Source organism: Myiozetetes cayanensis, unplaced genomic scaffold (assembly GCF_022539395.1).
Source record: "Myiozetetes cayanensis isolate MyiCay16 unplaced genomic scaffold, myiCay2020 scf1, whole genome shotgun sequence".
Classification (NCBI taxonomy): domain Eukaryota; kingdom Metazoa; phylum Chordata; class Aves; order Passeriformes; family Tyrannidae; genus Myiozetetes; species Myiozetetes cayanensis.
Window position 1 is genome coordinate 127,055,856 of NW_026086604.1, and position 144,179 is coordinate 127,200,034.

General features: G+C 39.8%; 4 protein-coding genes across 9 annotated transcripts; 2 read left to right on the top strand and 2 right to left on the bottom strand.

The window, feature by feature from the left end:
• The first annotated feature begins 7,246 nt into the window (after positions 1 to 7,246).
• Positions 7,247 to 14,853, top strand: BET1 (Bet1 golgi vesicular membrane trafficking protein). The gene is made up of 5 exons (XM_050311033.1): positions 7,247 to 7,319; positions 7,356 to 7,431; positions 10,972 to 11,087; positions 14,111 to 14,167; positions 14,689 to 14,853. The coding sequence occupies exons 2-5, from the start codon at positions 7,413 to 7,415 to the stop codon at positions 14,842 to 14,844; spliced, it is 348 nt and encodes a 115-aa protein (XP_050166990.1). The 5' UTR covers positions 7,247 to 7,319; positions 7,356 to 7,412; the 3' UTR covers positions 14,845 to 14,853.
• Positions 14,854 to 16,136: 1,283 nt separating this feature from the next.
• LOC126637644 (probable acyl-CoA dehydrogenase 6) lies at positions 16,137 to 94,439 on the bottom strand. Of its 3 annotated transcripts, XR_007628392.1 has the most exons (10): positions 94,176 to 94,439; positions 82,662 to 82,782; positions 45,996 to 46,125; positions 41,353 to 41,459; positions 35,586 to 35,753; positions 29,917 to 30,090; positions 23,838 to 23,999; positions 23,547 to 23,697; positions 16,765 to 16,918; positions 16,137 to 16,366 (listed from the first exon to the last, which is right to left on the bottom strand). XR_007628392.1 is itself a non-coding variant. In XM_050311022.1 (9 exons), exons 1-9 carry the CDS (start codon positions 94,353 to 94,355, stop codon positions 16,828 to 16,830), a joined length of 1,284 nt encoding a protein of 427 aa, XP_050166979.1. In that variant the 5' UTR covers positions 94,356 to 94,439; the 3' UTR covers positions 16,137 to 16,827. The 3 variants fall into 3 exon arrangements, 2 of the variants coding, with proteins under 2 accessions (XP_050166979.1, XP_050166985.1); XM_050311022.1 differs by having other exon boundaries at positions 16,137 to 16,918; XM_050311028.1 differs by having other exon boundaries at positions 16,137 to 16,918; positions 94,233 to 94,437.
• Positions 94,440 to 94,556: 117 nt separating this feature from the next.
• LOC126637668 (guanine nucleotide-binding protein G(I)/G(S)/G(O) subunit gamma-11) lies at positions 94,557 to 98,357 on the bottom strand. 3 transcript variants are annotated; one of them, XM_050311058.1, is made up of 3 exons: positions 98,132 to 98,297; positions 97,896 to 97,999; positions 94,557 to 94,996 (listed from the first exon to the last, which is right to left on the bottom strand). In XM_050311058.1, exons 2-3 carry the CDS (start codon positions 97,989 to 97,991, stop codon positions 94,871 to 94,873), a joined length of 222 nt encoding a protein of 73 aa, XP_050167015.1. In that variant the 5' UTR covers positions 97,992 to 97,999; positions 98,132 to 98,297; the 3' UTR covers positions 94,557 to 94,870. The 3 variants fall into 3 exon arrangements, with proteins under 3 accessions (XP_050167015.1, XP_050167004.1, XP_050166996.1); XM_050311039.1 differs by having other exon boundaries at positions 94,859 to 94,996; positions 97,807 to 97,999; positions 98,132 to 98,357; XM_050311047.1 differs by having other exon boundaries at positions 97,896 to 98,272.
• Positions 98,358 to 101,607: 3,250 nt separating this feature from the next.
• Positions 101,608 to 107,578, top strand: TFPI2 (tissue factor pathway inhibitor 2). 2 transcript variants are annotated; one of them, XM_050326158.1, is made up of 5 exons: positions 101,608 to 101,794; positions 101,895 to 102,074; positions 102,553 to 102,732; positions 103,978 to 104,151; positions 106,458 to 107,578. In XM_050326158.1, the coding sequence occupies exons 1-5, from the start codon at positions 101,713 to 101,715 to the stop codon at positions 106,541 to 106,543; spliced, it is 702 nt and encodes a 233-aa protein (XP_050182115.1). In that variant the 5' UTR covers positions 101,608 to 101,712; the 3' UTR covers positions 106,544 to 107,578. The 2 variants fall into 2 exon arrangements, with proteins under 2 accessions (XP_050182115.1, XP_050182104.1); XM_050326147.1 differs by having other exon boundaries at positions 101,629 to 101,794; positions 106,455 to 107,578.
• The last annotated feature ends 36,601 nt before the right edge of the window (positions 107,579 to 144,179 follow it).

Here is a 144,179-nt window from a genome sequence, read left to right on the forward strand (position 1 = left end):
CATGCCATAAAAATTGATGTAATTTTGTTATGGACTTTATTAAAAGCTAGATAACGTGCTCAGATTTTTAGTAAGTTAAAAGAGCATTTCCTTAGAAGTGCATTAACGCATCTTTGTGAAGAACAATGTTATGCTTTCTTCCCAGTTGCTACACTGCATCTGGCAAATAATTCAAGTACAGAAATATAATGTATTCTTGTGGCACAGTGTAGTGCTATGCAGAAGCACACAAGCAAACTCTGAATGAGCCACCGCAGAACAGGAAGCCACATTGTCCCATTAGCACTGTGCTCATGCAGTGCAGGTAATTAGCCCGGCTGCTGCAGTCTATGCAAGAGCCTAAGAAAACCATCTTTATTAAGGTGCTTTGGATGGGTAATTTGTTTATAATGGTCTTTCAGGAAAACAAGGGGCTTGTAAAAGCTTTTGCAGATTTATGTTCAAGCATTAGCTTCTCTAATTAGTCATCAAATAAATTGTTTTGTGCATGATTTGTTGACTCATGAGAAAACTAAAGAGAATTAAAAATGTCCATGATGGTTTGTTTTATTTTTTGAAGTGATTCTTCAGTGGACAAGCACAAAGCTAGAACAAAGCTAGCTCCAACATCCAGGAATCTTGATTCACATTTTCAGTTTTGCTGGACAAAGAAACAAGGATGATTTCTGTTCCATTTGTCTTGAGAAATATACTGTAGGAAAATGCTCTACCTAGATACAGGTGTGCAAAACCATGCTCCACTCACTGAAAGTCACAGCACTCAAATCCTCTGTTTTTATTGAATTCCCTACTTTGACTGGTGAAAGCCTTTCCCATGTATCTGGAAGATCAACATAAACAGAACACAAATCATCAAATTACTGCTTAATTGCATCTTATGAACCATTGGGACTGTATGCTTCATTCATCCCATACATTTATTCTACTAAAATGAAAAATTACTTTGACTTCCACTTTTTATTTTAAACGTATTAGTCCTCCTCTTTAGACATTACCGTTATTAATGCTCAGGCTGCTGCAATGGCTCTGAATTCTTATCATTCATTCAGCTGATATTATTACCCAGTCAAAGCTGACATCAGAAATGGTGCCTTAATATTAGAGAAAGAAATCGTGACTGGAATTATTCATAGATTACACAGCATACACTACTTGGAAGACAAAGAATCAACAGAGTCACTTTTTTAATAAGAATTTATAGCCTGATCCAAAGTCAATACAAAAATTCTCCATGACTTCGGTAAATTTTGATTCTAGCCCTATGTAATGAAATTTAGGAGGGAGACCAGCATTTGCGTCCATACCCTTTCTTCTCTGTTTTGATATAATTTAACAGCACTGACAAGAAATTTATAAAAATACAGCAGACATTTCTCTGTGTGTTCCCTGCAGAATTTAACAGGAGATGGAGCAGCTTATGATACTAAAAAGCAACTAAAGGAGAAAATAAGCAGAATCACCGTATTTTTGCAATAATAACAAAGTAAATAATATTTATACTTAAATTTTATTGCCCATGAGCTAATATAAAGCTCAATACTTCCCAAACATGACTTATATAAAAATGAGAAGAAAGGTGTTTTTACTGTTAACCAATTTTAAAAGTGTTGTAAAGGTGAAAGAGACTTTCTAGATACTTTCTACTGATGCAACTACAGATATTGTTTCTCTTTCCCCCAGCTGGTCCTTCACTGCTGATGTGTGTCTGACAAATAAAGCTTCCTGAGGTCTCCCTCAGGATAACCTCTACTATGACTGTGACACAGAGATGATACTGAAATGAGGAACAAAAAAATAAAGTGGAATATGTTACAGTGGAATATGTTACAACTTTATATAAATACATCCTTATATAAATGCACACTGGAAATTTTGCTCTAAGCATATTTACTGAGTTTTAAAATCTTATTATGAGTTTACTTGATTTTTCAACCTGTAATCATACACATATGCAAAGTCTTTGTAGCTACAAAGTGTTAATGATCCTTTGAACCTGTGTATGGAAAGGCCTAGGATGACTATGCAGGGATGAATATAATTATATATGTTCAAGGAAGCTCTGATTCCCAGCAAGATGGTTTTATCCAAGATAACAGGAGCCCAGGTAAATATCTTCTTGGTTATCTTCTAAAAACAATAAAAGGCTATTTTGGCAGATATTTGGTAACAGTTTTATTAAAAGAACATTATTAAAAAAGAAAAAAAAAGTAGTTGGAATACACAATGTGATGAGATGACTTATCCCAGAAAGAAGTTGTCATCTATGATGGAAGTGCATTGAGACCAGAAACAGCAATGGTTCTCTTTGACAGTATTTAATAAAGTTTTGAATCATCATGATGGGTGAAACTGACAGTTCTATCAGTACTTGCAGTGATTTACATATGGTGTCATCATCAAAGAACTTGAATGACTATTGCACACAGTATTCCTCTGGTGACTTTCATGATCAATTCTTTGCTTGACAGACTGGGTGGCAATGAGCAGTGGCTGGGATCAGCCTCCTTCAGCCATTTAAGGTCTTACAGAAGGTGTGGTTTTACAAAGCATCTGGTTTTCTTGACAGCACTGTTTGGACAATACAGCCAGGAAGAACAAGACTGATGACATCCTAAGCCCACTATCAGTTTTGTCAGCTTAAGAATATGGGAGCAAACTCATGAGTGATCTGAGTTTGTTGGAATAGGAGCATTCTGAGTGCTCTCATTTGCTAAATAGCATTAGAACAAAACAGGGTGTCAAGTGACAAGGATACTGATGAAAGATGCTGACATCACTCCTTTTTGAAGATACTGAATTCCAATTAGAAATAGTCTGTTTCCTAGCTCTGCTTCTGTGTGGTTAATGTTTTAGTTTTATTTAGAAATGTCTTGTCAACTGTTACTTAATTGCACAATGGATCAAGATTTAATTAGCAAGTGAGTTTTTTAATAATTGAAGCTTACCACTTAACAAAACAGTGATTGAAATATTTGATACTAACATAATATCATGCAATATCCAGCTTTTCAACTTGCTAATGATGCCTGTGACTAGATAGGCTGTTTTCATAATCTGTAATTGTTGAAAGTAGCAAGTTAATAATGAAGACTGAAAACCTGTTTAGCAAACATGTAAGAATACTGACATTCTGATTACTTAGTTAATAATTTGATGAAAATCATGTAATTATTATTATTATCATCTTAACAAGATTCATGGGCTTTCAGATATGTATTGGAAGGCTGATTATACAGGACTTTTTCAGATAGCTTCCCTATATGTGGGGTTTTTTTCCCTTTTTATTCATTTTGCAATGGAGTCATGGAGTAATCTGCTAATAAAATATGTGGTCTGTTTGCTATGTAAATGTACTCATCTAGTTTAATTAGAGTCAGTAAAGAGAACCAAAACATGGTAGCAGTGGTAGGAGAGTTGGTAGGACATGTGAAACATCCCTTTTATAATAGACACTTTTTTTTTTTTTAATTAAACAAGGAGTAATTGTTCATTAATAGTTTATGGAAACGAGACTGACATACAAATTGCCTCAGCACGGTGTCTGAAATGACATACCTATAGTAGGCTGCTATTAAAAGATTATAAGAGCATTGACAGGACAGGTGAGCTGCAGGCTGCATACATCTTTGTTAATTTTTGAACACACTTTTCCTTCCTGTATGTTGTCACTGTTAAACAAAACATTGATGAGTCAGTCATCTTAAACCACTTGCTGACTACTCATTTAGGCTTCCTGGCAGAAAGAACCGAAGATACTACAGAACAGCTGCAGCCACACCGGCTTGCTGACTGTGCACAGCTGGTTTACAAAGCCAGGGAGCTCAGGGCAGGGTCTCCATGTGGGGGGCTGCCAGGGAATGGGCCAGAAAGCCAACAGGAGTACAGTTAATCACCTCAACAGAAAAATTGTATTAATCTCACAGGCTCATACTATGAAATTATTAATATGAATACAAACCAATCAATGGAAATATAACATAAACATAGTAAATATTATTCACAGAATCACAAAAATCATAGAATATGCCGAGTTGGAGGGGACCCCCAAGGATCATCAAGTCCAACCCTTAGCCCTGCACAGGACCACCCCTAAGAGTCACACCATGTGCCTGACTGTATCATCCAAACTCTGTCAGGCTTGGTGCTGTGACCATTTCTCTGGGGAAATTGTGTGCTTGACATTTTATCCAGAGGGATACTGTGAGAAACAATATTGAAAGCTTTTCTGAAACCCAAAAAGATTCCACCAACTGCCTTCCCTTGATCAACTAGGTGGATTACCTTGTCTTGAAAGGAAATCAAGTTTGATAAGCAGGACTTTACTCCCATGAAACTGTGCTGGGTATGACCAATGACTGCATTGTCATTCAGGTGTTTTTCAATACTTCCCAGAATAATCTTCTCCATAACTCTATCAGGCACTGAAGTGAGACCAACAGGCCTGTAATTTCCAGGGTCTGCTTCTTGCCTTTCTTGAAAATTGGGATATGAGACCCAGTTATTTCTATGTCTAGATGGAATCATGATTTCCTTATTGTAGTGTCAGGAGATCCAAAAAATTAACTTTCCTATGAGATCCTTTCAGTGTATGAAATAAACATAAATTAAAAATGATGAAAATGGATTTGAAACATTAATCATGTCAGTATCATTTCTACGCTTTGCTGTTAGAAGCTGTAGAATTCAATGTGCTATTTATAAATTGCATATTGACTCAAGATGTTATTTCACAACATCATAAGATTATGTATCTAAACACTCTGAGTTGTCAATACCTTACATTTGGATAATTGGGATTTTGTTTTACAGAAAATGTAAGTAAAAATGAAAAATAAGCCTCTTAATGATGAATTATAACTACAGTCTTAGTAGGGAGCTGTACGTTTTACCTTGGTATGTATAAATCCATATTTACTGAAAAATGGAAGATGAGTCATGTGGGAAAAAAAAAGAAGAAGAAAAAAGAAGGGTGACATAGAATATGCAAATACTGTAAAGACAAATCTTTTCATATAGCAATGCCACCAAATGCAATAATTTTTTGGATGGTGTATGAAGACAAAAATGTAAATAAAATTATACCTAATAATGAGAGACTCAGACCAGCTGTTACTAAAAGACATTTTCCTACTGCCTCCTTGAGCCTCAGTTTTACTCCCTGGTTATTTAGTCATTGCATAGAGTGAAAAATTGAGGAACTGATTTTATTCCAAGCAAATTAAAATGAACAGAGGGTACTAACAAAAGAACTATTTCTGTATATTTACTAACTTATAGGCGTACCGTGGAGACTGTAAGGTGAAGGGTCCTATCTGGACCTCTCACCAGGGATCTTTCGCGGCCGGGAACAGGAAACAAATTATGAATAAAAATGTATTCCTCTGTGCCATGTGGATACACAGAGAGACCCTCCGTGCCTTGCAATGTGAGGATGATGCAAGACCCCCCCTGTACGAGCCCAGGGGAGGTATGTTGCAACCAGCCAAAAGATAACACCCACTTCCAAAGCAGAGAAATTACCTTTTAAGGCAACAAGCGGACAGTAAAATGAATATTCAACAACTGATATCAAAGGGTACAAAAAGCGCGGTTTTCAAACAGCAGGGTGCTCTTTGTTTGATTCAAAGGTGCACCCAGCGCTGGAAATGGGTACCTAGCACTGCAATAAAAATCTCTTGCTATATTTCTTTGTCCTGTAGGTATTTTTTCCGTCTTCAAAATTCCAGAGAAAAAGTAACTTATAACAGTGATGATGAGGATATTGATCTTAACAGAGCCCTAGTTAAACCTAAAGCACTCAGGAGGGAGGTTTTCTCAGAATCCGTCCATTTTTCTGTAGATTTTGCAACATCTAAATTTTGCTGGTAAAGTGAGAAATGAGCCCATCTGTGAACTTCAGATGAATTCAGTGCAAAGAGTGTCTTTAATCTGATGATAGCCCTTTCCTCTTCTTTGAAACAACTGCTGCATTTGCCTGAACTGATGTAAATCAAGTCTCAGGTTATCAATAAGGGCACCTTGCAAACTCCTGTAAGAATTGGTGGGTTCCAGACAAAGTCCTGTGGAGATTTGCTACACACTCAGCCCTGGAGGTGGCAGCTCTGCAGCTCGTTTCTTCTCTTTGGCCTTCTCTTCTGTTTTGGGTGTGTAACTAATGCCACAGTTGAAATTCTGGATAAACTGCTTAAATTATCAAATATTTAAAAAACTAGAGGGCCATTTTCTACATTAGCTAAATTCTCTCTTTGTGATGTTGTTTGAGACGTAGGCATCCAGATGTGACTGAAAAGTAAATAATGAGTAGCTTCCCAACATCTGTCCAAAAGTTGGGCAGATACAAGACTAATGCCTCAATTGGACTTTGACAAGTGGAGAGAAAAGAAATGCTGCATTTATTCATGGTTTTATGCACTGCAAAGAAGATACATGGGGTATCCTACAGCAATTACACAGGATGCTAGCAGGAGGCCATAGGCCTTCTTATTGACCAGAATTATTGTATTCTTTCTTCTACAACTCTACTGCCTAGATGAATACTCCTGATATACTGCAAGCTCATTGAAGTAGGAGCTTTGTTCCGTATTTATGTACCTTGTACAAATACAAGTGCATCTTGGCCCAATACTGAGTGTCCCAGTTCCTACCATATTACAAATATGAGAGCAATTAATGATATGGCAACATGTTGCAATTGAAAAAGCCAGTGCAGCTTCTTAAAACCAGTGGACATCACAGCTGAAATAGGAAACTCTGAATGGGCTCTGTGATGTTTGTTTTCCACTGGAGTACTGATTAGTCCTGGTATCACCCTGTGAAATAAATTCAATCCACTGCCATACAGAGTGAGTCACACCTTTAGTGAAAGCAGGTGAAACACATTTATGCTAAAGCAGTTCAAGGGGTTAAAGAATGAAGGGGAAATTATCTTTGCAAGTGAGATTTAAATCATTCAGACAACTGAAGATCCAATAATAATAAAACTTTCAGGTTTCCAGTCTGAGCTGGTGTATGCTGCAGCAGCAGCATGGTCGTTACTTCTAAATACAATGCGGGGGGGAGGGGGGGCGGGAGGGAGAGAAGGTGGAAAAGCTCCACTGAGCACCGAATTTTGATGGTTTTGTCCGTCTCTCCCAGCCCGCGGCGTGGGACTACAGCCCCCAGCAGCCCCCGCGCGGCCCGGCGGCCCGTTCGCGCACCCAGCGTGCCGCGCGCGGGGCGCTGTCGTGGCGCTCGCGGGTGAATGAGCCCCGCTGCGGCCCCGCCGACGGTCGGGCCACCTCGTCCTGCGCCGCCTCGGCTGCCTCCTTCCCCTCGGCTGCCTCCTTCCCCTCGGCTGCCTCCTTCCCCTGGGCTGCCTCCTTCCCCTCGGCTGCCTCCTTCCCCTCCTCCTGTGGCAGGCTCCGGGCAGAGCCATGAGGCGCGCGGGGCTGGGTAAGCGCGGCGGCGGGGCCGCTCTGGGCCTCCTCACGGGCAGGGCCCGGTGCGGGGCAGCGTCTGGGGCAGGGGGCGTGAGAGGGGCTGTGCCCCTGGGCGCGGGGCTGCAACAGAGCTCGGAAGCTTTTGGGGGGAAAAGCCGTCACCCCTGCCTCTGCCTCTTTGTAGCTCAGCTGTATTTACGGAGCAGCGCTGGGGTTTGTATTTATCGTAGAATCGTAGAATGATTTGGTCTGGAAGGGACCTTAAAAGATCATCTAGTTACAATCCCCCTGCCATGGGCAGGGACACCTTCAACTAGACGGGTTGCTCAGAGACTCGTCCAACCTGGCCTTGAACACCTCCAGCGATGAGGCATCCCCAGCTTCCCTGGGCAACCTGTTCCAGTGCTGCACCACCCTCCCAGTAAAGAATTTTTTCGTAATATTCAATCTAAATCTACTGTCTTTCAATTTGAACCCATTCCCCCTTGTCCTGTCGCTGTATGCTCTTGTAAACAGTCTTGGCTCATTTAGCTGTGCTGATGATGTTTAGTTGTTCCAGCGTGGTGTTAATTTGAGCCGTGTTCTCATGGATGGACAGATTTGTCACTCTTCAGTCAAGTACTTTCCATTTTGGAGTTGTTTTTTTTTTATTTTAGTACTTCTGTATGTTTTCCTGTTATGTTTGAGGGGGAAAACCCCCAAACTCCAAACTATTATGAATTTGTTACAGATATAATCTGGTGCAAATGCAGAAATCCTTGCAGAGTTCCTGCTGAGCGTTTTGAGCAGCTTAGGCCTCATTTTTCAACCAGGAGTCATGTTGATGACTGTAAGGAAACTTTGAACTCCCACGTCATGTTCTACAACCACGTGGGTGCTGTGGCTGCACTGTAAAGCTTAGGGGATGTTTATGCTTCAGAAGTATGTGACTAAGTTCTGGTGCTTCTTCCTAGAAAGTATTTAGGGGTGGTAAATGCCACATGGCTAAACCAGGTGTGTCTAAAACCACCTTACGTTTACTTCTACATTTTAGATTTGTGTCATGCAATGGTATTTTCATGAGATAAAACAAGTCTTGGGAACACTTCTTAGTATAGCAAGAGAGGTGTTGGGATATTTGTCATAAAAAGGTGGGCATTTGATAGTGCTTAGATCTTCAGTCCTCCTTTGTCAGACTGGCAGCTGGCTGTTGGGTATGAGCTGAGAGGGGTTGGAGTGGAGGCCACCCAGTACAGTGTGCTGTTTCTGAAGAGGTGGTGGATGTTCACGTGAGGAGTGCTGAAGAAAGAGCGTGCCTTCTTTTAGGCTGATTCTGGCAAACAATGCTTTAAGGATCATCCTGAAACTGCTTTTTAAAAAAGTCTGCTGGAAGGTCAAGCAAAAGATTTAAATGTGTGTTATCAGCTGCAGTAAAATTTTCTGCTTTACCTTGACATTTCAGCTGTCAGTTCAGAACTACTTTTTATTTAATAGGCTGGAAATAGAAGCTGGGCACCAGCATTTAGGCTGTTGTCACCATCTACCTGGTACCTCTTTTTTAGCCTGCAGTTATGTTATGGCCATGTCCCCATTACATGTCAATGAGCAGTGTTGTGGGACTGTCCATAGAACTGCCCTGCTGGAGTTTCTGTCCTTCCCATAAACAGCTGTAGCCAAACGTCTTCATTGTGCTTCCTATGACATTTAAAGAAGCAGCCATGCCTGTTGAAAAGCTTTGGGGCAGTTGTTCATATCTGCATTGTCACAGTCCATATAAGAATCATCGTGTTTTGGCATGAAGCTGTATGGTGTATTAACTTATAGACACACTCAAAATTATGTGTCATGAAATACTGTAGTTAGATGCACTTGTAAAACAGACACAGTGAGAACAACCCTAACTCTCTAAATGATAGAATTTTAGTCAAATTTCTGTATTAGGCATTGGCACTTTTGACTTAAGTGGGGGGAAAAAAGGCTTCTTGACTCAGTGTGGTGAAATGAAAACATGTATTTCATTGCAGTCGACAAATCCCTCACAGGGAGAAGAGGAGGGGCTGGCACTGGGCACTGATCTGTTCTTTCTGATGACCAGTGACAGCACTGAGGGAATGGCCTGAGGCTGTGTTTAGGGGAGGTTTAGGTTGGATATTAGGACAAGATTTTTCACCAGAGGGTGACTGGGCACTGGAACAGGCTCCCCAGGAAAGTGGTCACAGTGCCAAGCCTGACAGAGTTCTAGAAGTGTTGGACAACGCTCTCAGGCACTTGGTTTGATTCCTGGGGTTTTCCTGTGCAGGCCCAGGAGTTGGACTTCGATGATCCTTGTGTGTCCCTTCCAGGCTTGTGTGTCCCTTCCAGCTTGTGTGTCCCTTCCAGGCTTGTGTGTCCCTTCCAGCTGTCATTCTGTGATCCAGTCTTCTTGAGGATCTGTCATTAGCTTAACTTGCAGAGTAATAATTTACAAGTACAAATTAAAAAGTTGTCATTACTTAAATTTAAGGAATGACTTCATGGGTTCATAAAATTATATCTATTGTTAAAATAGCATTGTAATTCTCTATTTTAAAATATTAATATTATGCATTCCAAGCACACAATGAAACGATTTGAAACAGAGTTCTCTCTGTGAATGGGGTTGGTGTCTCTCTTCTCTCCCTTTTTCCTCAAAAACACAAAAATCTTTACAGTGTATTTAAAATGCAATCAAAGGCATTCAATTTTCATATGCCATTCTGGCTAGCCATGTAAGTATATATTGATGTTATAACTGGATTGTTAGTTGAATTAATCTGTTGGGATCTTTGTCACAAAGCTTATAGTAGTTCTTTTCTGTTTGCCTTTCTAAGTCTTGATGTCTCTTCATTGTTTTCAAATCTTAGATTTGAGGTCTAAGACTGATTTTTGTTTCAACTGGTCGTGGCTTTAATTCTCCAGTGCTCGTGCTGCTGTCCAACTGCTGCTTGTAGGAAATCTTTATTAAGAGTTTGGAGGAAGTAAATGTGTGAAGCTGAGCAGCTTTCATTCCTTTTTGCCCTGCATACTCTGCTGCCTCAGCTGTCTGGATGACTGTCCTGAATCTCCATCACCCAAAATGCCCAGGCAGGAGTGGATATAGAACTGCAGAATGATGACTGAAACAGAAATGCTCTGCTCAGAGGCCTGGCTTCTGCTCTCGGGTCTTGTTTGTAGAGAAACTCATGTAAGGATCAGAGTATGGCTTTCCCTTTAAGTGTTTGATCAAGTGATATTTTTCTTCATTAGAGAATGGTTTCAGCTCTCCTATTTTCAGTTTGGTTTCCCATATGTTGTGGCCTCAATGCTTCCTTCACATCTCCATGTAATGCCTATGTTGATTTCCATAGAACTCATCTGAAAACACTATCAGAGGAGAAATCTGACAGTACTAAATTACAGCCATTCCTCGGTTTTTCTTCTTTTATTTGTATACTGAGAGGTAACTTTAACGTTTGGAAAAGGTAACTTACACATTTGAATCTCTGTCTCAGGAACATGCGAATCACTTTTTCCAATAGTGTTTTCTGTCTGTAACTACCGACTGTTGTATTTACAGGTGAGGGAGCCCCTGCAGGTAACTATGGCTATACCAGCAGTGGATACAGTGTTTATGAAGAAGAGAATGACAGGTTAACAGAAAGTCTGCGTACGAAAGTCAGCGCCATTAAATCCGTACGTATTTAATTACTGTGATATCGTCACATTTATTGAATTAAATTATATGAATCAGTAAAGCAGCAGACTTAGTTTAAAACGTAAATATAATACTGTGGTGAGTTAACCATGAATGGGCAGCTGCCCACCAAAGCTGCTCTGTCACTCCTCAGGTAGGTGGGGAGGAAAAAATATGACAAAAGGCTCACGTGTTGAGGTAAGGGCAGGGAGAGCTCACCAGTTACCGTCATGGGCCAAACAGACTCGACTTGGGGAAATTAACTTAATTTATTGACAGTGAAATCAGTAGGGTCATGAGAAATAAAAGCAAATCTTAAAATGCCTTTCCCCTACCCTTCCCTTCTTCCTGGCCTCAGCTTCCTCCCTCTCAGCAATGCAGGGGGATGGGGAATGAGAATTGCAGTGAGTTCATCACGTGTTGTCTCTGCTGCTCCTTCCTCTTAACACTCTTGCCCTGCTCCAGCATGGGCTCCTCCCATGGGAGACAGTCCTCCATGAATTTCTCTAACATGGGTCCTTTCCATGGGCTACAGTTCTGCACTAACTGTTCCAGTGTGGGTCCTTTCCATAGGATGCAGTCCCTCAGGAACAGACTGCTCCAGGGTGGGTCCCTCACAGGGTCACAACTCCTGACAGCATACCTGCTCCAGCATGGGCTCCTCTCTCCTTGGAATCACAGGTCCTGCCAGGAGCCTGCTCCAGTGTGGCTTTCCCACAGGATCACAGCCTCCTTTGGGCACCTGCTCTAGCCTGGGGTCCTCCATGGGCTGCAGGTGGATCTCTGCTGCACTGTGGACCTCCATGGGCTGCAAGTGGAGAGCCTGCTTCACCACGATCTGCACCATGGTCTTCAGGGGAATCTTTGCTCTGGTGCCTGGAGCACCTCCTCCTGTTTCTTCTCCTCTGGCCTTGGTGTCTGCAGTGTTTTTTCTCCTACATATTCTCACTCCTCTCTATGCAATTGCTCTTGTGCAGGTTTTTTTCCCTTCTTAACTATGTTGTACCAGAGGTGCTACCACTATTGCTGATGGGCACTGCCCTGACCAGTCATGAGGCTGTCTTGGAGCCAGCTGGCATTGGCCCTGTTGGACATTGGGGAAGCTTCTGGGAGCTTTTCACAGAAGCTACCCCTGTAACCCCCCCACCAGTACCAAAACATTTCAAAAGTTTCCAAACCCCATACAAATAAAAGAAGTACTTATGTCAGCCAAAATGCACAATCATTCCTTTGTAAAACTGATTTTTTAAACTAGTTTTTTAAGCTAGAGATGTCCTTTTTGGTCTACCTTGAGCACACCTGTGGTGTAACTTACGGCTTACTGTCCTACAGAATGAATGCCTGCAGAAGCTAAAATCTTTGAGTTTAGGTCAGTAACCCTGTTTCATTTAAGAAAGCGGGTTACTACTTCTTGGTCTTATTGCTACAGCTCACCAGTTTCTGCTGTATCTGCCTATAAACTTAAAATGTGAAAACAGCTCTTAGAAACAGCATGCTAATATCCTCTGAAGAAGTTGTTCTAATGATTCTGATTCCTTCCAGAGACTAAGGACTTCTTTCAAAGAAGTCTAACTGAAAGACAGCTCTGTGATTAAAATTGTTTTGGTCTTTTGTTCTTAAAAGCTGCAAATTTTGTCAAATACATTCTTAGCAGTAGGTGCTGTTTCTATATATAGAGTGCAAACTTATGAATTCTTTCCATTGAAATTCTCAACTCATTCAAAGTCCTGTTGCTAATACTGCTGCTTAAATGTAATTTGTTTAGTCTCAACTAGAAACTAAACCAGATTTAGAATCAGAATTTAGAATTAAGTTAAGGGGGTAAAAGGAAAAGCTTTGACCTTTGTTAGCAAATTTTATTTCTTGTCTCCTTCTTGGTATGTTACATTTCAAAATCAGGGTATGTCGACAGTGCAGTTGGCGGTGCCCGAGAGAGCAGCACATGTGCTCTTCCTGCAGTTGCATCTTTTAGTGCAACATAATAATCTTGGCACATGGAGTAACCTTCAGATAATCTTCCCAGAAGCCTCATGTAAAATCAGTTTCACTCTTGCTTTACTATAGATTGCACTGAAATGCAGCAGTAAGAAATAATGAGATTCAGGTTGTGACACATAAAACCATATATGCTTAGTGTAATCCAAAGCATGGGGGCCTGAAGCACATTTCCCACCATTCTAGGAGTCGAACTGGTTGTTCAAGGCCAGTGTGCTGGTAAGAATTGTGGCAGAGGAAAAGCTGCTAAGAATTAGGATCAGTGTCAGTTCTCCCTTGTTTGACTCTGGAGCTGCTTTTAAGCCAAGGCTCACCTGGCTTGCTCCTGCCTTTGCGGTGTTGCAGCTCCATCTGTGCCTGGTCTCATATCTCCCTGATTCCAACCCTAACCCAGCTTCACTTTGTGGCTTGACCTTGGACCTGTCTTGGGCTGCTTGCCAGGCTGTTGCTGGCCCTGGTCACTATCTCAGGACTGACTCTCCCTGGACTGTGCAGCTTTCCTCCTGGTCCTGTGGCACCCTTGCTCTTCTGTGACACAAAGCAGAGAAGGGCTAGACAAGTTCACTAAAGAAAATCCCATTTATAGCATAACAGGAATTTGTCAAAAGAGATGCTTTAGCAGGTTGCATGCGTCAGCTCCAGCAGCACTGAGTCAAATGAGTGCTCGTGGTCCTCTGTGCTGTGTGCCAGTAGTTTTAACAGTTGTTCCAGGAAATGGGTAGTTGCTCTTTAGACTTGACTACATCTTGAATTTTTGAAAGTCCATGCAGTAATTCTAATAAGACATTATCTGGAAGAGGACCACTGAGCACCTGCTGTGACTCTTTAGACTCATCTGATGAAAAATCTTTTCTTAAGGGTTGTTGACAGAATACTTTGCACGTTATTTTGTTTTTTGAAAATACAAGGTACTGTTTTCACATTTTTCCTGGGGAAATGCTAGTCATGTTATGTATTTTAGACTGGGTTCTCTAATCTATGTATAACTGATTACTCATGCTTAATACTTTTTGGTGTTTTTTAACAGCTTTCCATTGAAATTGGAACAGAAGTTAAAAACCAAAATAAAATGTTATCAGAAATGGTAAGTATGTAGTAACTAAATTTCTTTAAATACAGGGCAGGATTAAGAAGTTAGTCATGTAAAGGATCCTGTCTTTTAGTATGAACGTGTTTATTAAAATGTTGACAGCTTACCACTGTAACATGACTGATTCAGTAACAGTATTTCTGTTCAAAAAGATAAAATGTGCAAATACATTACTTTCAAGGCACAACCAAGGCCTTTTTGCTTCAGATGTGACTATTGATTTTCAATTAGAAAATGTATAGTACTATTAAAGAGGCAGTTCTATATTTAATAGTATTCAAGAACAGAAGAAGGAAGCAAAAAAATAAGGCAGTCAGAAATGCCTTTTTATCTTACACTTTGCTTTGGCTTGGGGAAAAAATAGCACTGTATAAATGGGTGAAAGTTTTTCAAGGTTAATTATTGCCTCTAAAATAATTTTGAAAAAACAAGGAAAACCACACTTAGTGAGCTGTAAGGGTATTTCTTTTCTCAGCGTAACATATTTTTTGTTGTTTGGTTTTTTTTTAATGTAGGAGAATGATTTCGACTCTACAGGTGGACTTTTAGGTGCAACTATGGGCAGACTAAGAACACTTTCCAGAGGAAGCCAGACAAAGCTGTTATGTTATATGATGCTCTTTTCATTGTTTGTTTTTTTTGTAATATACTGGGTTATTAAACTGAGGTGATGCATGGTACCTCTGGTTTACATTGTGTAATTTCAACTACAGTCTTAATTAATGAAGACATTGATCTGAAGTGGCATATTCTGTCGATAAAAAATGGTGAAATTGTTGTAAATTGCATTAAATATTAATGCAATGTTATATATAGTTTTCTTAATATGTCAGAATTTTTCCCATCATCCCCTGTTTTGGGGGGATTATTTGTAAATATGCAGAAAGTGCTGGCATAGATTGTTTTTTTTCAGGAAAAGTAGTTTTTAGAATTGATTTAAAAATACAGAAAACAAGGGTTTTTCAAATATGAAGTAATTGCAGAATTACAAGGCTTTCTCTTTCATTCTGCTTTTCGTTCTGCACCGTGCTCTAAATTAGAGCTCCAGTTTCAGGCATGTGGTAATTTCTAGATTGCAAAAGCACGAAGAATACTTGGATCTTTCTAAATTGGTTTTATCTGTGAATTTTTTTAATTCTGGCCTGAAGCTAAGAAATGTAATAGTGGTACCACCAAAAATTACTTTTGTGGCTAGATCTGATAGTGTTTAAGTAGCTTAAACTGTGTGCTTAAACTGTGTATTTTGGGGAGAACTGAATTTTCTATTTTTTTTTTTAATTCAGACGTGACAAATCATCTTACACATCTCTTTTAAGCAAATGCCTTTGATCATTGGGATCAATCAATATGGACACTGTTCAAATGTTTTCTTTATATTTAAAGTATCAGAAATTAATGATTCCATTGAATCACAAACTTTTATCATTAGTATGCTTACTTTTCAATTTGTGATGGTCCCTAGATCTACACTGCATGATGCCTGAAATACAAGGGCAGATACTTGGAATTTTATATTAAAGTAAATGATGATGCACCTGTTGAAGGTGGAGTCACAGTAAGGATTTTTATTTTGAAGACTTAGCTTTGCCTCACCAAATAGTTTCTAATCGTTGAAGCTATTATATTGCTGAGTTTAACATAAAAACCATTAAGTTTCCTAGATACTGAAATTGTATCTACAATTTTTGAAAGGCTTTTCTAGAAATACTGTATAATGTGTTGCCATTAATAACTAATTATGAAGTGACAAATAAAGAGGCTTGTAGTATTATTCTAACTAGTGTTGTTCATATACATTCTTATCTCTTGTAGAATACCAGTGTATTTTTTTGAAATGGTGGTGCATTTAAGGGGCATTTTTTATTTATTTATTTTTAATCCATAATACAGGCTGTCTCTTCTGGCTTAAATGACTGGTTTAGGAAGAGTTTAAGTAATTATGTACAATTTTCATATTAACATGTTTAATATTTTTCTTTAATAATTACACACAAATGATGGTACCTTGCTGCTGAAGTTCAGGCCTCCAAAATCTTCAGATACAATTAAACAATTGTTTGTAGAATTCTGCAAATAGAAATCAACCACTACGCCCATCACCAAACATCCACCACAGAGTTGACGTGAACTTGGCAAAGACGACACAGCTCATTGTCATGATTGCTTGCTAAAAGGGAAAGATAGGGAAGGTACCTGTAATTGAGAGCAAACACACTGTTCTAGTATTTGGAGATGGCAGAGAATCATTTGTGCCTTAATTATGGGTCTTGAAGAAAGCAAAGCTACACTGAAATTATATAATGAAATCATAGTTGTATCCATATAGAAGTTCTGTTTCTTAATGGGTGGCTTAGATGCTCTACAATGTAGATCAAGTTTGAATAAAGAGCACATTTTTTCAGTGTGCTTAGCGTAGATCATTGAAAAAATGGAAAAATACCTTGCAGGAGGCCGCATTCTCTCAGGCTGCTTTATATTAACAGAATTTTGACACTGGAGAATACATAGAATGGTAATGCTGAAAGACCTGGATGTGCATTTTGATGGCAAAATTACCGTTTTCCACTCACAATGTGCTGGCTGTTTGTTACCTTCAGTGTGCAGTACAAGCCATGCTCTTGCTGTCTTAATTTTCTGGGAAGAGTGGAGCTGTATCACTTGCTTGGAAGTATTGCCATGTATTTGCATATGATGGAAAGCATGGTTTCATCTGTCCCACCTCCTATTGACATCAATCTCAAGTCTCTGCAGAAATATAAAGAGTAGATTTAAACATGTGCATGCTGTTCTGATGGTTTTCTTCTGAGAAACCTGATGAGATTACCTACATGTGTCATACTAATTCCAGATGCCTGCAGAACACCTCCTCCACTGCCTCTTCCTGGGGAGGTGGTCTGTGATACTTCCCTCAATACCCCTACTAGTCCCCTCCCAAAGCAGTAGGTGCCTAAGCCTGCAGATGAACTTTAATTTTTCCAGGGCCAGCAGCAAAAAGGGTTGCAGCTCTTAACTTTGATGAACTGTGTGGTAAATAAAGAGTCAATCAGTACACGAGGTACTGGAGAATTGTACAGAGAGGGTACAATTTTCATTCAGGTTTTTTAACCAGTAAGCATCCTGGTCTCCCTCATGGCTATGTGAGATCTGGCAGAACACATATTAATATTATATAGCAGTATAGTTAGTGTTACATAGTATTCTAGTATAGTTTTATATAGTCTATAAAGCTGCTGTGCTTTAAAAAGGAATGGCTGCTCCAACAATATTTACTTTCAATTTGACATTTCTAATCACAGTCATTTAAAACCTGCCATTAACATCACTGAGTCATCCCTAACAGTATTGCCTAAGTTTCCTGTGCTAGCCAGATTGCAAAATACTGCAACCTCAAGCAATTTTACTCACAAGTTTCTCCTTTGGGGAGAATTAAAAACCACCATCATCAACAGAAGAACTACCAAAACAGTTCTAAACTATCTCTAATTAATAACCTGAAGATTCCCCACCTTCCTACAGGCCTGGTTGAAGGCTGTGGAGCTGGAACAGTGGTAGGTTACTTGTTCTTAGTGCTGCAGTGTTGTCTGCTTTGTCAAGCTGCAGAAAGCCCCTGCCCATGCTTAGCATTTGGCATCTTCACTGTAGCCTACTCCATCTGCAGTAGGAATCCTGGACATGTAGCTTGTTTATATGATGTTAGAAATAGACACTGGTAAGATCTGGCTTTGGTGGAGTGTGTGACAGACAAGTCAGGTTATCACGTATAAAGACATTTTTAAAAAAAAACACCTTTCATATATGTTTTGTGCATTTGTGTGTCTTTACAAATTTGTTAGTAATTATGTTTTTGTCTTTAGGAGTGAGATAAAGAGTATTTCTTATATAATCTACAGAAAGGTGACTAATGGTGATCTCTCTCCTGAGGAGACAGGATGGAAGGTTTCCTCTAATTTAACCAGATCAAGATGACAAAAGACTCAAGTGATTTTAATCTAGCAACCCTCTTCTGGGAAAGAGAATTGCTTTCAGAATAAGAAAACAAAACCATGGGACCAACTATCCTGCCAGAAACTGCAAGAAAGCTGGGAAAGAGGAGATAGTAAAGTAACCTTTTATATCAGCTATTCATTGTATGCTTTTGGTTTGATACTTTATATTATATCAATAATAGATTATTAGTATGGCAAATAAATATTTTAATACCTATAAATATTAGAACTTAATTGCTTTACTTAAGCTACCCCTAGAATCTTTTCATCTGGTACAGTAACACTTTGCTTTCTGATTTCTCCATCACCTTGTTACTGCCTCATGATAGAGCAGCAAGTCCTGCTCTACTGCAGCCCCACTGAGGTGAGCATCGACCTGTGGTGGCTTCACCCAGATAAAGGACGGTGAGGAACCAGGCTGCAACACACCATGCAGTTTTGTGAAGGTGTCATTCTGACGGACCAAACCTCTAGCTGCTTGTTGAATGCTGAGAGAGTGGGAGTTAGCCTGAGGAAAGAGAGAAATCCAGCTATTGTGTTCTATCCTTCTAAAACACCCCCTGCAAAGAATTTCTTCTCATTCGGGAAATGCCATGCATGTGAAATACTCACTGTAGATTATAAGACTTATCCTGCTCAATCAAATCAAGAGATGTAAATGTTAAAAAGTTACCCACTTTTTGACAAATTAAAAATTCCTTATTGCCAAGTTAAAAAACTGCACTTCTGAGGGAGGGTAAGGAACCATTCCCATTCAGTCCAGGTTATCAATAATTTCTAGTTATGTACCAACAGGAACAAAAAGAACCCTCCACATTGTCAAATCATGTTTCCCATCTCCATAGGTAATGTCATACAGCCTTCAGAAATGTGTCAAGCGCTGCTTTAAGGAGAAAAAACAAGCGCCCTTTAATCCTGGGCTATCCTAATTTGAAGGCTGTGAGATAACAAAGTTATCCTAATTATTAGGAACTCTCTAACTTACAGCCTGAATGTGTTTCGGAGTAGTATAATCTAGTATAGTCCACAGTTTAACATTCCTCTGTTGGCTGGTGTTGACCCCTCTGCCTTCTGAGGGCCTTTCAGCCTTTGTTTTGCACGAGCTAAGCCATGTCCACTACGCTGCCTGTACCCCAGGCAGCCATGCCACAGCTCATGGCACTATAAATCCGTCTCTAGCCTCAAGCTGATAAAATGTCATGGTGTTTGCAGCTGTGCATTCCAGTACCATTTACTGCCCACAGCCAGGAAGCCGTGCCTGCTCAGGGAGCCACTCTACATTTTCCTCTGGAAAGTCATATGGCATTGGGGTCAAATTCTGTTCACAAACATCCTGAGAGGAGCCTACTTACCTTCAATGCAGGTGTCTGCACAAGGCTTTAAACTCCTGAGAAAATAACTCAGTAATTTTCTTTCCCCTTTCTGACAGTGATCAGTGCCGGTCAGACGTGGGGAAGAAAGCAAGTTGTGGTGACTCGAGCCCTGGTTTTCCCTAGTAGCCTGGCTTCATGGCAGTGGTCCCTCAGGGATGCTGCTTTCTGCTTCCCTGGTTAGGAGGCCATTGGTAAATCCATACCAAGGTTTATGTGGCTTAGAGTAGCACTGCTTCCCAGAAGGACATTTTTACACTGCTTCTTTTTAGCACAAATTGCCCTTGATTACTTTTTTTCTCAACAATTACTATTTTTAGGTTGAATTACTAGCAAGATTTTTCTCCACAAAATATACTGATGCACCCTCAAGCTTAATATTTTGTGATTTATTCAATTTTCAGACTCAGCTAGTTTGCCTATAGGCTGTCCAAATTAAGCAGAATCTAAAGGAGACTGATCCACAGGGAGAAGTTTGAGCTGATGCCACCCAGTGCAGCAGGTCTCTGGCCAGGCTGCCACAGCCCAGACACCTGAGGCTGTGCCTGCTAGTTCCCATGGCCCTGCTCTTTCCATTTAGGGACATTCTGAAGGCCCAGCTGAGGGAATAGGCATCACCTTGGCCTGCTCTGGAGTGGAGCTCTGCTATAAAGTCATCACTGTACAGTTGCTTGCTTTGATTTGCTATCGTACAGCTAGATGTCATGTGCTTTGTCTCTTAAATTCCCTCTTGAGATATTCATAAAAGTTAAACAAAGTGGTAGAGAGGCATCTGTCTCACAGCCTCTGCAGAAAAAGGCTGAAACTACAGATTTTGTTTCACAGATGACAGAAATTGATATTAAGCCTTGTCTCAACAATTAGCTACAGACTTCAAAGCAAATTATTTTTGTCAGCAGAAATGGATGAATAGGTTTCATTTTGTTTGATACAGCCCTAAATGGTTATAATGACAAAAACTGATTAAAAAACCCCAATTGTCTAGACTCACCCAAGTTAAGACATGCTTTGTAAAAAATGACTATAAACAACAAAATAATGAAACTGAATAAAATATTTCAACTGACTTTTTAAATATGTGAAGGATACAAAAATTAATTTAGAAGGAAATGCCTATAAAAAGATCCACTTAAAACTGTACAGAAGTTTGGGGTTTTTAATATCCTCCATTACAGGTAGAACTTCATATTGCAGTAAGTTAGGGGAAAAAGGAAATCTGTGTTTGTTCTGCAGCTATATGCATTTGCAATGCTATTTTACACTTCTATTTCACATGAGTAGTCAATATTTTTCACTACTGCTTTCTCGATTCTTTCACAATGCAACAAGTAAAGAAATGATAGCATTCTCCCCCTCACAGCCCACAAGAGTAAAACTGTAAGAACTGGCAGCAGTTAGACATGGTGATTAGTAACACTAGTCACAATCTTAATTTAAAAAAAAAAAATCAACTCTTTTAAGAAGGCCACACAAGTTCTTCCTGTAACAATTGAAGTGTACATAATTAATATTATAATCACTATTAGATCACTACCTGAAATTTTTTTAAACTCTTTAAATCATGAAAAATTGCAATAAACTTGCTATTAGAAGGTTTCTTCCCTCTGATCTCTCATAACCTGGGGATTTCATGCAGATGATGGGTTTGTTCAGTAATTGATTTTTCCCAAGTCATGATGTCTTTGAGGCCTCTCAGACAGGGGAGCGAAAAATAAACAACCATGACTCTAGGCTGGTGCTCTCCTTCTCCAGAATCTTGCTAGCAGGATACATGCTAGAAAGTCCATTCTTTATGGTTTTTATATTAGCTTTTATATTGGCTTTTCTTTTTCTATGAAACCCTTTGATATTTGGGCTCTAAACTTTTTTTAAAAACCCATTCTCCTTATCAGAATCTGTACAACTGAAAATTAAATATTGACATTTATAAAATCAGCCCAGTATGGGCACCTACATAGTGAAGTAGCTCTCTTTGTGCCTTCTACAGAATACTGCACTTAAGAAATGTCCGTTGTTCTACAAAGCTTAAAATAGTAATGATTAAAATGACAGAAGTGAATAAAGTAATCTGGCAAACAGTTTTGTTCCATTTCTGTTTATTATCTCTGACCGACACTAATAACTAAAAGTCAAGAGACTTCAGCATTAACCATGCTTTGTGCTGTGTGGTCTTTAAGGAGTCTCTGAGCCCAACACGTCAAAGACTATCCAACATTTCCTTGGAAACTTTGTGAGGATTATGCTACAAAAATATTTGTACATTAGGACTAGATGTCATGCTGTGCAGTTATACTGCTACTACTTGACAAACACCACAGTGACGTGAATGGTTACTCAGAGTGCTGTACTGAAAAGAACGGATTTGGGAAAGTTGCTGCATTGCTTATCGTTACAGATTAACAAGATTCTCACTTGAACTTGTAATTGTTTGTTTAGGTAATACTCTATTTGTCCCTTCCTGGACCTTTGGTTACTCAATGATGGAATTTTACTGATTCACAAAAAAGTTTAGAGTATAAATATCTTACCACCTTTAGCCTAATTTATAAAAGTGTTAGAGGCAGAAAGATACATTTCTTTAGCCAGTTGATCATGTATACCAATAGGAAATACTCTGGATTTCTCAGGAAAAATGTGACTGTGCTGGTGTACTTGGAAACCACTCTGGAATCCACAGAGAAAACCCCTCCTCACAGCTAGCAATACTATACTGGGCTAGGAAATCTTAAAACAAAACAAAGCTATGTATAAGCACATACACATTAATCGGTACAGACTACAACATTTACAGAAAGTGCTTCAAGAGAGGGATTCATTTTATTTAGAGTAGCTACTGCAGTAGCTATTAACACCTCCATCACCAGGAACTATTAGTTGTTAATGGAGGCTGTGAAAAACATAAATAAGAAAAACCATCATAATGACAGCTGGCTTAAAACCACCACCATAAAACAGTCTGTAGCTTCAGTAGGAAATTTCAGGATCCACAAGTCATAAAACATTGAGGTTCTCTCTGATTTACCACAATGACATTCTTATTCATAAAATGCTCTTAAAAATAGAAAAAGTAACTCAGCCTTCTAAGAAGAAACAAGCTTTTTGCAAATCTTCTTGAGTGTTCTGCTCTTGCTTTACACAGACATGTTTACCAGAACTTTCAACTAGCTGAACCACTTATTTTGCTAACTTCTGATTAGGTATTATGTGTGTAAGGGCTGAGTGTAAATCTGTTACTGCAAGAAAATTCAAGTTCCATTTTGATCTGTCTACAGAACATAAGACACTGGGACCAGAACTTTCCTAAAGCTACCAAGGAAGCTGTTTGCTTAGAGAGAATTTTGCTCAAAGTAGATATAGAGTAAAATTTGAAGGGAGTTCAATTAATCTGCAAAAAGGCCTCTGTACCATTTTAACGATCTAACAACTTGCTGAAAGCAACTGCATCTCTCATATGTCTCACACGATATCTGGTGTGACTAACCAGGTGGAGACTGCTATCAGAAAAGACAGCTGCAGAAGCCAAGTGGGGAACTCCAGTTTCACACACATTTGGAGAAGAAGATAAAGCTGATTTGCATTGAGTTTGGAAGAAAGCTTCTGGTTGTAGTTCTGTCCTTATAACCAAGACTACAAGCAAACAAAAAGCAATGAGAAGAAAAAAAATCACTTGCTGCTAACCCTTCCTTTTTTTTCCCCTTTGTTCTACTGTCTGGCAGATACCAGAGGACCATCAGGGAAAATATTGAGTTTATTTGACATCTAAGCCAACCTGTGGATAGTTCAGACTTCACAATTGTAACACAAAGCCAAGATTTGGCAAAGGAATAGTCAGCCTGTGTCGTGACACATGTCACCCCAAAATCAATTGCACTGTGTGTCCTTGCATCCACAATGCATATCAGTGACGTACCATTCCATGGAATGATACCGTTTACACTGACTGGGAGATGGTGCCCTTTTCAAGTAGGTTATCTCTTAGCAGGACATTTAAGAGGCCAAATTTCACCACTTGCTTACCTGTAAAACCTGCTCACCAGAACTTCACTGGTGAATCCCATTCCTCCCCAAAACTGGAGACAGCTGTCAGTCACTTCACGGGCCAGACGTCCTGCCTTTAGCTTAGCCATGGAAGCAAATTTTGTCACGTCATTTCCTTCTACGTACAGAGCTGATAAAAAAAAGGAGATAAAAAAGGAGTCACTGGACACAGGCTGCCTCTCTGGAAATCACCTCCCCGTGTTCCTTTAGCCTGACGAGGTTCTTTGCACGAGGAGAAGCACATCTGGGAAGGCAGATGTGGGAGCTCACCAACAGCACGGTGCAGCAGCGAGCGAAGGAGCTCCACTTCAGTTGCCAGCTCGGCCAGGCGGAAGTGCACGGTTTGGTTGTGCAGCACAGACTGGTCAAACACTTTCCGCTGGCGGGTGTAGTCAATAGTTTCTTGTATTATGTTTTCCAGCGGTGTCAGGACTTGAAGAAGCAAAGGACAGAACAAGACATGGTCTTAGACAGATCTGTTGTTTAGCTTCTTGTTGAAAAAGATGTTTTTCTCCCATTGTATAACCAATACATTAGGTTTTCTAAAGCAAGTTGTTCCACACACTCAGTTGGGGTGCAACTTCAATTCTGAAAAAAAAGCCTTCCTTGTACCTTAAAGACATCTATCTCACCTGAGCCCCAAACTGCCAAAATTTGGAGGAGAGTGAAGGGAGGTGGGTAGAAGGGAGGGAAAGTCATAGAAAGCAGTACATCATGATGAGTATGTAAACTTTACCCTTAATGCCTCATTTGGGGCCTTAGCAAAAGCCTGTGGTAACTCCTTCTTTCCATGCTGCCTGTGTCCTGAGGGTTTGTTACAATCCCTGAAAAGAAATCTGAAGGCAGACAGTGTAGTGTGCTCAGTGAGGGATGCTGTAGAAATGTAAATTGAAGGAAGCTTTCAGGGAGAAGGCAGAAACCTATTCCAAGATCAAGGAACACAAACTGACTGCTTATTATGTCTGCATTCTTCATTGGATCCCAGCATGGAAAGGAAGGGAAAAGATTCACAGCCACTTTTAATAAATGTTACATAGTTCTTCTAATGGAAACAGAACCAAAATAGGATACTGCTGGAAAACAGGTTAGAGAGATGGCAGATGCTGCTTTAGAGCAAGAGGACTAGTTTGCTGCTTCTCTTTGCAGAAACTGAAAGACACCCCATTTTAAATAAGAAGAAAAAGGAGAAGTCTCTTTTTCAAGGTCACCTTTGATGTGAAGAACTAGGCTCTCAGTCTCTTGCAGCTTAGCTAGGATAAGAGCAGGTGCTGAATATGTGGAGAAATTTGTTTGGCAAATGTGGACCTGTGTCACTATGGCAAGGAGCAGTGAGAGTTCACAAATCCATCTGTATAAGAAGGGTCACATTTTCTCTTTTCAAAATATGCATATCCACCTCAATTTACATTTAGTCTAAACCACAAAAATCTGAATCTGAAATACAAAATAAAACCGAACCCTAGACTACAACAAAATTCCTTTTCCTACATGTCAATTACTCACATGAGAGTCCCTTGCAGGAGCCTGGTGTGGTTCCATATTCCCTTTTTCATTGCTTTCAAGATCACCTCAATTTCTATACTGCTCTCATATGCAGACTGCATCCCACCAATTGCCTTGTGCCATGATCATTCACCAGCTTTTCCACAGAGCACCATTTTTCATGATGTCCCCACATCCCATAATCATCAGTTTTTGTCATTCCCTAAGTATTTTCCCTTCCTTTCTCATACAACTAGCCTCAATGCATATTTTTCAAAAAAGCATATTTGTAAGTGAAGAAGTAAGCATATATAGTCCTCATTTCTTCTGTATTATTACACTATGCTGCCACCCTAATGCTGGTTTTATGGTCAGGAAAAAAAATTTGTTTTCAGGAACATCTCTTGAACAGAAGTATTGTTCTTCCAAAGAAATATGTCACACAACAGTGGGGCATGTATAACACCGACAGTTTTTTCACTTGTGTATCTATGGTCTCCAGCTTGAGAGACGCTAAAGAAACAGCAAGGAGTGTCCAGGAACCCCTTGTCCCCTGCCGCCAGACTGAAACCTGGGAAGCTGAGTCTAAGTTGCTGGAAGGGAACTAAACCATACATGCCAATGCTGGGAGAGCAGAAGGAAGGTGGGAGGAATAAGGACTTTTGTTGGTCTGTCAGAGCAAGGTGCTCCAGCACAGCTTGTGTGGTTCCCAGCATCCAGTACCAGGGAAAGAAGAGATAGAAAACAACAAAGAGGAGGAGGGAGCAGGACCAGATGGGAGGGAACAGAACAACAACTGTTTAGGTCCTGCTTGCAGAAGGTCTGAAGATCATGCAAGGGCTTTGGCCCATCTCTGCTCAGGCTGTCACCATGCGTCATGGCTCAGAGCAGGGTCCTGAGAAAACTGCTCTCATAGTGTCAACCTCTCCACTTCACTGCCTCCTTCCTGCCCCTGCTGATCCAACCTCCTGTTTCCTTAGCTGCCCTTCTGCTTTTTCCAGGAACTGCCATTTGCACACAAAAATAAAGAGGAAATTTTCTAAGGACTGTCCTGGGCTGCATCAAAAGCAGCATGGTCACCAGGCCAAGGGAGGTGATTCTCCTCTACTCTGTTCTCCTGAGACCCCATCTGCATCCAGTGCTGGAGCCCACAGTACAAAGCAGACACTGAGCTGTTGGAGCAGGTCCAAAGGAGGATCCTGAAGAAGATTAAGGGATGGAGCACTTCTCCCATGAGAACAGGCTGAGAGAGTAGGGGTTGTTCAGCCTGGAGCAGTGAAGGCTCTGGGGAGACCTTATTGCAGCCTTTCAATATATAAAGGGAGCTTGCAAGAAAGATTGCAACAGACTTTTTACCAGAAGTACTGACAGGATAAGGGCCACTTGTTTCAAACTGAAAGAGAGTAAATTTAGATTGAACATAAGGAAGAATGTACTGGGGTAGGAACGAGATGATCTCTAAGGTCCCTTCAAACCCAAGCCATTCTGTGAGTCTAAAAAATTCTTATGATGAAAGTGGTGAACAGGTTGCCCAGAGAAGCTGTGGATGCCCTATCCCTGGGAGTGTTCAAGGACAGGTTGGATGAGGCTCTGAGCAACATAGTCTAGTGCAAGATGTTGGACTTCATGATTTTTAAAGGTCCCTTCCAACCCAGACTATCCTGTGATGATATGACTACAGGTATTTAGAGCTGTGAACATATCTCTAACATGGCAAGGCTTAGCTGTGCAGCAAACAGCCATGAAATGCAGCAGATCATGAATACCATGATGGCCAACAGCCCTGTGCAACATAACAATCACAAAATACTTTGCCGGTCATGCCAGTACAGAGAAACACCATTCACACTGCTGAAACCCATCTTCCCTAAGAACTTTTCTTTCCTGTTTATTTGTTTCCATTTTTTGTTATAAAGTGTTCTCCACATGATCAGACAAAGGCAGCCCCATGGGTTTCACCTGACAGCATGTGCAGGAAATGTCACTCTAGGGCAGCCTAAGGAACGCGTGATCTACCACACAGCTGAGAATTGTGAAAGCACTTGAAGTTGCCAAATGCAGAATAATCCTCTCCTCGTACCTCCATCCAACTTATATTTCTCCACTTGAAACTTCTTCTCACTGTAAAGATTCTTTGTCTTGCTGTGTTTCCTCTCAAAAGGAAAGGAAACAGATATATTTTTCTTAGGTTGTGGCTGACCACTCTCTAGTGAGATGTCCAGTGAGCTCTTAAGCTGAGCAATCTGTCTCTTAAGGATGTGTGTTGCCCATGCAAAAGGACCTGTCATCCTGGTTACTGACCATGACTCAATGGTGCTCATAAAACTGAGATTGCAGGAGCAGATAGAAGTAATTAGAAAAGTGCCATTCTGCTCTCTCATGCACACTGAGACACCCTCTTTGTCTCCAAGTTAAGCAATTCACAGAACAACTGTTTGCTTTCTTGTCATAGCAACATTCTTTTCCTGTGATCGGTGCAACAGGTCCTCAAAAGGCCAGTGTTTACTGAGTGTCACAACATGGCAGACACATGTGGCAGCTCTTTTCTTTCCATGAAGCAAGGAACACAGTGACTTTGACCAATGTCTGTGATAATGTGCCACTCAAAAGGAAAGACCACACCTGGGACCAAATTTTGCAATTCCAGGAAGTGGGTTTTCCATCTGTATTTTAAATCTATTTGACTGAAAATACATTTTAAAAGAAAAATATTGGTGAAGAAGGAAACTGGCCACAAAGAATATAATTGATAAAGAGAAGGCTGGAGCACATGGTACTTGAAACTAAAAATACATAAAAACTAACCAACCAAGCCAAAAAACCCCACCCACAACAAAAAAAAAAAAAAAAACAAACACAACAAAACCACCCAAAAAGGAAAGGTAGACAAGAATGGTGATCAACTGCCTTCTCCAAGTTTTAGGAAGCAGTGAAAGTGAGGATGCCACGACTGGTCCCTAAAGTGTTTAAAAACAGACTGACAATTTTCAGTGTCACATGAATAGCCATGAACTGGGAAATAGCCATGAACAGAAACATCCTGCTGAAGGGAAGAAGTAAGGACGAGTATTAAATATGTAGACCTAATCACAAAACTGCTGAAGGCATGTACATCATTTTGCACATCTGACCTTCAGTGAAACACTCGTGGTTGGACATATGTTAAACCATTTGGAGGAGTGGAAGTTAACAGCTAGATGTTGTGGTGTAACAAATTGCACCCATCAAATATTGGGCTCCCTTCCAAACAAGGGTTTCTTGTTTACCAAAAATGCTTACTGCTGAAGGTCAGAACTCTGCCTAAACCATAGGTCTTGTCCCTGCTCCCAGTGCTTTCATACATTTTATATCAGAGAGTGGATAAAAGTAAAAACAGGGGGCTCAGCAAGGTATAACACAGTAGCCACCACACTGTAGGAGGCAGATTCCTCTCTCTTGGTGAGCTCCAAGGCTCTTCTTTCCTCCCTGTGGGCCTCTCCCTGGCCTTCCCAGGCTGTTCATCCAAGGTAAGGGTTCACCTGCTCCTTCTGGGTTGTTCTAGGGAAAAAGAATTGAAACCTTGTGTCCTATTTCCTGGCAGAGCATAGTGACTGCCAGGCAGTTGTGCAAGGCTGGACAGTACCAAGCTGCCAGTGGTTTTAACAGGAGTGATCCAACCTGCCAGGCTTTGTGTGTCAACCCTGTCAGTGCACGTCACTTTTGCCTGCGGCGTGACTAATGCTGCAGGCTACTCTGCTGCCTGGGGAGTCTCACTGCAACCCAGAGTTTCTGATGGTTTGTTTAATTTAGACTTCAAACCAAGCAGAAAAGCACAGTGCACATCCTTGCAGTCTGTGTACTCCTTGATTAAAGCAGGACCAGTGGTAGGATCACATCTCCAGCTTGCCTGAGCCTGCAGTGACATCCCTTGCAAGTGTAACCTCTTGTCCTTTGCTAAAACTACTCTCAGACTTAATATTTATCTCTAGTTCTCAAACCAAAGATTTTTTTAAAGCATTTGAACTCCAAAATATTTGGCCTGGGATGAACCCAAAACAGAGAGTCATTTTTTATTTGCTCACTGAATCAAAACACCACTTCTTAAAATTCCATATTTCCCACACAGACAGTAGAGACAGGGAATGCACAAGAGCACAAATACAGGGACATGATTAAGACAACCCTGAAATTTAAAGAGGACCAATTTTCTTACCATGAACCACATTATATTTAACTTGAAGCAAACACTGGGGGGTAGGGGGAAAGTTTGGAGGTTGAAAATGGACAATCCAGACTTGGATGTGGTGTCCTGGAATATCCAGAATCCATACAACTCAAATACATTGATTTGAGTACTGCCTGATTTCTGAGTAACAGAAACTCTGACAACATAATTTCAGGGAAAGAACTTTGGTGCTGTACCCCTTAATGTCCAAACTGTAGAGAGGTAAAACAGATTTGCAAAAACAAAGCTCTTGGCATCCTGTAAGAGACTTCTTTACACAGCCAATAAGTTATATTTCTAAAATACAGGAAAAATATCATAATTTACCTACTACAGGAAAAGTTGCCATCCTTCTATTCCATGCCAGTATTTTGATAGCCTTTGCACTATATTTGTAGCAAACATAACAGGATGCCATATTTTCTTATCAGCAGAGAAGCACCAAGAGAAGGAAACAAAACAGCCTTTGTGATGCCTCACAAAACACTTTCTTTCGGGTTTTCTGGAAAAAACTGAAGGTTGTCTGTATCTAGGCTATGACAGATTCCAAAAACAGATCGTAAAATATCATTGCAAGTTACAAGAAAAGGAAAGTGCTGTTAGTCATGCGAAGAGTGACCCCTGTGTCCCTACCCAGCCACAGAAGCGCAAATGATGACTTACCAGTGGCTACTCCCCACAGCCGCTCTTCTTGGAATTGCAACATCTGATATGTAAAACCCTTTCCTTCCTCACCGATGAGGTTCTTGCTGGGGACCTTTACGTCTTCAAAAAAGATCTGAGCTGTGTCCGATGATCTCATGCCCAGTTTGTCTATCTTTTTAGCAACATGAATGCCTGAAGAAAAGGAGGTATTAGAAAGGCCTCAAAAAATAAAAGCACTACAAACAAGTACAGCGTTTTCAGAAAGAAAGGTTTGCAGATGTGAAGGTACGTTCCAAGACTACAGTGAAACCTACCTTTAGGAAAAACCTAACAGTATTCTGGAGTAAAATGCCCCAAATCCTCTTTCAAAGACTTTTTCCATTTTATTTAACCAGCAAATCAGAAACTTGAGTTGTAAAGGTCCCACTTTTCATTATGTCCCCAAATATTTAGTAGAAATATTTACTACTCATAATAATCTCAGTTCAAGCACATATTCAAACAATGCATTATTTATTTGCTTATGTTTGATTTTTATCTAGCACTGTAATATAATGTTGGAATTCAATTTAGCAGTATTTGCTGAGTGCCTGCACTGTTGTGAAACAGTAGAGAAATATTCAATAATGACAAAAATAGAGCTGTGTTTTAATGTGCAACCAGAGAATTTCTCCTCCTGGAAATCCTCTTCCTTCCCTCTCTTCCTCATTTGTCCTCCCCTTTCTAGCCTATCCTGATTTCTTCTGGAACAATGATCATAATTCATTCCTCTGAGTTTTCATGTGGATGTGTTTGTGGGAGGGTTTGCTTCCACACAGACCTCCCTACATTGCACTGATTCTGACCCCACATGCAATGGTCTGTTGAAGATGAACTCATTTCCTTCAGCTCTGTCCATGTAAGAGTTCAGCTACTTCATCACACCAGGCAGCACTCCTTCCTGTTGTTTGTTTTTCCATAGCTACAAGCTCTACCACTGTGCCATGAGAGTTTAACAGGCACCCACTGTTTTCTTGCGGCAATTCCACTGCCTTCAGTTTTTACCTCCCTGCTGCCCTGGGGCTAATGCAGTTATTCAGGATGGAAGCCAAGAATGTTGCAAAGGTAAAAGGACAGCACCCAGTCAAGAAACATTGAGCAAAATGTGCTGATTTACATCTGCCAAGTCAATATGTAGAAAAATGGTCTTCCAAATCAGCATATTTTTGCAGAAAACCAAGCCTTTTCACTATCCACATACATCGTATTCTGATCAGTTTTGTGATGAGGAGGTATTCTGTTAATATCTTTAATCTATCTTTTTCAATCCTCTGCTACTCTCTAACATGGCTCAGTAGGAGTTGGTCACCACACAGATTGTTGTGGTCCCTCTGTACTGGTTTGTACCTTGCTATTCTTCCTGGCTTTCAGAGAACACCTATTTCGAACTAATGTAGATATCTCAACTTTTATTCATAGAAGGCTTTCAGCCATCTGAAAATCACTTTGGTTTTGCAGGCAGAAGAAGCTGGCAGTCATTTCCTTCAAATTCACTCTCTCTGGCTGCACTGAATAAGGTTATGGAAAGTTTCATCTCTTCACAGAGATGAAATACTGACAGTGTTTCCAAATGCCAAGACTGCTCTCAGGATAAGGTCCACATAGACATCCACAATTTCCACTCAAGATTTTCCCCCGCCAACCAATCTGTAAACAGATTATGTGTTAGGAATACTTGCTTTGATATGTGTGCAATGCAGGAAGAAAATCAGGACAGCTGTATAAAAATTCTTGACTCTTGAATTGAAAATTATCCAGTAATTTGCACCCTGTCAGCCAAAAAAGCATTTATGGTTTGTTTCTGTATTAAAATCAGAGCTAAACAACCACACACTGAGCCGTTTACAGGCCCAAATGATTTCTGGAACATTGTTTCCCATAGGAATATTACTACTTGGTTTCTTTGAGAGTCTCAAAGATCATGTCTTTGGTCTAAAGCCAGCTGGTTTTATGCAATCACTGCTCCTCACCCATATGAAGATGCACTTACTGCTGCTTGTTAGTGGGTGGTTTACTAAGGACTCTTCTGGAAAAAGCACAACTGCTGCCAGTTCTTATATTGCTAAATCAATCCTGTTGTTTTCTTCCCAAATCCACATGCAACAACAACTGTTGAGGAGAGCTCTAACAGGTTTAGTTGAACCAGATAAATGTGCTAATGATTTCTATCTGTAATTCTTCCAAATTGGGTTGTGTGTTCAAATTTCATGTTCAAATCCAGCAGCATTCCCCTTTGTCATGCCTCACCAGTTTCACTTGCTCTTAGATTAATTCATGTTTCTCACCCAGAAGAAGGCCATACTGAATCAGCCTCCTATAATACCCCTTCTGTTGCTAGCACAGGCTTTACATTTTGGAAGACAGTGATACATAATTATCTCTCTGGCCAACACATGGGCATAAAAATCTTCCTTTACTTCATTTAATTATCTTCCTTCTCTTCATAAGGGAAATTTCATAAATGAAAAATTACCAGCAGCAGTAGAAATCACATGTCCAGATAACTGCTGGAATCTGTCTGTATTAAATAAATCACACACAATAACAAAGAAATCTCTACTTACTAAGGCCAAGTGCCTGACTCACTAAAAGCACTCTAACAGAGCCATTTATGCTACTTGAACCAATATTACTGAGATGGATTGCTCTATTTCTTCCTGGGAAGTTCTTCCCAGACATCTTTGATTTTTCATTTTCTCCCACTCCTCCAGCCATCTGACAATCTCTTTTATTTCCTATATTCTATCTCACGAGAAAGGCAGTTGCTCTCCTGACACCATTTAGTGCCATTACAAATGGAAACAGACACGTTTTAAATTCCAACCTGAGAAACATGCTCTTTCCCTTCTCCTGGATGCTTTTCTCTTTATTAACTCCCCCTTGCAATCTACTGTAGTGTTATCTGAGGACTCAAGAGGACAAATACTTACCAGATTAGAGCTGAAAGCCATTTATCTATATATCTTACAAACAAACATTTTACAACTTGTTAGATTATCTTTCCTCATATAAAAAATTCAGGGGTTTTTTTGCTGGTTTTTTTTTTTCCCAGAAATTGTAAGTGTGAGGAGTATTCACCTAATTTGGATATCTACTGGGCATCCACACTGCTGCTACTGAAATTCCCTTTATGAGAAATGTGTTCAGCAGTCTCTGTCAAACTAGACCATGATTTGATTCACCCCAGAATAGATAGTGTATACATCTAAAATTAGATGAAGCAAATCCTACTTCATATCTCCAATGAACTATTAATTGCTGAAATTAATAACTTGCTTTCAGACTTGAATTTTTTTTCTCTTTTTTTCCCCCACCACATTGTAGAAGTACGAAATTATTTAGATTTTCATGGAAAATGATTAACCTTGCACAAGGGATCATTTGTTACCCAGACATATAGGTTGGTGACTGCAGCAGTGAGTCAGACATAACACATTTGCTCTCCATTGCAGCTGTTCTGGAGCTTTGACACACATATATCCACAGACGTTTGAAAGTGCATCACTCGGTGATATCCTCCAGACTCTTCCTGTAAGTCTTGGTCTGTTGCCCTCCACAGAGTACAATCTTTGGCCAACAGACATCCTTAGGAAGTATCAAAACAGATGGAGCTTCCTGAAAAAATCTCACTGATACGACTCACCACTGAGCACAATCAGCTGTCTCAATACTTCATTTCAAAAGATCACCAATCTTGGTAGAGTGACCCTTTAGTAGATAAATATCTGTATCACACAGGAAAATTAATATATACACTTTGAGGAGTGCAATTTTTGTTTCCACGAAGACTTCTACACTTCTGCAGATCAGCTTCAATCAGGCACTCTTTCTACTCTAAATCTATTTAATGCAGGTAAAGAAGGTCTGCGTGTAGGCTGTGAGATCTAAAAACATCCCCCTCCTAAACTCAGAACAATTCATGTGTCCTTTTGGCATAAGCAAAGTAACTGAAAACCTGTAAGTCAATTTTTGCATATTTGATTTGCCACTGGCAGTGGGTCTGCTGCTTTGGTGTTTTAGGGAGACTGATCGAAGAGAAGTAGTATTGCATCTGCATTCTGACCCTTTCATGAAAAATCACAAGAAAGACTTCATTCACTTATCAGCAGATAAATCTGATAAGTGAATTTACCTGGAAATTCAGGAAGATTCTGGCTCTGAGTTACATGTTCACTGATTACTTATCAATAAGGACAGTCTACAACTACTAAAGCAGTTCAGGTCCATCTCCTGTGAGCTCCCATTCAAAACCTGTCTCGAATAAGCAGAGCTTGTAGAAACACAACCCACTCAGAACTTTCTTAATTCCCAGGGCAACTCATCTGCTTGAGTTACTCCATACTGAAATTCACTTAAAGGACATTCCCTTAAGAATTATTTTCATTATTCTCTCTTGCAACCCTGGAGACCTGGGTTTTGTTCTCAGTCTAGTCTGAACATATCACATTCACACCACTGCCGTGGTGATGTTCCTACGTGTGAAATGCCTGTAATGCCAATAATGACATATATTTTGTATGTAAAATACTCTGAACTGAATTAACAAAAATGCCATAAGCTTGAATATTTTATATGTAAAATAATATACACTATTCTATATTAAATAAATATTACCTTTTAAATTATGTATTAAATATATTATACATTATGTATTGCATAAATTAATACCTTGCATATTTTTCAATATTAAAATGAGTGACTATCAAAAAGATTTAAAAGCTTTTGAACAGGTGTCAAAACTGCAAAAGATCCCCACCAGTATAACCTTAAGTGCATCCTCTTTGAATAATGCCTTTCATGCATACAGCACATTATGTCTGCAAGGTCTGCAGACTACTCAGGAACAGACACTGTGTGGACTGTACTGCTGAAACTTGTACCCTTAGATCAGGATGTCTTTCTTCTACATCTTCACCCAAATTATTAGTCTTCTTCAAAAACAAACCCCTACTTCCAAGATATTTATATGTTTTTCTCCAGCTCACATGTAACTCACAGGCTATTTTTGCAATTTAAACTGATAGTGCCATGGCAAAAAGATCCCTTGGCACAGCACAGCCATGAAGCACTTGGTATGCCTGCACTTCTTTTCAGTGAGCCCATCAGGCTGGATGGTGGAAGATGGTTATCGGATGAAGATCAGGACCACCCCCACAGCACAGCACTACATCCTTCTAGCATTTAATACAACTGGTCAGTAACCCCACCCCAACAGAGTCAGATCTGCTCATGGGTTCCTGGGAGGAAGGTAATGGCGTATGGGTTTAGAACCTCTATACTGAGAGGTATTCCCCAAGTTTGAAATGTCTAAATTCTTTATCCTTTTATTTTCACATGGTTATGAAGTATTCCCATGCAAACATATCTTAAAAGCATCTATAAGTTCACTGGTTGTGAAAAGGGCTCTCCATGTAAAATTATTTGGGAGTCACAAGCTGAAGTCTTCAAAATAATTAACTTTCTTCCCCTTTCTATTTTTTCATGGAAGTGTGCAAATGCATTTCCAGTATCAAATTCATATAGCACCTAACTTAGAATAGCATTTCTGGGTGCAGTCCTTTCTGTCAAACACCTTTCCTTCTTATATTAGGCATATACGAAAATACCAATAAAATCAAATTAGAAGAGAAACAGTTCTGTGTTATTACCAGGTAGATTCATTGGCAGACATATGAGAGATTTATTTCGATGGGGAGGTCCTTCACTGGTGTTTGCCAGCAGGCACATCCAGTCTGCTTGGCTCCCAGACGTAATCCACATCTTACCACCATTTATGACATATTCATCACCTTTTCTCACAGCTGTCGTCTTGATATCTATTTCAAAACATAGGAAATGAAGGGTTATTCTTATGAAGGCAGGATAAATTGGTCCCTGTACAACTGGCAGAGCCACTCTCTTGCTCTGACAGACAACTAATATTTGGTTCTCCCTCATACCTCCCAAGCCCTCTAACCATTCCAGGCACAAAGTAAACCAGTCTGGACAGCTCTTGGAACACAATCCAGGGAAACAGGACCAATACTCTTACCCTCCTTTAGGTGGAGTCTTCATCCCAGTGGATGAAAGCAGAAAACTCCCTAAGTAAATGTGGTGGTCAAAAACTCGGGACAGAAGCATTTCACTCCAAGGTGATCTATTAGTGATTCTGTGTGCATTAGTCACTGAGGAGGCCTTTAATTTCAGAGTCCTGACGTAAACAAACATAAGTCTTAACACCCATGTATGAATAAAGATATACCTACATGCACTTCCTGCATGTTCTTGGTCAGAATGGTGCATCAACTTCGAAGCTGGCAAGCAATCAAAAGGCCAAGTCTAAATGCTATGAATACCTGTGCATGATGGAGTTCTAAACACCTGCTATTTATAGCCACTGGCAAAAAACATTATTTTCTTCTGTGTGCAGAAGGCATTATTTTCTTCTGTGCACAGCCCTAGCTGCAACAGACAGCTAGAGTGAACAATTAGTTATTATTTACACTTCAGCAGAATTTCCAAAGGGCTGGCTTTTTTTCCCTGCACCTGAACTTCTTCAACTAGAACCCCAGCTAAGGAAGACTCTTCAACACATATCCAGCTACAAGTAGGTGATGTATAAGAGAACACCACCACACCCCTAATAGTACCTATAAATCTAATGAGACTAAAAAGTCTGTAAGAGCCCACCTAATGAGGGGGACTGTAGATTTGGAGGGTGGGGGTCAGACACCAAAGTGGAGGCACATTTAAGTCATCTTGTTATGCTTTCATACACACTCACCTCAATCTGCACATGAATGCTCTTCCAAAGGCTATAAACACAAATCAAAAGCAAAACTAAGTATCCGATCTTCATTGACAAAACAAACTAGGACTAAGGTAAACATGGTTGAAAAATAGTCTTGTTAACGAAGGAACAGGGGAAAAATGATGGTAGAAAATTGTATAAGGTGTAAAACAAAGGAGTATGGGATATAGCTACTGCTAAAGGAATGTACAAGCAGATAATGATGAACAGCAAAGAGATAGTACTAATGCGGGTAACAACAGCAGCCATAGAGCTATTCAGTCTATGAAAAGACTGCCAAATCTGTCCAAGGGACTCGCTATGAAATCTGTATAATAATGAAGTCCAAGAAAGTGAAGGAATCTAAACTACTGATGCTCATAATACATGAACATAGACACTGGACAATTGTATATGTGGAGACTAAATAACAAGTGAAGGACATACAAGATCTGGAAAAAAAAATATGACTGTACTGAAATAGTGTTACAGGGATGGCAGCACACACAGCCATTTACATCACACACGCCTTTGTTGTGGAACAACTACTGAAGAGATTAGATAGAGGTTCCATGGAAGGTCTGCAGAGGAACAATGAGCACTGTGTTGTTACCACAAACGTAAATAATTCTTGAAAGCGTGGCGTCACTGGCTGCTAGCCACCCAAATACAGATTAAAGAACAAATGCCTTACTAATGAGAATGTTCAAGTACTCTCAGATTCAATGGTTGACATTTTACTTCAAACACTTGAGAAACAGCTATTAAAAATGAACATATGAAGAGTTGATTCATTTTAATTAGAATAAAAATGATCAAGTCAATATATTTTATGTTTAAAATACAGCAGGCTTTGAAAACCTACTTAACAATTTACTAAAGTGGACTTAGTTTCAGGGATATGGCTATAAAGATAATTTGGAATGTTTGACTAACTATTCTCCCTGATAGAGTATAGCTCTGGGAAAAGCCTACTGCAGCGAGTAATTCATTTTTGCAAGCCCACACCACTGACTCTGTAGATTTTCTAACTCAACAACTTACAGAGCATGCTATGAGGACCCCTTCAATGAAAGAGCACAAGGCATCACTGAAAGGCATATGATACAGTTAGTGCCATATAGGCAACCAGGGCCAGTCACTTCACTATTCAAATCACACACACTCAAGTCTCAATTTTTCTTTTCCACTGTTCTCTTGAGTCCAGCCATCCCCTAAATAGATTTGACTAAAGGCAAGGTTGGCTTCAACTTTTAAGGTCAATATTACAATCAAAGATAAGCAACACATATTCTCAAAGTAAAACACGAAGAACACATATCTGGAATTTGCATCATTAGCAAAGAAAAAAAAACAACCAAAGTTTTAAAGAAATACCTTCAAGCCTAACTGAATGAATAATCACTTTAAAAAAACCAGGAGATGACCTGCAGGAAAGGAACAATTAATCGTTAAAATAAGCTACAGTTTGGAGGTCAGAAATAAGAACTGTGACAAGTCAAACAAAGTTAAATCTTGCAGATGAAAACCAACAAAATCAAAGAAGATTGAGGTGGAAAACAAAACTTTTTTAGCCACAGAAATAAGAAGCGAATGGGAAAAAAAAATGAGGCTTATAGAGGATGCCTCAAAAAAGAAATATTCCACAGGAGATTACAGAGAGATTCACAATACAGATGACAAAGCAAAACATCTACAGGAAGGACTGTACAGAAACTGAAATTAGTGTAAAGAGAGGTTGCTGGTTTTGGCAATCTGCACAGCCTCAGAATACATTTGTAAGGCAAAGAGAATTCAATTTACCTGTAGTATCTTAATTAAACCCAACCCAATTTATTATGAAAAGGGATTTTCTACAGAAAAGGAGAACAGGAAAAATCCTATTGGACCACCCAAGCTAAAATTGACACTTCCAGGTAAGTATGAATTAAAATTTGAAAAGAATTAGGAAAAAAGTGGAAATGTGCACAAGGAACCTGGCAAAGGGGAAATTGCATCAGGTTACATTAAAAGAGGAAGTGCTGATGTGCAGGGAGGGTACCAGCTGAGCTCCTCATTGAATATCAGCCTTTGGACAAAACTTATTGAATATTTCCATTAATGATCTTTAAAAGGATAGGAATACACTAATGGAATTTGCTGGTGAACAAACCTGGGAGACACGATCAGCACAGACAACTGAGATATTACCTAGCAAGAAAGGAAAGATCTTGAGTTTTCAAATTCAACATGGTAAGTACAAGTACCTCTACCCAGAAAAACAGAAGGACTGGATTCCACTGAGGAAAAAGGGGGCAAGATATCTATGTCAATGAGGTAGATATGAATAGCATTATTAAGTACAGTTGCCTGGAAGATAGAACTTGAAGAAAGAGGAAGTGTCTTCCATGCTGTGTTCTTACATATCCCCCACAGACAATCAGCAAAACATGCTATAAATTGTGGAATAGTAGTGAGATAGCATGAAAAAAAATCATTAAAACTAACACAAATGTGTATGATTTGTGCTATCAAGAATCCTGAAATTAAAGATATATTCCATACCAACCGTACTGTACAGTTCTTCTTCTCAAGCCAAATTTGTACCAGATTTGTTGCACTTGGTCATTGTACTATGTACAATATACAACTACATTTGAAAGCAGACAGGTGTTCCTTCAAATTGACATGAATTTTGTATTAGACTAATGGTCACAGTACTTTTTGTCCGATGAATTTTGAATAAATTAGTTTGAGGCACATGTCAGTTCTCATGTAGATAAACACTTTCTTTTTCTTCCATGTTCATATCACCTTCAGTAATCTGGGAACTGGCAGCAGAAAATGCTAGAGATATCTTCCTCTGTGTCATTCTTCAGGATAAAATATACCAGCTCACAGGGCGGAAGCATTTCCCCAACTTGCTATGTCCCTCCACTTATCTGAGGGAGACAAACATCCTAATAGCATAAGAAACCAAAGCAAGTACCACGAGCAGCTTCACACAGTTCAGTCTACTTTAGACCTGGACCACCTGGAGATGGTATATTCTTTACTTTGTGTAAAACAGTGCTACTCGGAACACAAGTTAGTGCTGCTCGTGACTAAGTTGTCCATTAAATTATTCTTTGGAAGCACTGTAAGGTGGTTTCTGGATTTATACCAGGAATTAGATCTTCCATGACAGGTTAAAAAATATTGTCATTTCACCCTGCAGTCTGCCTTCAAGCTGCAGCATAGGTTCATCAGATAATACTAGTTGATTCCAAATTTGTTTTTAATTGCATTAATCCAGGTATATCATACCAATTAAACTAGATGACAAACAACAGGAATATTTATGTTACTTATTATCTGGAACACTGCATCAAACAAATTATATTCATATTTAGAAATTTCTGATAATCACCTAATTAAACTAGAGAAGTATTCATTAAAATAAATGATGTTGTATTTCCTACATTAACAAAATTCAAATTTCTGATTATTTTAATGAAAAACAAGTCTATAAAAATTATGGAATTTTTCTTATGAACAAATTCAATTAACTAGAAAGGAAAACAGCAATGGATCATTTAGTCCCGTTATTTCATTATCCCCGTTAACTCTCTTTAAATCTACCTGCTGCACCATTGCTCAAGCACTGGAAAATTATCTATTTGTTCTTGAGAAAACAACATGAGTTTGGTCAAGGAGACTCCTCTGATCAAGAAACTTCTGTCAAACTCGGCAAATTTGTCTACAGGAAGACATTGTCTCAGGAATTTTTAAGAGTACAATATAGTTAAATCAACCATGCTCTGTTCAACAACTAAATCTCTAAAAATTGTTTCTTATCAATCCCTTTTCCTTGAAGCTCATGATTCATTGTCAGAGGAGACATCTTTCACATCTTCAACAATATCTGTTTTAATTTAATTGTTCAAATTTTCTACTGCCTCAGGCACTTCAGAATAATAGCTTCATTTGTCCATGTTTTTAAACATGTTCTTGAACTAAAACAAGAAAAACAGTTGCATGCAAAGTAACTAAATCACAAAGCTAGTAGATTTGACATGCCAAATTTTTCATTAGCTGTAAATAAAGTAATCACCAACTCAGAGATACTTTTCTTCTCTGAAATGACAGAAGGGGCTGAGGTGAATTAAGGATGAGCAAGAGGAACCCATTGTGAAAATGATGCCATCACTTTCAGAACAGAGTGGCTCTGCAGTTTGCTCACACTTAACGGAGAGGTCTTTTTTAAGGCAGTGCGAGTCTTAGTACAGTTGAACAGCTCAGGTCACCTGTCATGTACATGTGCAAATTTGCATGACTGACAGTGGCTGTGCAACTAACGCAGTGCTGGAGTGCTCTGACCAGTGGGGAGCCCGAACAGAACAGGGGGGCAGCAGCAGGACATCACTAGGAGAAAACTGGGGCCAGCATGACAGCTGCATTCAGCCTATACAAGGTTATAGCTGTTGATTCACCTGACAAAGACATTACATTTAATTGATTTTGGGTGCATCAGAAGCATGTGTTACTTTTTGCCCTCACCACACCAGTCTTTCTTTCCCTCATGTTTCTTACAAATGATGGTGGCAAACAGAAGGATCAGGGAAACCAGATTATTTCTATTAAAATAACAGGCTGTCCAAAGTTGTTAGTTTGCTAGTTTAACTTACTTGCGACATCAGATCCAGCTCCAGGTTCACTGATTCCCAAGCAAGCCACAAAATCACCTGCTATAGTTGGTACAAGGAACTGTTTTTTCAACTCATCAGAACCAAACCTGCAATAATATAATGAAAAATATAGGATCTTAAAAGTTTTTGAAGGTAAATTTTATGTAGAAGTTAGTTGCAAATTTTGCTCTACCCATACAATGATCACTTTTCCTGTGACTAGGTAAAAGCTGTCCCAGAGCTAAAAGAGAGAACAAAGCTATGATTCAGAGCCTTCACCAGAAGTGCAGTCACAATCACTTCAAACAAGTTTTAAAGAGTATTCAGGCATCTTTCTCCCACAGAAACGTGGGAGGAAGAAACGTGGTCTAGATGCCCAAACCCTATCTTTATGACTGTTGCTTTGAGAGCTATCAGAACTAATAAACATAACCCCTGGAGCCTCTCCTCAATACTCCTCCACCGGTCTGCAGTCAGCCAGGATGCAGAACCTGCTCTCCGTACATCTTTTGACTTTTGCAGACACCAGCTCTTTGCCAGGATTTAGTGGTGACTGAAAAGTTATGACGTGTGATGGAAACACCTTCTGCAAATATCAGTTTTTAAATTATTAATATTTCACATCTGCATTTAAATCACACAGTGGAATCCATTAGTGCTTCCTCTCAACTGTCCTTTTAGTCTCCACAAAAATAAAAAATGAAACAGCGAAGTGTTGATGGCATTTTAACACAAAAAATTCACTTGGCCATATTTCAATCCCATTAAGGGACACATGCTATTTTCCCAATGTTTAGTGGCTTGCACCCATTCAAAATATTTCATGGTTAATTCTCTCCTAATTAACATTCACTGATTTTGTCTTGCAGTGTGAATGCTGAGTTTGTGGTCTAGTTCTTCAACCTCTCTCGTGCAACTGAAAAATTCCTCAGGTCATGTAATGAGTTTTCTGTGTGCAGAAATCCATAGAAGTCAACTTCTTCCTCAGCCTCCTCTTTGGTATGAGGCTTCTCAGGTCATCATCACCACTCATCTCCTTGGGCTCACTGGCTGCCTAAGCAAGCTGCAGTTACCTGGGCTCTCCTTCTAAAACATTGTCCTGGTACTTCAAAGAAGTGATGCCATTCTAGCTAAGACTAAGCTGTCCCTTCCACTCCTACCCTGGCACAAAGGACATGGGACAGCCAGAGAACACTTAGTTCTCAGAGGAAGCTCAATTCCTAGTCTTGTCTCTGCCAATAATCATAGCAGCAATCCCAAATAAATACAAGAAGCAAGTCTGGAGTGCTTACTCCTTCCTCCAGCATACTGGAACAAAGTCCTCATGTCTGTTGCGTAGTGTACTTTTTTTTTCTTTTTAATTTTCCTTGGGACATGATCAAGTATGGCCAGCTGAACATTCATTACACAAAAAAACCCAAAAAACAACACAAGCCCAAAAAACAACATGGAAAATCAGATTATGAAAGTAGCCAGTGGGGATTTCTGGCAATGATTTCTGATGCTTGAAACTTGGCCAACTTTTAGTATTTCAACTGAGGATTTTCACAGCAAGAACCTTTCTCAGAATAATGTTTTTGGTTTGATATCTTTGTTTGTATTAAGTTCCAGAAAACAGTTCAGTTCTTTCCAAAAATGAGGTTACAGAAGAAGTTATTTTGCAATTAAAAAAATTCTGGCAACACTATTTTCATATGATCATGGGTCTCTGTGCCTTGCAGGAAGCAACGTAGCTCAGCAAGAAGCTAACTATTGTGTTAGAAACATGTAATTTCTGTAAAAATCTACCCATCTTATATTCATTCCAGAAAAATCTCAGTTTTGCACAAATGCAATACCCACTTCTTCCTAGTTTAACAGCTCCAGAATTAGAAAACTGTTTGCAATGAGATCATGCTCTGGCTCAAGACAGACAGGACCATGTCTGTTTTCTGGGCTGGGGCCATACCCCAGGGCATAGTTTCCCATGTGATTAACTGTGCAGCCTTAGCAACACTCGGAAGTATATTTCTATGCATGTGTGTATTCATACACACCTAAGTCCTCAGTCAGTAAACCTTGCTGATGCTGAGTAACCCAGAAGTCCCAAGTGTGAGATTCTGACACACTGCACTGCATGAAAGTGACCCATCCTTTCTTGCTCCACATTTTATAAGTAACATTGCTGGGATGTCATGAAAACAAAGACAAAAATGCCAGTGGTATACAATCTTGTAAATAGAGGGTATAAGAAAAATAAAACCATAGCAAAATACGGAGGTAAGAACACTTCAGTGATCCACACAGTTCTCTTTATATGTTCTGATTGTCAGCTGCTGCTTCTCTCCTTTACAGCAAACAAGAAATCAGATAGTAAAACTTTTTGGATATTAATTCCCAGGTATGCTGCTGTCTAGGGTGGAGAAAGAATCAGTGAGAGGTAAGTTGATGAAATAGAAAAACACTCTCTTCCCACTAAATAATCATCATTATCCTTACTGTTTTTCTATAAACAATAGGGAAAAAAAAAAAAAAAGGAGAATTCACTGCCTACTGCTGAGATAAAGCAGCTCTACATTGATCTGATATTACTCTGGATGTGACACCCTACAGGTTTGTTTATAAGCTCTGACAAATGTGTATCATTGACTTTCTCAGCTAAGAGCTGCTTTTTTCACTCTACTTGTAAGCAAGCAACTGAAGTTTTAGATCTGAATGCATTTGGAAGACCTGACAGAAAGTTATGTTCTGAACCAGGTCCATCAAAGGTTCGATCACTGCTGACAAAGCTTTTTTGCATTTAGTTCTCAAATTTAGAAAGTCCTACTTTTTCACTTAAAGGATTCTGGGAATTAGGGGAATCACATTCACTGAGTTAATTTGTAGGTGCACTGAATACATGCTGGGTGAATGCTGAATAAAGCCCAAACTTAGGTATGCCAACGAAGTGCTCCAGAGGTTTTTTAGGGGATGATGGTTGATTCCCATATTACTTTTTGATTTGTGCATCACTGATGCACCACATGTAGCAATGCAGTTAAGATGCAAAATGTGCACTGTCTCTTTGAGCTTGTTTAGAATCACCACAGTACACTGATATCTTTATAGAAATCATCCCTAGGCTAAATTTCCTGTAGCAACCAGCTTTCTCTTTTCATTACCAAGTTTCACTTTTACATGTGAAGAGTGGGACATTTTACTGTATAAATAGACAGTGGAATTGACTTAACAGTGTGGGGGGGGAAAATTCACTAATACAGACACAAATTCAGTTAACAGATTTCATCAAGTTAACAATATTTTCACACATTTTCCAAGAACATTCACTCTTGGATTTCACTAGCACAAATGTGCATAGCTTCACTGCTTTACCACAGAAGACCAAAAAAACTGCAATGGAACAAAATCCCATCTTCTCTTATCCACAGATTTTCTTTAAAACCCTGGAAATAAAAGGCTGCCATGAGGGCAAATTACTATTCTCTAAAGTCTTTAAGAATACTATTTTTATTATCAGTTGGGCTTATAACTAAGCTGCTTTTTCAACAGACATACTGAACTCCATGCTTGCAGCAAGTTTTTGGTGTATTACACAAAGGAGAAGAAAACTTCAGGAAAATTTAGATGAGATGTAGATGAGACCTCCAAAGTCACACACACCAAGCAGAAGGATAAGTGGATGTCAAGGGAATAGAGCTTACATTCCAGACTCTACAGTAGATTTAGAGGCATCTTCATTCAGAATGGGGGAAGGAGGGAGGAAATCAAACTAAAAACATCACCAACAAATAACCCAACCCTGAAATGCTCTTCAGAGCAAAATTTCCCTCTTGTGTATCTGTTTTGTGCAGAGAAATTCCCCATTTCATCATAATCATTTGAATTTCATTCCTACTCCCCTCTTCCAGCATTTTAGATGTATCCGTATGCCTGGGGCAAACTGTTGGACCAGCCTGCTGCCTCTCTCTGGTTTTGCAAACTGCTGTTATGATGCAGAATGTTTGAGAAACTATTACATAAAGAAGTTGGCAACTGTCACTCCTATTGAGGGAGGAAAAAAAGCCAACAAAAGAGGTTCAAAAAGTGCAGGAGGCTGAATGATAATAGTAAGTGCTAAAAAAAGGAACACTGACATAGCAGTTAAGAAAAAATAAAATGATTAATTGCTGAAATGGGCATCTTTAGAAAGCATAATACATCTTCTACAACTTTAGGGCATAGAATGACACCTTGCAAAGCTGGAAAAGAGGAAGTAAACTATAAACCAGAATTAGACTGATGTTAATCATTACAACTAAATGCATCCTTAGTATGACTGCACTGGGATATCTGCCTAAGAAAACAGACAAACATGAAGAGCAGGATTCTGGAATTAAAAATTTTATTGGTTGTGGCACCAAGGTTTTGTGTTTGTAAACATATAATCTACTACTAAACAAGGTTCATGTTTAAATATGTAATAATATAACATTAAAAAAAAATCTCCCCTAAACCAAACTGTCTGAGAGAAGTAAAGAATGGGTTCCTTCCTCAAGCATTACTCCAGAGTGACTAGACATTAAATCTGCACAGTATTGTTTTTTTCTACTCTTATACAGACTGGATTAAGGCCTAAACCCACAACAATTTGGGTTTAAGGCTAAACTGAATTTTCTGAAAATTACCTGGTAAGAGCAGGAGTAGCCATGCCAGCTTGCACTCCAATAGCCATAGGAATACCTCCACAGCGGATATTTCCCAGCTCTTCTGCCACTGCAATATTATAGGAGAAGTCCAAGCCCATGCCGCCATATTCTGAGGAAAAAACAAATCTATGATTTTAATGTTCTAGACTGGCATAAGCAATAAGAAAACAAAAATATTATTACTGCAAGGACTTGCCAACTGCAATCTCACTATTAATTTTTAAGTATTTGACAATTACCAACTTTTCTTTCACAAAAGCAATACCACACTATTCTTTACAATATCTGAGTTGAGAATAACACCTGCTCTAATTAACTGTGTGCACATCAGGTCATCTCTGAATATCCTAAGTAGCCTCATTACTTTTACTGGAAACGGCAGGAAGAAGTGACATGCTGCTGAAAACAACATCGGACAGCAAAATAATTCTTTCTAACAGCAAGGTCATATGAACAAATCACTCCACGAGGTAATAAGTGCTTTTATTTCACCATGATAATGCCTGACACTGGCTCTCACCCCAAAATGCAATCATCTTTCTCAGACGCAGCGGTCAAGTCAGCAGAGAGCAAGACCACAGGCAGGTTGTGTTTTTATGCTGAGTTACTGTCATAGCTCAAAGTCCAGGGTTAGACACAACTACAATACAATGAACATGTGCATTTCATATCCTGGCCCCTGGTCGGTGCAGTCATTAAAGCATTCTTCGTTAGCAGGAGGCTGATGACCTGGGGTGCTGGCCGGGTCCCAGCACAGGCATCTCTCCCACACACACACACATTCCAACCTGAAAATTCAATTAAAGAGGAAATTATTCTTCACCTCATTTCCATGCCCACTGCTGATAAACCCACCACGCAGTGAAGCACAGAGAAGGGCTACATTGCTATGATGGATGAGGTAATTTCTAGTTGTATTAAATAGCTCATAGTCCAAAGGAAATATGGTGAGAAAGTGAAGGTTACTGTTTGACGTCATCGGTTGACTGAGAAGCTTTGATTAGATAACATTTCTTCCTTTTTTTTTTTCTTCAAACTCATTTGAAGACCAACTAAGAAAATTTCAGATAAAGAGATACAAACCCCCACCACTCACACACACAATAGGGGGCAGATGACCCTTTCTGTTTTCGCTTGCTGACATCAAACACTGAGCTCACCCCTCTACTGACCTGCTCTGAAGTTTTCAAAAAGCACCAATAAATAAAAGTCAAAACACCACAGTGCATATAAACACAGGGCTTTGCATGCTATCATCTGTTTTGTAAACCCACAGAAACTATCTTTGTGCATTCTTTTTCTGTTGAAAGAAGGGAAAACATAAATGGAAAAGGCTAAGCATAAGTTCAGTTTTCAAATAACATTTCTCCTTGGGTCATTCTGAATAGTCTGGATTGTCAGCATTAAAAATTGGCTACTTTTCCAGACTTTTGTCTGAAAGGAATGTTTCTTAGAAATATACACAAAATTAAAGTTCCTACTGGGAGCTTAAGCAGCACAAGGAAAAAACAGCAATAGGGGAATGCGTTTCATATAATAGATAATCCAATTCTCTTGCCTTTACAAAGCCCCCATCAACAAACAAATGCTCTGAGGAGCAGTAGGGAATGTATGTGCATGTAAAGGCAGGACTATTTAAAGATATCTGGCATGAGAGCATTTCTGCTAATTTTATATGAATCCATAGCAGAGTTATAATACCTTACCTTGGTTTTGGCACCACACAAACACTTTTCATTTTATTTTTTATTTTTTAAATCAGTCCATATTTTTATTGCCAAACTACAGTTATTACTGATTTTATCTTTTGTTTCATCTACCAGGCAGTTATATTCCTGTCTTTCACTTAAATTTCACAAATCACAACCTTAGTTTTTTTGATTTGCTCGAAGCAACTTCATAGGAGGAGTACTATGCACAAAACTGACCTCGAGAAGGACCACTTTATCCAAGTACACAGCTTACAGGCATTCCTTGTCCATACCACAGTTCATTACATATTACCATGTAACACTTGCCTTGCTCTTATTTGAGATTAGTTACTAAGCAGTAAATTTTAAAAACAGAATGCTGCAAAAGGCCAGCTCTCAAAGGGAGAAGGAATTTCCTACCAAAGGAAGTAAAGGAGCAAAATGAAGCTTTGGGAGCCAGAGGTGGAGGGGAAAGCCCTTCCAGGCAAAGAGATGTTAAAACCCAAAGATTTTATAATCTGCGGATAGATAACACAAGAGACATCCACAGATGCAGGCAGGCAGGAAGGGCAGAAGCAAATGGTAAAAACACTAATCAGACCACATCTAAGCTTTCATCAGGTCTGTTCCAGGAGCCAAGGAGACAGAAATTCAGGGAGAAATCTGAGTAGCTGGATGGACAATTATAAGGAATGCCCCTTTTGAACCCAAAGTACTCGATCGAGCTAGAGATTCACTTATCAGTGCAGTCTGTGCCGCTGTATCCCCGGCAGTTTGGGTAACATGCCATGGCTAAGCACAGTTGTGTCCCATCTCTTTGGAGATCTGGACCTCTGCTCCAAGACAGGCTGCCAGCGATGTCACACACAGCAATAGCAGGCAGTGCTGGCTCCCAGTACTGAAGCAACTTTCTCTCTTCCCCGGCACATGGGTGGCAGCCTGGTTCTGGCAGCCCCGCTGCCTGGCACTCCAGCTGGCTATTTTGGGGATGGTCTGAGCACACTGCCCTGCGTGTCATGGGACTCAGCTCTTAAATTGAGAAAAAACCCACCAGGCTGTTCTTATTTCCACCTGCTGCAGTGATGCTGCTGAATGTTTTATGGAATGAGACTTACTTTTTTTGGAATAACTCTTACTTGCAAAAAGAGAATATACTGTTGTTAGGAGGGTCGTGTTTGCCAGTATCATCAACAAACACTACCTTCTGGAAGTATCTATAACATGGTGGAATGTTAATAGGAAAATTAAATTTTCATTCAGAAAAGTGAACACCATGCCTAACATAATTTTTGGTGAAAGATCCATTATGAAAGGTACCAAATCAATTCCAGATTTGATTGCTAAAAAAAAAAAAAAAAAAAGCTATATATAAATATTCACTCTCAAAACATTTCTAGGATAAATATTTCATCTAAATGTAAAACAAGATGAGGGACCTTTAAAGAATTGTTTGGCTACATTACTGTTTTTAATTTACAAGAAATTTAAAAGAACAGACCAAAGACAAGCTAGGCAGAAAGTCTAATGCACTAATGCTTTTATAACCCAAAACATTTAGGAAAAGGCAACTGCTATTTTCAAAGTGTTACTGTTTTGATGACAATAGTACAACTTTCCAGCTGTTAAATGGCTCAATTTGATTTCATATCCATTGTTTGATTTCAGCTTAAATTATAAAACCCTAAGTGAGAAGACAGGAACATACAAATAATAAAGAAAAAATCTACACTACAAACTATAGGTAGGACCCACATTGGAGGAGAGAAAAAGTGTGAGGAGGAAAGTGTAGCAGAGAGGATATGCTGTGGACTGATTGCAACCTCCCATGCCCACGCCCCTGTGCCGTTTGGGGTTGGGAGGGAGGTAGATGACTCAGGAATGAAAAACTGAAGCTGAGCTTAGAGGGGAGGGTGGGGGAACATGTTGTTTTAATTTGCCTTTGTTTCTCACTACATAAATCTATTTGAACTGGCAGAAAATTACAATTTTCCCCCAGCAAGTCTGCTTTGGCCACGATGGTAACTGCTGACCAGTCTCACTGACTTTTTCCAGACAGCCAAGCCTGGCCATTGTATTTTCTCCCCTGTCCTGTTGAGGAGGGGGAGTGAGGCTGGCCAAGGTGAGCCACCACCCCACAGTCAGTACAGTAACTTATTCTTTTACGTTAGCTCTGTGGTTTTCTACTAATCTCAACCATCACCACATTATTTAAAAACTCCCAACCTCCAAGAGCTCCTTACTTCATAGAGACCAGGAAATTTCTAACATTAAGTTTCTGACAGTGGCAGTGAAGTACAGTCCAAGAGAACACAGTGAGTTTTAAGAAACACTGTTTTTAAAAGATGCAGAGGTACATTCCACCAAATTAAGGATAATTAAGGGTATCAGGACTTTTATGTAGGAATATAGGCACAGAGCATAGATGATGCCCAAAACTACAAACAGAAGTGCAAAACTACCTCATCTTCAGCTGCAACATGTCAAAACAGAGACACTGCTGAAAGATCGCTTGGGAAAACAAAGGCAAAGAATTTCTATGAAAAAGAACTCATAAAGACAAATGAGAAGCTGAAGTCTTTAATATAATAATTTCATTTTTATAAAGACCAATGCATTTCTTGTCACTTGCTCAGGCTCCCTATTCAAACATGAATCTGTGCAATGATGAGACAGGTTCAAAGTCTCTAGTCTAACTTTTGTAAAAGTTTAGAAGTGTCTCTGGAATTTGCTTCTGAACTCCATCTAGTAACTGTCAGTGGGAATGACAATATCTGCGATGAAAAGGGTCTATTAAGTGAGCTGAGAGAAGGTGAAATGGGGCCTTCGGAGTGTTTTAGGAATGTAAGTGAGCTTGGAAAAACTTTCCTAAGTTTGCATAAAGTGTATCTACACCAAAGAAAATCACCCAGTATTATCTCTACTATCAGCACCTACCTCAATGCAAGAACAAACAAATGTGTGCTTTCTATCACCCAGTATTATCTCTACTAAAAATCACCCAGTATTATCTCTACTAAAAATCACCCAGTATTATCTCTACTATCAGCACCTACCTCAATGCAAGAACAAACAAATGTGTGCTTTCTATTCCTAGGAACTAGAAAGACAAATAAAGTATTAATAAAGTGACATTTTGAAGATAGGCCTGAGAGACTTCTACATCTGACACTAGGATGACAGAGCTAATTGCAATTTTTAATCACAGCCTACAGTTTTAAATCAATAGAAGCAAAATTTAAGTGCTCAAACCTTACTCACTTGTCATAAATATAGTTCAAGAATTTTAACTCCAAAGAACTACCAAGAGCCCTGAAGTTACCTAATTGCAAATGTCATCAGGTAGGACAGTAGAGAAATCCTACCATAATTCCTTTCCTCTTCTTTATATAAAAGGAACTTAAAGAATTACCAGAGGTGTACTCTCTGTGTCATACAATTTCCCATAAACCCAATCTGAAAAGCTGAAGCTAAAGAAGCTCAGAAAACACCTCCTGCCTTCTTGATTATTTGCCCTGGCTGGGTGTAGAAGAAAAAACCTCTCATTTTGTGTAACAGAAACACCGTGATTCCACTTTAGTCTTATTAAGATTTAGACATAGATATTTTTTGGCTACTTCCACGGAATCACTTCATGAAAAAGAACACAAAACAAAACAACAAACAATAAAACCCCAATCAAACAAAAAAACTGCCCACACAAATAAAACCCTTGTGCCGGATGCAAAGTTCCTTTTAACAAACAGATTACCTTAGCCAGATAGATCAAACTCCCTCAGTGTGACTGAAAGTTTGTCTCAAGGTAGAAAAAATAGTGCTTTATGATTTTGTTTGCTTGATCCTAGAAAAATCACAGACACATGCAGTAGTTTATCTCTCACAGATATTCACTAGTTCATCCAAAAAATCCAAGACAGATAAGGACTTATTCTGCTAACCAAAGTTTTACTGGTAATACCGCTCTTGTGATCCAGTAGCCCTTGGAAAAAGAAAAATATGGATTGGCTGCTCATTACTTTTCAAACACCCATGGTTAGCAGCACAAGTACAATGCCTGAGCAATTAACAATGCAAATTGTGTTTCTGCAATACTTCTGTATTCTGTATACTGCTCCTTCTTGTTATAGAATCCATCACAGTTGCCCCCACAGAAACTAAATTTACTGAGATGAATAAGGTGATCAGGTCTGTATGTTTTAGATTAAGACAGAACTACACTGGAAAATACAGTGTAAGGATAAACCCCCCACACATACACACAGTGTAAGGATAAAACCCCTCCTATAACAAGAACACAAAATGCCACAGAGGAACTCAGCAGTGCCTGCCACTGAGCAGATAAAAGCACCACACAGACCTGGCCATAGCTAGGGACAGCATGGACATGTTCAAATAAGACACTGCTTTAGAAAGCCAGAGCAATACATTCTAAATCACTAGTTGTCAACAGCTGCACTTGCTACTCTCTGATTTCCAGAACTTCGCTCCCAACTTTGTAAATTTTCTTTGTTTTGTAACGGATTATGCAGTGTCAGCCAGTGCCATCTGAGTCAACAATCACATCTGCATAAAACTTCAAACTCAGAAGGGTATCAGAGCTCTTAAAAAAATTCATACAAATTCCCCAAATTGTGTACAGACAATGTTATAGGGAAAGAAAAGCTAAGTAGCACAACCATAGAATAAAATGCCCCCAAAGGAACACAAGAAACACTAACTATGAAAAAGATGCACTAGCCAAAAGAAAATGAGAAAGAAAAAAGAAAACCCAAAACTGCACACCATACCAAACACCAGCTAATGTGTCAGCTCCAAGTCAGAGAATAACTTTAAGCAATCACTGGTCACAGACTCCTCAGGCATCTTCTGTCTGCTTTTAAATTGAGTTTATTTTTCCCCCTCAGCTCTGACCCAACATCAATTCCACAGAAACTGGAATTTAATCAAAATAGTTAAACCACCTAGAATTTTTTTTTTTAAGGTTAAAGAGTACAGATCTCAATTATTGTATGTTTGAAAATGTCAGTCAAACTAAATGCCACAGCATAAAGAAAACAAACAAAAAAGCACACAGAAAAATGAAGTCAAGAAGTGAATAGGCTGAATATCACACCTGTGCTTCAGTGGAAAAGCCTGCTACTTCTCATGGGGCTTTTCTCTGGATAAGCTCATAAACAGACAGTAGAATAGATTTCAAGAATATCAGCTCTGCAACCTACCTGCTGCTTGAGGTCAGTCAAACAGTAACAACTGCAGACCTCCTTACGTACATCGAACACACACATTCCTACAACCTGTTGCACATTCCCCTGGTTTAATCTTTGCTTGTGGACACTCAGGTTTATTCTCTGAGCTAGGCTTATCCAGCAGTGAATATTGCTTCTCTCCAGCTTGAAGGCTGACACCCTTCTGATGAACAGGTAAACATCACATCAACATACTTGGACACCGTGTGTGCACACTGCAGTCCTACTGACACCACTGTGAGTCAACCCTCAGAGGCACCAATATCTGCCATCAGGCTGGGTGAGACATCTGTACACATATAAAATGTGCTCTTCCTCCCAAGAAAATGTCTGCACAGCTGCTCAGCTATCTTCTTTTAAACATATTTATTAATTTTGAACAGGTAATAAAACAATCAATCTCCCACCTGTAAAAGAATGAAGCAGGTACATCACATTTATGTGCTGCTGGTGTTCCTATTCAGGACTCCTTCTTTCATGTGAACTAGCATAAACTCCTACAAAAAGTTCACGTTACTCTAGATCATGGCAAATTTTCTTCCAGCAGCATCCAAAGTGTGAATGTACAAATAGATATTATAAGGAATCTGCAGTAGTACAGACATTCAATGATGCACAGGTGAAAAGGGAAAGAAAATGGGAATTGACTTATCAATAGGCAACAGAGATACTCCAAAGAACATTCCCCTTTTTAAGTACAACAGGGAGAAAAGATTAATAACAGGACTGAATACTAGTATGTACATCAGTAAGAATTTTTTAAAAGCTGAATTAAAAGGGGTCACTGTAATTGGTTTTGTAGTGAATTCTATAAGCAAAAAGCAGATTTACTACTTCCATTTCTTTAAGGCATTGAATTACTTTCATTTCTTTATGGCATCAGGATATAGAGTTGATATTAAAAAGATCCAGAATTCATTATGTCTCTTCTGAATTCCAAATAAATAATTAAACCAAGGAGCAATACTAAGTGATTCAAGGATTACAGATTTATTAAATTTGCTAGTTATTAAAATTTCTATGCTAAGATTAAATACAAAGGCTATTTATCAGCTGAAAACTATGTTTAATTTTCTTCCCTACAAGACTTTTATTCTAGTCCAAGTTGATAAAAAGCTTGTTGGAAATCCACATTGGTCTTTCAAGAAGAACTTGAGCCACTTAGCTCAACATGTCACACCCAAAGACATAAATTTTACTGCATCACATGTACCAAAACTTGCAATCTTCAAATGGAATGATAAACTGAGAATTGAAATTGTGGGCATGTGAGAAGAACCCTGAAAAATGCTGATTTTGAATAAATTAGCAAAAGAAGAACTTCAGCATGGGTGCAGTGAATAATGAAATAACTTCAGACATACTCTGGAGCTAGCACAGGGGTTTTTAGTTCAGTAGCACCAAACTTAGAAGAGAAGTGCACTGCAGGGAGTTTCCACAGGAATTTCTGATCAGCACAGGCTTAAGGCGCCAAATGGTTTTCCAGTGGCTGAGTTTTTAAGTCCTTGAGAATCTGGACTAGATGCTGAGAAAAACTTGCCATGCCATCCTAGAATACCTGCCACATTGCAGGTCAACATATTCCTAGCTCAGTCACGGTGAAGACATTATTCAAGAGACGTCTATCAGCTGGTGCCGCATCTAGATGCACATTCCTCTGTCACTAGGAAATTTCCTTGTTTATAAGTATTAACAGGTAAATTTCTCTTCAGCTGGTAACATCTGCACCTGCCTGTGATGCAGCCTTCAGCATGGGCAGGGCTGGGACTGCCAGTTCCACAGCTCCTCATCTCGGTCAGCTCCCAAACCCTTCACGCCGTGGGACAGCCCACTGTGCTGCTCAAGCATCTCCAGAGGTTTCTGTTTCTGAGTCCAGCAGAGACCAACCGAGAGCATCTTCTGTATTTTGTGATTGTTTGTGAAACCTGATTGGTTTTGAAACTGCTTTGAGTTGGCAGAAGCAAAGCAATAAAAGAGTGCTCCCAGTTCTGAGCACTGGAGTGTGGTAAGCTCTTTAAGACAAAATTCAGATTTGCAATTTTCTGGGAAAGCTAATGGGTTTTATCTCAAACTGGGAACAAAAGTAAAATAAAAATGTAAAAATCTGAATATTTTTATAACATTAAATTGTATTGTTGTTTCAGGGCTTTTTGTTGTTGTTGTTGTAGTTTTTCCCAAAAGACACACAAAGGAAATTTCATGTTAAAAACCACTTGCTGGATAAAAATGAAAGATCTTTTGCAATGTCAGAACAATGCATTTTCCCTGCTTTTTCTCAAATAAAAGCGACATTTCAGAAAAACTTATATGTTCCCATGCTTGCTCTATTCTTGATAAATTTAATGGAGAAAACATTTCATTAACAATCTTTTAAGGAGGCAAAGGTTTTTAAGGTTTAAGGAGCAGTTTTAAATGTTTGTGTTTTAAAATAAAAGCAGAAAAACAGGTTCATATATACAGAAGGGAAAAAAAAAACCCTTCTTCACAGAAATTAAGAAATGATTCCAGGAAATACTTGAAACATAATTTTAGAAGTATTGCCAAATACCTGAGTTATTATCTTCATGACTCAATAATCTAGCCAATAACACATCTTCCTTTCAAATCAAAAGAAAAATACCTGAGAAGCTGGAGTCCTCTCCACTTTTCACCTCCCAAGGAGGTAGGAGAGTCTTCATGTATCTCTCCCACCCATCTATGAGTAGACAGAAAGTAGGGATGATGGGAGAAGAAAAGGTAGGCTCTTCACAAAGGAAAAAGCTCCTGTCAAAATTACATATTATTGCTATTTAAGTTGGTCTTGTACGATGGAATTTCCATTAGATCCATCTAATTGCAAAGAATTTTTAAAGCAACATCAGCTTGGCAACCATCCACCAGATACCAGGCATTTATTACAGTGCTGTCTGTACTGTTTCTAAATGAGTAACTGAAACACCTGAAATAAAAAATAAAATCCCAGTAAGTAGGTGTAATAATCTCCAGAAAGAGAACATACAATTAGAAAATTATTGTAATATATTAAGGCTTTTTTTCATGTTTTTAAGTTACATTACTTTCCATCTCATAAGAGGCAGTATTTTAGAAACACTAAACATCCAATAGTCACAAACTATTTGCTGATTTTCACATGCATTCCTCTATCCATCTGTAACACCACAAACTTCTGTGGCTGTGAGACCCTGCTGAGCAGCAGAGGGTTGTAAGGAAGGGAACCGAAGAGGATTTTAAAACCACAGGCATCTTTTATCCTGGTTAGAGATCTCACTGTGTAGCCACTCTAGTAACGTTGCTGGTGGTTTTTTTGCTTTGTCTCCCTGTGGTCTCCCAGACACTCTCTCTGTCCAGAGAGAGAAATATTTTCCACCCCCTCCTTGTTGCTCGTAAGCCACATCTTCAAAGAGATTGCTGATAAGCTTTCCAGTATTTCAGAGACACCCTAAAGAAGTGCTGAGCTGAATTTTTGCCTCATTTATGGGCAGCTCATGACACAGGAGCTGGCTGGGACTAAAGGAATCATCCTAACCAACCACACAAGGAGCCCATTGCTGCTGGACCTTTGGAGTTCACCTGGAGCTGAGATGCTGTGGGCCTTCCACATTGTGCAGCAGAGGAGGCAGGTGTGCAGATGTCTGCCTTAGAATGGTTCTGGCTTAAAGACACATCTCCAGTACAAAGCTTGTATCTCACAGCCATGGAAAAATATAACACAGTCAGCGTTTTTGAACCCTTAGTCTGGTGGAGACACCAACCCTGCACTGACTCAGTCCAGACTGTCTTCATAAACTGCCCAAGAGCAGTTCAAGTTTTCGAAACACCTTTTTCATCAACATTAGCATGACCAAAGTCCAGAGTTAGATGCAGAAGCAACAAAGAGATACATATGAGCAGCCACAACCAGTGACCCATTCTGAAGCTTCACAATATCTCAGATGAAATTATAATAAATGTATTACAACTCGTAAGTTTCACAATGCTGAATACACTACATATTCTTTCAGTGCTGCCTTATAGTCTAAATGCTACAACTATTGGCTAACTCACTATGATTAATCCAGTTTACAGCATCTCTCAGCATTAGCTAGTCCCAAACTGAGTGATTCTGGCAACTGTAAATCAACAGCGAGCAAAGCAGCAGTGACTGTGTCTCCTTTTTCCTAACTACATCCTTATACTGAACCATGAAGAATGGGAAAGCCCACATCGAAAACATAAATTTATGCTCAACTCTCATTTTATGTTTAAAATAGTTGAGGAAAGAGTAAAAACATTATTCATTGAATACTGAATACTCAAAATTAGTAATAAGGTTTAAGACCATGCTACATGTCATTGAAACAGTGAAAAGTTACAAATGTAACTCAAAGTAAAGCTGAAATTCCCTTTCCATTATAAAACAAAAAAAGAGGGGGCGGGGGAGAGTGAGATAGGTTTTCCTCTCTGGAAAAGATCACAGCATCTTCTAGGCTACAGCCTCATCACTTCAGCTTGGGAGACATAAAAAAAATTGAACATAAATTAATGTGTATCTTCTTCATCAAAAAAAACCCAACCCAGAAACAAAGGAAAAAAGGAGCTTATTTGTTTTGTTCCCATTTATGCAAACATGGTAACTGTAATAGCTGAGCTACAGATCTTGTTTTTCTTACAACACCAAGTGTCAATAAGGAGTTTTTTCTTGTTTGAAGTACTTTTCACATTGTGACTCTAACTAATGCTGTTTTCTGAATTTTGGAGTAGCACTGATAAAGTATGGACTGAGAACAACTAAAGCAAGGCATGAAAAATTCAGCAAATACAAACTCAACTAAACAGCATACTAAAACAAAGACCTTAGCAACTACACTTGTAAATCAAACCAGGTCACTATTCTCTGCATTTTAATGAGGATTACACTAAAGAATAGATGCATTTCTCTATTGCAGAGATTTTTCTTATGTGTAAGAAGTATTACATTGGAAAGAGGAAAAAAAAAAGGAAAACAAAAGAAGCACCAAACTTTTACCATTTTAGGGAAATTTCTGTGTTTAGGAGTGCTGCTGCTGCACACTGAGGTTACCCCACTTAATGTTTTACCACTGGAAAATGTCTCCCACTTGGCAATTTAATTGCAATTCACTCTGCGAGCTTTGGCTTGCTCCTGATTTTGTGTCGGAGTGGTTAGTGCTGTTGGAGTTCTGTTTAATCTAGCCCTGCAGTTGAAAAGATGTGTGCAGCCTGTCAACTTCCAGAAAACTTTGGGCTAAATAACTTTAAGCAAAATAGAAGAAAAACTACCAAACTATAGTGGAATGAAGAACATAACGAAACTGGTTACTCTTATTTGAAGATGAGTACAACATATCTTGATACGATTTTTGTTTGTTTTCCAGTTGTTTTTCATCTCTCAGTGTATCCTTCCATGCTGACTTTCCAGAGCTAGGATGTGTCTTCAGACAAATCCTGTCCTCTGGTTGATGTTTTCCACCCTAACTTGGGGTGAAACTGCTCCCTAATTTCTTTCTCATTGGAAGGTCCTCCTCATCAGTGCAAACTCGGCTTTGGGTGCTGCGCATCACTCAGTCCGGCTTCTTACGCTAATGAAGATTTATATTCTTTTTTGCCACATTCAGGATGCTTCTGGAATATCTTATCAAGATGAATGGGAATTGCCAATGAATGGAATTGCCAATTTGACTATTTCATTACAAACACAGAAAAGATGGAAAAATCCAAAACCAATTCATACAGATTTTACAGCTGGATCAGGCGACCTCTCTGTTCAGCCTGCCAGCAATGGAGAATGTGCTACAGCAAGGTTATAGAAAAACTAATCATATTGGAATTTAATTATCCCTAATGTTTCCCTGTTGACTCACTTTACTTTTTTTTTTTTTTTTTTAATATGACCTCTAGCTAAGTTTCTTAACTGCTATCAACAGCAGCCACAGTGCTGTGCTCTACCAACTGCTGAGCAAAAAGGTCTCACCTTTCCACACTGCCTTGCTGCCATCCCCATTTCTTGATGGTCAGATTTCATTTTGGAGTTACAAGTTACTACCTGCTATCAGGTCTTTCCTGCTGAGAAAATGTCATAAGGAAGAGAGGGGCCAAACACTCATACCTCTTATCCTTCATTTACCCACATATCTACCTTCATTTTTTTTGTCTCCTTGCATAGGCACAGAAGCATTTTTCACATCTTTAAAATAAATGGCTAGTGAGGCAATAAAGCCTTGGTATTGTACTATGGACTTTCTTTTAAAATGCCTTACTACTTAGTGAAAATATGAAAATTTTTTTCCCCTAATGATGACAGCAGGATTTACAAAACTGGTAAAAGGCATGGAAGAGGATGGCATGGAAGGACAAATTAATTTAGAAAAAGTGCATCGCCTGCAATTTAATATCGCGTTGTTTATGGTCTCTATGGCAAAGCAGATGTTGCAAGATAACTAACACAAGCATAACAAACAAGTCTCTTGATACACAAATTACAGGACTTTGCCACAATCTCAAAGAAGGCAAAGGAGGAAAAAAAAAAAAAACCCTGAAGCTAGAAATAGTATAATTAATTACAGAACACAATAGAGGAACAATTTCAGGGAAATACACGGGGAAGTAAGGCAGACAGCTGGGGAGAATGATGCTCTGCATAGCATACAACAAAAGAGAAGGAAGTTTAAGAATAAAAGTATTGTATTTTTAAACCTAATTCAATGAAGTGGGGGGGGGGAAGGCAACATGAATCCTCACAAGCAATTTGTTATGTGCTTTAACTTGAGATTCCTCCAGGAAAAAGCAAACAGTAAGAGAAAGCTGTTTCAGAGAGAGAAGAACTCTAGGTGGAGGCTCTGGAGAAGCACAGCCCAGTTCCACTTCTCAGAGTAACTCAGTTTAAACAGACTAAGATTTTTTTTCTGCCATCCCATAACCTCATCTGGTATAAGAGTGGCCTCCAAGAAAATGGGCAGATACAGGACAAACCTAACCTCGGGGTGCTCTGCAGAGACTGCTGCCCCAAACACATTTGGGACTTCTACCAGCTGGGACTGTCATTTTCTTCATCCCACTGTGAAGACTGGTTTGAAGATAACAGATTATCCCTAAGTAAGTATGAACCACTGCCCCTTCTGCAAACAGAAGTCAGCAGGAGGAGAATTTTTGACTCCTGGAGCTGTGATGAGCATCACACTATCCTGCTGTCAGCAGCTCTGCTGTTATTCCAGCCTAAGCATAATTTGCCTGTGCCTGTTTGTTTCCCCATTCCTCAGCCACACAATCAGAACTGCCTGATGCAACAGAGAGAGTTATGAAATAACTGGTGCTAAAAAGTAGTAGATTGGTTTAAATTATGCTACAATGTACGTCAGTGGTTATGCTCTCTCTGTACACAACATTGGGTCTCTATTGTAATTCTTAGAAGGATACTTCTTTTTTTTTTTCCCCGAATTTGTAAAATTTGTATCAGCTTTTGAAGAACCTTTGTGGCAAGAAAGTATGCTTCAACTTTAAAACTCCCTTTTTGTACTGCTAACGCCCATGCTACACGCTCTTTAATGAGTGTCACTTACCCCAAAAAGACCATTTGAATATTGCAAAATCAAACTAGATGTATATGATAAACCTCCTGATCATATCCAAACTCTTTATGGAAGTTTCAGATTATCTGTTTAATACCCTTCTTGGGTCTTGTAGATGACAGAACAGCAAAACCGTGGAGAAAATCACACTGATTTTGGTGGTTTGTTCCACAAAACTTACTTTAAAAGGCTTTCCATCACATACACTAACTTCAGTGTGACTGAAAAAGATGTCTAGGGGGAACCAACACGAAGACTGATGCTTTTCTTGTTTATTTTTCTGTTTACCACCGAGATTATTTTCTCATTAGTTTCATGATAAATGACTTCAAATTTTTCTCTGCTTTAAATGATGCCATGAGCCAGGTTTTTTTTTCTTTTTTACACAGAAAGAGGGCAAAACTTTTTTTTTTTTAAATAATTATATGTGATTGATATGTGCATAGCAAATAACTGGCAGTCAGAAGTGGTCTTTCTGTCTGTTTGCTAAAAGTCAAACTTTTAAATGTGTTTGAAATTGCTTAATAAAGACTTTTTCTGAAAAAAAATCCGAAGACTGAAGACAAGCTGCCTATTGGCAATAACAACCTGATTCCCTTTTCATTATTCATATTATGACACTGTTCACTGAAAAGAGACTTATTTATATCTCTCTTATCTATAAAGATGCTCTTAAAGATGATTAAACAATGAAGATTTGAGGACATGAAAAAGAAAGCCAAGAACCTCTACAGATATAATAATTGTAAAAGTAGTCTGCATGTAAATTAAAGAATATTCATTTCTTGAATTCCTACTTATAGACTTCAGATATAAGTAATAATATTGCCCATAGCACTACTCTGTTTTTATCTTGGCTTACTGCCATTCCTACACTAAGTTATGAAAACTAGATTTGAAATTACTCATTGCATTGTTATTGCATTGTTATTTAAAGGAAAACCTTTAAAGCATTTCCTGAATTAAATGGAAAAAAAAATTGCAGTCCTCGTTGACTTTTTTCATTCATCTTGGAAATGATCTAAAGAGATCCATAAACCACAGGCTGAAACCTACTTCTCTAATTTATCCACAAGTACTTAATTTGGTCAGTTGATTTCTACATGAAACTTAATTACCCATATTAAACCTGAAGTCAGATGACGTGCTCTAGCAGTCTCTTGCTTGCCACTAAATCTGAATAAAAGGACCCAAGAAATTAAAGAATCCCATGAGTCCCAGAAGACTGAGTCCCAGCCACATATCTTCTCCTGCCCATTCAATGCAACTGGTATGTCTCCAGCAATAAGGTTTCCAGCTCTGGTGACAAGTCATAATCTCCCCATTTGCTGGCAGTTTTTCAGGCTGTGCTTCTCCTTTTCTTCCACTGTCCTAAACAGTTCCTCCTTTCCTTGTTTATGCCTGACACATACATTGTAATAACATGCTTCTAATCACTCCCTAGCTCAACTACAGGGCTCTTTAATTGTTCCTACAAATCAATCCTTTGAGCTTTCTTTGCTTCTTCTCTGACCTCATTAGTTTGCCAAAAATGTTCAGGCCAAGACATGCCCAGCTAAAAGCTTCCATTCCAAATCTGTCCTCAGTGTTAGTAAAATATGCAGTTAATTTTGTGTTTGTCCAAAGAGTTGTAGATGAAAATTCCCTGAAACACAGAAAAGATAGATTCCCTCTTTTTTGAGATTTCACTAGTAATTACAGTGATGACATCTGCAACATATGTGGTAAACAGATGCAGAAAGCAGCCCAGTAGCAAAGAGAAAAAAGAAAACAACTTCTCAAAATAAAGAAGGGATCAAATTCTGGTCACACTTATATAAATGATAACTGTACACTTCTGACAGTAGAACACGGTACAGTGCTACTTTTACTGAACTTAGGTCCTCTACTGTAAGAAGTAGTCTAGCACCACAGCAAATTTATTCCAACAGGCAAACATGAAGAGCTTTCAAAAATGTCTCTCCAGTTGATGGAAAGATAGCTTGCAAAAAATTAATCTGAAATCAAGATCACAGACCAAGTAAGACTAGGTAAAATATAATACCTCTCCTTAGCAACATGTAAAAGAATGGCCTTTACTCAGTATTTTTTATTTTGGAAAAATAAAAGAACCATAAGAAATTAAGCTAAAACCCTGAAAACAAATCTAATATTTTTTTTTTATTGCCACTAGACATGGCATATGACAGGAAAAGGGCTCTATTGTTTCCACATTGTTAACCACAGCTTTCCTCATCAATAATACATTAACTATAGATAACAGACTAAAAGACACTTTAGTTAAGAATATCCTCAATTGCTACTTGGGATTTGAAGCAGCCAATGCATGGAGATCCAATACTAATATTAGTGCAAGTAAGTCATCTTACTGTTGTCTAAATATGAAGATGACAGAAACTGCAGTCACCCTTCCTACCACAGACTCAAGTCATTCAGCCTCCAGCTCCTCATGAATATCCTCATGAAATAGCTACACTTCATCTCCTGTGTATTTCAGGAGACAGCACGGGAGGTTGGGAGAAAAGTGTTAAAGCAGCCACAGCCTTGATGTCAGTGTGAAGAACAAACCCTCACATGCATCACTGCAATTTACAGTGGCTGAGGGTCTCCGAAACTGCAAGGCACCTGCAGTATTTTGTTTGGAACTACCTGTTGCCACCATACCAGGAACAATTGTAAACACACAGAAATAAATCTTGCTAATATTTTCCCATCACAGTTACTGTTGTACTGATCTTAATCAGGCAGAAGTTGGGTTCATGCTGCCATTTGAACAAAACGATGGACAGAAATGTCTAATCTCCATATTTCTGCATGTCCAGACCCCACAGCAGCAGAGTGGTTTCTCAGACAGCAGGCTCTCCGCTCTGCCATCCACACCCTCTGCTGCCTGGCAGGGTTGCAGGTCTGTGGGAGAACAGCTAGGTGGGCAGGATTTGCACAGCATACCACAGCAATGCTTCCATGCCTGTAAATCCTCTGCTAACAAGTCACATCCACATTCAGCAAGATGCAAGACTAAAGTCTCAGATGAGAACCAAGCTGCTACCAGGAAAAATGGACAACATTGTTTTGGAAAATGTAAAAAACAAACAAACAAAAAAACCCCAACCAACCAAACAAACAAAAAACCAAACAAACAGAACAACAACAACAACAAAATTATAATTTTACTTTTTATTCTTCTAAGAGTGAGATCTGAATCTCTGTATTTTTTCTGAAGTAACAAGGAGATTCAGGTATATGTTCCTCATGACAATTTGAGATTGCTTAAGAAATGCTCACACAAAACTGCAAGAGTTACGAAGCATGAGCAAACTTCCTCACTTCAATCAAACTGGCACGTTTTCAAATTTCAGTATGATACATTCATTGCAAGTTTACAGTAATATCCATCTGCCCAGAACTGAGAATGCAAATCCTAAGAGTTTGTAATGCTTCACTGGAATTTTGCTTGATGATTAACAGATGAGCATTTCCAACTAACAGAAGTACATCTACTAGCCAAAAAAAAAAAAAAAGCATGTTGAAACTCTGAGATGTAAGGCTTCCTGCACAGATACCCACACCTGTAAATCCAGTCAGAAAAAGGCCCCAGAAGAAAGATGATGTTCCACAAGCAATGCAATTATTTTGCCCTTTAAAATTCATGGCAAAATAAAAATTGTTCATTGATGCTTCTTTAATGCCTGGAATAATTATATGTTTGGATGATGCTCTTAGTCACATAGTTTAGTTTTAGGTAGTCTGGAGAGGGGCAGGGAGTTGAACCCTATGATTCTCCTGGGTCCCTTTGAACTCTAGGTAGTCTATGATTGCATGGTGTGCAGTAACATACATATGCACACACATGCTTACATGTGTAATAAGACACACACTGTGCATACAGCAGGTATACAACATGTCCTGCCACTATAATGGCAAAGTCACTAAAGTGACAAGTTTCTCCTTGTAGGACAAACTCCCAGGCCAGCATCAAGCCCGCTATGCCACTCACCTCTTTCCTCTTTGCAAATGACAAAAGGGCTACAGACAAAGCTGGAGAGATTTCATTAAGTCTGTTCAACCATGGCTGAGCTTCATCTTTGATGTAAAACTACATCCACTGTCTTCACGTGGACCAGCTTCTACATCTGCAAGTCTGGGTAATTAATAGTCAGTGAATTAGTCCACTTAGTTTCAAATGAAATATTTTAAAAACTGATGGAGAATTACAGCGACTAAGCCATCTTAATTAAATATTGAAGGAATAAGTGGAAATAAGCATCAATAGAGGTGTTTCTGTGCTCCATTCCCAATGCACAAAGGTTTTAAGGGCATTTACTGGAACTCATTAACTGGATTTTTAAGCTTCTGCTTGACCCTTCTTTTTTTTTTTTTTAAACACATTAAGGCTGTGTAAAACATGTATAAATGCATAAATATGCAAAGCTCAGCTACTGAAAATGGATTTATATAGATTTCCTTAGAAAAACCAAATTATGAAGCCTTTGTTAAAATATCCCAAAGGAAAACAAATACACTCAACAATAGTAACATATCATCTCAAAGCAGTGCAGAAACACTCTATAACCTGTGTGCAAAACATATAGTAAAAAAAGCATTCCTACAAAACTAGCACAAACATTCCTCTCACAATAAACTGAATATATGCAACATTACAGTAGCCCACAAGTGTAGAGCGGTGAGAAATGAATCAGATGGGTAACCTGACAATAAGCAGAGAAAGAGTGAGGATGAAAAAAACTCAGGGAAAGAGGAAGATAGGATGGAATTTTTTTCTATAAATATTTATGATATCAGTGATGATCATTACTCTATTTGGTGACCAGCAAACAAAAAAGAATTAGATTGTGGTACCTTTTGCCACCGTGCCAAGGGAAATCCTATCCCACTGTCCTCTGCTCAGGGCTCTGCATCACCAGCTCCCCCCCTCCAGGCCCTCAGGCTGCAGCCAGGAAAGAGGCAGTGCATGGAATAAATGGCTCCAAATGCAGCTGCCCCAGCTGGTACCAAGGGAGCAGCTAAGACAGGTATTGGGCTAAGGGAGTGAACAACTTCAACTCACACCACCCTGTTTGTTTTCTTGGTGGCATGCATTATTGTGCTGCTCCTGTCACCCATTAATGACTTTCTCACACACACAGGAACTGGTTATCTTTGGGACCTTGAATTAATCTGACTGAGCTCAGTAATGCAGCACTTAATAATGTAAGAGACCTATTTAGAAAACCAACTGAAGACACATCACAACTTCATAAAAACACCTTTCAGGGCTCCCCGTTGCTTCCAAAGACCACTGCTGCATACCAGGTAGCATTGGTGTTATTACATCACAGGCGCAAACTTTAAAAACTGTCCTGTTCTGGACAAGGAAGGGGGCATGGTGACATCTGCTCATCCCCTGGGTGACACACCCATGGGTGGCTCAGGGAGCTCCCTCTGGTTACAGACGAAGTTGCATTAGAAGTCTCCTGCCCTTTAATTCAGGGTTTAATAAAGTCAGTGAGGATGCTACCTTTAAATTCACCATGAACAGTACTTGCCACCTGTCTCATTGTTTCCTTTCTCTGCATCACACCAGCAAAATCCTTCTGAGAGACAGGAGGGGTCTACAGCAATGAAACACTTTGGACAGACTGACTGATCTGGTTACATGGTTCAAGGCAACTTGAAGGCCTTATCAGAAACCAATGAGGAAAGGTATCCTAAGGAAGTAAAAAAAGAGAAAGAATATTTACGACATCATTTCTTTCCTCTCATTACAGTCTCAATTTTCAAAAAACTAAAATTTTAAATACATGCCCAGTTCTCACTGATGTTCAATAGAGCCAAAAATCAGTAACCAGCACTCAGCCTTTATATTGCACTGAGGTTATTTAAAGAAAGATGATATTTGCCTCATAGTAGCTAAAGAGGCACAGGCAAGCAATAGCAACACTATATTCCATTATCCAAGTCTCAGCCAGCAGCCTAAGTGTTTCAAATACTGTTGAAAGCACAAGATATGTCTTCACAGAGTATAATTTTGAAAAAAAGTTTAACTATAATCCCTCGAGTTTCATCTTTTGAGAATAGATTGCAACATACATCTCACAAAACAGAAGAACAATGTTTTGATTCTGCTTTTTATTTACCATCTTCACAAACATGATGAATTCAAAGCCTATGTTGAAGATTGATATTTTCATCTGGCCCTGTGCTTCAGAATGACTTCATACTGTTGAGCTGTTTTTCATCCTAAATGATGCTCTGATTGGCTGCAGTTTATGGCTTGTGAGTAAAGTTGCAGCTGACCGTTAAAGGGTCAGCTGAAGTAAAACCACCCCTGCCAAGTGATTTCACATCCTGATGTCTGAGCACCAAGAATGTTTTCTAATGTGTTTTAAAAACTTTCCCCTTATTTCTAAAATTAACCACTCTCACAACAAAAAATCCCAACCTCGACTGAAAAACATCCCAGACAATGGCAAGGGTGATGGGGAGCTGAACAGGGATGTTGGGAGATGCCGGAGGTAAGCACTTTTCTGCAAGGTTCATCTGCTGGGGTCTTTCAAGTCTTGGACTATAGTAACTCCCCCAAGATTTTCCGAGATCAAACACAAACCATCCTGATCAGGAATCTCCTGTCTCCCACATTCACAGTAGCTACCCAGACTCCTACATTTAGGGTTCAGTTTCTGGTTCTGCTCCTGATTTTGCCATCTCTGTATTTCAGCTCCCACTTGTGAAGCCTCCTGACTCCAGGTGGGCAGCTACGAATGATCCAGCATCACAGCCCTGCTTACACTGGTGGCATCTAGACACAAGGGAAAAAAGTATGACCATTTGAAGGTTTTCATCCCACTTTAATAACCCTTGTGTAGCTCTTGGGCTGTTTGAGTTTATTTGTGTGTGTGTTCGTTTGTTTGGTTTTGGGGGAGGGTGGTTTTTTTTGTTGTGGTTTGGTTTGGGTATTTTGGGGAGGGAGGTGGTTTTTGTTAGTTTGGGGTTGGGTGTTTTTGTTTTTCTTTTTTTATTTTAAAATAAGCCAATATTACCCTGGCATAAATAGAAATAAAAAGGAGACATGCAAGGGCTTGTGCAGCTCCAAAACTAGGGACAACTGCAAAACACAAATCTTATTTCACCACTGCCTACTGCATATTTTTCAATTTTAGCCACAGACAAATTGGTGCTTATGTTATGTTTTGATTTGTTCTCTTATTTGCTGTCTAATTTTCCTATTTCTTTTAAAACAATACATCAATTAAATGACAATCCTTTTCTTTGGAAACTTTTGTTTACATTTGCATGTTCATGACATCAACTACTTAGAATTATAGAATGGTTTGGGTTGACCTTTAAATGTCGTCTAGTCCAACCCCTCCTGCACTGAGCAGAGACATCTTCAACTAGATCAGAGCTCTGGCCAACCTGACCTTGAATGTTTCCAGGGATGGGCCATCTACCACCTCTCTGAGCAACCCATTCTGGGATTTTACCAATCTCCTTGATTATAAAAACATTTATCTTGTATTTAATCTGAATCAAACCTCTTTTAATTTAAAACCATTACCACCCTGTCCTATCATGACAGGTTCTACTAAGAAACTTCTCTCCATCTTTCTTATAAGCCCCCTTCAGGTACTGAAAGGCTGCAATGAGGTCTCCCTGGAGCTTTCTCTTCTCTGGGCTGAACAGCACCATCTCTCTCAGCCTTTCCTCGTGGGAGAGATGCTCCATCCCTCTGATCATCTTTGTGATTCCTCCTCTGGACCTGCACCAACTGATCTATGTCTTTCCTGTGCTGGGGACCCCAGGGCTGGATGCAGCACTCTAGGTGGGCATCTCATCAGGGCAGGGCAGAGGGGCAGAATCCCCTCCCCTGACCTGCTGGTCACCCTGCTTTTGATGTGGCCCAGGGTACAGCTGGCTTTCCAGGCTGTGAGCACATATTTGCCAGGTCATGTCCAGCATCTCATTCACCAGCACTCCCAGCTGCAGAGTTGTTCTCAGCAAGGCTGCTCTCATACTTCACAGCTAGTAGATATTTGGGACTCTGAGTTTGGGTACTGTTCCATTTCACCTTTTCTCACTGAGCTCTGTTAAGACCAGAAATCACTGATATCAATTAAGCTCTTCTTTATTATTATTTAGCAGAACTTTATATTTAAATTCCTCTTTTCCCCAAAACTGTTGGCATGCTTCTATAACTACTTTTAGGATATTTCCTTACAAGAAATTAAACTGCAAAGCCTTTTGATTATTTCTGAGTGTTGTCAGATTAAACTTAATATTAAATTAAAAGCTGTTTCATAATGTCAAAGGAATGCTCTGTATAATAATTTGCTTTCTGATGGTAATTTTGTATAATCAATGCCACCTTTTCCTGCAATCTTTTGTGTTCTGAAGTTTATTCTGTACTCCCATGTGGATTACTGGATGTGGAGGTACTTACAGAACACAGCTCACAACTACATTGAATAAATAAAATAGTTAAATGGAGGGAAAATATTTTAAAATATCAACTATTTTTTAATTTGAAGCACATCAGTGTCTTCATTCAAATTGTAAGAAAGGAAATGATGGTAGCCAATGTTACAGATTACCACCCTTCACATGTGCTGCTTCATCTCCACATCAAGACATCAAAATTTTCTGCTGGATGTTTTCTCCATCTTTCATTACAGACAAGCCAGTTACAGCCCTCGCTAAAGGGGTAGGTGAGGGGGCAGATTCAGCCTCAAAATCTACTGGTCATATCAACACACCCACTGTCTATCCAGTTTCTCCTGACTAAATCCAGCAGTGGAAGACTATGCACACCACACCAAGGGACAAACAGATCCATCAAAATGCAGGCAAAACATTTTAAAGCCATGCAAGGCAGCCACATCCACTCAGCATGAAACCCAGACAGCTTGAAACTAGCATAAAAGGTCTGATGATGCCTCCTGACTCCCCACCATGCAGGTACAAGGTGCAACATAGCATGTTTCCCCCCGCCACATCCTCCCTCCCCCTTTGGTTCACACTTTTCCTTGCAAAAAGTTATAGGCCTAGATAATAGTACCTGCAATAGTAAAATTCTCCTATGCAATAATCTTATTGTTTTAGCTTTGGAATCTGAGATTGTTTCAAAGTCCTCTACCTGAAACCTGGGGGCAATTAGAGCTTCACAAGATCAGAATTGGAAGACGTTTGTAATCCTCTGTATTTACATATTTTATGTTTCAGATTCATAGCTAAACTGCTCGAAAAATACCCTTTGAGAAAGTCCAAATCATTTTGTTCCACTGTTTTTCCTCTTTCCTAAGAGATTTTGACCAGATTCTGATCCATCTCAGACAGGTGCAACTCTGAAATCCTGGGAACTGTTTAGGGGTTACACAATGCAGTGAGTCTACAGGACAGGTCAGTTCTAGTGTGATCAGTCTGCAGAAGCATACTCAGTGGGCCCCTCCAAAATTTAGGGTTCCTTTGGTTTTAAATGTACTATCCAGGAGAACTCTGAACACCTTTCACGTACATTAAAGATCTGCTGCTGACTCAAAGCTGATGAACAGATAACATTTGAAAAGATCAAAAGACACACCTCTTCTATAGAAGAGAGAAGAAACTGGAGTAGCAAGAAGTAAATGCAAAACTGGAATAAAATGAAATCTGATTCTTGAAAATAGTTACAAAGTTCTGCCGGAAGGAGCAGAACATTTCCTGTTGAAATGATTCCTCTGTAAAGAATTTTCCTCCTGGTATTTGTTTCCTCTTGCATTCTCCTCTTTCCACATCCTCCTGTGGGACTAGGGAACCTGATGGCACCCAGTCACAACCTGGGCAAAGACAGAGGATGAGATTCCCAACACCGTGCTATAAGGATATAAGGAGAAAATATACGAAACTGCTTTTATTCTTGAGAGAATCTGGTTTATCTGTGCATCTCCTTAGCGTGGTGCCTGGGAATCCAGGAGAGGCCTGTCCAAAGGTAGCAAAAGCATTACCACTTCTGTGTTTTACAAGCACAGCCAAGACATATGGTTTACACAATTTTTCCCATGTAGAGGCATGTAAAGAGAATGATACAAAGAGGCCAGAGGATTTATCGTGATCAGCTCAAATCCCACATTGCTACAAGTACCAGCTGATATAAATTTTTGTAGCAATGTAGAACCAGATATGTAGAATATGAATTAGTCTATTACTTCAAGGAGGACAGCATACAGGTGACATGGAGAAAAAAGACAAGGAAGGCTTTTAAAGGGGAAAAAAGATATTAAATTTTACATGATTCTTTTTTGTTCTTCCAAACAACCCAAGCACAGTGTCACTGTCCAACCAGCAAGAGAGATTGCCTTCCCTCCATGGTGCCAAAGGACATGGTTAAAAGAAAAATAAAACCCAGTCCCAGGATGGTGGGTTTTTTCTATTTTTTTTTTAATCACATGCCAAGTATGACACCAGCCTTGTGCACAGGAAGCATCTGGACACACTGGAAAGAATTTCCTGACTTGCTGCAAATGACAAGCTTAACTAACAGCTACTTTACACCAGCTACAGAAGAGCAAATTGCTCCCATGCTACTTCTCTTAGGAAAAAAAGGAGGAAAAATGCCTCAGTATTCTATCTAAAAAAACCCCAAGCAAACAAAGCCCAAAAGCTAGTAAAATGGATTCAGAGGCTTTTTGGTTTGTTTTGTTAACATGGACTTCCATAATACCAGGATTTTGCCTGAACTGCTCAGCTATGAGAAGAGAAACTTGGAAAGCAAAATCCTAAAAGAATGTTGAAGGAGTAAGATAATCTATTTATCTTCCAAACTATAACTCCTGAAAAGGTTATTGAGGAAGAACAAACAAAAGACCAGGTAAAGGAAGCACAGCATGTTACTAGCTCGAGGAGAAAACCATGCAATTTAATCTTTAATAAGCTTTCCCTACAATGCAAAGTCTATTTGTCTAAATTTCTCTTAAATGACACTGGCTTTGAAGAATAAATCCACAGCAAGTACATAATTAAAAAGGCCTCAATATTGTCAGTCTTCAGGGCCTTAAGTTCTTTAGGAATGCCAACAATATCTGACCATAAAAGATGTTCCCCCCTTCCCCCCTTTACGCCCAGATTTTCGTTAGTTTTTCACAAAATATTTTCATTACCCTCAGTCCTTCCAAGGTAAGTTGAAATAGAAGCAGCAGCGAAAAGCAGCTGTTAGAGGAGTTACACAAGGGCCTATCTAAATCCTCTTAAGAGGAGAGAAAAGTAACGAGAAGGAGATTGAGAGGCTCAGTGACACAAGTAGACAGAGTTGGCTGAAAAAAACTGGTAAGATTTAGAAAACAAATACGGATAGTAATGATCTGTAAAAAATGTGATCATAACCATTTGAACATACAAAGAAGGAGGGAAGTGCAAAAATTAGCTTTGCGGTGCTGGGTTACAGGTTGGACTCGATGATCCTAGAGGTCTTTGCCAAACTTAATGATTCTATGATTCTAATTAAAGGCTTCCTTTCTTGGGCTGGGAAAGGATCCTGTAAAAATTGAAATATATATTGTGGTTGTTTTTGCCAGGCTTAGCCCCCAGCACAGAGCACGTGCTGTTCAGTGGGGAATTAGTGAGCCAACAGAGGCCACAGAGCAGAAGAAGCTGTAAAATGGTGTATTCACTTGCTAAGTGAGTAGCTGACGATCAGAAACACAATCACTCTCCTTAACTATGTAACTATGGATGATGCCACCACCTATACCTTTATGTAATAGCTTCTGGATTCCTATTAAACTTTGCTCCTTGTGATTTCTGCAGAATGAGTATCACAGGTTATACATAATGTAAAAAAAAAAAAAAAAAAAAAAATTCCTTTCAGCAGGCTTATTATACTCACTGGTCTTCCACTCTGTTGAGAGAAACCCATTTTTGGACAATAAAGCAAGAGCGAGCACAACAGTCTCATTGATTTCGTCTGACACACAGCATAGGAAACAGAATAAATGCTGACTAAAGTCACCTACAGAGAACTTTAAACCATTTAACGATGCCATGAGAAGCTCAAATACGCACCCCTGTGATTCAAGGGAAATTTCCATTAATTCCCTCCTTGTTTCTCCATTTAGCTGTACAAGCCAAGCTGATTTGTGAATGGTTGAAGTTCTGGGTAAGGGCACATTTTCTCCCAAACTCACAGGCTCAAGGAAAGTGCAGGTACACACGTCATGGTGTTTCAAAGGTCCCAGGCAAAAAGTCCCTGCCCTCCTCCAAAGCTGTGCCATGTTCCTGACTCCTGCTACCCAACACTGAAGAGATCTCCCAGAGCAGACAAGACCACAGAGCGAGTTTGTGGTCTTACAGGAAACAACAGCAATTGCAATAAAGATGACAGAGAAATCAGCTCTTCTAGGCCACCCTGGAAAGGCACAAAGAGAACAAACAAGGTTGTTCTTCAGGAAATGCCACTGTCCTGCAAGAGGTGCTTTATTTATCACAAATGGCCTTCCATGCCTCTGCTTTAGAAACAAAACAAAGAAAAACAAACACACAAGAAAAACCCCTGACACTGAAGTCTGACTTCAAAACTTATTCTGTAAAATAGAAAAAGTATATTAAATTTCAGTGCATGTACAATTGTGGTGATTGGAAAAACACTTTCCTTATTGCTCTGCTTTTCACAGTTGGCCTACACTTCATATACTTAAACAGATATTTTTTAACAAATCTCTGCATTTGAAAAAGGCTCCAACCTCTTTATATTACTGAAGAAGACCTTAAAAGACCTTAGAAGATTAAGGTATTTAAGGGGTTTCTTGAGTGAACTGAAGGAAAGTAATTTTAAGAAATAAAGTTTTACTTCAGCTTCTTTTTCACTTTTTTTTTTTTTTAACTGATACACACTTTCCATATTTTTAAATTTCTTCTCTGCAAATAGGGTGAAGCTGTATTTCCTCTAGGTGATCATGACTTTCAAATGACAGCACAAAACCAAACATACCTGGAATAAAGGTGTTAAAAAATCTTCACCCGTCTTGCAGCTTCTCCCCCAATTCCTCCCAAACCCCATGTCTGCTCCCTAACCTCTGCCCCAATAAGCTTCTGACACATCTCCTGCCAATGTTTCTGTCAACAAACTCAGCTGCAAAATAACAAAAACAGCTACTCAGATTTCACTGGCACCACACAGCAGACAAGACTGCCACAAACTCTGCCCAGCACATCTAATCCACCAGCCCTACTCAGTGCTCCTTCCTCCCTCAAAAACTGATATTGTTTCACAGAGCCTTAGGGTTCTGATATTTTCCCATCCTTCATTTTTACACTGCACTGTGCACCCATTCCCTGTGGAGATCATTCCAGTTTCCCCTGAATGCTGTGTGTGTTTCCACTTAAATGATGCTTTCTGCACCATTTTTTTAAAACATGTAGGAGATCAGAAAAACAAAACCTGTTAAGACTACTATGCTGACCTTCCAGCATGTTGATGATAGTCTGCAGAGAAAATACCTTATCTAAGCAGGGCTGGGATTTACCTGGCTAGGGAACAGCTCTGTAGAAAGAGAACTGGGGGTCCTGGTGGACAACAAGCTCAGTATGAGTGAGCTGCAGCAAAGAAAGCCAACAGGATGCTGGGCTGCATCAAACAAGGGCAACACCAGCAGCGGTAATGAAGTCATTTTCCCACTTTACTCAGTGCTTGTCAGGCCATGCCTGGAATATTATGTTCGGTTTTGGTTCCTGCTACACAAAACACATGTAGACAGGCTGGAGAGGGTTCAGACAAAAGCCACAAAAATGATCAAATATGGAGACACTCTTTTCACAAGAAATCACAGGGAAAAGACAAGGGATAATGGGTACAAGGCGCTCCTGGGGAGATTTTGATTAGACACAAAAGGAGAAGTTTTCACAATGAGAACAATCAGCTGTTAGAATAATTTCCCCAGAAAAGTGGTGAGTTTTCCAATGTTGGACACTTTTAACAATTTAAATGAACAGTGTGCTGGGCCATCTTGTCTAGCCCATGCTTTTGCCAAGAAATATGTGAACAGATGATCCTTGAGGTTCCTTCCAACTGACATTCTATGATTTAATTATTTAAAAGAACAAAAGTCATCAAAAAATCCTTCTATCCTTCTCTCTCTAATATATATATAAAAAATAAAACAGAATTTACTGCAATATATGCAAAAATTTAGAATGCATATACAATCATGCTTATCATTATAAAGTACAATGCAGGACAGAATATTACTTTTCCATATGGGGTACATATTACACTCTGGAAAGAGCAGTTGCACACACCTGAGCCTCCAGTTCAGGGAACCTGAATTTTCATAATCACAGAATTTTCATAATCCTCAGGGGTTTCAAAGCACACAGTAAATAATGTAATTCAAGTTATGATGTTGCCAAATACCTGTTTGCCTTTCCACAAATGAGCCAAGCAGTTGTCTTGCACTGGCAAGATTGCCCCATCAAAAGAACAAGTTTTGAAGTTTTAAAGCATCCTTCACTCCTGTCTCCAATGTACCTTCACTTCAAAAACAATTCACATATTTTTAACATTTACTAATCAACTGACAAACTGAGGGTACACAGATGATTTTTTGGACTGATCTCAAATCTGCTATACAGTGTATTATTCAGATGAAGCAATAAACATTATTGTGCCAACAAACCAGACTGTAGACTCCAAATATTTCTCAGACCAGTTTATTAGACTTTAAAAGTATTCTGTAATAAAACCAATCTTCTCACTTCCTACTTCACTTAGTAGAAGATATCATGCAGTCTCTGATGTGCATATCAGTATTACACGAGAGTAAACAATTAAATCAAAGTAGGCCTAAAAGCAGCATAAACAGAAGACCTATGTCAAATAACAAGCTATAGATAACTTCCAGGTTTGTTTTAAATGATGATGCCTATTCCCCACAATACAGCATGATTAAAAACACATTTCACTTCTCTTCATCTCTACCTCCAAACTCACTTGTTCCAGTCTTTAAATGGCCAGTAATTAAGCCCCAAGGAGCTAAATTACTTATATTACTATCCTTCCATCTTTTTATTACTGTGTGGTATATGAATCTGTTTAGTAGTTTAGCACTACTTATCCTATAAGTAAGTTGTCTGTCACACGCAGACTCACAAATACTGTGTCCATGCCTGTCCTCTTTTCTGGGATAAAACAGAATCATAGAATAGTTTGGGTTGGAATGGACTGTAAAGGTCATCTTGTTCCAAAGCCCTTGCCCTGAGCAGGTACATGACCTGTTTTTCAGTTGCATGAGAAGGCACTTTACTGTTATGGGGAGCTCTGAACTTCCTTACAGATGCTGGAGTGACCAAGGGCTTATGTAAGATCTCCAGGGATTAGATTATTAACAATGCTTATGATTTTGCATGAACTGGGTCACTAGGGATTAAAAATGTTAGAACAGCTAGGAGAACTAAAACTAAACATATTTCTTATCTAGTTTTCCCCTTTCATTTCTTCTTATTCAGTTAAACATGTTCAGGTTTGCACAGCCTGGACTCTAGCTTCTTATCATGCTCAAATGCTGGGGATAGAAACACTTAACTTGGAACAACACATTTTAACTGTAATCTTGTTAATCCTCTGTTCAAGCTAGATATCAATCCAAGTTTTTGGTCTGGTTATTGACCCATGGGATCTGCAAGTGTTGACAAGTCAACACCTTTCCAGAGATTTTCTACATCAACCTCAGAATGACTGTTTCACAATATTTTTCCCCATTTCAGCCCCATGAAAGAAATCAGCCTTCTCTTCCAGCAGTTCATAATGCAAAAATGAGTGGGTAAAACTGAATTACGTCTACACTTCATAAAGATAATTTTCCCATGCTCACAACACTCAGTGTACTGACATGCCTCAAGGAGTAATAGGTGCACTCATACCTTTCAGAAAGATTTTTGATTATGCCATCTAGGTGTATGACAGATGTCAAGAATCTTCAGACCGGGAAAAGACAGCTATGTGTAAATTAGAGAGACTTGCAATACCAATTTTATTTTAGTATAAGCTCATTCATTGGCCAGACTTTATCAAAAGGCAGTCTTGCCATTCGATCCACAAAAGTAAAGGATAAACAATACTCTTCTAGTGCAAACTTCCCAAACAGTATGTCTTATTTGATGAGGTCTCAATCCCTATATTCTTTTGAGGTGTTATATGATTTCATATTTCTTTAATATATTCACCTGCTCTCTTTAGTGTGCATTCCTCTCTTACTCACAATTATAAAATCAAGAACATCAGATCTGTAGCAGATTTACCTCTGTGAAAAATCCCTACACCGAACAGTTTCCTGCAAAAGTGAAGGAAAGTCAAGTACAAGAGAGGACAGACTCTCCTGCACAGCCCAGAGCAGAACAGGTACAGAACAGGAACAGAACAGGACAGCTGTGTTTAACTGTCTCTTCTCTACAAACATAGTCTAAGTGCTCCTCTTCAGCTTCAAGACACTGTATAGGTCTGACAGTTTGTGCAAAGCCTGTGATACACAGAAGAGAATTTGGCATGGCAGGTATGTCATGAGAGAACGGTGCATCAAGAGCTCAAGCATTTCACTGCACGTACATAGGTGGGCATTTGCTCCCAGTTAAATACTTCTCAATTCCTCTGAAAAAAAGAGGCATTTTAAATTTCTTTCTCAATATCATTTTGACATAACCTGTAACTACCAGTGGTACATGTACCAGATTTCAGAAATTCCTGAGTCTGCCCCTGAGGTACTGGTATAAGCATACCTGAAGCACATGAGATACTGCTGTGTTGTGCATTGCAAGTCAGAAGTGTGAGGATTTGCTTTATCTCAAGCACAAAAGCAGAATCCCAGGAACTAATCCAACCCCTCTATGAACAAAACCTTTAAAGGAAGATTATCTCTTGCACAAAGACTGGCTGTCCTTCAGTAAGTCTGTTCTCTGCTGGGTGTTTCTACAAAACTGCTGTTGGTAGCTGAACAAGCTATTCCCAGAGGTACTGCTGCACTTCCCAACCAGCCATGAAGAATGAAGGACTCCCATTTCCAAGTCATCTGCAGAGCTGAGAAAAAAACAAAGATGAATTCAAGCACTCATTTCCTTGTCTGATCAGAAATATCTGATTATCTGTGAAATGCAGCAAACAAACTGTCCCCTCCCTACTATTTTCAATTGAATTTCATCCTGCACTTGCTAGATGGGACTTGAATTGTCAGCATTTCACAACTGCAGAGGAGTGAAAAAAAGTCTCACCCACACGGGAACTTATATTTACCCTTACAAAAACCTGTTTTCCTGAGATTTCAATCCAATTCACCAAATTAACAAGATCAGATAAGCACATGAAATTTCTTATACTTATACTCCAAACACCTGCCATCCATCACTAATTTTGTCATCAAATTGATTCAAATAAAGTAGTGATTTATTTGACCTATTGGTTTTTTGGAGGCCTATCAAAATTATTTTTTGATTGCAAAACAGGTATACATGATAGTTGGTAAACACTTCAGAGTGCTGATTTACTGGTTCATTGCTGTCTGAAAACATGGCACAACAGTTTCTCTCACAAACTTTTGGAGAGCAACTATTATTTATGAACTACTATTGCGCTCCTTTGTAAGCAAAAAAGACATAAGCAATTAGTTCAGCTGACTATGCTTAAATTTAAATCAAGCACAAGCATTGGAGCCAGTCCACTGTAGCCATACAGAAATGGTTTGGGGCAAATGAATTCACTTCTGACAAATATATTCCTTTTCACTTTTATCCACAGATATACCAGAAGAACTTTAAGTTACTCTATTAGATACTGTCAAACCCTCTTTCACCTGAGCTACTAAACCCCTTTCTACTGACAGAATTCACTGCTCCTCCCAGGTCATTCCTTTCCTCATTCCATATAATAATAAGGCTTAGTATTACAGAAAGGGAAAAAAAATAACCTCACATAACTCTTTCCAAGTTGAAACAATAAAATTAAATTGTTACAGTGACTCTCATAAGTTCCCACCAGAGAAATGCAGTCATGTGAAGAAAACAACAAAATTAACCTTAGAGGGTAGTCTAGATCTAAATTCCCACGTTCACACACAGATGCTTATAATAAACAGGCTTTCTTAAGAAAAGATATTGCATCATTTTCCAACTGCAGTGCAATCAATCATTTGAAACATTTGGGTTTTTTTATCAGATGCTTATCTGTCTCAGGTGACAAGAACATGCTGCTTATTACTTTCTCCAAGTAATATATCCCAGCAGTAAGGGAATGAGATAGACAGTGCAGAATTATACATTCCTATCCATGTACAAGCCTTTCCAGTTTCCTGACTTTCCTGGTATATTTAAGAACATATTTTCTAAGTTCACTGATAAGTGCTTAACAGGAATGAATGAAGGCTACTATTTGGACAAATCTGTCAAAATTATTTCTAGATGCTAATGCATTCTACTAAATATTCCTGTGGTACTGCCAGTGAAAACACTAATGAAATACCCAGAGCAGGCATCATTATCAGTCATGTTTCACAGTGATGCTATGTGAATATGCAGGAGAGCAGACATTGCCCTCTTACAAATCTTCCTCTCCCATCCTTTACCGGATTCCTGTACTTATGCATCAGCTGATAAAATCAACTTTTAATCATCTGCATTGGCCTACACAGGCACAGAACAGTACATTTTGAGCCTGTGTATTTGGCAACACATCTTAAAATTTAGCAACAGCCAAGGCTTTTACTCATAAACTCTAATATCACAAATGACCACACAGATCTTTGCAGCTTTTACTCCAATATCTCATCTCATGCTTAATGTACACATTAAAAAAATTCAAAGAATACGTCTTGCCCACTTCCCTTAGGAAACCAGACAACGGCCAACAACCAAGACTATTTAAAATATTGTTGCTGCCTGCCCTAGTATTTTCAGTCTTTAGTTTTGGGACTGTAAGTACCTCCATAAACCAGAATTTTATAATTTTTGGGTAAGTACTCAGTAAATATAAATCAAGAATAGTAAGTATATAGAGATGCTGGGTTTTTTCCCCTCAAACTAAATACTTTAGGCTGGACTGAGTGATTCTGTAATAGAGCAAAATTACACTTTATGCATAAATGATTTCAATTTTCAGCATGTATTTTACTAGTAGGAAGAATCTGCCAATATAACAGAACAACACAGACTTTTTCCTAAGGAAAACCAGCATATGCACTATTTTTGAGTCATGTAAAGAGTAACAGAGTAGACAAATGGTTCAAAGAAAAGATACTGATTCCAGTAGAGAACGGACCAGACAGCGCAGTAAGTTAAATCTACTTACCATCTTAAGAATTCTCCAATTATGGGTGCATGTTTAGGCCTTGCCCACAGTGTTTACACAACCCCTCCAACTAACATCCTGAACCACAGCCAATATTCACTAGAAGCATAAACAACTGTGAAAATTGCATAAGAAAACTTTGTTAAGTTTGTAGCCCACAACTGACTATAGTGAGGGTTGATAGATAGAACCTTTGCAATAAAAATAGTGCACCAAATCAGTTCTCCACAGAGAAAGTTTCCAGTGATAAGGGACACATGTAAAAACCTGCTCAAAAGCAGCTCATTGTTCATAAAGGGAATGGTGTTTACACAGGAAAAAGTCCACTTTCAACAAATCTGAAATCCAACAGATGTTTCCTTCTATCTAAGCAAAACAAGCTTGTGATCCTTTTCTGCCCAACCAGAAATTTTCAAAATTAATTCTGCAGGAAAAAACCCACTTCCATTCTTAAGAGAATGATCTTGGAAAACAAATTCAGAAAAACTTGTATTTCAAAATTGCAGCTGCTACTGAAGTGAATTAACTTTAAAAAAAAAAAAAAAAGAAAAGAGAAAAAAAAGACATTCTTTAAAGAGAATATTTGTTTTATGGTCTGGATTTGAAGAGATACAATATGATAATTATAATTTCGTTTATGCTGGAAAGACCTACACTGCTCTGTATTGTAATTGCTCTCCTCAATTCAATTTAAGCTCTCTTCTCCAGACCTCCCAAAACATCCCTCCAAAACTCCCAGCTGCCCTTGGCTTCCACAAATCTCTTAAGACCTCTCTTCCTCTGCACACAACACTTTAATAACAGAAGCATCTGAGCAGAGCATAAAAGGCATGTCTCTTAATTTTATTTTAATTAGTGCTACCAGTACCCGCTAATCACACAGGAAGTGTAAGTACTCTGTAGAAGTGTAAAAGAGAAAGAATTTCAGGCTCTGCCTAAGTTGTGCTATTGAGACCTGCACCACACCTGAAACAGTCCCACACCTGACTGTTTCACTTACTATCATGAGAAAGTTTCAGGACTTTCAGGTTCTACCTGATGTCATTACACCATTACACAGCAAAGCTGGATCTGGTGACATTCTGTTGCACAACTGAAAGCTGCAAAGACAGCATCTTCCAAGGAGTTGATGCATTTTCTGAACCCAACAATACCTTGCTCCAGAAGACGAATTGAGCTGGACCACAGGTTTCTGAGAATTCTATCAATTTTTTATACCTTTTATAAAATGCAGCTGCAGAGGCCAAAAAAATTACATTAACAGCTAGAAACAAGCATCAAAGCCAAAGTTAAAACAGTCCTAAACATGAGTTTGACAAGTGTAGTCAGTGCATGCAACTGTCTGTGCCCAACTTTACCTCCACAAGTCCCTTCTTCACTAGATGTCACTCCAGGTATTTCTTGTCCTATCTATTTTGTGAGCATTATACAAAGTTCCCATCTCTACAATGTTTTATGTCTGCATGCTCAGCACTGAGGTTCCTTAACCCAGCTGAAGGCCCTGCATGCCCTGAGATGAATATAACAGGACAGGACTGCAATCTGCCAGCAATATAATGCACCACTATTACAAACCAACATGAATATTAGCAGTGTGAAGGAGACCCACTGAGATGCAATTCAAATCTGCCTATGAAACAATTATAGCAGAAGGCAGAGGTGGTTTTCTCCCTCCCCCAATAATCCTATTTGTCCTTTAAATAGATCTGAAGTATAATCTCAAACTGTCAGCATTTCTGTAAAGAAATACCAGCTCAGACCTAATTGGATTTGTCAGACAATCATAGCTAAACAGTTCTCTGAGCTCCAACAGCTGAACAACTAGGGAAAAATCTTCCACATTGTAATGTATAAGAATATGAAAGTTTATTTCAAGAGGAAAAATTTCCTGTGAAAGTAAGTGGAAAAAAGACCTAATTTGTTCCACAGAACTCTATTGCTTAGCAACATAATGGTGTGGCACAGCTAAGGTTGTGTGAGCTGCTCCATATAGGCAACTGTCTACAGTTAACTGTTCAAACACTGTCCCTTCAGGCTGCTCTGAATTCATCCCGATTGTTAAAAGTTTGCTTGTGTAAACCTGCTTTTGTTTTAGACTTTTTGACCATGGGTAAGAAAAAGGGAGAAAAAATGCAGGGAATTCTGACATGAACATGTAACAATACCATTTGAAAAGAAAACAAGTATATATTATATCACATGTAAACATAAAAACTAGAATATGTGAAGAGCAGAAATACTTTCTATTCCTCTGGACTTTCTTTTTGCATCACCTTTATATATATATATATGTACACATGAAACTTGCTCTGTCATTGCTGTGTGTTAGGCTGTTCTGTTCAGGCTCTTGTGGGCTAGAATAGTATATTTTAAAGACAGTCTAGGGCATAATGGCCTAAAAACCACACTAACCTCATCCTCTGAACGGTGAGACAGAATACATTGCAATGATGTACAGGTTGCAAGTTAAGGAAGTGTATAGGCCAAATCTTAAAACACTTCCAATGCCTTCAAACTGTGGTTTCATTACTGAAGATTATTCCATATGTGTCCAGATCCACAAGAAAAGTTATTATACAGATTTTATGTTGAAAATTGAAGTGATATTCATTTCACTGACTTTACCAGTCATGCAGGTTTTAACATTTATATTTGGAGGATAACAGCTGGAGCATTTGGCAATGTCATTTGCTGTATTTGCAGACTTGGCAACCAGTACATATGCGACTGAGGAATAAAAGTAAACTTTGCACTGAATTCCAACCCATGTTTTGATCTGGGTCAAAAGGAAATTGAGATAATGTATTTAGTCTATCACCATCAACATCATTACTAGGAGTTATACATTCTCCTACCTGTTGGCTTATCCACACCAAGGAATCCAGCCTGTCCCAGGGTTTTAAACACTTTATGTGCTGGGAACTGTCCTTCTTCTTCCCACTTGTCCACAAAGGGATTAATCTCCTTGTCGATAATCTAGATTTGAAAAATAAATTTTAGATGGTAATAACACAGACATTCCTATACAAACAACTTTCACTAATTTTTCCTAAAAATTGTAATATAAGAAGAAAAGAGAAAGGTACAGGAAAAATTTTGAAAGTCCAATAATTTTCTTATTTTCTGTTGGATATCCTTATTCTACACCCATCCACAACTATTACAACAGACTTAATGAAGAACATATTACTAATTCTTATAGCAATTACAACTACTAAAACAGGAAGCCACCAGAGGTGGTTTAAGCCTCTCCAAGTCCTAAGAAAATGGTAGTTTCCCCTCACCATTTGTTATCTTTTTGGGTACAGTTCCTAGAAAGTGTCAGGAAGGGAAATCTGGATTATTCTCAAAGGGATGTTGCCAAAAAAAGTTGATGAGTTGTTCACAATGACCACACACAGTACCAAGACAGGCAAGTGGGAGAGACTTCATTTCCTCTTCCTTTACCTGAAACACTCGCAAGGAAGTCAGTGCTGTTCAGGGCAGTTATGTTCAGTCTGTATTTAGACTCCCCTATGGTCTGACAGAACACGTACTGGAAAAACATAGTCTTCTTCCAGAATTTGTAATATTCCCAAGTCCAGTCCCTGGGCAACTCTTGACTATGCTCCTGCTGCACACCTACCAAAAGTCAATGTCCTAAGCTGCCTGGCTACTGTCCTTGCTCTGTTCAGGCTCCTGTCTTCCCACCCAGCTGTTGCAAGCAAAACAGGTCTGGGATACAGCCCCTACATTCAGTAACACTTTCAGGTTTAAGAGCACAGGGGCTGGATGTTTCACTCTACAAAATTCCACATTTCCATGGCCATGGGAAGGAAGCAAAATGGGCAGGTGCTTTTTTGCTGCCTACCAGCCCAGTGTGAGGCAGACATAGTTTTGATAGCTCTCAAAAGGAGTCAGATGTATCCTGCCCATCTCTCCTACCTCCACCAGCCAAACTAGGAGTTGGCACAGGCCACTTCCACCGTGTGGCCAAATGCACCACACACCTGGATCAGCCAGGACAAGGGGCTCCAAACAGAAATATTCTTCCCTCAAACTAAACTCTATCAAAAACAAACACCAGTAGCCAATAGAAAGCTAAGGTTTTTAACATGTGACCATGATTTTACTGCTGTGCTGTTTCACGAAGCGAGAATTTACTTTTTCAGGAACTTACTCCTCTTAATCTTCTCTCCACACTAAATAAACAAGTCCTGTGGTGCAAACTATTTCTTGAGCTGGAAATAGAATCCTCTCCCTCCCAGACTGCTGTGTTCTTGAGACCCTGAGGAACCTTCTTTCAAACTATCTATTTATTTCACATTCTTTGGAGAACTCCAGCCCATATATGGCTGCTTTCTGCTTTTCAGTTGGCCACAGAAATAAGTATACTTCATTGCTCATAACAGAAAAATCACTTTTTTCAATTCTCTCACCAAATTCTGAAGAATTAATATACTAAATGTTCAACTCATTCAGTAATTATCATCTCTCTTCCTCTCTTATATTGATTAACACAGGCCTCATGATCAATAGTAACAAAATAGCAGAACCCTATCTAGGAGAGTTCACATTTCACTTCTATATTGAGATATCCCAGATGCTCAGATCCTAAGATGCTGACCCTCAATGTTGAGTTACACGTGGTGAAACACCTTTTTGACTGTAGTAACATCTGGCAATACTCATCAGGTAACATCCAGGGAAATGCCTGAAAGAGGTTATGAAATACATAAAGTTTTCCCAATGTTTTGATGGATCTTGGCAAAAATATAAAGTGAATGTACTAACAGAGTTTTATGTTTGTTATGCCTGGTACTGGGCCAACTATTTCACAGCCTACATAAAAAGCTACCTCTGAAGTTAAACGAAGTCAAAAGAATGACTAAGCCATGATTTCTGCAGATTGTAAGCTGCTTGCTCCTGTCCCTTTGAGTAAACCTCAAATCACTTACCAGAGTTGAATTATTACCAGGTGAAGTCTACCATGCTGAGTAAAAGAAGATCTGCTTTGCATGACACAACAAAAAACCGCAGAGATAACCTCACTGCACAAACTACAAATGGTGCATGCCCTTAAACTCAAGAAAAAATTAATATCGCAGTCCACATGCTGATAGCCACAGTGTTTTCTTAGCCATTGGATCCTACTGGACTGTATTTTTACAAAGAATTAAATAGTTCCTGTCAAAAGCTTTTACACTTCAGTCACAAACTGCTTGCAAAAATCATACATGTTATTTTATAATCATAAGGGGATTGGGGAACACCTTCCCTTGTACTTCCACATACAAACACAAGCCACATTGCTGGAGAACTACAGTACTGCTCAGTTGGCTGATTCTTCAGCACTGATTATTGGATATTATCATCCCTTCCTAGAAAAGAGAAACAGAAACAGGGAGAGGAATTTTCAAAGGGTCAAGTCAGCCATGAGTGAAGGAACTCAAGTAATTACAAAACACGTGCTTAAAACATTGCTGAAGATGGGTCAAACAGTGCTGTACTCCTAACCATCAGATTTGTCCCTTCCCTTGGCTTCAACAACTTCCTCACATCTGTGCCGTCAGAGAAATATTTCACACTTGAACTGCAGAGACGCCTTATGTAGGCACCTTAACTTAAACCATAATGTTTGGTTTAATGTTTGGTACCATGCAGTGTTTGGAAAATACACAGAAGTGAGCTTTTGGCAGCATGCAGCAACTGTTCTGATGATTTATATGTGCTTGATCATCTCATGGAAATTATGGGTGTCGGCATTTAGACTTGCATCACTCAGATACCAACTATAACAAGATCTAAAAATCCTATCAGTAGAAATATTCAGCATTGCATAGTACTGATGCTATCTGACAGATATTCCCAGCCACAAAGGAAATTCTTCCACCTGATCTAGCTGGTCAAATCTCAATGGCATTAGGGATGTAAAAGTTGATTTAGGAGCCACATAACTTTCCCACCTGCTGCTAAAGTTCCATTAAACCACAATAGAAACTGTTATTTTCCTGACAGTGAAGGTACAGTAAGTCTCATGTATGTGACGGGTGTTTTTCTCAGGCTGCTTCATGTGAACATTGAAGATGCACACCTAAAGGACTGGGCTCTGGAGGCAGCCTTGGTTTAGCCTGCATCCCAGTGGTAATTCAAGCTCCTCTTTGGGGAGCCTCAGGGCTGGTATCAGCTGTGAATTATCTCGAAAAACACTGGTGGATATTTGCCCAGTCGGAAACTGATAGAGCAAACAAACTCACTTCTTGTTGAATGATGGTAAGAAAAATAAAAGTGTTTTCATTAAAAATAGTTTTGAAAAAGTTTTGTGAAAACAGCACCTGTAGCTTCCTGCCCAGGAATGGGGAAATGCAGTGACAGGGTTATACAGAGGCCAGAGACAGAAATTCAGATTTTATAAAAGTAGATTATTCTAATTTATCTTTAAAACAAAGCAATGAAAATACCCCTCCAAATCATTGCCAAGAGTTGCACATTTTGACTATTTTCCACTGGAATTTATTTACTATTTAAATGAGAAAAGTAACAAATATTTACAGCTGGGTGTTTTCCTTCACATAATGCTCAGTATTCTGTGCTGATACTGTACCTACAGGTACCCAGAAACACTAGCAATTGCCATTTAATTCTCACTGCATTCTAAAATAAATGCATTCTACGACAGTAGAAACTGTAATTGAATTAATTTGGTTGCTGAGAGCATGTATAGATGTCCTTTACAGAAATTAAATTTCTTTTCATTATTCACCAGCAAGTTTACCATCCATCATGCAATTCAAACCAGAAATTAAAGGCCATACCACTTCTACACACAATACCTCTTATATCCACACCTTATAATACTGTACAGTGGTAGTATATTTCAGCACACTATTAGCAAAATTATGAATCTTGAAAACAATACACTGAATTTGTCAAAAAATTACACAAATTTTTACTAAAACTGAGTTATAGCTCAGCTGAGATTAGATTAACTTACTAGAAAAGCAAGAGAAAACGTCCAAGAAAATGCTATTTTATACTAAGTTTAAATGGACTCTGAGGGGCAGAATTAGATTAGGTGTTACGAAGAAGTTCTTTACTCAGAGAATGGTGAAGCACTGGAACAAGCTGCCTAGAAATGCTGTGGATCCCCCATCCCTGGAACTGTTCAAGGCCAGGTTGGATGGGGCCTGAGCAACCTTATCTAGTGACTGGCATCAGTGCCCATGGCAGGGGGATGGAAATAGATGATCTTTAATGTCCCTTCCAACCCAAACCATTCTACGATTCTATGACATAACTGTACATATTGTGTTGGGAACAACATTTTTTTTCCTTTAAATCAAGTTACAGTAATGAAACTTGGCTCTATTAATATAATAACCAAAGATGACACAATTAATAGGATCTTTAATGTAAAAAGCAAATAAATAAGCAACAAACTTCTGTGCTTCCAGTCCCCATGACACATGCTAGCAGAAGTCAGGAGCTGCCTGAGTGCCTCAGTCACCCCACATGCTGGTGGCAAGCCTGGACCTGACATGGGTGATGCCCCAGCAGGAGAACTGATAGTTCAATCTCTGATAACAGAGAGTGCAGAAACAGGGGCAAGTATGTGACTTAAAAAAACACAACAAGTTAAAAAAACCACATTAAACAAATATGATTTAACCATACAGCAGTCAGAATATGTTCCCTGCAGCACTAACCTTGCCTGCTCATACAAAGTTATTTCACGCACTTTTTTCTGGCAACCAAAATCCAGTATTAGGAGCTTGTCTGAATTCTGCAGTGATCTAGAGAGCAAAATTGCAGCTTACTCTTTCAGGATGCATCACCACCATTGGGCAAAGGTCTCCAGGAAGTTTTGCAGGAGTGTTTTCTGGTGATTGTTTTCTTTGGGGCTTTTTGTTTGTTTGTTTGTTTGTTTTGGTTTTTTGTTTGATTGGGGGTTTTTTGGTTTTGTTTTTTGGGGGGAGGGTTTGTTGCTGTTGTGTTGATTTGTTTTTTTTTTTTAATACTAATTGAAAAAGGGGGATCGCCCTCAATCCTTCTCCTATAAAACATACATTATTACTAGTTAGGACTTACCTAGGAGATCTATGTAAAATATGACTCACTGCTATGCAAGGGGTCCTGTCAAGATAGGAAATGTCCTAGATGTCACCAAAACACTTCTCCCCTTTCCAGAAGGAAGGTAAGTCTTCTTGTCCACAATGGAGAAGATTTGGCATTTGGTGCACTCTCTGCACCTCATTCTATATTCACAGTTGACTACCCAGCCAAATATATGGTGTGACCACCTGGGCAAATGATTGTCTACAGGAGTTGTCAATGAAGAATCTGCCCTATTGCAGTATGGGATTTGGGACTAGGCCTCAGTGATGATACAAAAACTTCTGTACTCTGAGCTGTCATTGGACTGCTGCTGGAACACAAGCCAAGAAAGTGTTTTCCACAATGATATGGGGTTGAACTAAGAAAGTTCAGTTTAAGAGCAGACATCTGTTTCATTACCCTGTGAAAAACATGTGGCAGGAAAAAAAAAACTTATAAAAGCAGAATTTCCAGATAATTTAAAATAAAGAACAAAGATGAAGTAATTTTAACTTTAAGCTTTTTAAGTATCTTTTTTTTTTCATACCAAAAAAACCTTAAACAGATGTTGAAAAGCAAAATAATGGCTCCACCTACACTATTTAAACACCTTGCCAGTCCCCTTGCTTTGGTAGGACTACAGAGAGATAAAGTTAGGACCACACTGAAGTACCTGGCTGAGTATGGTCTCCATGGCAGACACTTAGGCTCACCATGCTCCTTTTCCATGGACTGCATTGCTGATATTTTATTTTGCTTGTAAATGTACTAAGCACTTGACAGAATAAACAAAAAGACATATCAACTACATTAGCTTACAAATAACCCCTCCTCAATCTACTCTTCGCACATGTGCTCATTTAGTTGTAAATACACAGATATTTCTGATTTTTCCTCCTTTTCCCTTTCACTGTGGATGGCACATAAGCTTGAGACATAAAGGAAAAAAAGTAATTCCAGCTTAGCACTATAAAACCAGTTCAAAGGGGAAGATAATACATCACCTAGTGCTTCGGGTATCTTTAGGATACTTCTACTTCTTTGTTCATTGCTGCAAAGCGAGGGTGAACAGGCCTGGCTCACATCTGGGTTTCTCCACTGCCATTGCACATAGCTGTGGCCAGAGCTGAGCTTCCAGAGAAGCTTCTGGTGGATTTCAGACCAATATTCACTAGGCTTATATAAGAGAAAAAAAACCACCAAATTTTCCTAATAGGTGAAAAATATAAGTCTGAAACAGAAAGACGTATTTAAAACTGTTTAATCAGAGCACCAAAATTCTACTGTACTTTTAATAAAGCTGTGCCACAGGCAACAAAGTAATCATGAAATGTGCTACAGCACTGGCTACCAAAGACTGCAGTGATCAGCAAATATGGGAACAAACTGTTACTAAATTAACATTTCTATTTCTCAGAGGAAAAAAAATAGTGAAATTAAAACCTCTATAACATAGGAGTTGGCAGCTTCTCATTGTATAATAAAACATACCTGTCCTCATCTATTTTTACAAAATCTAATTTTTCATGGAAAAATTTATAAGTATTCTGCAATTTTGCCTGGTTTATTCACTTGGCAGTAACTGGACACACTTCTGTTTAAATCATTGTGTTTCTTCCCTTTCACTGCAATACAGTTCCTTGCAACATACCTAATGCATAAAGCAAAGCTGATTACTGGTTCAGAATTTTGAATACTGATTATCTTTTGATCCCATACATCTGGCTACAGATTTTACTTCAGGAAACCAGAAAATCCAAACCCTGAATCAACCACAAAGTTTTTGCCAACACTTACTGAAAGCTTAAAATCCTACAAGTCTGCCAGGAGTACAGAAGCATGCACTGCCCTCCACCCTGTGCGTATTTGTTGGCACAGATCTGCGAGCTGGCACATCTGGGAACCCCAGTGAAGAAGCAAAGGGCACACATCATCATCACCATACTAAGAAAATGAAAGATCAGCCTAGGCACTGATCTTGGACAAGCCTTTTGGATGACTGAGAGCTGTGGCTACTTATATAGCATAGTATACTATACAAATATACTTGTATAGTATCCAGGCTGCTTGTATTGAGTTGTGAAAGCGGTACAGAACTGAGCAAGTGAGGATTTTTTTTGCTCCTCAACTCATACTTTTCAACACATAGAAGCTGAGTTGAGGTACAGTGTAATGCCCACCAGAGGCTGGAATGCTGGGATTTGGGCCCTCCTGACTCTGAATCACCTCCCATTAGGAACAAAAGTTTTCTCACTATGTCCCCCACCATTACATCTGAACTGTCATGGTAAAACCTGTATAAACCCCAGATGTTTGCTCAGTCATAAACTGCTTATTAAGACAAAATTTTAGTTGTTGTGAGTAACTGAATTGCCTAATCTAATCAGATGTGGCAATGATATAGCAATATAATAATTAGACCTGAGACACAAAAATATCCCTTAGGCAGAGAAAGTGTAACTCAATGTAGTGGAAATTTATTCTAACATTAATACGGGGTAGGAAAAAAATCCAGTGTTTGGACACAACAACTGTAATCTCAGATGTAGGCACTAATCTGACACCAAGCAACAAACAGGAGCACTGCTTACAAAATGCTTGCTGCATTTTTGCTACACAATGAAGCATTTGTACAATAAGTGAAATTTTTCCTACTCTCAGAAAAAGCTTTTTACAGGGCTTGCTTGAATATGCTGAAGCTCTTTTTTTCCCCCCTCTTACTCTTCTACACCAATTTAAAAGCAACTCTTGGTAGGGCAGTAGTGGATGTACTGGATGATCCCTCTTATTACAGTGGTATATCCCAGCTGCCTCTTCCAGTAACAACAAAATTCAATTATAAAGATTTCCTCTCTATTAAATTGCCACCAAAATTCTTGGCATCTGCAAGAGAATTAGCCCCATACAAATGTTTGCATGATTTTTCTGTCAGTCACAAGATGACAAAGGCTATTTCAAATACCCCAGAACCTGGGAATACACTTTGGTTCCCATAGACAGAAAGGACAGAAGGGCACTCATTACAGATCTGTGGGCCTTATCAATGTCACATTTAACTGTTTTCTTGCTGAAACTTTTATCTTAGGTGCAGGATAAATTAGATTTCAAAATTGCAGGTGCCAGTCATGTATTTTTTCAGATTCAGTTGCGTCTTTTCTCCCCTCCAACTTAGTGAGAAACTAACTTCTAACTGATTTATTGGTAATACCAGCAACTTACTACTTTGTTGTTCTGTGACAGGGGTTTATGATTTGTTACAAAGATAAATAAACAAACTCAGTCCAAGGTGCTCCAGTAGCAATAGTGGCCATCCTTCAGTATTTTACAGGTGGTCTCAAAAGCCATATTATTTTGATAGAGAATTTACAGTAATTTTACCAGAAGGCTAAGGCAAATGTTAATATTTAATTTGGATCATTCGTGCCCTAATATGAAGGGACATTAATTCTTGTAAAAATACATATATAATAAACACAAACTCATGACAACTCATGACATACATGCCAAGGGCGCAAATAAGGTATTGGTGTCCTTTGATGGAGTTTCATTGTCATGGGGGAAATTCTCATCCTATAGACACACTACACAGTGTAACTAGAACCAGTCACCACTGGGCATAAAATGTAACATCATTCATATTACATGGAACTCCAGAAAAATACGTGTCAAATTTACCAGTTTCTCAAACCTTTTTGGGAAAAAGCTAATGCCAGAGAAAAAGAGAAATGGACAGCACGTACACATCCTGCATGTATAGGAATACTGTTATGCATAGATATCCAGGGTAGGTTAAACCTTTTTCCTTCAAACCAGTTATACTGTAATTTAATTACTGCAGCAAGCTGTGGGATACCAGTGCACTGCAAGCATTGTCCAACAAGTTAAGGAAAAGTTACATTTTCGATTTCCAAGAGGAAGGGTGGTGACCTATAAAGTTGTAAAGGAAACCACTCACAGGGTCATTTCAATACCCTTGCTAAAAACAGCCCCCTGGAATTATACGTGTCTCTTCCTCATCCTGCTCAGAACAATTGGAAAATTATAGATCATTTAAAACACATTAACTTAACATACCAAAAAACAAAATTAATGGAGACCAAAAAAACACCAATTCTCACTTGTGGAATTGCACTGCTCATTTCTCAAATTTCTCTGGTAGTGGTATTAGAATTTAGCTAGTGGAAAACTGCCCCAGGTTATGTAACAAGTATATTTAAAATGTGGTGCAGATCCTGAGTGGTCTTTCTCTCCCAAGGACTCTACTTTTCAGTTTATCCTAAAGTCATCAGGGACAGGCTTAGCTTAAGCCAGAACAAACACTGATTGCTAGAAGCTTTAAGTGAACAACATCAGACTGGATTTGACATAAACTAGTGATTTTTCTTTTTTCCCTACATGATCAGATCAAATCTAAAACAAATGCTACATAAATATTTTTTTAAAATATAGGACAATGAAAAAATCAGGTTTATGCTGCCTACTGTGATTTCTTCTACAATATATTCATCACAGGGTTTTATGCAATAAATGTAACACTACATTCCTTCTTAGCCCATGATGCAATTACCTGCACTGAATCCAGCAAGGCAGAGAATATTGTTAGCTGCATTTCAACAGGTGCAGGGGGGCACAGAAATAAGGGAGGGGAAAGGTTTTGTTAAAAAATAAATAAATAAATAAATTGTGTCACACAGCAGAACAGCAAACATTGCACAGACGCTAATATAGCTACTTTCCCCCGCATTTCATCTCATCTCTAAGTAAACAAACAGTTGTGAACACTTGAAATATAATACAATGTGTGTCTTAACCTATCCATGACGAAGAAGCAGAACTTTTAAAATCTTCCCAATCACTGTCTTCACAATGTCTGGCTTTGTCCTCTGTGTTTCAGGACACTGATTTTTCATCAATGGACTTGTAGTGGCCAGGCAGGTGATGGAGAGCAGTGTGCATTGAACAAGGTAATTGGGCAAAAAGCTCTGCAGATACACGAAGGCTCCTTCCAGGTGGGATCAGCACAAATTTGACACGATAGTATTAGCTACAAAATTCTGCACTATTAATCCAGGTGGGAGAGGAGGATTCATTTCGAGATTCTTCTCCTGATTCTTTCTCTGGCATCTTATTTCTGCTTTGCAAAGGGTCCAGAAATTTAGGTAATGAAACTAATTTACTAAGAAACTGGTCATGGATGTCTTTCCTTTATTCCTCAGGTTTCTTCTTCTTAACATAGAAAATGAACCCACAAGTCCTAAAGCTCAATGAAACCAGGCCTCATGTTAGTGATAGAAAACACAATTAATTAAATTGCTTTTGGGATATTTTAACACTGGAAGTGTGAAAGCTAATGCGTGAAGCAACCCAAACCTGAGGTAAATACCGCATGACTCAGAAGTAACTCCACTATCTTTTGTCCACACTGAACTGGGATAGAGGTGAAATTGGAAAAAAGTTAAATTTATCCATGGAAATATAAGATTCTGAAAGTAATTTTTAAAAGCACCTATTAAAGATAGAACAGCACAGCTCCCAACCCACATAAAAAAGATTCAATATCTGGTAATCCAAAACATACTGTTTTTTAAAAAAATACAGCAGAGCTGTAAATGCTACCAGATAGAACTTGTAAACATTCCTACAGGTAAGGGTTAGGGTTACAAGTCTGGGACAAGTCCTTACACTCCCTAATGCCTTCCTCTGAACTCACATACTGTTTGGTCCTGTGCGGTTGCCACAAAAATGCTGTTTACTCCTTGCAGCAGCTACCGAACTTCAGCACTTTTCTCACTGGTTCATAGTCTAAAGGTGGATGTCTCTGACACACGGCTGCCCCGGCCTCGCAGCGTGCACCACACCAGGGCTCCCTGCCGTCAGAGCGGCTGCTTCTCTCGCTTTGGCAGGTGCTCTTAATCCTGCCACGCTGTTCTTCAGGTGATACTGACCTCGCTGATGGTAATGCACAGAGTTCACCAGCGCTGCCATTACTTGCAGATTGCCATTTGGCATTCAATTTGCGCATTACCTTACCAGAAGTGCGTCCCTTCCTCTGGACTTATGATTTAGTTTTGCAGGAGCCTTCCATCGCTCCCGTCTAGAGCGGGCTCAGTGACCGGCGGCACCCGGGGCCGGCCGGCACCGCTCGCCCCGCCGGACCGGGGCAGCACACGCAGGGAAGGCTGTGCCACCCCGCGGGTCACAGGCAGGGGACACGCGGTTCCGTTTCTGGCACGGGCAGCGGCAAGTTACGTATCTGAGCACACCCCGAGCCGTTCCGGGCCACTCACCGCCCTTGCCTTGGCTCGCTCTCCCCGCACAGGGCGGCGCGGCGGGGCGTACCCCCCTCCCCGTACCTTTCTGAGGGCGGCCCGCAGGTCGCGGTGCTGCGGAGTGTCACTGCCGTCCCTTGGCCCCGAGCAGCGACCCCGCAGGGCCGAGCCCAAGCGCGCCCAGCGCCCGCCGCCCCGCAGCGCCATGGCCGCCACGTCCGCTCCCGCTCCAAAGGCAAGGCCGAGGGCTGCCAAAGCCTGTCCCGCTCCAAGAGCCGAGGGTGAGCGCAGCCACCGTGCCCGACCAGCTGGCCCGGGTCACCCCGGCAGCCCCTGCCCCGCCCCGTCGCGTCCCCTCCCTCCTCCCGCTCCTCTCTTCCCCCGCAGCAAGCCACGGTAGCTCTCGGGTTACGGGCAGGTTTTCTTTAATGCCAACGAACAGCCATGAAGCGACCGACAAGCGGGTGGCGAAAGGGCCCCGCGCAGCGACAGGAGCCGGCCCCGCCGGGGAGCGGGGAACAGCCGGCCCTGCCGAGCGGCCCGCGCGGGTCTCGGCAGCTTTCGGGTGGGTTTCTGTATTTTTGTAAGGAGAAATAGAAAATAACAAGAAATCCGCTCCTGCGCTCGTTCAAAACGGACCGGCGGCGGTAGGGACACGCTAGTGAATCCGTAGGGGTATAGGAGCAGTGTCTGCTCCGGGGGCAGGCGCGGGGGCTGTTCTTCTACGCGATGACACAGCCTCCCTTCTCCTTGAAGGGATTCTTGTCCTCGGGAACCCCCTTCACCAGCGGGTCCTCGCCCGACCGCTCCTCGATGTAGTTCTTGATCTCTTCGGAGCACTTGGACACCTCGAGGGAAAGGACAGAGAAGAAACTGCGTTATGATGGGAGCTAATGAACATCAGAGGAGGAAACCCGTGAATTCACATCCTTCTTTCTCATTTGCCTTCCCGCCAAGCATAAAATATCTGACCACAGAGCAAGCACTAAGCACGTGCAGACTCAGCTTCCTTCCTCTTTTTTCTAGCCTGATATTCACAGAACATGTGAGTATCTCTGGCAATGTATATGCCTCTTGTAACAGCAGCTGCTGCACAGTTGAACTTACATTCTTCTTAGACAACGTAGTTTTATTAAGCTGCAGATCACACTCTCCCTCAGCATCAGCATGACTTACGGTCAATGGTTTCAGGGTCAGTAACTTTCAATTCAGCTTTAAAGCGTTTATAGCTTTACATGTTTTTCCCAGACAAAACATTCAGCAGTGCTTTTTCAATGGTAATAGAAATTCTTACTCTGTGGTTCTACTATAGCAATAATGCATTTTGAATGAGAGTAAAGACCTGACTAGGAAAGACAATATACTTACAGGTTACCCGGGGTTATTTTGAGCAACAGTTAATAGAACAGCTTATTGTGTTATAAGAGAACATAATACACATAACACTGCATAGGATTCATAGCAAACTAGCACTGATGTAGGTAAGCCTGCACAGAATCTGTCCATGGAGAAGAAATGTGTTTAGTTATTGTTCACTGAGACAAGAGAAAATGCAGTGACAGTATCTGGGGAGTCTGAGGGTGCACAAGTGAACCTCAGGAGCTCCAGAGGCTCCTTATCCACACACCCCTCTTGCTTCCTTTCCCTGTGTCAGCAGAAACTCTCCTTAGATGCTCGAATACCTGACATGCCTGAGGACACACACTTGCTCCTTCCCCACCTCCTCCCTTTCTACCCACAGTCCCTGCAGCGGCACAGCTGTGCAGCGTCAGCAGCAGAAACAGCTGTTGGCCAGGCCACTAGATGATTAATATTTCTAATTTAAGGCCCCTTGCCTTCTTTGTTAATTATATTTTACTTCATAGGTAGAACTACAACAAGAGAACCAATGAATTTAACTGCTGTATCACAGACAACAGAGCATGACCTGTGCAAAATTAAGCTTTAAGCCATCAGAAATAATAGACTTTATTGCCAGTTAAACAATGTATAAAATAAAATTTAGCTGCTTCTTGACCTACAAATGCCATTGCATGTCTTACTCTTCTGTGCCTTGCAAACGCTGTTCATTCAAATTGGGGCCCCTTATGCCATAGTAAAGTTGTGCTCCAAAGTCTATGCAGGACCAGGATTTTTTTACTTCAGTCAGTACTACCAGGATCATTATCACTTATTAAAAAAAAAAAAAAAAAAAAAAGGCCTGCTTAAAGACACGCTCGAACATTTTTATTCATTCAAAAAATTATTCAAAAGGGCACTTCGTTTTTGCTAAGGTATAGGAAGAGGTCAAGAAAACTTTGGCTAAAGTTTTTACTTTTGGTAACAAAAAGTATGCAGAAGTGTGGTTTCTGCATTTCCCTGTCCCTGTAACAACCATACATGTACCAGGGGACTATGGTGACTACAACACAGGTTTCATTCTCACAGTGAAACTTCTGTTACAATGCACTGGTAAAATTGAGCATGCTGTCTGTGCTTTACTACAGGTGAATTGAAAATACCTGTTTCCCTAAAGTGATCAGGCTTTTGGTTTATTTCGAAAATGTAGACTATTATTATTGTTATTATTATTGTTGTTATTATTATTATTATTATTAAACCTTTAGCTCCTGCAGAGTATATTTCAGTTGCTTGGGAACTCTCTGAGGGATGATATTGCTATCTATAGTAGTTCAATGTCAAGCCCTCAATACTGCTGGAGCTTTAGACTATACCATAAGACCTACAATCACTGATACCTAACTCACAACTAAAATGTAACTCTGGCGTTCTTATTTTCTGGGCTAAACACCTAGACCTGCAATGTAATTAGTGTCACTAATGCCACTGATTACCACATATAAATGTATCTTTAGTCCTAACTAGAAGTGTTTATTTAGATGTTGTTTGCTTCTGCTGCCGTGTAGAATAAGAAAAAAAATATATGTTTCAGAGCAAGATCAGTTCTGCGCGTCTTTCATTTATAGAAAATGTAGAAAACCACAAACTGGAAAGTACTTCACCTTTGGAAAGAAGCAATCAGTGTAAATGTCTAAAAGTTCAGCTTTTCTACGGGACAAGGCTTGGTGGGTCACGGCTCCGCACCAGCAGCCCTTTGGCTCCTGCCCTCCGCCCGGGAACTGCACAGTACAGGAAGAGGGAAGCGGGGAGCGGGCCGGGGCAGGGAGCGGTGCCGCGGCAGGGCTTCCCGCCGCACAGCACCCATCTCCTGGCACCGACAGATCCCAGCGCCTTCTGTCTACAGAGGAGAGGAACACAGCGCGACGTGCTCCTCCCTCACCTGGCAAGGCTGCCTTGTGCCGGCCTTGAGCTCCAGGGACTCGCGGGGAGGGGAACCCAAGGGGTGCCAAATGCACGGGGAAGAGCCGCGGCCGGCGCGCCCACGCCAGCCTCTCGTGGCGCCTTCTCCCGCGGTGGTGCGCTCCTTTCCGCCCGCTCCAGAGTCACCCCCGGGAAGGACCGACGCGGTATTAGCGGTGCTATGTCGACAGCGCTGTCCCCGGCCCCTGATCCAAAGCTGGCGGCAGGAGCCGTCGGTGCAAACCGCGGCCGTCCCGAAACAGCCACGGTTGTCCGGAGGAGCGGCTCCCACAGCCTCGCCTCCCCTGGCCCCGCCGCCCGCCCGACGTGCCCCCGGCCGCCTCATGAGCCCCCGCACCTCCGTCCGGGGACGAACGGGCTGCTCCCCGCCCCAGCCCCGGCCCCGGCGGCCGGGCAGCTTCGAGTCCTTTCTCCGCGCCCGCTCACCGGCTGCCTCTCCAGCTTCACTTCTTTCCGCAGCTGCTCCACTTCCATTTTCAGTTTGTCCTTCTCGCTCAGGTCCTCGATGTTGATGGCTGGCATCGTCTACACTGTCAAAGAGCGCAGGGAGGGAGGGACGACAAAAGGTTACGTCTGGGCAGCGAGGGCGCCGGGGCCGGAGCCCCCGGGCGGTGTCGGAGCGGTGGGACGGCCGCCCCCGGCCCGCCCCCGGGCTCACTCACACACTGCCGGCCGAGTTGCCCCGTTGATCGGCGGCGACCGCTTCCTCTCCGGCGCGCCCGCACCCGTTCTCCGCGCCGCTCCGGCCTTTAAACTTCCATGCTAATCCCCCCTAACCGGATTAGAGCCCGCCGTCCGGTCCGGCCCCGCTGCCGGGGCGTCGGGGCGTTGACACGGGCCCTGCCTGCATAGGGAGGTCCGGCCGTCCCGGAGCGGCCCCAGGCCAGTGCGTTCGGTCCCGCCGCCGCACCGGCGGCAGGAGCTGGAGGACCCTACTGTGCTGACCTCTCCGGCCTGTCCCTCTTCACCACTGCTGCGGGGCAAACGCAGCGAGGTCGATGGGGTTTTGGCCCAGCTGTGAAATCCTTCTCCCCAACACCTCCTTTTCCTCTTCCACCTCACGACCATCGCAATGGCTCATGCTTCTCCGTGCCACCAGCATCCTTTGGTTTTGTGTTCTTCTGCCCAGCAGCTAAGGTAGAAGCAGGTTTGCATGGGCACATTCCTCGATACTTGTGCGTTACTACCACGAATGGACTGGACTGAAATGGTAGAGAGGAGACAGAGTCACTCTAATGTTAAGTGCCCGAGCAGGCAGCCAGCCCATCAATGCCAGACACACCAGCTTTTGTTGGTAGGTGTGTCTACAAAGCAGAATTACAGCTCTGCATGAGTTCTATGCCTGGCTTGCACCAAGGGTCTCTGGAATCATGCAGTTATGAGAGGTGTCAAGGGTGGAGTACTCCGCATAAGAGAAGTGATGGTTTCAGAAGACACCAAAAGGAGCTAGGAAACTATTCACCTGTGGTCGCATACAGCTTTGAGGTCTAGATACCAAATAGGGCACTATGCTCTTTAGAACAGGGTGATCCCTCCCTGCCTATTTGTACAGCCCCTAGCATCTCTCATCCTGGCAGCTGCTTTTCTACAATACCACTGGATACAGAATTCAGGACCTTTCAGACAGAACATAGCTGCAGGCCATTAAAATGGGCTTGTAGGCCCTCTGTTATCTAGCAATTCAAAGGTCCATATAGGCAATCACCCTTCCCTCTTTCCACCTCTTTTTTCCTATTAAATATACTCATTTCTCCTCTCCCCACTCACCAGATGTAAGCAGCTGTCAGCAGTATGTAAGATTTACATCATTCTTCTCCAGTGCTCCTCCTGTAGGGCTCTTGGGGTCTGTATTCCTTTTATTTTAGCCAGTTCACTAAAAACAGTTTTTCTCCTTCTGGCTATTATCTCCCTGTTCCCAGCTGTTGATACGCAATTTTTACACTCCCATAATCTACGCTGGCAGCTTCATCTCCAGACTCTACCAGCTGCTGGTCCTGGGCCAGTCAAAACAGGAGGAAGGAGCTGGCCAGCCAGAGTCCTAGAGGGGCCAGGGCTGTTGCAGGAGTAGAAACACTGCGGTGTGTAGAGGCAGAGCATGTGCTGTGGTGGGCAAAGGTGTGGGAGTGAGCTGAAAGTGGGTTCTGGCACACCATTAACACGGTTAGGGTGGGAAGAACTTGGTATCCACAGCTCTGTAATGGAAAGCCTCCAGAGAGCTGTTTGCTGACTTGACTAGTTCTGTTGATGGCAGTCAGTAGTGGACTTTCTATCACTTGCTGTGTTAGCTTTTACTGTATTTCATGTATTTTTATGGATATTTACCTAATCTGAGTTATAGCAAAGGAGAAGCTGAAAAGCAGCACTGATGGATAGGTGGCTTTAGTTCACACTTTGATTGGTATGTGTGTGTCCACAGAGGAAATGGAAAATATGGAAAACGGTATTTGAATATAGTACTTACTTTGCTGCTATTGTTTTAAATGGTATCTCAATTACTTTGTTTGCAATTGAAAAAACTATGATGAAAACCAAAGCACATTGGTCTAGGACATCATATTAAAGAACATCATATTAAAATCACTCAAGAGTTTCGAGTATTAGAAAGATGACTTTTTGCTTTCTTCTGGAAATAAAAAATGTATATTTTTTTAATTTGTTTGTTCTTTCATATCAGAGGGACATAAACTTTAATATAATTGCTCTGCCTAATAAGCTGAACAAAATCCCTAAAAATGATGACACCTGTTAGTAACAGTTGTATCTATAAAATTCTAAAGCATGGCAGATGTGTCCCATCATGATGACTCAAACTGTACCAGGGTTTATTTTCTTATCACTAAAGCACCCACTTATCCTTTGGCAACTACAGATTCTAAAAGAAAGGAGTAGTTCTGTAAAAGGAGAGGAAGAGATGCCATTCATATCCTTTCAGAAGGTAGGTGGGGTAGGAATTAAATTTGCTTCTTTCTTGCCTTTAAGAAAAATAAAATTGTATCAGAAAACTAGGTTGTAATCCTCCATGGTATAAGAAAAGCAGAGAAGTCATGGAGAGAAAGTCAACTCCTGAAATAATCAGGGTGCTATGAAGTTCCCCCTCCTTACAGCCCCTACTGACTCTGATTCTTTCCTGCAGGCCACAGATTTCCAGGGCCCTGTATCTCAACCCCATCGAGGGCAGCGCTGGCCTGCAGGGCTGGGGCCAATGCCGCTGCTGTAAAGGCAACAGAGAAGAACAATAGGAGATCAGATTATTTTGTTGTTATCTATGGAAAGCATGCCTAATTTGCAGCCACTCTTATCTCTCTTACTGGATTCTATCTGGAGTAAACACTAATTAATGTAATGTCTCTAACAGATTAGAGAGGGAAAAGCATGCTGTTCGCTGCTCATCCCTTTCTTCCCCTGATCACACCCCATTGCCTGTTGGGGTTAAAATCTGCAGAATAAGCCAAGTCATGATATTTCCTGAAATCCATCTCTCTTTGCACTGGCCAGAGGTGTCATCGATTAATCCCCGCGGGTTTTCCCAGAGTCCAAGCCCTTTTGACGATGCCTCGGTTTTCTCAAATTCATCAGCGTTTTACACAACGGTATTAAACTAATTACGCGCGTTTGCTTCAGTGGCACTCGCTAGGCAGCCTGTACTTGATCCGGCTGTATCAGGACCTGCAACAGGCTCATCGTTTGATTTTTGGCGTCCCACCGCCCTCTACCCGGAGCCTCCGAATCGGGAGCGGCCTCAGGGGGGCAACGGCGAAGGGGCGGGTAAAGAGAGAAGACTTTCGCTAAGTGACCCGTCACGGATTTCGCCGTGATTAACAGGAAATGCACTTTGAGCATCATCCCGTAATGTGATGGGGGCGGGGGACGTGGACGGGACCGCCGGGGACCCCAGCCAGCTCCCCGTAGCCCCGCAGCGGGAGCCCCTCCGCCATGGGCGGTGCAGCCCGACGCGCATCCAGTCCCGGCGGCGCCCCTCGCCTGATCCCGCCGCTCCCCCCGACGGCGGCGGGGCAGGGGGCGCTGCCCGCGCCCCCCGGGCACACGCAGGCGCGGAGCTGCCGCGCCCAGGTGGCGGCCGGGTCAGCGGGGACCTTCTGCCCCGCTGAATCAGACCTTCCCCTCCCACCACATGCGCAAGGAGGGAGGCGGCCCGGGGAAGTCGCCTGGGTGCATATAAAGCGCTGCCGTCGGGCCGTCCAGCGCTGCTCGCTCTTGGGATCTCACTGCCGCCCGCCGCGACATGGACACGGGCCGCCGCCTGCCGCTGCCCGCGCTGCTGCTGCCGCTGGCCTGCGCCGCCCTGGCACAGCGCTCCCTCACAGGTAGGAGCGGGCGCTCGGCGGGACCCCGCGGGGAGTGCGGGGGGGGCTGGGGCCGCCTGTGCCGGCAGTGGCCTGAGCCCGTCGCTGGTGTCTCCCGCAGAGAAGCAGCGCGCCTGCCTCCTGCCCCCCGACGACGGCCCCTGCCGCGCCCTGGTGCCGCGCTGGTACTACGACAGGCACACGCAGAGCTGCCAGGAGTTCACCTACGGGGGCTGCTACGGCAACGCCAACAACTTCCTCACCTTCGACGACTGCGAGAAAAACTGCTGGACTATCAAGAGTGAGTCCAGGGACCGGCAGTGCCCCAGAGCGCCCCAGGGTGGCAGGGGGCTGGAGGGGACCTGCGGGGACACCGGGGAGGCTGCACACCTTGCGGGATGCTTTGAACCCACCTGGTGTATCAGCATCGTAGAATTGTTAATGTTAGAAAAGACCTTTAAGATCACCGAGTCCGAGTGATGTCCCTCCTGTTTGTTACTGCTTCTTGCTGATGTCAATTTTAGGCAGAGAAAGTAGAATGAGTTGTCTCAGAGATGACATGTGGAATTTATCTACTAATGTAATTTAATATTGCACTCACTGGCTAATCAATGCATCAGATTCCTTCTGTAAACCTTATCCCACTTTATTAAAGAATGCAGGTGGGACAAGCTGGGACTTGCTTGCAACAAGTAACAATGTTTTACCTACACTTCCATGTTCTGTCTGTGAAGAATGAAGGGTTGTTTTTACAGATGATGAAATTATTTCTATTGCAGAAGTACCCAAATTATGCCGGCTGGAGGCTGATGGAGGACCTTGCAGGAGTCATCTAAGAAGATACGCTTTTAACTTGAGCTCAATGAGGTGTGAGGAATTCATCTACGGTGGCTGTTATGGAAATGGCAACAACTTCAGAGATTTGCAGTCTTGTGTGGACCACTGTCTGCCAGAAAGAAGTAATGGTTGTTCCAAATTTTTAATAAAATAGATGGTTTAAAAGTGATATGAAGGTGATACTTTATTTGATATTTTCCTCTGGATACCCATACAGAGGTATTTTTGAAGACTTCTGTGAAGTAGATGTTTATATTGCCCACATTAATTTTAATGTGTAACTTGTCTCAGCTGTTACTGAAAGAGCAAAAATGCTGTGGCCTAAATACTGCCATGGCTAAATGCAACCAATTTCTTGACTTCTAGAGTCAAGGTACAGCTCTAGCTGAGGGGAAATAACAGGGTTGGAGATCTGTGTTGAGGCAGATGTGTCAGACATTGTGGCAGTCATGCTCAGGGCAGTGATACTGTAATATAAAGCAGAAATACCTTTCTAAAATTCAGGCCTGAGATGGTGTTAGGAGAGATGGTTTTGGCACTCAATAGCTCAGATTCTGATAGAAGTTTTGCCTGATGTGATTCTTCACTGTGTCTCCATACGAGCTTTAGATAAGAAAGGTCATAACAATGAGTGGGTGACTATAGCTAAGCGTTGTTGTGACCACCAGGTTAATGTCCAGTGCAAGATAGGATCTTTGAAGAAGAGGGGTCTACCAGAATGTATCAAAGCTGTCACTGCTTAACCTTTATTAGTGCTTGATGACAGTTATCTGTGGCTGATGACAGACTGTCGGCATTTTCTCAGGTGAATGGGGAATTATTTTTAATTTCTCTGTTACAGGTCCAGTGAGCTGATAAAAGGTTTACAGCAGGAAAAGTAAAATTCTGTTGAGGCAAAATAAAAAATGATTCTTTTGAGAAAAGTGGTGGAATTTGTATTTTTTGCTGAAAACATACAGAATTTGCTGGCAAAATCATAACAAAATAGTGCCTTTATTTTCTCTACAGAGGTTATTCCACTGAAATTATTGTTATATTCCTATATACATGGAGTAAGACTATGTAAATATCTCAACCGTCATATGCATGATACCACAAATGGGGAAAGCTGATGAATTTCACTCATGGGATAGTAATCCTGTTTTCTGGGGTGGTCTGTTGCTTTTTCAAATTCACATCTCACAGGAAATAGATATAGTAACTCTCTGAAATCACTGGTAATAATCATGTTAATTCACTGGGAAAAAGAGCAGTTTAGACACAAAATTTATTGCAGGGTAAATTTTAAGAAGCCAGGGACAGGGATTACATTTATATAATTTTTCTTCCTTGCTCTTTTGTTTTTCTTCATCCTTTTTTTTCCCAAGCTGGTCCCTTGCTGTGCTATAGCCCAAAGGATGAAGGATTGTGCTCCTCCTCTGTGCCTCGCTATTACTACGATGCCAAGACTAAATCATGTAAGGAGTTCAAATACACTGGCTGTGGTGGAAATGCCAATAACTTTGTTACTGAAATGGATTGCTACAATGTCTGTAGAAAAGGTAAGATTTTTTGTATTTTGTCAATCACAAGCAGATAAAGCGATCCATGTACAGCAACCAGAGTTCAGAGTGTTCTTTTGCTTGCCTTGGCTTGCTACAAGGGTATGCTTTTTGCATGTTGGACTTGATGTTTTCAAATTCAGGGAAAATTAAAATGCAATGCTAAATCCTTCTGGCAAGATCAGTGCAATGTGAGGTGGTTACACCGTGTATGAATTAAGTATAGAGAAGACCACACAAAAAGACTAAGCCTACTTACTGGAACCCACAAGGAATCAGTCTTTACAGTACTTGCATGAACATAAATTAATATTTCCTTTTATTCTGGATATTTTTTGAATAAGATTAAAGTGAGTTGTGAAATCAATTTACCTTTTCCCTTAGTATTTTCAGAAGTTACCATCCTACCTCGATTCCCTGCTGTTAATACCCATTTCCTATTCCCATTACTAAAGATTTCTGCCTCATCAGTTGTGCTGAGTAAACTGTTTCTGTGGCCATGGGGGGAAGACTTGGAATGATAATTGATTTTTCCTAATGGTTTTATTTAAACCAGCTACTGGCTGTGCTTGTAAATCAAAACAGTTGCGCTTTTACTTGCAGTCATATGTTCTTACCAGCTATTGCAAGTTTTAATACTCTAATTAATATGATATGAAAATAAATGAGAGAGAGAAAAGCATAATTGTGTGTTGCTCCCTGGAATACTCAGGAAGCAGCCATAGCACAGTATTTTAAAAATTGATACTAATGGGAAAATAATTTAAAACTGTATCTAGCATGTACATTGCTTTTGGGAAAAAAGGAAAAAAGAAAAACCTAAAAAGTAGCTTTGTTTTAAACATGAAATGCATGAGAGTGGAGTACTTCAGCATTGAAGATGTGTAGTCAGAAGGCTTAAGCTGGAAGATGATTCTTCTGGAAATCAAGGGCTGGGGCAAGGATTACACCCCAAGCACTGTCCTCAGAAATAAAAATATTGCTTTCCAGTTAGTCATGACAGTAATATTTCTGTGGTTGACAAGCCTGAGTGTGTCTCTGCCATTGTAGTATTATAAGGGAGTCTTTAATAGCATGCTAAGTTTATCTGAGATGCTTGTGATTATCTAATTTGCATCTATTGCTACCTGTGAAGTGGTAGGGCCAGGCTCCAGTCTGGAGAGTGCAGGGAGAGAGGAGGAAGGAAACTACCTCTTCAGCATCTGACTTCCATGCTCTGTCCCTGCCCATGCCCAGCCAGATCCACCTGCGTGTTCTTTCTTCCACACTTTTTTTTTTTGTGGAAGAAAGAAGTAGGGAAACTCTGCCTGTCTGGTAACTGAAGCACCAGGATAGCCAAACATCAAGTATCAGTTACAAGCTTTTTCACCAACTTCTGAATTTCACAATTCAGTAAGGCTTGGTACAGCCAAAGACCAAAGTTAAGGGCATAATTAGGGCTAATTAACGTACTGCTGTACATATTCATTTCTGTAGCTTGGCAGTGCACAGCAATATTAAGCAAATAATTCAGGCAACTTAAGCCACTCCTCTCCTACTCCTAAGATTTCCTCCTCAGCATCTTTCTTGTTACCTTCTGGAGTCTCAAGTTGAATTCAGTTGACCTTCCCTGTGCAAATATACAACTGCTTACTAAATTAATCTGTAGTGTTTTGAGTGATAAGGTTTCTGATTAATTTAATTTTAAAAGGTTTACATTGGAAAAGAAAACAAATGTTTTGGGGTGACAGCAAAAGGATTGAGAACTGCTGCTAGTACATAAGTAGCAAAAAGACAAAGATTTTCTGTCAAAAGTGTTTTCTGAACTGAACTTACACATTTCCTGCAGCCTTTGTAAGCATTTCTGGAATTAACTCAGGCCACTCTGCAGCTTCTCTGAGTTATATGCAGAAACACAAATTTCATCTTTTCATGTCCCATAAGCACTGGTTATATTTTAGCCTTTACCCCACTGTTCAGAGAAATGTAGTAATGGTTTGGGGGTTTTTATTTGTGTATGGTTTTTGGTTTGGTTGTTGGATTTTTTTTTTTTTTAAGAGCAGTATATTTAGTTTCATTCTGCTTCACTAGATAAGGACAGCTAGATAAGACTTTGATGCCTGCTTAGGAAAAGAGCAAAAGGTGAACACATTGGAGATCTTACAGTGTGAGAATAGGGTGTGCAGAACACATTTTACAGTTTCTGTTTTGTTTGTTATTGGACAACTCCTAGAACAGCATAATGAAAAAAACCTCTGCAAACAATAAAGAGTAGTAACAGTTTTGTCATGCTGTTTCCTTAACTGCCTCCTTTGTTTTGTTAGCAGGGACTCAGAAACCAAGAATCAACAAGCCAATGAGTGTATATCGCAGAAGAATGATGAGAAAACTGATCAAAAAACCTCAGATGTAAAACCAGAAGTCTTAAAGCTGATATGTACTTGGATGTTTGAAACACCTTCTGTTGATTTCACTTTCTTCTTTTGTAAGGTAGTTTCCACACAGTTTTATACTGACATGGTTCTGTCTTTCAGAACTCATTTTTATCCAACTTACTTTTTTATAAAGAACTGCATTTAATAGAGGAATGAACCTAAGTTTGGTTCTTCTGCTCTGTTGTCTTTGCAATAATAACTGCAAATAACTGTCTTTGGCAAAGACAGTTGTTTAGATTTCCATGGTTTTATGGGAGAATGTCACTACTGCCTTAGGAGAATATTACAGGTGTTGCAAATCAATTAAAATTTGAAAAATCAATTGTCTCGTAGGGTAACTGAGGAGAGAACAACAGTTAAAGTCTGGCATGGATTTTTTTCTTTTTGTATCCTCTGCCTACTAAAGAAAAGGAACTTTTCAAAAGTATTTTCAGAGATCTATTGCCCTGCCATTTTACACACAGTTTGGCACTATCATTTAAATAGACTGTCTTTTACAGTTAACATTCATGGTCAAAGCTTTCAGAAGTCTTCATAACAGAAGAAGAAGTATGAACTTGAATCCAGTTCATCTCATAAGAGAGAATTGGGAATAGGGATACAGTGATAAACACTGACAAAGGCAACAAATAAGCTAGTCAAGTGTTAAAATAACAATGTAGCTATTACCTTTCATGACATTTGAAATTTCTGTTAAGTTACACTTCAGATTCTTGTATGACATAAATCAGCGTATTTGTACTGATTTTATGCTGATTACATCTGCAGAGGCTCTTGATATTTGTGTTAATGCAGTGGCTGTTAGAGCAGAACAGAAGAAGCTTCTGTAAAAGTGTAATCCCTCTTTTGAAGGCACCCTTTTATTTCTTATTGTAGATTATGCCTATGGTGATATTGCACATTCTTGTATGTTTTGTATTTCAATCATGTCTGCATTTCAATTTATTTCGCCTACAATATTTTCTAAATATAAAGTTGTAAGTAATGTTAATAAAATGTTTTTTTGGGAAAAAGAGAGTTTGTTCTGTCATTATATGAGTTACAACCAGCAGTATGTGTAATGGAACCTATTATTTGCTAATTATGACTCTAGCAGGGTTTAGTTGTCTCTTCAATCGTTTCCTTATACTGAGGTTTTCATTTGAAGAAAGCCAATAAATTGCATAGATGTCAGCAGTTTTTGTGGCTCAGCTGGCTCTCTAAAGAGCTTCTCTCAAAGGTGTGCATAGTTAAGCTGATGGTTTGCTGCTGGGTCTCACGTTGGATGTTGCATTATCTGGGTGACATGTTGCTTGCTTGCTTGAAATTACATTGGCTGTCAAAAAAATTCAGGTGTGTACTTAATACCCATTTCGGAGAGGCAATATGATGGGCAAACTAGTCAAGATTTTTTTCTTACTGATGTTTCTCTCACTGCTGGATTTTTAATTAGAGCAGTTGTCTGTGCTTGCCGTGGTTTTCTACCACTCCATTTCTTGTTCTTGGTCTCAAAACCCTTTCTTATTTCAATTAACCTATTGCTTATTGCAGATGAATGAGGACACTGTGACGGAAAATTACAGGTAACTGGTGACACAGTTTTAAGTGTTTGTCCCAGGCCAAACCTCTTTTTTGGTAACCAGCCTTCAAACAGAAAGGGGCTAGTCTAAACTCGCTGGGGGAGCCACAGCACTGCCTGTATCACTTCCTCTGCATTGTGAATTTTGGCCATGCTGTTTAGAGTAGGAGCTCAGAGTGTCCTCTGAATATTTTTTCCAATCTAACACTAGCATTTGGGGCACCTCAGCTGCATTTGCTGCAGATTTCTGACCAGGGCTTATAGTAACACAAGGCTGTTTCAGAAGTTAAAGTTCAGTTTAGACATTGTTTTTAACTGTAGGGGATCACTGTCTTTTAACAACATCAGCACGGAGTATAGTCTCTCACAACACGTTTGAGAAATTAGTGTTACTCCTTATCTCTCTGGGTCTTTGACTTTTGCAGGAGTATCTTTGGATGGGATCCAAAAGTGGAAGTGGACCTGAGATTTAAAGGGAGGCTAAAACCAGAGAGCAGCTTCAGCTCACTGGAGACTTTTTGGTCTTGTAATTGAGTGCCTTGTCACACATCATGACATGTCCTGAGCAATGCAATACACAGCTAGTGTCCCGGAAAGGATCCAAGAGTTTAGTACTGTTTTACTTATGTCCTGTCAGGGGCTCAGTGAGAGCTCTCTTGATGGCCTGGATGCTGCAGTGGCCACTGCAGCCCTTTGTTATGTGGCTACTCCACAGGTGCTTTCTTTCCTTGCATGAAAACATGATTTAAATTCTAAGAAAAAACATAATTTATAGTCTAAGGGTATACTGCTACTCAGTGAAATATCAGAAGCTTGGGTTTTAATCCCTTATCTACCTCATATCACGCAGAAATTTAATGTAAACAATCTATAATTTCCACAAGGTTTCCTAATGAGCAGACTCTAGAGTATTCTGGAGGAGGATGGGAGGGCAGGGGAAGAGGAAGGAGGGAGGCCATGGAAGTTTTTTCAGTCCTTTATTGAAGCTATTCCATAAATTGTACCATATTTTCAAGTAAATGCTTTAATCTCTTCTTTCTTCTTTTTTTTTTAAGCTACAAAGAATTTCAGCTGTCACTGTGCTGTTTTGCTTCACATTCTTAGGTTACTCTAATATCCCTTCAGACTGCTGTGACTTTGACTAATCTAAATAATTATCATCTACAGCCTTCTGTATGACTCATGACTTACTTCCTTTTTCAGTTTGCTGATGAAACAACACCGACCCAAGCTTGGGCCAACTGTGTTTTGCCATGTTGAAAATTAATGCAGCCCATACCATCCTACAAATTAGCTTTTATTATAGTAGTCAGTGTCCAGCATCTGGTGTTGTGTGTCACTGTGCAAATTTCTACTGCAGAGGAGGGAAGCAGTGATTATAATCAGCTGGGTTCATCTTGTCTTGCATAGGCAAACTGCCACTGAAACTCATAACTAGTGATTTGCATGGGGCAGTCATACCTGCCACTGAAAAGTAGTTGCTGGAATAAGCAGATTTTAATAAACTGCATTGCAACATCACTGCCCTTTAACTTTCATTATGACCAGTCCATTTTGTAGTGATAACTTGCAAAGAACTTGTGAAGAACATAAAAAGCTGCATAAAAATGAAAAACTGCACTGATTTTTTTATCATAGATCTGTGACAAGGAATTGCTTTGTAAAGTATTTCCAGAGAAGGAGAGTGGCTTCATCGTTATATTTCAACAGAATTTCAAGTGTTAAAAAGAGAAAAGGAAAGAAAATCCGTGGGGAATATTGCGGAATCCCTATGGTAATATTTTTATCAATAAACTCAATGATGGCGAAAGGAAATTCACCCATCTCATTATAACAGTGATTTGGCCCAATAAATGGCTTTCTTGCAGTTCCGTACTTTAGGAGTAAACTGGCGATGAATTCAGCTTGTATCCCTGGAGTCAGATTTCTGGTTACCAGAAGCATCCCTGTTTCTTTGCCACTTCTCATCAGCTGAGGAGGTGAAAAAACATATATATTTTTTTTTTTTTAATCATCCCTTAGAAATAATGTGCCCTTTAAAAAAAAAAATTATAAAAGTTCCTAAACTTGTCTCAGATTACAGATGAGAGATTGTATCCCTAAGATCTAAGTCAGCCATACTCCTGAAGGCAGCTGTTCTGATCCAGGCATGGATAACAAATCGGTTCTACTAGATGAATGTAGTCAAGCTATGACTGTGAATCTGGAAGAATCACATTATGGATGTGCCAGAATTATTATGGATTTACATTAATGTTATTAAAAGCAAAATCTACCTCGTTATCTTTCTAGAAAGAAAAACTATCACTGGCAATAATTAGTGCAGAGATACTTGCATCTCTCATTTTTCAGTGTATGGTGGTCCTGTACCGTAATGTCTGTCATCTGATAAATTACTTAATTGCTGAGGAGAAGGGTGTTAATCATAGTATATACAGCCTAATGAACAGCTATGATATTTAAAAAGTAAGCTATGTAAACAAGATGCATAAAAGCATGCTGTTTGAAGTATTAGCCTCTGATGTGACCATGAGTTATAATTTCCAAATTATTTGGAAATAAGCATTTGCAGCTCATGTGTGAACTATTTATAAAAGAGAGATAGTTCAGGCAAGTTAACTAATTTATGAAATATAAAGCATTGTATCTATTATGTGGGAATAAACCAAGTCACTTTTAATGAAGGTTCCCTTTGTACTGGCAGCGCTGACCATAATTTCAGATGAATATGGACAAAACGAATGTCTTCCAGACAAATAGGATTAAGTGCCTAACTGCTTGTGTGTGGAGGGTTTTGAAAGCAGTTTCAGCTCACAGCACATCACGTTGTCTGATTTGGGGGGCTGAACTTCGATCTGGTGAGCATACAGTATTATTGAGCCTTATTATTTTCTCAGGCCAAATCCTCATTAAGTGCCTTAATATATTAACTACAAGTTAAATTCTTTAATATTTCTGCCAGCTGAATTACAATGGTTTTGCTCAGTGAGCTTTCTTGAGGGGAGTGTATTACTCGGGAAGTTTGCAGCATCTTTCCTAAGATGGCAATGCCTGTTTACGTTTTTGAAAGCTTAGTGTGAAATGCAGTACTAAAACTCATAAGTATCTAATAAATGCTTATGAACACCATTGTCTATGGGATATTTTTTTCTGTGTGTGGGAAGCAAGATAAAGAGGATAGATTATACTAATAAAAGCTATTTAAATAGTCAAGAGAGTAAAGGCATTTACTGGCATTACCAAAGCACAAAAGAGCTTTCCATCATCACAGTAATTTTCAACAAGGAGGAATCTTGAGTTTTACTGATCTTGAAGAAGAATATTTTATAAAAATGCCTCCAGTAGAAAGCAGCTCAACTAGCAAGGCTTTTTTCCTCTTTCTTCCTGAAAGGGGGAGGGAAATCTCATGAGAAAAACAGTTATGACAAAAGGGTATTTATTCTCTCTCATGGATCTAGGCTGCTACACTGGAGAACCTGTACAATCTCCCCTGTGCCACCCAAAGGGATCCCACCACAGTTTCAACAAGAGCTGGAGTGAGTCCAAAAACTTCAATAACTTCCATTAAGTGCAGAAACATGGTCTGGCACAGAACAGGATTCCCTTGCAGCAGCACATGTATCTGCTTTACCTGAGGTCTACTTTGCTGGTGTTCATCAGTGGGTGCAAGCAAATAAAAAAAGGCTAAACAAAAAATTTCCGACCTTTGTTTCAGTGCCTGCAGAGTTGCTGGATGTATGATGTGAAGGACTGCATGCTCAGGTGGGGCAACTAACTCATTGCTTTACTCCAGTATGTCTTCAAATAGGATTAGAATTAAAACTACTATGAAGCCTATTCTATAAAATACTGGAAAAATATCTGTTTTAATATTAAAAGCATTTTCTTGATTACGTTTTATCAGGGTCTGTTGCTCCCAACTTTGTCAAGACTCTTCTTTTTAAGTCTAAAGCAATGTTCAGATAATTAGAGGTCAGTTTATATTGAAGGAAGGAATTTGAAATCTCCTTAGTATGGTTTAATTTCATCAGATAGCTTGGATATTCTACTTTCTGTTATACATTAATAGACACCTAAGTGTAACTTTTGCATTGGCAATTAAAATGTGTTCCTTAACTGGTCTCATAATAGCTATTTTGCATTCTTCTAGTGTGAATTAACTTAAGCAGTACTAAAATAAAACAGCAAAGTATGAATCACATAAGTTCCAATTATCATAAAACTTTTCTAAGCCAGAAAGACTACAAAAAAATAAACGACTCACTGAAGTAGAGCTCACCTTATTCTGTTTTCTAATTTTATATTTTCTTCTTTAATCTGGGACTAAAAAAAGATTACAGACTCTGCAGTTATGCTGATGGAAAGCTGTACTTGATCTCCAGATATACAATAAAGAAGCTCTTTCCAAACCTATTGCAATAGAGCTGACAGTCATCCAACTCTTTATTGCCTCATTTTTTGAAGAGACACCTGCAGTTGTTTTATCCCCAAAGACATGAATGCCTTTGAATAGAACAGTGAGCACTCAGTAGCATTCAATATTGAAGTTTTCTTTTTTCTCAGTTTTGAGAAATCTGATTTCTCAAAAATTGCTTTCTGATTTCAGCCCATAAAGTGTTAGGGAGGAGTGTGCTGAGCCTCAGCTGCAGAGGGTGAGGCTCCAGACCTCATAGCCTCAAAATGCCCTTGAACTGTTTATTGCTGAAACCCTCAGCTCTGTGAAGAAGCTACTGAGAAATAGCTCAGATGGCTTTGTGGAGAGAAAAGAGGTGGATCATATCTTAAGCACTTGAGAAGGGTAAATCAGAGGAAAATAAGATAGTCGCAGTTCTTACACACTCCCTCCTGATCACAAGAGGTATTTTTGAAAGCTGTGCAGCAATGTTCATTCCTTGGCTAAGGAATCCTAGGCTGGAAGGAGGAGGGGAGAGCCGTCTTTGACTCACTGCATTTCCTCCTGCTTTGCACACTTGAACAGCCTCTGCCTGCACCATGTTCATGAAAAAACCAGGAACTGCCAGACCCAACCGTGTTCTCAGTGCTTATTATCCTGAAGAACTGCAAACTCCTTTCAGCCCAAACTTTGCAATGAGTATGAATGACTGTCTTAAGTGAAGTAATGCTGAAAATGCAAATAAGTTTCTGAGGACGTCACAGAAAAACTAAGGATACAACAGAGTCCATCCTTCTGGGTACACAGGGCACTTCCCATTGCCATTGCTTGGGGAAATCCCTATTCCCAGTGCAGGTCACAGCCTGTGCTGGGAGCATTGCTTTGATTTGAGGAGGACATGGGTCTCAGTGTTGTGCGGAGCTACAGGCAGCTCACTGCTAGAGACATGGGCTGAGGGTACAGAGCAAGAGGAGTAGGGCCCAGGGAGGGACACAGGGCTGGGGGTGTTGCTCTGAATGGGAGTGGGGAGGTGGCTGTAGGCAGAGAGAATAATTTACATTCCTTGAGCACTACATGATAAACTTGTTGGCCATATGGTCTTATTACAGCACTATCATACACCAGCCAACATACAAAAAGCAAAAGAAATCAAAAATTCAGCTATCTGGACTCTCAAGTAAGAGCATAGACTATTAATAGAGCTTTGAAATGCATCACTCTGCTGGCCAACAAGCCTGAAAGGTAGAGTTTTTCACCTTCAGACACCTGAAAACATAAACTAATAACAATTTTGTTTTCCAGCTGATGCGATAAATCTCAGCAGCAATGAATGCTCCATAAAGCCCACTGCTGAATGGCTGTGACAGCTCTTTCCCTATGTTATTGCTGTCAAACTAAGCAAATTGGAAAAGAAAGGGCAATAAATGCATACCTGCCAGTGGTATAGATTATTGGTAGCATTCATTCACTATAGTCAAACATATTCCATTAGGATTAGGTTTGATAAAATCTATTCCATTAGGAGTAGGTTTGATAATGTCCCTTTCAGACACTTGCATAGTCATGCTCCAAAACATAATTAGGGCTGTCTTCCTGTGGGGTTTTTTCCTGCTAAATTTCCATTTAACAGTTAGTTAACATTCAAGAAAAATGCTTATTTCCCTAATCAACAGGTATGAAACTCTGCCTTGACTCAGTGCACTACCTTAATGCATATGTTTGGCCTGTATAATGTCCCGTTTACTAGTAATGGAGAGTTTGAAGTCTGTACTTTGGTCTCTGACATTTCTTCAGTTTTAGTAACGAAGAAGAACCAAAAGGAGCTTGCTGGGTAAAGAACTGCACAATACTGTATCTGTACAGAGACTGTTTGTACAGCAAAGGTGAAAACAGAAGGGATCAAGAAACAAAGACTGCATTTACAAAGGTGTTTGATTTGTGGGATTTTAATAAGTGCCAAGCTGCCTAACTCCTATTGACAAAGTGGGAATTTCCCGGGCACTTTTAGGAAGTGTGTAGGGCACCTTATCTCTATCCTTGGACATTCCTATCTATCTTAATTTATTAAGGTAAATATCTTTAAAATCTGGTTCCACCTCATTTTCAAAGTGGTTGAAGACCAGATGGTTTACAGTTCATGCAAAATGTCCTGCTCAGAATCACACAATTTGGCATTGCCTAACATTAGGACTATTTCCCTTCTTGTGTGCTAAGTGCCAGGATCTCACCATGCAGTGCTCAGCTGGTTAGGTCACCAAGAAAAGGATATGAAGAATTCTACCTATTAGGTGGGCAGCTGTCTATAATGGGAAAGCTGAAAAAGAGGAAAATAGGTGAAAAATGCACATATAAATACCCAGTTTGAAGAACTGGACAGAAATGAGTGTCTCCATCTATGCAGAATCTAGCAGAGACTGGGCAGAGACTGGGCCAGATCCCAGTCTCTGCTACCTTCTGCCTTTGAATCCATAAATTTGAGGGAGGGAATTTTGTAACTTTGGGAGTTGCCCAAAAATTAATTCATTTGAATAAAGAAAAAAAATAGTATAAATTCCATAAATGCTGCAGCATGAGAAAGTATCAAGATGTGAACGACCCCTGTTTTCAGATTTACAAACCAGAAACCTGTCTGGTATTTTGTGTAATCAAAACCACACCCTTTTCTACTCAGCTTTGATTTATTAACTAGAAAGCTTCCATATCATTCCCTCTTTCCATGGTTGCTCATACTATCTGCAGTTTTAGATAACATAAAAGAAAGTTTGCTGTGCCAAAGATGGTAATGATTATAATTTCCATTTTTTAACATAGTTATCATTTTTGTATTTCTACTTTATGTGTTTTCCAGTTCTGAAATGAATCATACATGGAAAAAAATAAAACCCTTCTTATTAAATCGGTCTCAGAATACCAAAAAAACCCCACATCTACCGCACCCTGTGATTAATACATTAATCCATCTTTCAAAACAAGCAATCTAATTAGCTTGCAAACAAGAATATGACGCACACGTGGCTCTTCAAACAATCTTGACATACTGAATATTTTGGACTCCTGCAATACACAGCCTTTCACTTGTGTCTTCCAGTTCCAATAAGACTCAGTACCAGAACATTTTTGATCTTGAAGGTTGGTCGATGGAATGAGCTCCTGGTTCAAAGCTGGGAAGCAAAGAGCAGATCCCTTTGAGGAAAGCTGAAATTTCAAGTGCCTCTAACTGGCACCCCTGAGCAGAGTTGACTAAAAAATATGGAGTTTTAAAAGATTTGAGTGCTGTCATTTGGCTTCTTCACGAGGACTAAAACACAATCAATGGCTCCTACCATATATATATATATATTTGTATACATGACAAAGAAGGAGAACTGATGGAAGAAGAATACCTGGTGAAGATTGCAAGGACAGATATGTCTGTCAGCTCAGTTAGGGAAGCTGTACCACAAGAGGTCACAAAGCCATGTAAAGTAAGGGTGATAGTTTGCTGGTGGGGGAGAGGGGGTGAAGGAGGGGCTGGGAGTGAAGCTGAATTTAATATATACCTATCATGCAATTGAAAAGCAATCCAGAAAAAGTACCAAATAAAACTTTACCATTCTATTAATAATAATACAATTAGCTTTAAATATTTCTGAAAAATCAACCAGAATAAACAGGCTTTTTAATCTCTTATTTAATAACTTTTGTCCTTAGGTGATGGTTGTGGTTTTTTCCCTGTTTATGTCCAACTCTGCTGCCATGTCACAAAATGTCAGAAATGGGACTGAGTGTGGGGTAACCCTTACGGTCTCTGTCATGGCACCCACAGTCTCAGTCCTTTCAGCTAATGGAGATGCTGCTGCACTGAATTAGTCCTTGTCATCATCCAGCAGGGATGTTTTCTGGTACCAACTTCTTGAATTTTTGCCTTTTTGCTAATATTTTTTGGCACAGACTACGATATAACTGGATTTTTTTATTCTCTTTTTCTTTTTTTTTTTCTTCACATTTCAACACAAAACCACAAGATGTTAGCTGTGTTGTTCATGACTTTGTTTATTTTTGAAATCTGTAAGGAACACAACCAGTTTCTAAGACTTAAATTCTCCCATTGACTGCTGAAAAAGAGGAAAGCTACAAATGCCGCAGCAACAGCAAGGAAGGTGGATGCTCTATCACATTTACCTGTGTCTGACAAGGTGTATTCTGTCACACCTAATAGCTGGTTAGTGGCTGGGATGGGTGGAGAGTAGCATGAGAAAATACATATACACCTTACATGATGAGTAATGGTTCTTGCCTTGGTTCCCTGAACATGAGCTGAATCAGAAAGCACTTACAGGGTGTCCTTGTAGCAGATTATGGGAAAGGCCAGAGATTTGGGTTCATGTGGGTCCAGTCATGCTAATAAAACAACAGGGAGGTTCACAAATGCATTGATGGTTGAGAATGACCAACATAAGGGTAAACCACAAACTGATGGAATTCATCCTATAGAAACCACACAGTAAGGAACTTATGGAAAGCAATCAGAGCACTCTGTATGTGTGAAATGCAGGCCTGGCAAGCAGTGATGCTTGTCATACCCAAAGTTTCTGTCCTTCGGTTAATCCCAAAGTCTCACTGGTGATGCATTGTTGGTTCCTCCTATGCTGTGCTGAGAACAATGGAGGTCCTTTCATGACCATTCTGCCAAGAAGGAAAGAGAGGCCAAATAGTTTCTTCCACTGCTGAGCTGGAACAGAAATAAAAGTCTATGTTTTAATGCAGACTGGTATTGTAATATTGAATTGCCTTTCAAATGTATCATTTTTAGTAAAAAAGTACAAGAGTAATCAAGTCCAACCAAAAAGTCCATAAAGTAAGGAAGCAAAATGCTTTGTTCCTTTCTTCCCTCTGAAGTGTACAGAGAAGTATGTTCTCACTAAACAGTCAGTCTCACTCAGACTGATATTTCCCAACACAGTTTGTTTCTTTTGTAATGCTTTGAAAAAGCCTAGTCAGAGATTTCACATATAGCCTGTACATATATACTTTTCATGTCAATGAAAAACACTGGAAACCTGACAGATGAAAAATTCATATGTTCATTTGACTGAGAAGTCACAAAGAAATACAGGCAAAACCCAATGTTGTATCATGTAAAGATCTGCAAGGCCTAGGAGTCCTTTCAGGGTGCTTACATGTCCACCATTAACACAGTTATTAGGGAGGATTAATCTACAGGCAAGCGCCCTTTATTTGAGGCATTGGGGCCTTTAGTTGAGTGGATAAGTGAACATAAAGAAAGTGTTTCAGCTTCTGCAGGTGCACAGATTCCTGCAGATCCATATTATCCATCCCTGTGTTGCAACCCCAGGGCTTTCAGCCTGGAGGTACCAGCCAAGTCTCAGCCTTACATGAAGGCACCAAGGCTGCTGCTGGCCTGAACTGACTTTAAAAACATTGTGAAGCTGCATTTTCTTGACACTGCACATGAGCCAGGATATCCCATCAATAGGAAAACTGGGGACATTTTGGTCCCCAGCACATGGATGATCCTCAAGTCACAATCTTGCAGGTGATTCATTGTCAGTTCTACTTAGGCTGTCCTATGAACAAGGAAGGTCCTTTCATGATCACAGTGCAAAGCAGGAAAGAGAGGCCATGTTCTGTAGTACAGTTAAACATGTTACTTGCAAGTTGAATCACAGAGGACCTAACTGATTTGACTAAAATAGAAGAGAAAGACTTTGAAATCAGGCAAATTTCAGTTTGGGAAATTCTGGTACTGAATGTCAAGAAAACCAGCCTGTTGTTTTTAGCACTACTACAATCATGTCCAACTAGATCTCAGCACAGCAAGGCAAAGCTGATCCATCTGCAAAAAGATAGATGGACATACTCTTAGTTCTTTAGCCAAGTGTTTTCTATGTCCGTGCAATTTTATTTTATATATAGTCTTATTACATACTTTTTTTTTCTTCTCTGCATTAAAGATTTAGATTCTTTGCCTTAAAACACATAGGTTTGGAATCCAGTATAATGGAAACAAAGATATTGCAGTAATGTTTGAAGACAGACACCGGTGGAATTATTTTCAGATATCGTTGACCCATTCCTATACCTCAAATCTGTTTCAAAAAATAAAATCTCACCAACTTTTTACAAGCTGCATAAATAGCCACACTGTTTTTCCAAAGCTGTATCTCCTCAGCAGTTCCTCTTATTGCACAAGAATGTCCTTTTAAACTTAAATGAACATCTTCTTTGATGTTTAGCAAAAGGCCTGGTCCCTAAAGGTTTTTCATCTAAAGGATGGATGTATAAAACACAAATTATATTAAGAAATGTATAAGCATATATATGAGCTTACTTGTATTCATTTTTTTATTCGTATAAAGTTGGTTTGGAAATCTTAATGTGGGTAATGGGCTATTCCTGTAAAGTCATAATCGTGGAAGCAAACATCTATTTTTTTAAACTAAAGTTTATTAATACACTGTAATACATTGTCTCCGGTTTAGTTTACTACATAAAATACTGCCTAGTTAGAGCTATTTGGACGAAACATAGATGGTTCCTTCACTTCTGAAGTCATATTTTCCCCAAAAGTTAAAATAGAAAGATTGGTTTATAAAGTGTTTGTGGTTGGCTTTCCTTATGCACTCCTGGTTTTATAGTCCACTGTTTTATGATGTTCCATAAAACTAACCCAGAAGCATCCTACTATATCTGTATTATCAAAAGAATAACCCTTCAGACTTTTTCCAGGTAATATGAATTGAAATTCTTGGGAATCCCATAGGATTTGGCTTTAAATCTTCTTAGCTAATTTGATGTTTCCATTTGCTTCATCAGTTTTAATTTCAGGCATGCCCTTCTACAGCCAAATATGATGATAGCATCTTTCAGAAAATCATGATAGTTTTGCTTCATTTGTTTGTTTCCCCTAAAATTTTGCTTTGCACTCTTTTAGCCCATGTAACTCAGCTTGTACTTTACAGCCTTTACTATTGATAGACACTATTTAATAACTCCTCCCACACATTTGGTAAAAAAACGAAAACCAGTTAGCAATGCCAATTAAACCAGGAAATGTTCTTAAAACATAACAACCAGGAAAAATGCTGAAATAACTCATTTCTTATAATAAGGATTTCTTTCCAAGTTTAAAAGTAATTTGAATTGCCTTGAGGACTGTCCATTTTCTCTTTTTCTTTGGATTGTTATGACTCAAAAAGATATAATGTATGGTCCCCAAAAATACAACCCTTCTGTCTGTAAAATCATTCTTTCTCAACAATGTTTTTGAGAAAGCATTTTCATGGCTCAGAAGGGGGATAAATTCACTTTTAGAAGTGGACATCCATCAGATATCCCAGGTCCTGCTGTCACTGTGCCGTGAAACTCAGCCCTTACGGTACCGTTTCTGTTTCGCTGGGGTTTGGCAGCAGATTGGGCTGAGGATGTGATCTTCTTAGGTGTTATTAGAAACAAAGTTTGGAACATGCTAGGCTGGATTTGGACAGAGAAGTCATGTGGCACTGTGGCACTGTGGGACAACGATACAATCTGAATTTCTGCTATGGAGCAGACATTACCCTGTCCCTGGTACAATTACTTCTTTATTCCATTTTGATTCTAGTGCAGCACAGAGCTGACATATTCCACAATTAAATGAAATATCATTTCACTGATTACTAGAAAACAGAATAGGAAATTAAACTCATTAATCTTGACTAAGTTTTTAAAAATACAAAATATAACTCAATTTGAAAATCATTAAAAAAGATTTATATCATTGCTCATTATAATTCATAAATGTTGAACTGCTTCAAAATAAAAATTCTCTCATCTTCCAGGAAAGCCAGTTTTCTATGAGACCAGACCTGCACATTATAATACAGCAAGAACCTCAGAGGTATTTAGGTGACCAGTTCCCGAGCTATACACACAGTTTCATGTGTTGTGCCTGCCTAACAGTCCTCAGGGACTTGGAAACCTTCCAGAGTGCTAGGCTGGCCTGTATTCCTCCTTTCCAGGGCAGGAACTCTGTGAGGCGTGCTGCTTCCCACCCAAATAATCATGGTGAGCGCTGGCCCCAGCTGCTGATGTTTCCCCCATCCTGATTCTGCTTTGCACTCCCCAAAACCTTCCCTATAGACTCTACAGGCTCCCTGCTTGCACAGTCGTGTACCACGTCACCAAAACCCACATTCACTGAGTCCTGAAGCACAACAGCTTGAAAATGGGATTCAAAGAGATAAGACTCCAATTACATCAAGACAGAAATTTTTTCTCCTTTCCTTCCAGGCTGCTGGAAATTCCAAGGAGTTTATCTTCAGAGCTCCCAGAGACTTTGAGGTTATTTTTGTGCAGACAAATTAAATTCCTCTTTTTGTGCGATGAGTATTTGTCTCATATGCATTTAATCTGAAGAAACAAATATTTGATATCCATGAAAATTTACTATGAGCCTTGATCATGACCTGTTAATGCTATATAGTGGGTGACTAATGTTACCTATCATTTAGCGAGGTACAGCACTGTTAGGCTGTAATGACTCCACCCAACAAGGCCTAGTTGCTTAACCATGACATGTTTGTGACATCTCACATGGACTGCTGTCACAATATTGCTGTGAAAAGATCCTTACCGGCTACAAATTGGCACTGATCAGCTGGATGGGTCACCTGAAAACCTGTACCATATCCTTAGGGAAATAGTAGTACTGATCCATCTTTTAGCAAATTTTCTGACTTCATTGCTGTCTTTTACATAGGAACTGACTTCCTGCTGATGAGGAAATTAGTGACTCAGTAGTTTAATGACGCAAGGAACTGTTTTGAACCATTTTGATTTCTTCTGAATTGGATGGATTAAATATTTGCAATATTACTGGAACTTCTGCCTGAGTCTTTTCCCAGATGTAATCTACATTTTCTTTGTTTCATGAACTGTTTATTCTCTGATTAAGTGCATTGGGTATCTTAAGAAATCCCTCAGGGATGGATAGGTAACAGGATGTTTCCTTGCTCTCTCTTGCATGCTTGCTTTGATGAATTACAAAGAAAGGGAGAGAAATGCTTCAGTAGGGCAAATGAAAATTGTTCTTTTATCTAATTTTATCTGCAAGTAGCCCACCTGAAGAAATTCTGCTGAGAGTGTGCCTGTACAATGAAAACTCTCTGCCTAGCTACAGAGTCACTAAGAAAGAGAATGAGAGGATAGGTAGAATATCAGTTTAGAAAGGAACAGTGAAAGATTGGGAAGACATAAGAGAAAAGACACTCCTCTGGTTAATGCCATTTCACCCTGAGTCCCATGAACATGACATTTACTTAGAGGTATTAGCTGCATCCCTGTACATGTTAGTTCAATTTCCTTTTTATCTGTAGCATTTGACCCCAGATCTCATTGTTGTACTGAACAGATAAATAAACATTTAAAAGGATATTCTACCTGAACTGGTAGAAAACATTATTTCAAGCTGTAAAAAGCCCACATAAAGGCTTAAGACAAACAAGCAAGAAATATTTCTGGCTGAAGGGCCCCATACCTGACTGACAGACAGCATTCCATGGGAGGCTTGCCTTTCAGAGCCACCATCAGTTATGTGCTCCCCAGAAAAAAGAATTTGAGAGCATTTAGAAGCTGATTTAGATAGTTTCTAGAGAGACAACACAAACATGTTACAATCAAGGGCTAAGCAAGTGTGGAAGCACTCTTGATTGTTGCTGTTGGGGGAGTTTGCATGTCCCAACCTCCTGACAGCAGCAGGGTGCCAATGCTGTGATGTGTGCTTGTCTGGGTGCCAGCAGAAGCTTTAAAGTGTGCAGGAAAAGTTCAGCTGTGTTCAAAACTTGCATTATTAGTTAAGGATGATTCACCAAGCAAAAGAAAAAATAAATTCAAGCATACCTAATCAGACTCATCTCAGTTGAAATGTAGAAATTCATTAACTACAATGACATTCTTAAGGCCTCAAAATTGTACATGAGGAAGGTTAATTCCCAGCAAGTAGTATCATAGCTGGTATTTAAGGTAGCCAGTACAAAGTGGTCTGCAAATGGGCCAGTGGGACTCAATTAAGTCTCAGAAGAGTACTGGGCTATCATTCCAGTTAGTAGTCACCACCCTGAACTCTTCCTTGAAGGGAAGTCTGTACTAAATAACATTGCTCCTACTGTTTCATCCATCAGCTCAGTGGTTACAGCCCTTAGGCAGATGTGAAGACCCACAGTCAGTTCTTTCCTCTGCTGAGACATTGTGAACCCACACATTCTTCCTAAATACTGTAGTCCTACAATGTAGTCTATTTGTAGCTGTTTCTTTCAACTTCTCTTGTGGAAATTATTTCATAATTCAGTATTCATTGAAATACAAAGATGTTACTAAACATAACTATATATCAACAGAATGTATGAAAGAGAGAGAACTGGATTACAGTAACCTGCATCAGGGAACATTTTGTATGAAAAACTTGAGTATCTGCCTTCTAAATCTCTGCCTCTTCAGAATAAAACTCAGCTTTACAATCAGATTAATCTCCCATCTCCCATGAACCCTGTGTTTATAAGGTTTTTTCATGTATGTGCTCTAAGAATGGCAGTGTCCAGGTGATTATGAGACATGGAAAAATGACAACTTGGTAAATCTTGCCAGGGTGGTTATGAGTGAGATATTGGTTTACTTCTGAACTTGTTTGAAAGATCTTTATTCTCTTAAGGTTTTTGGAGAAAAAAAAGTGGGTATCTAAAAAATTTGGAATCTCTAGTATTAGCTGGAAATCTGAGGACCTAAATTTTGAACACAGACAGCTGTAAAGCAGCTGCTGACAAGTGCACAAAATCTCTTGTATGTGTCCTTAAATCTTGCTCTTCATAACTACTTCCTGGAATGGTTCTCCTCTATTACTTCTCTGTAGCTAGTGCTGTTATACCAGCATGTGCTGCTGGTAGGGTAAATCACAGCTGTTTCACTTGTGCTTCTGCAGTTAACACCTTCAGTACCAGCCTCTTTTGAACGTTTTCAGTGTTTTATTCTATATTGCTAGTCAAATAAAGTAATCCCTAAAATTGCCTGTGAAACAAAGTGCAGTTACTGACCAAGGACTAAGTTACAGAAATGAAATATTTACTGTTCCAGATTAGTTACCTCACCCTAAATATTTCACATTTATTTCTAAATAACTGCATGTTCCCTCCAGAGAACTGACTTCGGTTTTCAAATGCAATAAATCCTGTAGGTTAAATAACTACAGCTGCTAAGCAATCATATTTTATCTGTTCTAACCAAACATTGCACAATGCAGAGAAATAACCAAGGAAGTTATCCAGCTAATCACTTACCTTTGGTAAGGACACCTTAAGGTCCTAATTCAAGGACTCCTCATCATGCTTTAAAGATCTGTTTTACAGCAATACATCCAGGTCAATTGCTAAATCAATTCCATGTCCCATGGAAAAGTAAGGTGTCATCTTGTGTTGTGATTTTAATTATCTTACACTCTTGCAGTGAACTCTCTCTTAAGCTGCACCTCTGTCAGAGAAGTGGGGGAGGGTGTTAAATTATTCAGTTTAGAAGGCTGGGTTAGATAAGTCCAGATCCCCTTATGAAATACTTATTTTAACTGTTGAACACTCTATCTTTGCAAAAAGGATTCTTGATTTTGTGGGGTAAAAGAATTGGATTGCAATTAAAATTCTGCTTTCTCAGTGATTTCTTAAATTATATCTTGAGTCTAACTTGTGTTTCCTGAACAACTAATCAGAGAAATTATTAAATACCTAAGAAAAGAATTCTGGCAAATGAAATACTGCCCTAAGTTAATTCCTGAGTAACTCCATAAAAATAGCACAAATGTTCTCCTGGTTATTTTTTTTCCTTCTCAAATTAGTTTTTAAATAAAACTTAGTGAAATAATGAGTGTATTTATTGCTATAGAAATCAGGATGAAATTGTGTTTGTACTGAAATCAGTGGATGAATATAATCTACCCACACTGATTCCAACGTCTCATTTCACCTCTTCCAGAAAAGCTGACCACTTCACCTACCTAAGTAGGCTCCAGGTATCTTCTTCTAAACTAAATCAAATTTCTGTTAAAATCATTAACTAACACATATGAATAAAATTCCCAGTGATGATTAACTGCATTAAAATACTGATTGATTCCTACAGTTAGTCTCAAAAGTAGATGATGATGACTGCATGTAAAATGGTTGAGACTTTGATAGATAAAAAGTGGTTCGGTGCTTATCTCAGAACTTGAGGAATGTCAGAAATTGAAGCATCTTGTTAGTGGCTTTTTTGCACCTCCAAACCCTTCTCTGTTTTGCTCCATACCTTAAGCAAGACAAGTGAAATAGAGCCTGTGCAGGGCTTTCAGTAATATCCTGACATTGCTGTGTGCATTATTATGGACTGCCCTAGAGATGTGAAGGGAATAATCTTCTCTACCCTTTCCTTCTTGTTTTATATACATTTATGCTATTACGTTTTTACTCCAGCTAGGTCATCTGTCAAAGGTTAAGGAGATAGAAATGGAAGAGGAAATGGCTTGCTAACTCTAGTTTTGTGTCTACCAACTTGACAGGCTTAAACATCAAATGAGAGTTAGCCTGTGGATGCAAACCTTTTGTGAAATTTGCTCCTTCAAGAAAACTTGCACTCAGCCACTAATAGACTTGTGTGTGTAGAAAACCTTTCTCAACTTTTTCACAGAAAAAACCTGGTTAGAGTAGAGCATCCTCACTTATACAAAGAGGGCAGAAAAAATAAAAAAGGGGAAAAAAAGCTAAGAAAGATTCTGTTTCTACCTAAAACTTCCTCTAAATCAAAATGAAGAGGAACTTCTCTTTTGCTGGACAATAAAGTTCTTAGCACCCACTTAGAGCTTTGTAGCTCTGGGTCTCAAGGAAGTAAGTGGCAATCCGCACCAAAGCAGACCAAGCTGTTGAAATACTTTGCATGGAATCTCACCTAGATCCCCTAGCACTGTTTGCCAAATGTAAGTAAGTGTCATTCATTTCCCACCATTATTACTGATGAATAGGAAGGAAGCCACAGCCTCCAACAGTCATAACTGGGAGCCAGGGTAGCACATTTGTCCTGCAAGGAGTCTGGTCTCATGACTAAGCACAGCTATCTTTTGATGTCACTCATACATTTGTTTCCACAGCAATGCTGCCCTTCTATCCCATTTAACTTTCTTGCGGATTTCTTTTTTAATGTCATCTTGATGGCCATCACAAAAATGCAAACATAAATTTGTGGATTTCACAGTTCAGGCTAGACTATGAGGAGCCAGATATTTTGTCTAATGAGACACTGCCTTCCTTCTGAAGGAAGGCAGTCCTCTGTATCAGCTGGCCTTTCATATTGACAAAGTCAGACAAAACAAGGAGTGTTTTTACTCCAGAAGTTATATCTATGCAGATTGCAAATGGTTTATTGTGTGACTTAGCTTTTGGGGTGTCTTTTTTGCCCCTTGCTTGCACAGTGCCTCCCACAGCAGTGACCTGCTCTGGCAAGAGCTTTGAGGTTCTCCAGAGTCTTGGCAAACAAAACCAGTCCTAGAAATGTTGAATATCAAACTAATTCCCATTTGGTAGCAAATGGCAATGCATCTCTGGGCAGTTCTTTCTTATACTTAACAGATCTGGAATCACTTTTCTATTTCAGATTTATAGGTCTCCAGAAAAAAATGCTTCTAGTAAATGTGTGGAGGAGGTTCAATGTGTTGTTTGATGATGTCCTAAGAGTTTAAGGAATGAACAAGAGGAAAATAGTAATATGAAATTGAAGCACTTTGCAAAAGAGAAAGAGCATGTGCAGATCTGTTTATTTCTCTTAGATAAAACCAAATAAACTTCATGTCCACCACTGAAATAATAGAGAATAACTTAACATTTTTCATAGACTAGTTGGCTATCACAACAACACAGAGCATAGGAAAGAGACTACAGAAAAATGTTTTGGTACAAGCTTCGTTGCTTGGCAAACAGTTTTGCTCTGGAGAGCACTCAAAGAAGCTTGAAGAACAACATGGTTTGCTAAGATCAGCAAGAATTATTACTTGGAGAGTACATGCACTACCAGGAGCCGGTATTGGGGGAGTTAGGGGGAGGGAATTATGTGTTTAGATGTGGGAAAAGCTAGCTGAGATAAGAAAAATGCCAGCTCTATTATGGAATCCAAGAAAGAAAGGGAAACAGTTGGCAAAGGGAGAAGAGAAAGAGTGGGAGTTGCTGCTGCAAAGCTGATCCAGAGGTTACTGATATTATTCATAGCAAAGTTAAAAGTGAAGATGATCAGATTTTATTCCATTTTGTCAGAGGAAATTTCAGAAGTTCATTTCTATTTTTCCCTTTTATTCTGCAAATATCAACATGTTTTCTAATATACAAACATATACTGAAATATAAATTTCAGTAATAGTATTTCAGTATAATATTTATATCATATGACCAAATAGTTAAGACTGAGGCATGTAGAACATTTGAAAGTTTAAAAAAAAGGGTAGCTTATCCTTCAAAAATGACATTTCATCTTTCTCAAGGGTATTTCAGTGGAAACTCCCTTCAGGTTCCTTAAAAAGATTCAAACTGATACAAGTTAAATAAAACCTGACCTGGGAATTTTATTTGAAGATTAGGCAGTTGAGTGTCTATAACCACTGTCAGGTTAAAGAGACTGTGAATTATGTTAAATAGCGATAAATGATTTTCAGCATTAAATGAGATTAAACGAGGCAAAAGTAAACCATCAAGCAACCTCTGAAAATTAACAGGACACCTGCAGAGTTCAGAAAGAAGCTGTTGGTGTAGCTGCACCTGTCAGCAAAGCCTTGGCAGCAAATTCTCTGCTGGGCACCACTTACCTTTCAGACCCATAATCCATTTCCATAACCCAGAAACAGGGAAAGCTACTCCCCTGATTCAGCCTCTGAAAACTGTACAATTTTACTAGTGATCCAAGACAGAGGTGACAGAAGTCCACCCTCAGATTTCTCTTCTAAAGGAAAAAAAGGAAAGAAAAAAACCCCACTTCTAAACCTTTCAACTGGCTGTAAATTGTCATTGGTCCTGATCACTTTTGGGACACTGACACAGTATCAGTGCCATATGCTCTGTTTGTTGAGGAAGTAGTGTTGACCTACTAGATGCTTTACCACCAAACTGGAAACACTGGCCAATGGGGTGGAGTGCCGTGACTTTTGCCTCCTGGAGCAGAGGATGCTGCATTATGGACCTTGGAAGAGAGCAAGCTCCCATATGTGTGAGCAGAACTGCAGCACTGCTCCTGAACTCATTTACAAGTGTTTGCTGGAGTGCAGGATCAGTGCTGTTTCCTGGGATTTGCAAGTAGAGGATTGTGAGCAAGCACCAGTGGTGTAGACAAAGTGGACCTACAGGGGAAGAACTGACAATGGAGCAACTTCAGATGTTAATCCCATTATAGAAAAGGGATGGTAACCTGGGAGTCAGACTTTCAGATGGACAGGAAGCATAAAAAAATTACTGCAAATGAAATTATAAGAATGTAAGGAAAATCTGTGAAGATATACACTTCAAGACTTACAAGTAAGAGAAATTAGGACATTTTGAAAGCACTCTAATTTCTAGAAAGTTCTGAATTCCAACCCTTTTGGAAACCAAAGCTGTTTACTTTGCAGCATAATTTCAAAATCAGACAAAATTATTCTTTAACCTCAGCTTGTTTGGATGCTGCAGCTGAGCAAAAGCAGAATTTATTAAGCCTCTTCAGTTTTACTGCCCAGTTATGGGTGAAATACATATCTGCCCATCTCCCTAAATGTCGCATCAAGATAAAATGGGGATCAGTGATAATTTCCATTTGTTCTTGAAATGGCACACTAGAGATTAAAACATTGTTTCCCATTGCATAAATGCAACTCTTAACAGCCTCCTGCTGGGAAATGCTGGGTCATCAATAGGTTAAGAAGCCTGAGTAGTTTCAAGACAAATTTTAAGAAAAGTTAATTAAGAGAGTGATATGATGCAGTTGGTTATGATGCAGGCTGGAATAGCTGGGATCCAGAACATGGGTTATATCCTTCACTTGAGTTTTGACTATCAGATGTAATGGCGTCATCACTGTTCCCCTCATGGTAACATTTTAGGTTTTCAGAGAAGGGATCAGAGTCAGAAGGGACTCAGCATTTGAACCACTTGTGCAGCATTAAGTGGGTGTCATCTTCCAGAATAAAATTCCAGTGTTGGAGGGAAATACTGCTGATACAAAATGCAGCTGTCTTGGGAGCTGTGAGTGCTGAACTTGCTCCTTCTGTGTGGGAAAACAGCCAGGAGAGAAAGAAATGGTATTGTTGTTACAATGACTCATTATTTCTCCAGCTCTGACCCCGCTCCAGGCATCTCCTGGTCATTCTTCTCCCTCCAGTGATTCTTCCCACAGAAAAACCTTCTATAATATTATTTAAAAGGAATTATAGCCACGATACCAACACAGCTTTTGTTTGACAGCTACTAAGAATCTTCTCTCTTAACTAGGGCCTGTAAGGAGCCACCAGTCCATATTAATTTGGGAATGAGAGAACTCGATGGCATGAGCATTCTACACCAGCATTTTACAGCGTGAACTTCATCATCAGTTCCACGAGGTATTTAGGAAAGGTTCTTCTGGTGATCTAAGCTCTGCAGGTTTGTTTTGGCTTTTGAAGTTCTCTTATAGAACAAAGGGAGCCCCTGGTGGTCTAGTGGTAAGGGCGCGGCGCTGTCACCGCCGAGACCCGGGTTCGATTCCCGGTCAGGGACACTCCCCGGGCAGATGGAGCTCGTTAGCCCTGAAAGGCAATTCATCTACGTCCTGAGGACCTTGCTGCCACCGTCCAAGCTCGCTTGGCCCCGGCAGATGAACCTTAGGATTAAAGGGTGGGCTCAGTTCCGCGCACACTGTGTCTCACCTAAAAAATCCAATGCGCAGGCTGGAAGGTGTAAAGACCTTCCCTGGATCCTCGCTCACGAAGACTGGCCATTATTATTATTATTATAGAACAAAAGATTTGTGAGCAGAGAGTGACAGTTCCCTGGCAAAAGCACTCTGAAAAGAAAAACAACATTTTGACCTTAAAGAAAATGTAAAGCTAGAGTAATTTTGTCATCTAACAAAAAGTCCATTACAAGGGGTAGCCAGGAAGTTTTATTCACCTCCTTAGATGCAGTTAAACCCACTAATGGTATTATAGATCTCTTGAAGAACAAGCCTGGATGGTACAGAGAGTACACAAAATAACATAATGCAATTCTTTTACATTATTGTGTAAGTGCATTCAAACAAAAAAAAAATCTTTTGAGACAAAAAAAATTTTTGTACCAAACCAATGGCACATCCTGGTATTTACTGGCTGTAGCAGGAGCTGCTTTGGCTGAGCCTCTGCACATCATGGTGAGTCAACACCCTGTGAGGGGCTGCAGCTACCTGGAGGGATTTGGAAGAAAGGATTGTTTTGTGCATCAGGGGCAAATCATGAGCTTGATGCCTGGGAGGAAATACAGAGCTGGCAATCTCACAGGGATGTTTTAAATGCTCCTCCCCGTGCCAGTGATGTTTATGTACTTAAGCTTAGCAGTTATCAGTCAGCACCTGAGAATGCATAAATAAAATACCACCTGTTCTTCATCCTTACCTCAAAACTTAATATTTCATTCTTCACATAGCATTAGCCAGGCCCACAGGTCTACGGGACTTTCCCTGTTTAGCAGATGACTGCCAGTTCACGTTTTTTCCTCTAAATACATATTTTTCATGTAATTTCAGCTGTATAAAATCCACTTTCTACTGAAACCATAGAAGATTGTACTATTACCTTGAAAGATTGTCCCGTATAGATTTTCATGCATATAACAGTGTGAGAAAATGTTTTCAAGAATCCAACTAAACCATGGCAGAAAGCCAGGTCCAAGTGTTGTCTAGAAGAAAATCACACATTTTATTTTAATTATAGCAATGTATAACTTATCTAGTCTACCTTTCAGACAAGAAAAGATCTCACTTCTCTGGCCTTCTTTCAGGCCATTATCATAAATTCATATAATTGTTTGGGTTGAAGGGGAGAGGTCATGTTGTCCAACTCTCCTGCAATGATCGGGGACATCTTCAACTAGATCAAGTTGCTATTGACAGCTAGGTCAACCTGAACTTGAACACTTCCAGGGATGAGGCATCCATCCACATCTTCTCTGGGCAATCTATTTCAGTGTTTAACCAGTCTCATTGTGAAAGTCTTCTTCTTTACATCTAGTATCTAAACTCTATTTTAATTTAAAACCATTAACCTTAGTCTTATCACAACAGGCCCTGCCAAAAAGTCTGTCTCCATCTTTCTTATAAGCCCCCTTTTAAGTATTGAAAGGCTACAGTAAGGTCTCCCCAGAGCCTTCTCTTCACGCTGAACAACTCCAATTCTCTCCATCTTTCCTCATAGGGGGAGGTGCTACAGCCCTCTGATGATCTTTGTGACCCTCTTCTGGACCCACTCGAACAGGTCCATGTCTTTACTGTGGTGAGGACCCCAGAGTTGGATGCAGTACTTCAGGTGGGGTCTCACCAGAGAGGAGAAGAGGGGTAGAATCACCTCCCTTGACCTGTTGGTCATGCTTCTTTAGAAAGAAGTCATTCTGTTTTGATTTTCTGAGGCATTTGTGTGGGTCTTGCTGTTTACTGGTAACACTAATTGGATGTTATAAATGTAGTGTCACCACCTACTCAGTGACGCTGAACAGCTCTGGGACAAAGTCTGAAAATACTGCTGTTCTTGGAACCGCAGCCCTTGACCACTGTGCCAGATATGCAAATAGAGATCAAACAGTTAACCCAGTGTGCATTTGCATTTCACACTGCAACTGGCTTAAAGGAGCAGAATCTGAAAATATTAAAGCCACTCAAGCTGTTATCTGTGCTGGCACCAGTGTGAAGGTCTTTAGAAACAATCTATAGATAAGAAGGTGTTCTGTGTTAGACAGGGAGACTTGCACTGAGTGCAGCATTAAGCCACTCTTGACTGTGTCCACAGTGCTGAGTCTGAGAGTGATCAAAGTGCATAGTGCACAAGAATATGCACTTTAGCAGCCCATTGACTTCAAAGCATACAGTTCCTGGCAGGAGGGGATGTCAGTCATGTTGAGGAAGAAGCTTGACTCAGTTACCTTACAGAGTTTTAGCCCATACATCTTTATTAGTTAAAGGATGGAATTATATTAAGTTTTCCTTCCTGTCATGATTTGGTGTTTGACCAGTGTCCAATCCTGTGGGCTAGAGTTCAGCCCAGATTATACTTGCATCCAAACAAGGCAGGCCTGTGATGGAAATACAGAGAGGTTCTTGTGTTTACTCGTCAAGTAGTTATCCAAATATCTAAGTACTTCCTTGGAATATTGTGGCACTTTCTGTGGGAGCTCATTCTTCAGCTGTCAGTCTACAAACTACATTTCACATGAAAGGTTTTGCTGATGTTTTATCTCAGGGTTGTTGTCTTGGGGGCATTATTGGATATTACTATTAGTGGTGGATCTGGCATTGGTGGGTTAACAGTTGGAATTAATGACCTTAAAGGTCTTTTCCAACCAGAATGACTCTATGATAATTGTAAGTCAACCCAGTTCTCTCATCTGCCTTTTCAGCTTTCCAGAATGGTTGTGTGTATTCCCTGGTGGAATAAGTTCTGTAGCAATGGGCATGTATTATCTAATGAAAAAGTTGTAAATAAAGAAAAAAATTCTATAATTTGTGCTTTCTCATGACAGATAAGAGTATGGTTGTGCAATTTTAATTCAGTTTTATTTTCAAAATACTTACAAATTATTGTATTCCCCTCTCATTCAGAAGTAACTGGAAGCACACAGAAAGGGTAAGAACAAGCAGTAAGGAAACAATCTGACTGACTTCCTGACTTTCCATTCTGGACCTGGCGACTTGCAGCCCTGGTGCCCAGTCCCTGGAGGTGATCTGAATGCATGCTGCCCATTGCCACAGTCATGCAGGTTCAGCGTGTGACACTTCTTGAATAATGGGTTGAGAAATGAAAGCTGGTTGCACAAGCCTTGCCACATTTCATGCAGACAGCTGCCAGTCTCTGCACTGTTTGCTGTTTTTTGTAATTTGTGTTTTCTGTCACCTAGATAAGACATCACCAAAAATAAATAGTTGAACAGAGAAAAGATGTCATGGGTCTGAAAAACTTGTTGTGCTTTTTCTCTCTGCAGAGGTTGCTGTGCTTTTCTCTCCGTGTCATCATCGCGGCTAGGCTTCGCGAATGAAGATTTGAGAAGGGCTCTACCCACGCTTGCTACAAGCCTGCTGATGGCTAAAAAGGCCAATGCGAGATAGACAAGTCCGGTGTATACATGTATTATATTATTCATTCCCAAAGGTATCTGAGCTGAGAGCTATTACACCTCAGAAAATATTAAGTCTATGGTCCATTCTGATAGAAATCACACACAGTGAGACAGAATGGACAAGAGAGAGAGCGAGAGAGAGAGTTTATTTCAGGGGGTCAGCTAGTTTATATGTGGTAGAGCATGGAATATGTGGAATTTGTGAGGATTTTAGGGAGTTTCATACAAGGAGGTGTCTATAAATGGAGAAATTAAGCTAAACACATCCTAATATGGGTGATAAATACAGGGAAAAGCTATAAAGCTATAAATTTTAACTAACGGGGCCAATGAGCATAGGGGTTACAATCAGCAAATAAGGACAGAGCTAACAATAATTGAAACTGCAGATTACATACTAATCAGGATTTTTTCTAACAACATTGTTACTAAATTGAATAAACATAACATTTTATAACATGAAAAGCAGTCTCTGAGGTAGGAAGTTATCTCTTGTCCAGTAGTTTAGCTGCATTCCAAAGCTGTCTTCTCTTCAATTCTCTTTTTCTTCAGAGATTTTTCTCCACCAAGAATATATTTCTTGCGGTGAACCTCCAACACAAAGGGGCTAAAGGAAAAGGATAAAAACACAGGTTAACTCTCCCTTTAAACGACCTATAAGAAAAATATTGCTTGGTACTTTTAGTCCAAATACACAAAGTCACCTTTTTAAGTTAAAGGTTAAGCTTCGGTTTGGAGAGAGGTTTTAAAAGCCAGGATCTGTAACATGTATCCTGTGTCTTTTGAATAAAATTTTTGCTGCTTTAGCAATGGTCTTATCTGTACAGGAAAAGGTGATCGGAGAAACCAGGCTGCTCTATGTGGAGCTCACTGCTAAGTAAAAGTGGCCTGGTTTTCTCAGACATCAACTGGCAGCAGTTCTCTGAAGAAGTCAGAGCTCTGTGTCTAAGCCTGTATTTATTTGGGTGTATATGTCTAGATTTTGGAATACGTTTTTAGCAGCTAAATGTGAAAATTTTGGAACTGTAGAAATTGCTGCTGGCAAGAGGTAGAGATGGAAAAACCTGAGTTTCCCCCAAGTTATTAGTGAGATGTAATTGACAGACTGACCTTATTATTTCATGAAAAATCATGTAATGAAGGACTGATTCTGCCTAGATTATGTAGCCATGCAGATAGTGTGAGCATTTTTTTCTCTTTCTTAATTTGTCTTAGTCGATAAGTGACCAGTCACTGACCCAGAGACATGGTGCATCTTTCCTGAGAATTACAGAGCTGCTGCTCTGGATGTGGATATTGGATCAAATTCCTGCCAACAAATCCCCTACTGGATTTCAGCCACCTCACAAGGACTGCTGATGGCTCCCCTCATCCCAGTATCTCAGGGAATACCAGAATAATCACAGCTCAAATTCAGTCTTAATGTTAATTACCTCATAACATCTTCCAGGAAGAACTGAATGATCCCAGAAGTACTATCATCACTCTACCACTTAGCAGGTCTCTTCAACTCAGTGGCATGGCTGCATCAGTCTTGTTTTGTCAAGCCAGATCCCTCAAGCATTACCATGGGGATCATTACACCATGCAAAGCTCTGAAAACATGATGGATACTTGCCTTCCTCAGACAAAGAGCAAAACAAAGCCTAAGATGAGATGTGGTTCCTCCCTGACCATGACAACTGAATGACAATATTTGGAGAAGAACAAATGGATTAAACAAATTACATTTAATTTAGGCTAGAAATTCAGAAGTGGTGTGGATCATGAGATCAGTGAGGTTTTGGAATAGCTACCCAGAAAAAAAAAAGAAGGTATTATTGTAAGAGACTTTAGCCCTTTCTTTATAAAAGGGATTTTAAGATGTGGTTTTCTGAGCAAGCAAAGGCTTGGTGCCTTCCAGTCACATGTGCTGTGTTGGGAGACATCTCTTTCCTCCCAATTCCCACATTTTTGTAGCAATCTTCCAGATGCAAGTTTGCCTGGTGGGCCAATAAAGCCTGTGGGCCAATGCACGACAAATGACACATTCTCTGAAAAGCCAAGGCTGGCATGGACCTGATCACTGTATGTATGTGTTAAGCTGCTGTTCACTTCTTGCATAGCCTCAGTATTTCTTGGATGAGCCTAATTAAAGGTAAATCTGCAGACAAGGCTTAACTATTATTTTGTGCTTGCATCTCAGGTACCTCTTTTAGTTGGGTCAAAGTCAACCCATTACCCTCTATGTTTGGTATATGGTAGGAAGATTTACCTAACAGAAATTGTAATTCCTTAACATGTTTTAAAGGGTATGTTGATTCACCTAACCTTGAGATCAGTCTCATTTTTAATTGTGTAGATGAACTCTGCAACGTTTTGATAGCGGTTTCAGGATCAAAAAAGAGGTGCTTTGATGTGCAACACCCACCCTTGACACTGTCCCTGAGTTCAAGACTTACACAGCAGTGCTATGTGGGTGCCTGGCCATACCACCCTTATGTTGTAGGACAGGCAAGGGCAATTTCTCTGAGCAGATTCAGAAACCCTCACAGGCTCACCTCTGTCCAGACCACTCTTAATGGTTGTTGGTCCACTTGAGTCTTGTCAGCTCAAATCTAAGAGAGATTACCTATGAAACATCTATTCCTATTTCAAAGCTGAGCAAACTCAGGCAGAGGCAACCCATTGAACCTGGCCTTGCATGGACAGTCTGCAGGAATTTGCTCATACAATAAACTGGGAAGTGTGAAATTAAACATTATATAGGAAAAGGAAGCTAATTGTTTTGCTCTGGCACTTTGCAACTGCAGATTCTACAGCCTATTTTGCAAATGATGCTACTCAAACATACCATTTGCAGGTTTGTCCTAAAATCTAAAATGTGTCTTCTCTGCTTTTACTTAAACTGATTTTTCATTTTGCTCTACCCACACAGGCTGCCTAGATAATCACCTTATTTTCATATTGCTCAGTTATATCTTCATTTAAATATCTAATTTCTATACCAAATTATTCCAATTTTCTTATTTTTTAGATTTATATTTTCTAAATTTTGAATACTTTCTACTGTTATTTGAATTTAAATTCTTCTAGAGTCTTTATGGGTACTAAAACTAAGCTGCCTAAGGTGTAATTATCTAGATTACAGTTTCTTTCACTTTTTAAAAAAGTCTTTGTCTTTATAATATTTGTCTTTCTCCAGTGCTCTGGGACTTCACTATTTTTTGGTAATTGTTTTTTGGTTTGGTTTGGCTTTTTTTTGTTGTTGTTGTTAAAAGTCAGAATTATTTAAGCCCATGCAGTTTGACCAGTTTTACAAGAAATCAAGGGCATGTTCTTCTTATGCTTTCAGTCTGAATATATCCCACTCAGCTAAACAGCCTTTAATCTACTCTTTCCCCTCTCCTGATGTGGACTTGACTCGTCAATGTTCATTAACTGTTTAATAACAATCACTATTAACATTTTTATGGAAGTGACACCAAATAGGTCTTAAGCAGTTTAATTCTCTTCCTGAGGGATATTTCTCTCCCTTTCGGACAAAAGATATATGGGTAAAAATATAGTGCACTACATAAGTTCTTATGCATTTACCCAGCATTGGTTTTACTTGCAATTTTTGCTCCTTCCTCTTTGAAATTAATTTCACTCCCTGCTTGGGACAATCAGCTTTAGACATTGATAGTCACTAGCACAGTTTTCACTTTTTATTTCTCTTGTATGTTCTGGTGTTCAGGTATGCCTTATCCAGCGTGATTAGTCACTATGGTATTTTCCTATTTTTATTCCACAGGAGGACAGAATAATGTTGTGTCCTTGATAGTGCTTCATATAGGACTTGCCATCTTTCGTGAAGTATTTCTACCCCTTGGATTCTTCTCAGTGAGCACCTTGCCTCCCGTTCTGGAGGCTGCCACACTGGTCCTTTGGCAGCACATTACTAATGATCATGATCTGCTCAGATTAATTCCTTTCTCTTAGAACCATGAACTCTGTCAGGACAAGATCATTTTTGCTCAGATTGTTTTTTTGTGATTTTTAAAAAAGTCATGGTGAAACACAGTAAAAACCAAGCCAACCAGGAACACCTTTAGAATCTCTGAACTCTAGGACAGAGTAGTGTGTCAAGCAGACCAGTGTATCATTGTGCTGAGTTGTACCATATTGCTTTTTCTATATCAGGAAGAGGAAATATGCGAGGAACAACAAGAGATGTTGAGTTTTTTACAGCTGTGAACAAAAAAAAAAAAAAAAAAAAAAAAAAGAGGAACACAAAGCAAATATGCTTGCTATATAGAGGAATAGTTATAACATGAATCCTACTCAGAAGGGCTAAGAAATGCATGACGTTTGTGCTGCTGAAGGGAAGGGATGACACAATGAGTATAGCAGCAGCAGCTTTTTTGGACAACACAGTCTCCCTTGCAGAATTGACTTCCCTGTCATGTGTGAAACCCCAGCTCCCCATGGCAAAGACAGGCAGATGTCCCATTGAATTTTTCTCAGGTCAGTCACCCTTTCTCTTCTTTCTTTGGTCCCCTTTTCTATCTCTCAACACCTCAATTAAAGTGTTGCTAATGTTCCTGCTGTCTCTAAATTCACAGGATGCTGACAGTCCAGCTTGTTCCTTGTAGATCTCAGGGAGATTAAATCACAGAATGGTTTGGTTTGGAAGGAACATAACAGATCATCCAGTTCTAAACCCCAGACTTGGGCAGGGACACCTTTCACTAGACCAGGTTGCTCTGAGCCCTGTCCAACCTGTCCTTGAACGATTCCAGGGATAGGTTATGCACAGCTTCTCTGGGCAACATGTTCTAAGTGCCTCATCACCCTCATAGCAAAGAATTTCTTCCTAACATGTAATCTAAACCTACTCACTTTCAGTTTGAAGCCATTCCTCCTTGTCCTGTCACTACATGCTCTTGTAAGTACCCTCTTTCCATCTTTATTGTTGGGTCTCTTCAGGTAGTGAAAGGCTGCAAAAAGGTCATCTCAATCAGATACCTTTTTTTCCCCTCTAATAAGCACTCGTCTGTTACTGCAAGAAATATCCTTCACTTGACTAAATAGAGTCACCATCGTCAGAAATTGCAAAGACATTAGAAAAAACTACATTCAGGAAGTGTTGCAAACAGCAAATAGATAAATTTGGAATAAATAAACAATACCAATTATTTTGCATCTTTCTTCTTTCTCAGATACTATTTCCTTTGTATTCCTCTTCTTGCCCCTCCACCACCATACCTTACCATACCATACCATACCATACCATACCAAAATGGTCACAGAAGTGTTTCAAGCTCATGGGTAGCACAGCAGTTCACTGATAACACAGCATGAACTCTCTCCCATTCCAATTTGTACACAGCTGCAGTTGTGTGGTACCTAAGTATATCCAACAACATTGAACAACTTTACTGGTGCCCCAGAAAGTTTTATAGAAAGCATTCCCTAAAACTGTAGCAGGTGAAAAATTTTAGAAATTGGATGGGTTTCTATTGGTTTCTAATGGTTTTCATTTTCAAATTTCAAATATTTCTTTTCCAACAGTGCCAGATACAGCAGACCAGAAAGTTCATGAAAGCTGCTGAAAACCTTATGTAAGCTTTCTTTCTGGTGAGGGCTGGCTGGCAAAGTCATGAGTACCCCAACAGCATAAACCTGTCCACAATCTGAAGTGCCTAGAACCCTGCATTTATCTCTATTTTTTTTTTACTGGAAACTGATAATGGATATTTTTACATTCTTAACACAGCTATAGAAGCCTTTAACTTAGTTCTTTTAGAATTTTTCTGGAAAGAATGCAGGTACATGGAGACTTGCCATGCCTTATCAAGGTAGGGAGGCATCCACACATTCTCTCAGATTTTTTTTATAGCTGTGTAAGGTAAACAGACTGTCCCAGTGAAACCTGTTATTGCCACAGTGTTTCTCCCCATGAATATATGCCAGGTATTTGTATTTGGTAAAAAAAATAATTTGTATAAGCCTGTATGTCTGTATGCCTAGGATGTATTTATTGAAGTGGTTGCTGTAGACCTTTTTTCAGCTAAATATTATTTATGTTTTGGCATAAGAAATTATTTTATGCACATTGCAGTCTCCAGCTTCCAACCTATTAGAGTAAGTATCCTGATATTTAGAAGAATAACCATGTCTGTGAATACAATATCATTATAGGCCTTAGGGAAAGCTGAAAATGTTTAAAAGGAAGATGAACAGTGGCTTTAAACTGGAAAGGTGGAAATTAGTTCTTTTTTATGTGGTTATTTTTAGCCAATAGTTTCTGTGTGTCTGCACCATCTCTGCACTACGCTATAGATCTTAACATTCAGTGTTAGATCCCAAGTGGGTCTTGAGCATTGCTTATAATTCTTATGTACAGAATAGTTTCACAACTTGAAGTGAATATTTTTGCATCTGTAAAAATCTCTCTCTCAATGTGTCTTTCTTTCCTAATGTCTGTTTCTTCCCAATAAATGAAAGCAGCAGCAGAAGCACAAAGACATTGCCCTGAGACTTCTAACAAAGATTGCTTCAAACTATTTCAGCACAGATCCTGAAATAAAGCCTACAATGGCTCGGTCTCTGACTCAGCACTCCTAAGTACTTCAGTCCTGTGATCACCAGATATATTTGAGAAAAATCTGCACTACACCAAGTGCACTGTTGCACAGCAAGAACCCAAACCCAGTTCCTTTTCATTTACAAGATCTCCCTTAGAATAAAGACACAATGGAAGTGTGGAAGCCAAAAGGGTATTGCCACAAATATGCCATAAATATGTCCCTTTATAGGAGGGATTGTGGTATATTTCAGCAAAATATACCACAAAGCACACCCTGATAGAGAGCAGAAAGAACCATGCTACTAAACTCTTTCCTGGCTACTGTAGCTGCATAAACTGCAGTTTTATCCAGCTGACAAGGTGAAGAGCTTACTGTTCTCCCCATGGATAAAAGCCGGGCTCGATAGTACAGAATTCATAAACTTTGTCATGTTTCAAAATCAAAATAGTGAATTTTAAAATCATGTGTCTGCATCTCACTGAACCTTGACAAGATGTGGGCTCCTAAAGGTCAACTTCTTAATGGTGCCTTGCAGCAGGCTCTGTCTCTCAAAGGACATCTGTGTGGTGGCATTTTTCAAAAGTACCTTATGGGTAGAGGTCCACACAAACTGCTGTATTCCCCCACTAGCTTGCAGGCCATACTGTGATGGGCAAGCCTATTCTCTTCCAGTGTCTGATATTCCCATCACAAAACCATTGTTATTTCCAGTGTCAATATTAGTAGAGGCTCCCTTACATTTTACCAAATCCCCGGCTTTTCCCTGTTTCGCAATGTCTTTCTTGTGAATATTTTTTCTTTACACATCCCTGACTGAGTACTTCTGCTCTAATTTTATAAATGCAAATTTTTGGCAATGATAGTTGACACCTGAAAGTATATTTGCCTTTGACTATATAACATCTACTGAACCATGGAGAAAAACAAGCAAATAATCTTGTATCTTTAGCTGTCTACACCAAGTTGTGCAAAGCACAGAGGTTATTTATAAGTGTATTTGGCAGGACAAAGGATACTTATTTTTGGAGTATAGGAGAGATGGGAAAACATGCTTCTTCCTTTATTTTATGAACTATGTGCTGGTAACAAGTTTTCTGCCACTTCCTCCCCACCTCTGTGCAAAGAGCAAAGAATTGAATTTAGGTCTTTCAAAGCCTAAAGAATTGATTCAGGATGCCTCATTCCTGCAGGTTATGGCTGAGCATAAGGTCCCAGGAGACTGACTGAGTCATGTCAAGTGAAAAGACAACCCAGAAAGCAACTATTATCACTGTGTACCAAAAAGTTAAAAGCCTGACACGTTAGTGTACATGGAGAAGACTGTGAGATGAGACACCCAGTCTTCAGCACAGGTCCCTCACACACTCACTTATGTGACAGCCTGTGACAGGAGAAAGTTGACATCTGAGATATGAACTCAGCCCACAGAACAGCAGACTTGAGACCATGTGTCAAAAGTTTCTTTGCTTGATATGCAGGAGAGACTAGATTCCACATTTGGGATTTATTTTGAACTTCTCATGTCTAACTGATGATTGCAGTAACTTGCACACTTTTAGCTGTCCTGAAAGCTGCTTTTATTTAAAGAACATTATCTGAAAAATACATTATTCTTTTTATTGGTCTATTCATTTTGTAAGCTGCTTGGAGTCAATCAGAGAATAAGTGCTGGTTTTTCCTTCCAGCATCACACACAGAGAGAAGGAAGCTTTCATCTTTATTTAAATAGCAGAACAAACACAGAAACTCACCCACCTAAGGTTTTATAAAATACCATTACGCTGCCATTTTTTCCCAATTATATTGCAAGTTTTCACCAGTTTGCAGAATTCTTAAATATAATCACACCAAAGTTGAGAAGTTCAACCTATTCAATAACTTGCACCTTAAGAGAAACAGGTATTGTGGGACCTTTTTGCTTAATGAGAAGCTAGTACAGGTAGTCACGGTTTGCCTGTTTTATAGTGTATTCTTTGGGTCAGGATATTGGAGATGCCCGTGACTGTTGTCACTCTCACAGTCCGCTGTGCATCATTTTCAGCTGCCAAAATAGTCCTCATGCTCTTGAGCTAGCCTCTTCTCTCTCCTTGTTTCTTTTTTGATACCCATAGCCTGACCTAACCTCTGTGTTTTCACAGGACTTTTAACTACCAGCCTGAGGCAAGCTGGAAGCAGCAGAGGAAGGAAGGGAGTAAATCAGGAAGCCACTAAGCCAATTTACCATTAACCAAATGAGCAGAGTAATGTAAATTTTCTTTGAGGTGAGGAAAACTGAGATGTGAAAGTCTCTCATAGCTTTTTGTAGGTCACTCATTAATTCACAGCTTACTGAGGCTTGCAGAGAATGTCCAGTACTAATTTTTGCTAGCCTGGCCACATCCCAAACTGTGTTTTCAGCTCTGAACTATGTGCATAGCAGAAGAGAGAGGCATAGTGAGTCTGAGGCTCACTGGGCTGTGCTTTCTTCCCTTTGCCAATTCAAGTGATTCATGTGTGCCCAAATATCAAGGTCCCAGTAACCCCACTATGTGCCCTATGAGAAGCCTGGTGTGTACCACAGCACATATCCATCTGCTTGAGGCACCATGAAGTTAATTGAGTTGTGACCTGTATATAGAATTGAATTTCCATTTCAGTTTCCATGTTTGAGCTGAGGAGAGTGCCTACACTAGAAATATTAGTTTACTTCTTCCCCCATGGAATTTGAAACTTTGCTTCCTTGCTGTATTAACTTGTATTTACTGTAGCTCTCTTATTTTTGATTTGTGTGATTCTTTTTCTTCCTTAGTTAGACTTTGTTCTAAAGTATAGCACATACATGTTAGACTATCAACTGATAAAATTAACAAATTGTTTCTTTAAAAGGAAGATGTAGCCACGATACAGGAAACAGCCAATGAAAGTAAGCTGCAAATGTTAAAGGCATGCTCATATCTACTGCCCTGTTCCAGTATTACCACAACAGACAGATTTAATTTTTATAAATTAATTCTCCTATGTAATGTCAGCTGTCAATCTCCAGCAATATTGCCCTAAACAATGTGGTAATGTTATTTTTTTAATGAAATGGAAGCTAACAGAAGCATTCTATTGCTCAAAATAAAATGCCTCTGTTTTAGTTTGTAAGTCACGTGGAATTTGAGAGTTGGACCTATTTTATAAGCAGATTAAATTTCCTTTAGAAAACAGGTTTTTCTGGAATTAAATAGAATAACACTTTTTTTGCAAGAAAATAACAGAACAGAGACATTACTCCTTAAGTTCTGTCATGTTTGGAATTTTGCACTCCACAAGAAAAAATAACAAGATTTTAGTGGGAAATTGGTGCCATCCATCAAAATCTAAATAGGATTTATTGTTCAGGATGGGCACAAAGGAGGTCTGCAGAACTCCCAGGCAGACGAAAAGTTGCTCGGCACTTTCATGTCACATAATGTATACAGATACGTATGATTCATCCTCGTTTCCTAGAAATATGGAATGACTTAGTAAATCTACAATGCTGGATGAAGGGTTATCCTTTTCATTATCATGTAGTACAGCTTCATAGACAATTATCACCATTAAAAGAAAGTAATCTTAAGAAAATCTATATAAAATATTGTTTGTCTTTGACAAACATAAAGTGTCACTCATTAGAAGCTCTGGAAATCTGTGAAATCTTATTCTCTCATTCTAAGCAAGACTTGTGAAAAACTAATCTAAAATGTCTTGACTAGTGTCTCCTCCATGTCAGAAATATTTAACTGTGGGTTATACATCCTTTGGAATTTAGCAGTTCATCAGAGTTTAAGGAACAGGCAGCTCCAGGTTCTTGCATTCTGGAAAGCAAGAGCTAATTGCTCTCTGTCAATCCAAGCACAAACCCCAGATTTTCCTCTTCAGCTTTTGCACCTGGTGGCAAAGTCAGATTAAGAAGTTCTTGGCCTTTCTCTTCCCAGGTGCTTCGTTCCTGTTGTCACACTGCATGCTCCCTTCATCTGCATTGCTGCTTGGTGCTGTAGACCAAGTTAGGAACTAAAACTAATTTTTAAAAGATAAATAATATTATGTATTTTACCTGGATCAGTCCCCAATCTGTTTCCCAGAAAGCCCCTGTCAAAAAAGAAAGCACCATTATAAAGGTAATATCCTACAACAGAAGGGCAGGAAGCAGGTGCTAATGTGGAAAGAAACCTTAAAGTGGCTGAGAGGCTGAATGTCTGAATGCTGGGTTGTCCCTGGCAGAAGGTGGAAGGACACATCAGGAAATTAAGATAAAAGATAATTATGTTTTTAAAAGTAGGGTCCCAGAATAATTAACCAGATTTGTTAAATGCTATAATTTCTTTGCTGTGCATCATCTTTAATGGATTCTTGGAACTATTTTGACACCTGATTTGTTAAAAGAATGCACTCATTAAACGGGAAGGTGTTAAAGAGCAGCATTCTGAAAATAATAGCATGATGCCATTTGTATTCCAGGGGCTACAAATTATGTCTGAATTTCCATGGTGATCTTTGCAGTCAAACTTACGCACAATGTTCAGATTTTGGGTAAAAGGAAAAATTATTCCTCCCATCCCTTGGGTACAAGGGTGATCATCCACTGTATAACAAGTTTCAGAGTTTTATAGTAGTTTTGCTATGTAAATTGACTTTACTTGATAGTCTGCTCAGCTGTATCTATTCAGGAAATGTACCAGGAGATGTCTTGAGTTTGATTTAGGAGGCATAGCAAAGAGGGATGGTTGAACAGACCGACTCACTGTAGAGAGGTGAAAAACACTC

Coding starts and splice junctions, on each gene's coding strand:
- LOC126637668 (XM_050311039.1), bottom strand. CDS start 97,991: ATGCCAGCCATCAACATCGAGGACCTGAGCGAGAAGGACAAACTGAAA. Junction 94,997..97,806: donor CCGTTCGTCCCCGGACGGAG/GTGCGGGGGCTC, acceptor CTTTCCCTCGAG/GTGTCCAAGTGCTCCGAAGA.
- TFPI2 (XM_050326147.1), top strand. CDS start 101,713: ATGGACACGGGCCGCCGCCTGCCGCTGCCCGCGCTGCTGCTGCCGCTG. Junction 101,795..101,894: donor GGCACAGCGCTCCCTCACAG/GTAGGAGCGGGC, acceptor TGTCTCCCGCAG/AGAAGCAGCGCGCCTGCCTC. Junction 102,733..103,977: donor CCACTGTCTGCCAGAAAGAA/GTAATGGTTGTT, acceptor TTTTTTCCCAAG/CTGGTCCCTTGCTGTGCTAT.
- BET1 (XM_050311033.1), top strand. Junction 11,088..14,110: donor AAGTCAGCGCCATTAAATCC/GTACGTATTTAA, acceptor GTTTTTTAACAG/CTTTCCATTGAAATTGGAAC. Junction 14,168..14,688: donor ATAAAATGTTATCAGAAATG/GTAAGTATGTAG, acceptor TTTTTAATGTAG/GAGAATGATTTCGACTCTAC.
- LOC126637644 (XM_050311022.1), bottom strand. CDS start 94,355: ATGGCGCTGCGGGGCGGCGGGCGCTGGGCGCGCTTGGGCTCGGCCCTG. Junction 30,091..35,585: donor TCTGCCAATGAATCTACCTG/GTAATAACACAG, acceptor CCTTTTCTTCAG/GCATTCATGTTGCTAAAAAG. Junction 16,919..23,546: donor CTGGTGAGCAGGTTTTACAG/GTAAGCAAGTGG, acceptor ATATTTCTGCAG/AGACTTGAGATTGATGTCAA.